The sequence below is a fragment of the Thamnophis elegans genome, chromosome 1, assembly GCF_009769535.1.
Source record: "Thamnophis elegans isolate rThaEle1 chromosome 1, rThaEle1.pri, whole genome shotgun sequence".
Taxonomy (NCBI): Eukaryota; Metazoa; Chordata; class Lepidosauria; order Squamata; family Colubridae; genus Thamnophis; species Thamnophis elegans.
Window position 1 is genome coordinate 68,551,624 of NC_045541.1, and position 144,179 is coordinate 68,695,802.

At 39.9% G+C, this 144,179-nt stretch overlaps 5 protein-coding genes and 1 pseudogene across 12 annotated transcripts; 3 read left to right on the forward strand and 3 right to left on the reverse strand.

Moving 5' to 3' along the window:
• Positions 1 to 16,921: 16,921 nt before the first annotated feature.
• CTNND1 (catenin delta 1) lies at positions 16,922 to 89,097 on the forward strand. 8 transcript variants are annotated; one of them, XM_032219226.1, is made up of 21 exons: positions 16,922 to 17,015; positions 17,289 to 17,550; positions 43,776 to 43,889; positions 45,688 to 46,054; positions 47,671 to 47,742; positions 48,249 to 48,407; positions 49,201 to 49,727; positions 61,994 to 62,451; positions 62,552 to 62,735; positions 63,644 to 63,761; positions 65,406 to 65,559; positions 67,865 to 67,933; positions 70,317 to 70,444; positions 75,775 to 75,925; positions 77,047 to 77,239; positions 78,677 to 78,791; positions 80,486 to 80,570; positions 83,671 to 83,718; positions 86,117 to 86,205; positions 86,747 to 86,803; positions 87,085 to 89,097. In XM_032219226.1, the coding sequence occupies exons 4-21, from the start codon at positions 45,860 to 45,862 to the stop codon at positions 87,094 to 87,096; spliced, it is 2,814 nt and encodes a 937-aa protein (XP_032075117.1). In that variant the 5' UTR covers positions 16,922 to 17,015; positions 17,289 to 17,550; positions 43,776 to 43,889; positions 45,688 to 45,859; the 3' UTR covers positions 87,097 to 89,097. The 8 variants fall into 8 exon arrangements, with proteins under 8 accessions (XP_032075117.1, XP_032075141.1, XP_032075103.1 ...); XM_032219212.1 differs by lacking the exons at positions 16,922 to 17,015; positions 17,289 to 17,550 and adding an exon at positions 17,628 to 17,969; XM_032219219.1 differs by lacking the exons at positions 16,922 to 17,015; positions 17,289 to 17,550 and adding an exon at positions 17,628 to 17,969 and having other exon boundaries at positions 45,746 to 46,054.
• A 23,338-nt stretch (positions 89,098 to 112,435) lies between these two features.
• On the forward strand, positions 112,436 to 113,475 carry LOC116520183 (olfactory receptor 11L1-like). The gene has a single exon (XM_032234337.1). The coding sequence runs from the start codon at positions 112,479 to 112,481 to the stop codon at positions 113,451 to 113,453; it is 975 nt and encodes a 324-aa protein (XP_032090228.1). The 5' UTR covers positions 112,436 to 112,478; the 3' UTR covers positions 113,454 to 113,475.
• Positions 113,476 to 121,999: 8,524 nt separating this feature from the next.
• Positions 122,000 to 122,950, forward strand: LOC116505084 (olfactory receptor 6Q1-like). Its single transcript, XM_032212414.1, has one exon. It carries the CDS (start codon positions 122,000 to 122,002, stop codon positions 122,948 to 122,950), a length of 951 nt encoding a protein of 316 aa, XP_032068305.1.
• Positions 122,951 to 127,136: 4,186 nt separating this feature from the next.
• Positions 127,137 to 127,237, reverse strand: LOC116523782 (annotated as a pseudogene).
• A 429-nt stretch (positions 127,238 to 127,666) lies between these two features.
• On the reverse strand, positions 127,667 to 128,590 carry LOC116502988 (olfactory receptor 10W1-like). Its single transcript, XM_032209074.1, has one exon. The coding sequence runs from the start codon at positions 128,588 to 128,590 to the stop codon at positions 127,667 to 127,669; it is 924 nt and encodes a 307-aa protein (XP_032064965.1).
• A 6,405-nt stretch (positions 128,591 to 134,995) lies between these two features.
• On the reverse strand, positions 134,996 to 138,229 carry LOC116505092 (olfactory receptor 10Q1-like). Its single transcript, XM_032212426.1, has 2 exons — positions 138,160 to 138,229; positions 134,996 to 135,966 (listed from the first exon to the last, which is right to left on the reverse strand). Exons 1-2 carry the CDS (start codon positions 138,227 to 138,229, stop codon positions 134,996 to 134,998), a joined length of 1,041 nt encoding a protein of 346 aa, XP_032068317.1.
• Positions 138,230 to 144,179: the final 5,950 nt, after the last annotated feature.

The window sequence follows — 144,179 nt, forward strand, 5'->3', positions numbered from 1 at the left end:
AGTAATAAAAAAAGTATTCCTTTCTATGTGAAGTTATACTATTGTTAAATGAGATGCCTTCAGCAAATATGCTAAACCATTTATTTGTTGGGGTTTAACATCTGTATTCAGCCATCTATTTTTTCCATAGTTAACCAAACCATGGCTTAACACGTTTCCATTCGTTGAACACATTTACATAACAGATCTTCAGAAGTCTGGCATAACCTGCAAATAAATGACCTATCCAGTAATCCAGAACCAAAAAAGTCAGTAATTAAGCTTTGCTCTGATCATAGTGAAAACAAGTCCCTCTTGCTAGTGTTCCAGCCATCTTTCCAGCTTTGAAAAAATCGCCTTCGCTCACCTTCTTGTTCCTCTCCTCCTGGACACTGGGAGTGAGAAGAGAAAGGGAAGCAGAGATGGCACCAGGTAGATTCTCTCAAATTAGCAGCTGTTCTATCTTCCTGCCTATGTCCAGTAGCCAGGATTATCTTCAAAGTAGCTTTCGTTTCCAAATACAGGTTGCATAGACAGTCCCAGGTAAGTTAAGTACCCAATAACAAACCTTAAATATAAAGCATGGCTAAGGAATTTTATTTCAGCTACATTTTGACTCAAGTTCAAGGTTTACATGCCATAACTTTCAATAACATAGCTCAATAAGTCATGTAGATTTATATCAGGGGTCTTCAAACTATGGTCTGTGGGCTAGTCCTCTGAAAGATTCCTTCCAGCCTGCCTGCTCTTCCCATGCACTGTGCTCTGATCCTTTCTAAACAGCATAGGGAGACACAGCAGGGCTGTAAAGGTAGTCCTTGGCTTATGACCACAATCTGAGATCATTTATGCTGCTAAGTGAGAAATTTGTTAAGTGAGTTTTGCCTCATTTTACTTTTTTTGCCACATTTGTTAAATGGACTGCACCTGTTAAGTTAGTAACTCAGTTGTTAAGAGAATCTGGCTTCCCCATTGACTTTGCTTGGCAGAAAGTTGCAAAAGGTCCTGGGACACCACATCCACCATAAACACGAACCAGTTGTCAAGCATCCCAATGTAAATATCATGACCATGAGGATGCTGCAACAGACATAAGTGTGAAAAATAGTCATGTTACTTTTTTAATGCCGTTGTAACTTTGAATAGTCATAAATGAACAGTTGTAAGTCGAGGACTACTTGTATTCACCACTGTTTAGAAAGGAAGGTAGGATTCCTTCAATTACTCCAATGGGGGGGGGGTGTTTGCAAGTCAGCTGGAAGATTGCTGGACGAGGAAGGGGAAGAATCCCTTTAAAATCTTTCTTATATCATTTACCAATACAAGCATGGCATTGTTTCTTTGTAGTTGGTACATCCCCCCCCCACCCGGTTTTGTGAATCATATCCCACTGAGCAAAATAAAGCATTCATTTAATTAATTTTTATTTGCTCCCCTGGGACCTAAAATATTTGCAAATATGGCCCTTAGACTGAAAAGTTTGGAGACCCCAGATTTATATCAATGGTTATTTGGTTTAGTCAATTGGACACTACTTATAAACTTCTTTCTTTATAACTTGCTTTTTCTAAAACAAAACAAAACACAGCCACCATGTCCCTCCTTCCAAATCCCATTGCCTGGCATTTAATTGGCACCTGAATCTAGGCAGTATATTATTTGGATTTCCTTGCTGGTAATGAAGTTTATAAATTGCATGCTACTTGAAATAAAATTTCCTTTTGCTTGTACTCAGTTGTCTGGCAGTATCATTGTATAAATCCTCAATTTATCCTTACTTAAAACTGCTTCTTTTTTAGTCCAAGTTGTCTTACCTGTTATTTTAAATGTATAGATACTGATATGCTATGACTTTTTAGTTTAGGGGCTCCTTATTTCATATTAGATAACATTCGAATGCTGTTATTTATTTTACTATTTTATTCCATCACTCTCCTGCATTTAAGAGATTGTAAATAAATAATAATAGTTAGTGAATGAAAACTCCTAATTTCTTCACTATCATAATTTTTATTGTCATTTCATTTTTCCCTCCAAAATCCTCTCTTAATACTATAAACTATTAAAGAAAAGGAAAACGTTCCAGCTGTTGCTAATTTTCATTGCTCCTTTCTGTAGCAATTACAAATGAGGACAATCTTATATTTCCCATCCTGCCTTTCTGCATACATGTTTCCTATATTCTTGTTGTAAGATAGATCTAGCAACCCTTTAAACAGTTCTAGAGCTGTTTGCAGGTGTAAATTCAGCAAAACCAACAGCTATAATTTTGCATTTTTCCTGTTATTCCTCTCTTAATTGGAGCCCATTCACTAATAGGAAGCAAAATCTTCCAGACAAATGTAATAATGGTCCAAATCTCTTTGCTCATATTTTCATTTTAAAATCAAGAGAACTACTAGTGGGCATTAAGCAGCAGTTATCTAGATTAATGCTGCAACCCTGTATATGCTTACCTAAGAAAAAGATCCATTAAATTAATTTCCAGTAAAACATTTATATAAATGCACAACTTTTGACTTTCTGGATAGAAAAAAAGTCCACCAATAATTTGCGTTACATTTTTTAACCAAAGGCAATAGCTAATTATGGATGTTGTTTTTCACCACTACCCAAATACCCATAATAGCTTATTTTCTATCTAAAAAAATGTACCTTACAGCTAACCAAGTACAAAATTGCCCCACAAAATGGTACAAGGAAAAGCATCAGTGAAAACGTAAAATAAATGGCTACATGATAATTTACAGCACCTTTCCCTTCAGGGATGTTGGATTCCAACTCTATCATGTTATGCTGAGGATGATAGGAGTTGTAGTCTGACATACCCAGAAGGCACTACTTGGGGAAAGACCGGTTCTAAGTTACCGGACAAGAGATTCCATTTTCACGAATACTCCTTTGCCTCGACACAAATCCTTCCCCACGTATAACTAAAGAAGACAGTGGTCCATTTCCCTACTCGGCTCTCTGGCCATTCATTCATTCGTGGAGTCCCACGGAAGCTTTTCCCCACCTTCACTGTGGGACCTTCCCTTTCACGTGCTCCCCAATTCCCACGCAAGCGTGGGTTTGCCTTCCAGCCGTGACCGACACACGGACGGCGCGGCGCCGGCGACACTCGAGAGTGTGGATACCCGCACCAGCCCCTCCCCAACACCCACTCGCGCCGCGCCGCCTGGGCAACGTTCCCCAGCAGCCGAGCAAAAGCTGGAGGGAAAACCGTACCCGCACGCGCTGGCCACGCCCCCTCCCGCCGCCTCATCTCGGAAACAGCCCTCCCATTGGCCGGAATTACAGCCATTAACGAGAGAGGAGGCTTTTGGCGGGAGGAATCATGGCTTTAAAAAAAAGCGAGGAGAGAGCGAGCCAAATCGAGGCTGATTTTTTTTTTAAGCCCTCTCCTTATAGTAGTCAAAGCTCCGCTTAGTGACTGTACGGAGTGACGAATCCATAGCAAAAGTAGCTTTGTTTGTTTGTTAAAGGGGCGTTCCATCATTCCCGGTTTTTAACCACAGTTTAGGAATGGGCTCCAGTTCTTTGCGGTTCCTGGCTATTTCTAACAAAGAAACTAAACTGAAAATATTGTCTAATAACGTATTAAACTTGTATGCCACCGACTCTATATCTGAGAATTACAAGAGGTAGAAGAAAGATACCATCTTTCTTAAATCGCTGCAGATCAGGAGGAAAATGGGAAAACCTCTCCAGGAGAAAAAAAATGCAATCATGTGCTTTAAAATTAGCTGTTGCAGTTCAGCATGTGCCTAAAAACAACATTGTCATCCATTTAAAATCAATCAAGATTATTCCCTTTGATATGTTGGCGATATGTTAGAATAGGGATAAAGCTTTTGTCTTAAATACAATTATTTACAAACAGAATACAAGCCAGTTTATGACTTAGTGGAAATATGAACATATCCACTTTTTTTTAGTTTTATGGCTACTGAACTCAATTTTTCTTCTATTTCTCAATTTAGACAGCAAGTTATAAGATGACATTTCCTTATCAGTTTCTCCCCATAAATCTCTGCTCGCTGGGCATAAAATCTGCACACTTTAATTATGTTGTTGCATTTAGAAAGGAAAATGTGTGTGTGTAATCTTTACATTATTTCAAAAAATGCAAGAAAGTTTTTATGTATTATAAACCTATTTGCTGCCATCTCACCTAGAGGGAGTTTACAATCAATACGCAAGATTTACTTTTCTTATTACAAAGGAGGGTGTTGTGGGAAAAACTGAATGTTGTAGGTATTGACCTTTTGACATAAAGCATAAACATATGAACTGATTTGTAAAGAAGATAGTGGAAAGAAAATGTACTATTATCCTGTATGGGTGTGGTATATATTCCTTTTTTTCAAAGTTTTCAGAAAGAGTAGACAGAAACTTCAGGGAGAGGCTTCCCTTATCTCCCTTCCCTTTACTATCCCAGCAAAAGAATTGGCATTTCTGTTTTAACATAAAACAGGCTGATTCCATAAACATTTTGAGGGTTATGCCACTGAGTCAGCATGCCACATAATATCTCCTAGTTAATGGGATGCATTTTTGTACTGTATGTATATAAAAGATTTTTCACTTCAGGGATCATACAAGCAACCAATGGTTGAAATAATTATAGTGGATACAAATGCAATAAAGGCATCAATAGCAATAGCAGTAGACTTATATACCGCTTCATAGGCCTTTCAGGCCTCTCTAAGCGGTTTACAGAGAGTCAGCATATTGCCCCCAACAATCTGGGTCCTCATTTTACCCACCTCGGAAGGATGGAAGGCTGAGTCAACCCTGAGCCGGTGAGATTTGAACCGCTGAACTGCTGATCTAGCAGTAGCCTGCAGTGCTGCATTTAACCACTGCGCCACCTTGGCTCTAATACTCATCAATGCTCAATGGTGATTAGCAGGCTGATTTCCTTGCTAAACTTTACATGTTCCTGTCCTCTACCATCCTCTGGAGTCCTTTTAAACTCACACCTACTGCTTCAGTGACTCCATCCAGCCATCTCATTCTCTGTTGTCCCCTTCTTCTTTTGCCCTCAATCTTTCCCACCATTAGGGTCTTCTCCAGTGAGTCCTTCCTTCTCATTAGATGGCCAAAGTATTTGAGTTTCATCTTCAGGATCTGGCCCTCTAAAGAGAAGTCAGGGTTGATCTCCTCTAGGACTGACTAGTTTGATCTCCAGGGGAGTCCAGAGGATTTACAGGAGTCTTCTCCAGCACCAGAGTTCAAAGACCTCAATTCTTTGGTGCTCAGTCTTCCTTATGATCCAACTTTTACAGCCATACATTGCAACTGGGAAAATCATAGCCTTGACTATACACACTTTTGTTGGCACTTTTTTTGACTACCTGTACACAAAGATATATGTCAAGTTATATAACCCAAGGGTTTCAGTGTCTCAACAAGAAGTAGAAAAGAAATAGAAAGAACTAAAATAACCCTTGCTTATCAACCACAATTGGGACTGGCAATTCTGCCACTAAACCAAAAAAGCTCACAACTATTTTATTGTTAGATGAATCACTGTGGTCATTGGGTGAGATATGTGACTGACTTGTGATTTCACTTCTGTGTTCTCCATTAATTCTGCTTGCTGGAAGCTGGTTGTGAAACTTGTAAATGGTGATAACACAATTGCAGGACACTACAATGATCGTAAATGGACACAAGTTGTGAAATGCCTGAAGTGAAATCATATCACCATGGGACACTGCAATGACTGTAAACGTGAGGATTGATCACAGAGCTATTTTCTTTCATATGTCATAACTTCAATTGATCACTAAACAAGGCAGTTGATAAGCAAGGACTATCTATGGAAGTTTTAACATAGGATGTTGAATATGATTTTGTGCTCATTCCTGGAATATGATACAATATAATTTATGAGCGAAATGCAAAGATTCACAGACACAGCTTATTCAAAAGGAACAAGCCAGCAAAGGAGGAAGAATGGTATTACTGGTATATATGAAAAAAGTGTATACCCCACCTGCTTGATGGATCACCAGAAGATTGTTAGAAAGAAAAAATTAAAAGCTTCTGTCCTAATGACGCAATGATATATTACTTCTAAGAGAGCAACAGTTCTTTTACTTTTCATTTTTGTAATCCAATTCCTTTCCTCTAAAAATAATAATAATAATTATCAGGTCAACAATGGGAAATTTCTTTTCTATCTAAGACAGCATTTTTTCATAAGTCCTCTCTCTGGAGCCCTTAAGGAGCAGGAGCACTGTATGGAAAACATGGGGACAGAGCCAAAACCATATCAGGACATCCTTGTCATGGATACCCTCTTTTTTTCCTCTTTTGCTTTCTCTTTTTGACATCCTCTTCTTTCTTTTTTTAAAAAGAAAGAAATAGTTTTTATCAAAAAGTTGGTCCCTTAAAGAAATTTTCAAAATTAAGTCTGGGGCTACTTACATGAAATGCCAGCAATTACATGTGGCACTTAGCAGCCATCCATTGCATACCTCTGTAATAAATCTGATTGACAAATATACAAAGCAAATAAACTCTTGAGTGCAGTTACATGATGACTATTACCACCACCACTAAATAACAGTTTAAACATAGTAGGCCATGGGAGGGGGGGGGATAAATTGAACCTGGAAATCTATTTTTTCTATCTAATAGCAACACTTTAGTTCTCAAAACAATGTCCTTTCTTCATAGTGGAATCTGCTGTCATTGCATTAAGAAGCCAGACTTGAGAAGAGATCAGCAAATGGACAAAGCCATGATTCTTTTGTATATGCCAGTGATGGTGAACCTTTTTCACTTCAGGTACCAAAAGCATGTGCGCGCCCACCCCCATAATTTAATCCCCCATATGCTGTGCCCCCTGCACATGCATGCACGACACCCCCCCTGCTGCCCCATGCATGTGCGCATGGCTTTCTTGGAGCCTGGGGAGGACGAAAATGGCCTCCCCTGCTCCGCAGAGGCCCTCTGGAGGCCAGAAACAGCCCGTTTTCTGACTTCCAGTGGGCCCGGTAGGTTCGTTTTTCGCGCACGGCTTTCTAGGAGCCTGGGGAGGGTGAAAAATGGCCCAACACGCAAACTGGATGTTCAGGAACGGATTTCTGGGTTGCTTGTTGGACCGTTTTTCTCTCTCTGGAGGCTTCAGGACTCAGGAGGCTTCCCTGAAGCCTCCAGAGGGCGAAAAATGACCGAAAATCAAGGCCAAAAATCAGCTGGAGCTGACAGGGCAACATCTCGCATGCCCTCAGAAATGGCTCTGCTTGCCACTTGTGGCATGCATGCCCTAGGTTCACGGGTATATGCCAAATAATCCTACCAATAAACACTGTAAAACTCACTTTGTTAGTTTCCCCTAGAGAACATTTTGTTCATGTCCTTTATGTATCATAATCTTAACATCTTTCTCAGGATTAATTATAATGCATATTCTTACTTAAACTTTTGGATGAGGTTTTTGGTAATTACCTTCTGAAGTTTAAGTTTCAATACTGTTGTAGTATTATTTTATCTACCTCAATAGAAAACTGTTCCTGAGATGAATTAATAAAAACTCCCCAACAGATGGCACATAAGCTTACTTCACACAGAATACTCACCATTCTTCAAACAGAAAAATTACACACTATGGTCTTTCCTGCGAGGCCTCATTCTTAATACAGTAGAATCATTTGCTGTTATTTTTTAATTTTATTTTAAATCAAACATCACCTTCCATTAAACAGTGTGTTGTCTGGGTACATATGTTTTGTGCAAGCAATTACAATTTAGAACCATATTTATTATTTATCTATTCATTTACTGTTTGATTGTTTCTATAAAGGTAGTTATGTATATTGTGCTGCCATAAGGGTTTTCTGACTCATAACAGCTAAGTGGGTCAAAAGCAGGTACAGGCATGAAAATAGAAACAAAACAGTAGCGTGTGAAAAGAAGAGAAACTGAACTCACAAACATTAACCACTTACTGAAGTGCAAGAAATACACTATTAAGTCTTGTGGAGACTGTTCATATGGTGAGAATTTCAACAAAATTGATGGATTGTAGCACTACAGAAGCAATTGTAGACAGAAGATAGAGATATTGGCATGTTAAAGCAGCTTGAGTTTAAATGTAGCAGAATGTTATTGCTGTTCAGTTACAATTGAAAATATTTATAAAATTCAGGTGGAAGCTGCAGCCATTGAACCATTAAGTCAGTGCAAAATAAGCTTATTTTAATATAACAACTCCCCCTCCCCATACTATAGCCTTAGAGAATGCTAGCATCACAATCTAACAAAGTAAAGTATTATGCTTTTATTTACTTTATATCTTACTTCCCTGTTTTGATCACTATTGAAGATAATGTATAACAGGCCAATTATACTATTTCTTGGTAATCAACAAGCAACAATAATAGATATAGCAGCAAAATATTTTTAAAATGCCAGTAGAAAGATAATTCCTATTTTCTGTTTTATTGCAATAATGATGCAAATCTTAAAAATAAACATTTCTACCTTTTTTGCCCTTATGCAAAATGATAATAACAACCTTGAAAAGACATTTCTCCCTACAACTTATGAGAAATATCTACTGCGTGATTATTAAAAATAATAATAACAAGTTATTATTAGTAATAGATAGTAATAGATTCTCAGCATAAATTAACTACATTTTTATGTCCAGCTTCAAAAGGCTGATTTTTCCAAACAAGACTGAATGCATGTTATAGTTATATGAGGATGTTTTTAACTAAGGTAAATCCTGTACTCAAAAAATAATATGTTTAAATTTGGTTAAAGCAGAAACATATTTCCAAAACAGCTAAATCTAACAGATGAGGTAAGAGAGCAAAACAAAGTAAGAGCAAAATAAATGACTTATACCATATTTATATATCCATCATCTTTATTATTATTGCTATGAGGGAAGACTGGAGGATTAATTAGGGGGGCTTAAAGAGGATGGATGTCCCCTTTATTTACAACCAAACTGCTTAATTAACCTCAGGAGATGTCACTAGCAAAATATTTAAGACCATCCGTTGGTTTTTATGGTTTTTTTTTTACAACAAAGATAAAAATTTATGTCGGTCAGAATGGTGTTTTATTGACAGAAGCAAAGCTCGAGAAAAGGATGATAAAAAAAAATCTGCCCAAATTACGAAGCTGAAAACTGTCCGAGGACATAATAATCCTGCCTAGTTTTGGTTTTGTGGTTGAAAATTTTTTTAATGCACTTTACTCACATTGTAAAAGGACACATGGAGAACTTTTAATTGGCTCAGAAAGGAACTTTTGTTTTTCTTCTGTTATTCCAGTTTCTGCTGTTCCAATGACTTAAAAAAGTTGAATTTATTAAACTAGATTGTTATAATCATACAGTACAGTGATTTACAAAGCACAAAATAAAAAATAAGATAAAAACAAAATATTAAGAAACAGCAAGCAAAAAGAGTAGAAAATGTATATTTCAAACTACATAGTTTTATATATACACACACATGTAATCATAAATACTACATTTTAATATCCCTAAACAATATTCTATCTAAAACTATTAGAATTCTTTCTTGATAGAAATAAAAAAGAAGGGCATATGTGAATAAACCAGTAATTAATTACAGAATTCATGGCTATATTCATTTTTCAGGCTATTCTATTTTCCGCATTTTTAATTCAATGATTCAAAGAAAGATATGCTTTAGTTTTCCAGAGTGCATACTACAGCTATACCCTGGCCCAGAATCAAACTGGGATTTATATCTTTATAGTAATTGCACAATGTTGTATCTCTTGGTAAAATGGACAATGAAGCTACACTAGCATTAATTATTAAAGACAGAGGTACAGATTATTTAGAGACTTTTACCCAAATAAGAAACTCAGTGGGTATTATTACAACAGTGTGTGTGTGTGTGTGTGTGTGTGTGTGTGTGTATGTGTGTGTGTGTTATGGTTAAGAATTCTCCAAAACTATCTAGAAGCAACTTGATTAGTATAATGCAATTTTAAGGGAATGTGGTACAGTAATACTAATTATTTACTTTTATAGTCAGTTCCTGATAATTAGTTTAAATTTTATATCATGTAAGGTTCCAAGTTGATTCGTTAATATGCTAAAATTTCTTCTTATCTTTTAAAAATATTTTAAAGAGAGGTTGAAACCATTCTTCAAATATTGTAACTGTCCTTGACTTGAACAATAATTGCATTTATTTCATGTGGAACTAAGTTGGAACTTCTGACCAATTTTTTACCACATATATTCAGTGGAAATAAATTGTCTATCAATTATCTTTAATCCTCTCAAACCTCTTTTCTTTCTATTTCTTGACCTTTATTTATTTAAACCTGATCAAAGAATGAGAGAAGAATCAAGAGTGTTAAAAATCTTTTTTTCAGTATTTTTAAATTTCTAAGCTAAGTTTAAATTGTGATATTTATTTCTCAATATTATGGAGGAATAGTATTTCCCTAACAGATTAAGAATCTAGCTCTAACCTCTACCCACCGAACAACTGTTTAGTTACCAATAAGTTAATTATTTAATTGGAAAAGGTTCAAATCATGTTTTAGGTTTGATATACCGAAGTTTCTATCATATTTTATTTATACTACCGGTATATAGACTGCTTGTTACTAGCATTTATGTGTGCTTGTATACATACAAACACACACAAACTCATATACATGCCTCAGCAGGTGGCAGCATATGGATGACATCATTTATGTTTAGAAAAAGTTGGGTTGGATTGAAATTTACTAACAGGGAAAGTTGGATTTAATGGAAGACTATTAGACTACTACCAGAGAATCACAGGGCTAGAGGCTAGTAGAAAGGAAGTCAGAAAAAAAATACCCAGAAGGGGAAAAAAAGAGGACAACCTGGGTTCATGTTGCCAAAATATCTGTATATATAAATATATTTATGGCACATCAGGAGTTGAGCTCAATTCAATGGACATTTTATTGCTTATTGATTCTTCCATAGTAATACTCATTTATAGATGTCAAAGTCAGATCTTACCCAGGGATGTATGATCTTCTGCTACAGCTGGAGGGTATGGTGTGATTGATTAATGTATGTCCGCCTTTCTTAACCTAACATCCCTTAGGTTTGGACTTGACTGTCCCAGGAACTGTTTGCTTCTGCTTCTGCTGCTGCTACTACTTTGCAAAATATCAGGTTGGGCTGCCATACAACATTTTTGTCAAACTGTGACCTTCATAAATAGGTCATTTAATCAAAGAATATAAGTGGATCTCTCTCCTACAGTAAAAGAGCCTTTTGTTTTACTCACATTAAAAGAGTTTGCTTAGGAAGTTGGTTGATTGGAAAATGAACTGCAGCAGTAAAAAGCAATTGTGATTTTTGTTTTGCACATTTGGCAAATGCCTGTAAATAGCAGTTTAAATTGAACACTTAAAATAAATCAATATGTTGCAGGTCTCAAAGCTCATTTTGCTGAAATAACAATGATTTTGAGGCTCATCTGTGATATGTGAATCCTTTTGCTTAATGAATGAATGAATGCAGGCTGTTACACAATGTGATCTTTTCTGTTTGTACTTTGCAGCAATTGTGATTTCTGTCTCATGCCTTATATGAGGATGTGACGAGTTGGAAAAAATGCAAACAATGTTTTGACTAAGTTTGTCGTTTTCTCCCTCTGAAGTAATAGATTATTGGGTAATTGGCACCAAACTTCATTGACCTTCTTTTATCTCTGTATATTAATATAAACATTTATTTATTATTGTTTCTTTAAAAAAACAGTCGAGACCTGACATAGCTATAATGCAAATACATACAAAACCTATGCATACAAGTGCTTAACAAATAAAAAACAATAGAAAAAGAAAGTAAAGTATAATATACTATTGTAGCAATTAATAGTTGCAATTCTATAGATTTATCTAATATAAATATTAAAGTACAATTTACTTTAATATTACATTTATATAATTTTATATTACATTTATATAAATTTCTTTTTTTAACCCATTGTATTTTGTATAAATGAATTCTATATTTTATTTCACTTGCTCACACAAAATCGATACCTATAGGCAGTCTGCTGTCAGGTGGCAAATGTAATTAAATCTTCAATCCATAGAGTGAATGGAGACATATATTTATATTTCTAAAGTTGGGGTGTCAGTCTTTTAGCCATAGTAAGGGCACGTACATTCCATTTATGCTGTCCACTTATCAAATGTATAAAAAGAATGGAAAGTAGAAAATTGACAGATAACAGATAAATGGTTAATAATAACAACTCTATGGTGCATTTTTCTTTTAGCCCTAATATTCTGTAAGTTGTATATTGTTTTTCCATGAAAAGATCCATGGAATCTGATGTGATCATAACTTTGGGTCTTCTTCCACCTGCAGTATTCTTGTGTCATGGTTTGTTCAGTTTTTATTTAGTGCACAGTATTGAACAAACCAAATTATTGTGGTTTAATTAATATAGCATAGATAAGCAAACTACAGGACTGAGTTGCATGTGCCAAATTATTCTTGAGGTTTAACCACTTCTTGTAGAGGATGGTTCTTGTGCATCATGATTATTGTCTTGTCCAAATACAATTTTTAATCAGTCATAATAAAATCTGTAATTTCAATAGACAAATCAGTCATCAATAGATATATAGAGATAAACCATATTTACATACAATTGAAAAGAAACAGTAAAAAAGTTAAAAAGAAATCAAAAGGGCAGAACACACCCTCTCCAGAATCTATACTCGTATAAGAGAATTAATATTAGACACAGTAGCAAGCAGGCAGAAAACTACTCTAATCAAGACACTCTTAAGGAGAAAATACATACCCCTACCAACACTGACAGGGCAAGCTACTGTATATAAACAGGGAGAAATCCTAAATTCAGTAGCACTGATGATGTTACCTGCTCAAGGTAATGAAATGTTTACAAGCAAACAAGCAGCAAATAACCAAAGAGCACTAAGAACTCCATAATCTGTAATTTGTACAGTAGATTATAAAACCAAATGAACATGTCCTGCAATTCACTTAAAGAAACTTTATGGAGTAAACTTGCTTTTGAATTTGCTTTGACAAGCAAACCAAGTATCACAAGCATGTCACTTGACATCCTTTTAATGTTTTCTTTGCATAAAGATGAATAATTGCCACATAATTACTTATATTTCCTATGTAGATAGTGTTGTGTCTACATGCAAATTGTCACTGACTGAGAAATCTGGTCAAGCAATTATCTCTGAAGAAATATCACAATTGCTCTGTGCAGCCACTTAATTAAAATATTGCATTGTGCCTTTTTAATCAGCAGCTTCTTAGTTTACATTTATTTGATACTATGGCTAAAATGGGACCATTTTAACCTTTAATGGCTGATATTATTAACTACTGCTTTTCAAAAGTTGGTTCTTAGGCTAATGAGTGAAAAGAAATAAATATGATTCTGGATAGATAAGGATGGGATGAAACAACCAGTGACTGTATTTGAACAACAGATTTAGCCTCTACAGTATTGTTCACTATAGCTTCTTACCTCCACACCTCCATAATAATTGCACTGACTAAGGCAACTTCAGTGAAAGAAATAACAGCAGAAGTCAAGCTGAACTTGAAGAGCCACCCACTGTGGCTCTGTTCATACAACAAAAAGCCAAAGGGGAACAAAATAGTAATAATAATGATGATGATGATATACAATTTATTGACATCATGGTAACAGGAGATGCCAGGGTCAAAGAAAAAGAACTGGAAAAAAACACAACCTAGCCATCGAAATTACCCAATTATGGATGACATATGTAACAGTGATACCCATTGTCATCGGGGCACTTGGTGCCATGTCCAAGAATTTTGCAAAACACAGCAAGAAATTTCAGCTTCCTGCAATAACACCAGCAGAACTGCAAAAAACTGCACTACTCGGAACATCTTATATTTTAAGAAGGTACTTGGTTGATACCTAGGACGCTGGCAGCAACCCGTATCAACCATTAGCACCAGTCAATGGTATTTGTGATGCATTTTTGAATGTTCAGTTGACTGAGTTTGATGTTTAATGAATAAAGTATAATATAATAAATACCAGATATCACAGTTGTAAAGAGCCAAAGCATACAGTTTATTGATATCGCTGTATCAGGAGACGCCATAGTCAAAGCAAAAGAACTGGAAAAAAATCATAAAATATCATGATCTGGCCATCGAAACTAAACAGATATGGATGAAACATGTAACAGTGATACCCATTGTCACTGGGGCATTTGGTACCATGTCCAAGAATTTGGCAAAACACATCAAGAAATTGCAGCTTCCTGCAATAACTCGAGTGGAACTGCAAAAAACTGTGCTACTCAAAACATCATATATTTCAAGAAGATATTTGGTTGATACCTAGGATACTGGCAGAAAACCGTATCAACCATTAGTACCAGTCGCTGGTATTTGTCATGCATTTTGAATGTTCAGTTGGCTGAGTTCCATGTTTAATGAATAAAGTATATAATAATAATGTGGGATAAAAATGTTGTAAATAAATAAATTAATGCTTAGTGCACTCTGTGAACCCAAGACTAGAAAGTGACTTTTCATTAAGAAACTATTAGCCTAGTCCAGGAAGGACGGCTTCTAGCCATTTTTTTGAGCCAATGGTTATTTCTGCAAAGACCAGTTTTTCCTGCCTTCCTGGAGGAACTAGGAAAATTCTGCAGGTGTTTTGCTACTATTCTCTGATCCCTCCCTGTAATTACCTCACACGGAGAGAATGTAAGCCTTGTAATTAAATTAATAATAAAGGAAAGTGGTATAAATAGAAGAGATCAGTTGTCCAGATTTTTTGTAGCCCAGTTTGGCTGCTCCTGCTCCACAAAGCCCCACCTTTCGGTAAATGGCAGGTCTCCACTGGGCCCAATTTCATAGATGGATAAAGAAATCCCAGCACATGTATTCCTACTGCATCTTCACCGGACACCTTGGTTAAGAGATTGTGGTCTGACAAACATCCTGATAAAAATTGGGACAAAAGTTCTATTAAATAATGAATTTGCACTGAGATATATGTGATAGCAATAAAGATGGAAAATTAGTTGGAAGAACTTCTTTGATTTTGTAAAATAATTTGACTTATAAAATTGTACATGAGAGATCTCCTGCTAATCTTAATCCCAAATATTATTCTGAAAGTCTAAAGCAGTTGCAATATTTAGTTTGAAGGGAGGGAATGTAGGTAGTCCTTGATTTACAACTTCAGTTTAGTGACTAAAGTTCCAATGTTGAAAAAGTGACTTATGACCATTTTTCACAAGACTGTTGCAGCATCCCCATGGTCACAGCATGTATTTATGATGGCTGTAATGTCTCAGGATGTGATCATAAGGTTGCAAGCAAACAAGTAAATGGGGAAGTCAGACTCATTTAACAGGTGACTAACAACAATGGCAGTGATTCACCTAACTGTGGAAAGGTCATAAAATGGGAAAATCGCACCTAATAAATGTCTCACTTAACAACAGAAATTTTAGGCTTAATTGTGGTCATGTCAAGGTCTACTAGTACTATAGAGAACTGTACCTCTTAGTATCTACTTATTTGCTAATCATATATAAAACACCAATCCTTTTATGGTATGTGGGACATGAGTACATATGTATTTTTGTTCATCAAACGTGAGAACAAAATCAACTTGGACTCTTTCCACTTTTGTACTTCTGATGGCTCATGGTGCTTACACACGCAAAAAAAGAGAGAGACAAAATACATGTTTAAAATTCCAAAGAAAATTTAATTGAGTTTAGGACTACAGCCTAATTTTCTATCTTGAATAAAGTTAATTGTATTTCTAATCCATTTTCCTATTGCCTTACAAAACGTTGCAATTTGTGGTTAGCGAAAAGTGCTCTATTCACTTCAATAAACTGATCTCATCCTTGGGAATAAGTACCATCTTTAAAGCGCTGACATCTCACTGATAGTGACCTTTTTTATCAGTTTGAGCTCTTTGTCACAGTGCTCAAAATGGCAAAAAAAAAAAAAAAACCTAAGTAGAGAGAATCTTCAAACAACCTGAGTTATTACAGTACTGCACAGCAATCCTGACCCATAATAAAAAAAATACAAATTAAATATTGAGCAAGAATACAGGCTAATCAGAGAGACAAAGAAAACAAATTGTTTGCGCTCTGAAAAAGGGTGTGAAGCAGGAAAGAAAGAAAAAAATCTCGTCACTGTATCAATTAAATCAGTACAGATTTAATTACAGGACACGCAAAATGAAATCCTTTCACTTGATGATCCCAGTGCTGCCAAATTCCCCCCTTTCGGAATTCGACTAAAATATCCTCGCCCCTCTTTTTTTGGTAATTAGGGAAATCCTAATACAATAAAAGTTCTGAAATCTCATGTTTTCGTTACACGCCTCATTTCTTGGGGTGAGACGGGGCGTCTGTACGCAGAGGAAGCGAAACAATAGAGCCAACGAAACCCGCACGGTGGACTGGTTTCTGACTAACTCTTTTAGGATTGCGCAAGTCTGGCTATAATTCTCGGGGAAAAAGCCTCGCCGAATTTCTTCGGGGCCGATCGCAGAACCACCAATTCTGAGCGTTGAAAGGTAAAAGCGTGAACAAAAGTATTTCAAATCCCGGATCAGAGAGGAAATAGAAGTAAGTGAGTGAAACATGTTGGAGCCTGAACTCTTCCCCGTGGAATGGAATGTTGCCTTTTGTGAGAAGATTCTTCAGCACGCTGGAATTTAAAAAGGAAAAATAAATCGGGCTTCTCTCTTTTTTAAAATGATTTTAAAAGTTCTTTGCACATTTCTCCTGTCATTTTTTCCCCTATTTTCCTTTTTGTCCTTTTTTTTTAAAACAAAAAAAAAATCTACAATGGAGTTTCCTATTGGATAGCCTAGGATCCCTGATTGATGGCCGCCTCCCATTGGATCTGTGCGGGAGCTGACATCACCTCGGGAAAGAGGGGCTGGGCAGGACGCTCCGTGTTGTCGCCGCCCGCCTCCTCTGCCTTTGGCTGGGTGCAACTTCCATTTTAGGTGTTGGAACTGAGCAAGGGGGGGGGGGGTTGGGTGTGGGGGGTGCAGCGAAAGATCCCGCAGGAAAAAAAAGAGAGAGAAAAGGAGGGAGGGGGGAGAAGGAGGAGGAGGGAAGCTTCACGAGATCTTTACTGCTTTCCTCCGTCTTTTGTCCGTGAGATTTTAAAGCTCTCGCCGATCAGAGATTTTTATCCTTAAGATTCCTTAGCGCTTTGTTAGGAAACCGCACGCTTATCTTCTTCTTTTTCCCTTCCTCCTCCTTTGCATTTGCAGGACGACGGGGCACCTAGTCCGGGGAGACTATGCGAAGTTGTCAACTCGAATGATTAGGATAGACCTAGCGGAACAGTTGGGATCATCGTGGCACTCCAAAAAGAAAAGAAAAGTGCTTTCCTTCCTCTCCGTCGCCCTCGTCCCGATTTTGTTTTAAACCCTCCCAGGGGTGGAGGCGAAGCAAACTTGCTTCCCCAAGCAGCCACGGAAGTGGGACCGCCAGATTCCCGGAGAGAGCAAAGCGAAGGGGGAAAAGCCCAAGGTAAGGGGATTTTGTAATAATAATTGCATCTGACTGCCTCTCTCCGCCGCCCGCCCGCCCCTCTCGCGCCTGACTTCTGATTGGGCACGGAAGATCCCCCCTCCCTATTTCGGGGGTCGATTCTCTTCGTTGCCCACCCGGGTGATCCCTCCCCCCTTTCTTTCTGTGTTGGGGGGGGGGGCTAAGGGGAGGGAGCCAAGGAGTTCCCGGGAAGCGGATCGGCTTGGGTCTTCGGAGATCTTGCTGGGAAAAAAAGAAGGGAGCGGAGGAAAGAACGCGAGAGGGCAAAGATTGCATCGGCGGCGCCGTCCTACAGCGAAGGGCACAGTGCAGGGTGGATCCCGTTTCGCTTCTCCCAGGTGCCTTCGAGTGGGTTAGGGGGCTTCTCCTGCTTTTCGGAGCTGCTTTCCTGCTTCAAAGTAAGCTCCGTATCGAACCAGCAAAACTTTCCTCCTGGGTGGAAGCGTAATAAATTCCTCTTGAAAGGGTGGGGGTGGGAGGGGAGTGGGCCTACCATCCGGCATTGGGAGGTAACGGGGGTGGGTGGGTTGTAAAGACTTGGATTTGCGTCGGGTTGTCGTCTCAAAGCAACGTAATTATTGGGGGGTATTAAAGTGCTTCTGTTTAAAACTCTGGAGAAGTTTTCCTTAGTTTGTGAATCTTGCAAATGCGTAAAGTCCCTAGGGGAGTTCTGAAGTGCCCATTTTACTTCAATTAAGTTAGACAAAGCTGCTTTAAAAAAACAACTCTGGAATGCCTTGCAAACTACCCAATGTTGGGTTATAGGGTGTTTTTTCCCTGTTAGTCCTGAAATCTGCGCAGGTGGGTCTCCTACAGTTGAAAGCACCAAAACCTTTGCTACCTGAATTGTTGAAGTTATGAGTAATTTAACTGCATTTCCTCCTACCCTTCCCATTTTGCCCCTCCCCTGCCTATTATGCTCTCCAAACGTACTTTTTCTCCCCCCCCCCCCCAGTTCTCATTTTTAAAAATGTGAATTCCTTGGGGCAGAGGCCAGGTTTTGGTGACTGCTAATTGTCATGTAGATTCACAGGGTGTGGCTATCATTTTAACTTATATGATTTCTGTGGTGGGACTTTCTATTAAAAGCTGGTAAAGAAAGCTGGTTTGGGGTCCTGTGGAAATTCAGTTACTAAACTAAAGATGTTAACAATAGTGTAAACCCTTTTTGTAGCACATTGTACCTTACACAAATAACATGTTCAAAAGAGGACAGAGTTGAAATTTGGCCATTGAAGAAGAGGTAGCATTCCTCTATTGCCTATGTGCCATTTTACTGTTTCTCTCCATGTCCAGATATTCTGTGGAATTACGCTAGAAACCTTGCTTAGCCACCAAATGCCTAAGAAAGAGCCTTTTCTCTGAGAAAGCAGAACACAAAGGCACTTCAAAAAACAGGGGAGGAGCTTTCTTCCTTTGGGTTTAAACCAACACAGTGGCTTGTGGATTTAGTAGTTGCAAAACAGGATAATAATTTATCTAAAACCCTGAAAATCTTGGTTTTCTCCCAGTGTAAACACATACATGTTAAAGAAAATCATATTCTCCCCAAACACAAAGGAAGCATCAGATTGGCTAGTACCTAGGCAACTTTCCGTCTGATTCCCTTGAGATCTATTGCTAAACATTATACATTAATGATACGGGGCAGTGGCTTAGGGTTCAAGCCAGCCAGGTTCAAGTACCTATTAGAGTACATTCACTGGAGAACTGAGCAATGGTGTGAAACCCCTGATACTTTGGTCCAGAATTTCAAACTCTGGAAAATGAAGTGGTTGAGCTTGGTACATGTTTTCCTAAGGCAAAGGAGACTGATTCTAAACAAACACTTGTATTTCTGGTGATGGCATTTTCGTGCCAGAAAGGAACCATGCCTGAGAGAAGAGTTAAAGCTTCATTTTATCTAAACAGGAAACCTGCCAAAAATCATTAATAAGATGATCCTTTTTTCATGCCTAAATTGTCTCTTATTTCTGGTAAACCTTATGATATGGGAACTCTACATACAGTATTAAAGAAAGTAGCAGTTAAGTACTGTACATGCGAATATCTAAAATGTATGGGAGCTTTTCAGGAAGCAAAGTTTAGCTACTTATCTGAATGCTGAATTGCTGACTTACGTTATGGGGTGGGGCAGTTTACCTCCATTTTAAAGAGCCCTTGCTTCTTTGAAGGGCAGCAGTAAGTTCATGGTAGAGAAGCTGTCCTTCTGTATATTTTAAAAAATATTGAGCCAAGTTTTACAAAGATGATAACAAACTGGAGAGCTGTAGTTTTCTTATTCTTTTTATATGCATCAAATTGCACATTGAGGGAAAAAACCTCAGCCACACAAATGCTTTGTGGTATGCTTCAGAGTCAGTATATTTGGCTGGAAGGCCAGTGAGCTAAAGTGTAAAGCTGTGTATTTATCACTTGCATATGGAACTGGGAAGTAAATCCAACTCTTTTTAGTGCATATGGATCTTCTGGGAGTCAGGTTTAGCAGGACATCCTACAAACTTTGGCTAGTTTTATTTCACATTAACTTTTTAACTCTCTAGGTCAGGGGTGTCAAACAGGCGGCCCGCCGCGGGCCAGAATGCATCACACGCAGGCCGCACCCACCCCAGTTCCATGAAGGGAAAAAAGTCATGATATATTATGTGATGAGTTTGACACCCGTCCTCTAGGTTAAAACCACTTTGTTTCCCACATGAATTAAAATATCATCAGAACAAGTGCTGATATGACTAATTGAAAGGTCAGATCTGTTTAATAAATTGTGACATTCGTAGCAGGAGCAATAGAGAAACACACTGGCTTGGATTGACAAGTAAGTAAAATTAAGTGAATGGATTATGATTCTGTAATATGAACTCAGTAAACTAAGCTGCTTCCAATCATACTATAAAGTTGATAAGTTGATAAGTGGCTTCCACATAGCTCAAAACAGTGGTCTGAATCTAGGCTTAGTCATATGTAAAATAGATTGGGTGAAATCAGTAAGGCTTAATGTAGTCATAACTAACTTAATTATACAGGTTGCAGTAATTGAAATTGTTGGCTATTCTTCTAAGAACAATGAGAATTGATGTGTCTGGAGGGTGCCAAGCTGGAGAAGGTGAATTTAATGCAAGTTGCCTGAAATGGGAGACCATGTTTTGCTAGAAGGTAGCTTAGGTAAAAGAAGTAAAAATAACACAGGTTGGGTTTTTGCAGGTGTTTTAGCTAATGAATATAGTATGGCATTATAAGAAATGAAATATACTATGTTGGTTATTTTCACCAACATTTTTCAAAATGGAAAATTATTTCTGTTTAGGAATGAATGTGTTAAAACTAAAAACCTGGAGCAGAATATAATATAACTGGGGTTATTGGGGTTGCCTCTGTGAGGAGTGACAACATTACCACTGATGACTTATATAACACATTCATTCTTGAAACATAATTTAGGACCTTGTGAGATATTGGTCAATCAAGGGATTTCCGATTTATACTGAGTACTGCATATAGACGGGGTGGGTGACAGACCTATTCATTACCATCATCTGAGTCATTGAAGGGAGGACTGAGGTTAACTTTGTAAAGAATTATAAACTACAATGACTTTCCCTTGTAGTATAGGTTCATATTTTATGGCCTTTATGCAACCACAAGAACTGAAGAAAGAGAAAGTGGACAAGCGAAGTCAGAAAGTACTGATAATGAAGAATAAGGTTCTTCTGATTGATGGAAAAGAGAACATCCATGCATTCATGCAATTCTGAATTCACAGTTCCTGAAGTGTGCTTTGAAAAAAGAGGACAATCATTCAAGTTAATCAGTAGTTAATCTGCACTTGACTTGGATTTTGGAAGGTTCAGAAATGTGGAAATGTGCCTCTGTTTAATATAGTACTTTCAACATGGATTAATCAATGTATCGTTGCTTTCATTTCTAGTTATTTGGGGATATCAGGGAAGTAAAAATGGCCAGAATAATTCTAGAGGGGATTCTTCTCTTCACCACCTCTCAAACAGAGATAAGCAAGCTAGTGCTTTCCAGATGTTTTGGGCTACAACTGCCATGTTCATCTACCTATTTAGGTACTAAGTGGAGAATATGGGGATTTCAGTGCTCGCTAAAATAGTGGGCATTTTCCTTGCTTTACACATGGTAAATATATGGAAAGCATAGTTAGAATTGTGAAGGCTGCCTTGTCCAAACTGAGTTTGTCCTAATTGAATGAAAAACTGCCAGTGGTATTCTTTGCTATTGGAAAGGCCTCTCTCCTAACAGCAGCCTCTCCTGCTTTTGTGGCTACATAAGAGCTGGTCCTGTGACACACCCTTCTGCTGCTCTTCAACTGAGAGTTTCTGCCAGCACCCACAATCTCCAAACAAAGCCAAATGTAAAAACGAGGCTTACCAAACAACCTCATACAGTTTAATACAGTTCTTGTATCCTCTTCATGCAAAATAATAATAATAATCATCATCATCATCTACGTAACTTCTTTCCACTCTTTTATTAAATATCCTGTGTGAATAGCTGAAGGTTAGGTCCCTGTGATCAACTGGCTGAAAAGTTATTTCACCTTTTTAAATTGAAAGTTGATCTGCATATAAAACTGTAATGTGTGAGTGAAACCCATCTTTAAAGCCTATTAGCATCTTACAGAAGGGCTAATAGGGTATGGGACTGACAACAGCAACTTCTTTTCAGAATGGGAAAATTTACACAGCCCTAGGGGCAGTGGTGGAAGAAAAAAACAATAGCAACAATTTCTGAAAAAAATCAACCCAACTTTTTCCAAGAAAAAAACACAAACTAATGGAGACCAGACTTGTCATTACTTCAGCGAACGCTAAACATGGATTTCTCTCTTTGCTCCCCAAATTTCTTCTCCTCAGCCTGGTTAAAATAGCTCAAGTCAATCTTGTCTCACCATCTAGCAGAGCCCTCTCTGATAGCACACATGCCTTTCCCTTCTTTTTGGACTAGCATACACATACTTCTGAACGTGTTATTGCATGTACTGTTGCTGCCACAGCCTTGCTTATGAATCAAGCAGGCTGGTTTTTTGTCTTAGTGAGGGAGAAGCCTGCAATACTTGCTTCTTTTTGGCTTAAATATTTCACAAAAACCACTCCCTCAAGCGGAGACTGAAAAAGAGTAATTTGGATGGTCTTTCTGTTTATTTGATGGTTCCCCTTTTCTCTTCCACAACTTATTGCTTAATTATGTCCTTGAGTGGCCATCTCAGTCACTGACAAATGGGATGTCATCCCAGTTCTGTCAGTATTCTTCTGAATTGAGCAATAAGTCTGAGAAAATATTTCCTGACTAATTCACAACTCTTTTGACTCTGAATGCAGGATAGTTGATTTGTCATAATGACAGTAGCATAGAGACAGCAATTTTAGGTTTCACATTTTATTTTACAACCAGAGCTGGTGGAGGAAGGATGAGGTTAGTATGCTATACATGCTTAATAATTGGGAATGCTGGTAGGGTTAGGCTTTAGTTTGGTTTTCTTCAGATATATTGGGGCTATACTTTCCTTAATTTTCAGCAAACATGCTAGAACCATGCTGTCCAAATCTAGCATGTAACTGGAATGTACAAGGGATGGTGGGAATGGGAGGATGTCTTGACTGCCTAACTGTGATACGTCGTTTAGGGCTTAATCTGAAGTTTTCTTTTATCCCCCCCCCATCTCAAAATACTGGCAATCTGGACACTCTGTTTTCCACAAATATAGGCAGAGGACTGCAGAAGGAGAATTCTGGAACTGTTTGCATCCCAGAGCTAACATTGTCCACCTCTGTGCAAGATTGCATGATTGTGTATTTAGTCTCCTGATAAAATGTGGCAGTCTTACATTTTTGAGAATGGGGGCGGTGGGGACTGAGATGTGCTGTGTTCTGGAGATGACAGCCGTCTTGTGTTTTCAGTGAAAGGGTGTGTGTAAGAGGGAACATGAGAAAACAGAAGCCCAGGCCTGTGAGTGAGATTTGTGGAGAGTTGGACAGAGGGTGGAATTGTTAAAAGATACAATCTGAAAGAAGAAGAATGGATAACATTCCTTGACTTCATCCTGTATCCTTTCTGTGTTCGGGCAAACCAAACTCTAGCATCCAGTCGGAAATTTGTCTTCTCTTTCCTGCAAGTTTCTAAACACAATATCATTTCCTGTCTGACCAGGAAATGCTTGCTTCCTTCCTTTCCGCATGGACAACAAAGAATTTAAAAAGCTGTTTGGATTATAATATTTCCTTCTCCCAGCCAAATGGGAGAGAAAGAGTGTCTATGGAACCATTTAGTTTAGGCTGCTGTTGTAAAGGTGCAGCTGCTGCATCTCATCTTGCATTGTGTAGCTCTTTGTAAAACCTTTTCTTAAAAGCTGGGTTGTTACTGGGCTGTGGCTTTTAAGCAGGTATGGATGTTTGGACTGTAAAATGTGCTTCCTGGATAAGAAAAATGTAGAAGAGAGCTTATGTGATCTATTATTGCATTAACACACTGAATTTTATAGTATCGGATAAATGTTATTGTCACTGGTTGACATTTTCTTGACTATTGGACAATGTTCCTTTCCAGTTCTCTTGTTAAACCAGTTTGAGAGGAATCTTAAAACATATGGTGCATGAAACAGTTTGAAGCAAAGGATAGAATATGGATATATAGCACATAGATATTTCTAAGTATTTAATTCATTACTTTCACACTTCCTGCAAACAGGGAGACATTCTATTTTTGTGGATGGCATTGTGTCAGTAGAAGGAATGCTTCAGTTTCAGCTTTGCTGTATTGAGTATCTCCCTAAAACTTCCTAACCTTTAGTTTCATAATGTTAATTTATTTTTGCCTGGTGAATTGCAAATTTGAATTACTTCATCTGCTAGGCAGGAAGTATGCTTAATTCATACTTCATTCATCCTTTGATTTAAATTATAGCTGGATTTCTTCAAATTAGACTTCTTAAGAATAAAATCGGCGGCTATTTCCTGGGCAGTTTATTGTAAACATTTGAGAAGAAATTCTAATCATGGATTTAAACTCTTTGAGGAGTTAAAGAGCTTTAGTTAAAGTGAAGTGAGGATTAACTGTTTAAATTTAAGGGAAGAAGTGTTTCTTAAATATTAGAAATAATTATCTTTTACCTGCTCAGAAAAAAAAGCTCTGGTGTGAGAAATGAATGTCTCCATTCTGGAATACCATATGTGGCCAGTAAGCCACTTTGAACATTTGTGAGTTTCATGCTTGTTGTCTTTCTAAATACACAAAAGAAGAATCAGATGGGGATGTATGCTCCGTGAGCTCTTGCCAATGGACTGAATTGTATCTACTTTAAAGTTCTGAGCGCCTGAGGAGGAAGTAGCCTGGAACCTTGCCCACAGCAGCTCAGCATCAGGCAATGCTTGATCTTGTTCTAGTGCAAGTCTTTTGGTATACCTCACACAATAGACTTGTACCACTTGTTGTTCCAGACTGTGCCACATGCTATTCTTGTTTGCCGGAAGAACATACCAAGTTGTTTGTAGAGTTTGTACTCTTCTTTGATCTTGTATACAGAGAGGAGGAGGAGGTCTGGACCATATAGTGATGAATATCGAGATTTTGGACTCTGGCATCATGTTAGGAGCATGATGAATGGAGAATTGAATGCCATGCTATTCTGACTTACTGGAAAAACAACTCTGGTGGCACATATTTGCCCTATTTTGGACCAAGTGATGGGGTAAAAAGGGCTGTAACTCAGTGGTACAACTGTTGGTTTGATTGTAGAAGCTGTCAGATTCAATCTTGAGCCTTTCCAGCTCAGTTAAAAAGATTGTACAGTTTCAGCAGATAAGATGCTGTCTCCTGTCAGGTAAAGTAAAAAGTTTGGGCAAGTGGCCAAATAATTGAAGAAGACATAAAGGTGTGTCTCACAATACCCCTTGGGATATGAGACTAGGACAATTCTAGGCAGCAACTTTGCTTTAGGAAATTTCAAATCATAACCAATACGCAATATCTATATTTTTAAAAGAAGTTGTTATAAACACAAATAATTTCTGTGCACTGTTGTGGAATTTAACATTGAGATTGTGCTTAGAAGGCAATATTCTGCTTTTGGATAGGGCTCTGTCTAAAGATTCAACACTAATTTTGCAAGATAGAGATTTTCAGATAATAGACAAGTAGCAGTGAAGTTATTTGGGAAGGATTTTTGAAGAACAGTTAAAGAGATGCCGGGGTACTTTGGAAGGTTCCTACTCTTCTTTTATGGTTTCTGAACTTTTATTTTATACTATTTTATATTTTACTTACATGCTACCCATCTTACCTAGATAGCAATATTGTCAGTTCTCAACCGTAATAGTGACATCTAGAAAATTGCTAGTTTTTTTAGAATCTCGGGAAACAAAATGAATAAGATTCTGCAGTTGTGGAAGGCCATTACTGGTACATTATAGGTGCTGGAATTATTTGAATATTAAGAATTAGGAAATAAGAAATAACCCCCTACATCCTCCAATTAAGTTGCAGTCTTTGCTTGGGCTTATACTCGATTGCTATCATGAAAATATGTTTCGGAATTAAGAGTACTGATAATGCCAATTTTTGTGTTTAACACAGGTAGTAATGCAGAGTGATTTATCTTATGCTACTGCTAAGAGTCAAAAGCAACTTGATGGTGCATTATAATGCAGAAGGTACAAAATAATGGCTCTTGATAAAAATTGTATGGATTTTGTTGGTGGCTACAAAAGTTAATACTATACATGCAGTTGGAGATACTTTAGTTTCCTAGAGTAGAGCCATGCATACTTCACCATTTCAACTCTATTTTGCTCCAGCTGGTTCCGCCCTTATTTATTTGTTTGTTTGTTAATTAGATTTGTGCGGTACTCATCTTGTCTAGAGGCAACTCTAGATACTTACAAACATATGCTTTAAGCATCAATTGACAATCTTTTCAAAAACTACATGTCAACTGGGAGAAGAGCTTTACTCTTGTGACTGTAGGTAGAGTAAAAGTTTACTTACTGAACGAAGTTTGAACATAGTAACTATCCTGAGTAATCATATTTATTCTAATGTCCAATGAATATACATTCTAAATAGTTTATCAGCTGTTATTTAGATGTATCAGCTGTCCAAAGTTGCTTGGGTTGTTAACCCTAAACATTTAGTAAATGACCATTTTATCAATTCTCAGAGGTTCATGGTTCAGGTAGTGAGAATCTAGAGAAATGGATGGCTGGACTTCAGAGATTATACATTTATTCTGACTTCATGGGTGATTTCTTTGTATCATAAGATGTTCAGTGGCCTTAAGTTTTGAGTTACACTGGATGTGACTAAGGTGAAGATTGAAGTGAAGTTTAAAGGCAAAGGGGAGACATTTGTTTTATTACCTGGCAGACTTCAGGTCTTCAAAATCTATTTGGCTATACTAGAACTAGAGAATCACCTGATGCAGGACAGTTAAGAGCTCAATATTTTTCTAAATTCTTGTAGAGAGGCCTGAACTGTAATTGGTCCTAGTACTCATAATAAATGCAAATCACATAATTTGCTCCTTTCCTCTTAATGTTTTGTCATGTAAATATATTTAGAGAATAGAAAGTCATTGTGGCTGGTATTTTATGTAATTGGGAATTAGGTATCATTATTGTAGATCTAATTCTTACCCTCTCATAGCTTTAAACTAGACAAAACAGAATTATGTGCTCGTTGTCTTTCCTTCTACATATTTCCTCAACATGAATAGAATAAGATGGTGCAGGATTTTGAGTTCAGTCTCCAAAAGGTGCTTCAGAACATGAACCAAACAATTAACAACAATTCTTAAAATAGCCTCATTTTTCCTGGATTCATATGATGCAGAGGGCTGTTGCACACTCTTTAGTAGAAGAGATGCAGGTGCTTTAAGGAGCTTCTGGCAGGAGTAACATTGGCTCTCTGAAGTAGTTTTTCTTAATCTTTTTCCTCAGGCGTTGCACAGCCTTGGAAATAAATGTCAGCAGGGTTGTTGGCTGTAGAAAGGATTTCTAGTGACTTCTCCTAGTAATCTGTATCCAGACCAGGCTGTAACTGTCCTGGTGAGAGCTGCAAAGGACTTGAAATCTGTCTTGCTGATTGATAGACATGCCACATTTGTATTTACAGTAAGGCTATGATGGAAAAGTAGCTAACTCCTTTTGAGCAAGGAGAATGGAGAGAAGCATGCTGAAATGCATCAACTATCTTTGTATGATAAGTGAATGAATTGATGCCTTTCAAAAGCTTCCATATGAACTTCACAAAATGTTGGAGGTCATTACTTGAGAATGTATACTATTGATGGGTTTTTATCCTCCTTTGTTCATCTAGCACAGGATTCCTGTTGCAACGTTGGTGTAGCAAAATGGCTACAAAACAACTTCTCCTTTCCCTTTTCTGCTCCTGTTTCCTCCCTGGCCCGCATCCTTGACACAAACCTCCCCTTCGAGCCCCGGTTGTTGGTGGGGTTACAAGGGTTGTTTTTCCTCTAATAAGATAAGGAGTTCTGCAGGATAAAGTGGGAGCTCTGGCTGCTGATTGGTGCTCAGGATGCCCTGGAATGCTCTGGCCCATTTCCCAGAATCCAGCACTCTGTGTTTGTTTGTTTCTGAGCTTGAGATCTAGTGCTACTGTGACAGGAAATGGGTAGGCAAGAGGGGGAGAGAGAAAGGAGACGTCTGTATATGCGCGTGTGCAATCTCTTTGTCCCCTGACTTCAGCTGCAAATTCCCACCGAGAAAAGACTGACCTTTGTGTTGTGAAAGGATTTGCAAATTGTGCAGATCCCTGAGTTTATAGAGATTTGGCACGTGAATTCAGGTGTCTTGCCCCGTGATCCATGTAAGGATCCTGATCTTTCCTGAGGACACAAAAAACTGAGCACAATGTATTTCCCCCACTTGTAGTTATTTAAACTTGGAAAGCTTGTGGTGCTCCACAGGATATGTAGGATATTTCATTGCTAGCAGATGTATGCATGTTTCATAGAGGTGCCTTCTATTGAACTTACAGATACCAACAAAAGTGTAACCTAAGTGGTGGTCAAAGACTGCTCACTATGCATGTGTCTTTCTCATGGACATGTTGCAGTGGTGGGTTCTGGATTCTGTTCCAACCAGTACGGTTGGAACGGCTCCGGAGTTACCCACGTGCACGCTTCCGCAAGCCTCCGTGACGCTCCAACTGCTCCGCGGAGCATCACGCAGGAGCCGTACGTGCCATGCACGTGTGCGGAAGTGCCAACAGCATAAAGCACCGGTAAGGACCGTGGGCAGGTGGGCCCTCCGGAGCACCGTACCGGAACGGTATCCGGTGCTCCGGGCAGGATCCGGTATGCCTGTAGCGGGGCGTACCACCTGCAACCCACCACTGGCGTGTGATGGTTCCACAGATGACAGGTAGATGCAGAAATAACAAAATACGAATGAGTGAGAATGTTCTTAATTGCCCCAGTTACTTTCCTTGGCAAGTGGGCATATTTACAAGGAAAGCCTTTTTAAAAGAATCTGCTGTTTTTATTCTCCCAGAATGTTAAGGATCTAATTTGAAGCTTAGAAATATTTACATTAATAAAGATCACACTAGAGCTGGCATCTTGCTTTGCTGCATAGCTTTCTGTTAAATATTTTCTTAATTAAATCTTTTTTTAAAAAAAAATCCGGTGGGTGTGCATCCTGCAGCGCCCAGGGGACGAGTCTTCCAATGCATTAGTGCCCTTGAGCTCCCATCTGAGTTAGAGGAATTCTGTCCCCAGTCAAGCATAATTGTCTTGATGACAAGTGTTGTGCTTGATTGCGAACTATTAGTGGGCATTTTTCAAAGCTAGTGTTTCATGCTAATAAAATACTGCTGTCTTCAGGTGGAAGAATAAGAGAGAGAGATGTTTGATGTCAGATGCCCTTTTTGTCATTACATTTTTCTTGCACTATTCAGGCTCCTCAAAGACAATCTTTGTTTTTTCATTTCTTTGTTTAATGGCTGAAACAAATTAACTGCCTTTTAAGATAGATGTTTTTCTGGTGCTCTTGTAGTTCACATTTATCAGATCATATTACTCCATTTTGAAAACAGTATTCCAGAGTTATCTGTTTGGGTATACAAGCTTTCCTTGTTTTAAAATCACACTTAGAGCAAATTTGTATAAAGCGAGACACTAAAACAGTAGAAAAACGGTGGTTGCAGGGTGTCAGATTTTGTTATCCAAATGCGGTGCTGATAAATGATTAGAATCTTATTCATAAGCACCCCTAACTCAGACGTATTTTTTCTTTGTTTCATGTTACACTGTATATGTACAGTGAAAACACTTCATCTTTTCTATAGCTGGATTTGTAATGCGCATGATTATCATGGCAGAAAAAGAGGTAGAATGCATCAATGCATTATGAATTTTATTCTTTGCTATGCTGTTGCCAGGACATTGCCCAAGCTTAAAAGATTGTCTTGTGGTTGAGGATCTTTAATCAGCTTTGGCGCAATGTAACTTGAACAACTGTGTTTCTAGGGTTAAAGCAGTCCTTTTCCTGTTCAGTTTAGATAAGGGAGTGGGTAGCTTTGATTGATGGTAGTTTTGGTCCCTTAATAACAACAGTTGCAAATATTCAGTAAATGGAAGACAGGATGCACAACTACTGTGTTTCCCCAAAAATAAGACAGGGTCTTATTTTCTTTTGACCCCCTGAAATAAGCTCTTGGTCTTATTTTGGGGAGGTCTTATTTTTGAGGTGTAGGAGACGGCAAGCGTGGTCACTTCATGGCTGCTACTGTGTTGCAATATTTTTGGGGAGGGCTTATTTTTTTGGGATGCTTTATTTTCAGAGAAACAGGGTAGAACAACCACATAACACAGAGGTGAATGTATAAGTGAGGGTGGGAAGAGGTTCTGTTTGGAAAATGTTTGGTCTAGTGTGAAGGAGATGGTCTGGAAGCCAGGAGACTGTGAGCTCTAGTTTTACTTTAGGCCTGAAAGTCAGGTAGGTGACATTGAGCCAGTCATTCTTTCACCTCACAGGATTGTTGTTGTGGGGAAAATAGGAAGAGGAAGGTTACGTTCACCACCTTGAGTTAGTTATAAAAATAATAAATATGGGATATATATATATATATATATGTGTGTGTGTGTGTGTGTGTGTTTTATTTGTGCTGATAAATAAATAAAGGGAGACTAGTATAGATCTATTTCAAGCTATTTAGCTCTCATCAGCTAGCCATACCCTTACTGGGATTTGAACCTATGGTGAAGAGAAGTCTTGGTGCGTTTGCAGACCTTGGTCACAAGTTAACTATGCTGGTATCTGTCAAATGATTGTAATCCCCACCCCCCAAAGCAGATTCTTAGACAAATTCTTGAAGTGAGTGTAAATAGCTTGTAGAACATGCAAAAGGGGTAGAGTCTTGGCCATCTGAATCTGTAATCTTATCCTGACTTTGTTCACTTAGCCCTCACTTTGTCTCTATTTGGGCCCCAAGAATGAGAGAGGATGGCCTTATGTAACTGAACTAAAGCCTCCTAGCAGGGCAGTCTACACAGAGAGAGAGGGGGGGGGGGAGAGAGAGAGACTCTCCTTCAACTACTCTGAAGGACAGCTGCCCTGCAGCCAGATTACTGGCATACCAGTGGAACAATCCTTTCCCTCTGCTTGGTTGGTTTCCTTTCCTGGTGTGTGTGTGTGTGTGTGTGTGTGTATGTGCCACAACCCCTCCCCCTCCTGACTCCTGCTGCTCCCTTCCTGAAAGGCTGGGCCTAAGTTCCTGGGTGGGGCTCCTGTTGCTCTGGCTTTTGCTGTGGGCCTCGCCTCGCTTCGCCTTGGGAGAGTGCTGCTGTTCTATTCCAACCATCCCTAAAGCTGTTTTGCCACTGACAGTGCACATTTTTCTGAGTTAAATGATAACTGAATTCCCAGCAGGACATGGGCTACCGCTAGCTGGCCGCCTAAATATTCCCAGACGGGGAGGTGTGTCTCTTAAAGCTGCCATTAGATTTTAACTTTGCATCCATGCTGACCTCAGAAAAGTACTAAGTACTAAGAAAAGCTTTCCTTAGTAGTTTTTGCTAGGACCAAAAAAAGAGAGGTAATTATGGGATTGTGTTGAACTATCATTGGAACTCGCTGAGGACTTGATTGCGTTGCTCTTTGTGCTTCCCTGCCCTTTGATCTCATGTCTCCCATGTCCATTTTAGCTTTTTCTTTCCCCAGCCTCAGCGATCCTGGTTTTGTATCTACAGCTGCTTGAATTTTCCCATATATGGCAAGGTGGGCTTTTCATTGGTAAGTCATAGGTCTCCAGTAATCTGCAACTATTCTTCCTGACCGCCATGTAATTTTCATCCCTTAAGGGTGCAGGGTAGCTGTGTATAGGTTAGGGAGACAGGTGAGTCTCTTGAAGAGATCAGATTAACTAGTTAAACCAGTCTTGTGTGTGTGTCACAGGTTAGGGCAAAACTTTACTTTTCTGCCTTAGGCCAGTTTTAGTCAGTAGGGAACACACCCTGCATGCAGCCTAGGTTTTTTGCTGAAATTTCTCTGTCTACCAGGATTTTTTTTTTAAAAAGTTGTTGGAAGGGACTATGGCTGCCTGCAAGGATCTGTGGTCTCCTTATCATTATTGCATGGATAGGAGCTTGCTTGTATAGGGAGCGGCAGTCCAAAGTCCAAACAAAGTTGCAAACAAAGCTATCATATCGGTTCTTTTTTCCTTTTTCTCATCTTCCTGCCAAGTAAAGGCAGAAATCAACGTGGGTCCTTGGAAATGAAAGCTCAGGATGAGAAACAGGTGTACGGAACCTACTCTGCTCGCTAAGGTGATTGGAAAAAGTTCAGTTTAGTGCTTTGAAAACTCAAATCTTCAGTCTGGTTGAATATTGTATTTCAAGTAATAATAGAGATGCGTTCTGGCCTGCAAACTGCTTGTGAAACTAAACCAAAGTTGCTTATAACCAGTATCTCAAGTTAAGCAGCTCTAAAATATACAATACACACACACACGCGCACACACACACACACATTTTACACCAGAAAAATATTCTACATCCTGAAATATATGAAAAAAACATTAATTAAGTATAGGGGGATCCTGCATCGTCTCATACAACTTTGACTTCTGTTAATTAAGAATATTATGATTACTGCGAGCTGCCAGCAGTGGGTACAGTCACACTTGCTGAATCATAGTTTATTAAATCACAGAAAGTTGGTTTGCAGTGTACTACAGTAAATCTTGCTAACATGGTTTAAAGTGATGTATTATTTATACTTGTATCTTCTTCATTTGGACTTTCTAAACTACTGGTTTAAGATGCTATCCATCTCTCTATATAGGACTAATGATGGAGACTTCTGCTCCATTTTCTCTCTGTGATTCTGTGAAGTGAGAAGAAGATGCAGGCTGAAAGACCAAGGAAGGTTGAACTATAAAGTGCTAACAGTTCTTCTAGGATGTGTGCCTTATCAGGGAAAAAAAAAGGACAACTCACAAAGCTATAAAGATTATTTCAGTACGTGGCAATGAACCCAGGAAATGAATCCATAGTTTGCTTATCTATAAAAAAAAATGTGACCATATAAGTTATTCTTTTATGAAAAAAATACAAATAAGCCCTGTGGAGTGCATCATTGAAAATATAAAGAGAAAACGATGGCTAACATGACCAGCAGTGCTTGTTAAATGAGTTTACATAGTCACAATATCCCCGTAAGGCCTTCTTTTTTCTCAGAACGAGAACCATAGTTTAATGATCTATTTTGCAAGAAAAAAATCTCAGGTTTATTCCTTTCTGTCCGCTGACAAACTTCCTCTGAGGTACATTCATATGATTTGGGAGGGGGGAATTGCTGCTATTATTAATCAAAAATATTTGGCAGTCAAATGACTTATCTTCAGTGATCAGACTCTGAGAATTGAGATGAAAACTGAAATATTTCTTGTGCAAACAATTTTTTTTACTTTGTACAGCTCACGATGGTAGACATAATGCTTCCTGGTCTTATTTTCTCATAACACCTCCATGACACAGGAAATGGTCTGAGAGAAAATGACTGGCTGAAAATCACGTCTCCTATATTCTAGTGCAGCACCAAACAGGCAACCCAGTTTTGAACATAAGAGTCACAGGTGGTATTCTACCGGTTCGGACCGGTTCACTTGAACTGGTAGCGGAAATCACGGATGGCCCTGCCCCACCCGCCCTAGCTCTATAGCATCCCATTTAGGCCCTTTTTTAGCGAAAAGTTCAAGCGAGCGCTCACATTTGCGAACCAGTAGGGAAGGTAAGTAAATACCACCCCTGATAAGAGCGACTTTTTTTGCTTCTGTGAAGAAAAGTTGGAGAAAAGCATTGTTGAGATCTGAAAAGAGGTTCTCTCTTTTAATCTACGCTATGCTTGAATACTGATACCGAAAATATAATAGCCTCATTCTTAGGGCTGGAGAAAGTAAATATTGGTTAATATTTTGCTTCCTGGTTTGGCAGAGTCCAGGGATCCGAGTGATTGTTCATTGGAAACAGAGAAAGTATTTACATTTTCCAGCTTAACTTCTATAATGTAGTTTTAATTCCTACATGCTGTAAAAATTGTCTGTTCCAATTCCCGCAAGCAGGTACAGTTCCCAAGTACTCCTTGAAGGCTTAATATAGTTGCCATATAAAGCTCACAGGTGGTTATACTTGCTTGCCAGTTATTGACATCAGTCTCCATAATGAGGCTGCATTAACAGCCGCTCATGTTTTATTACTAGGAGAAATTGCAGGAAGGATCATCGGCAACCTTAGACCTTGATGGCTGAAAGTGAAGAAGCCTCTAGGAATCTCTTAATGGGTAAAAGAAGAAAGTGCAAAAGCTGCTTTGCTGCTCAATATATATTTTTTAAATTAAGTTGACATCAATGGACAGTACCAATTGAATACAGATGATTTTTCTAGACTAAAATTCGTAAGAGTGATAACAGTAGCCACAAAATAAACAGACATCTGGTACCTTGGAAAAATACTGACAATTCTGGATGAAATAGAAAAATACAGAAACGTCCCATCAGCCATGCTTGAGCAGGGGGTTGGGCTAAAAGACCTCCAAGGTCCCTTCCAGCTCTGGTTCTGATGGTTTTCTTATTGTATGGGAATGAAAGATGGAGGTCAGAAAGGCTGAATGAAGAAAAAAAAGTATGTCTGTCCCTTGTGGTGTATGAGAAAATTGTGGAGAATAGTGCAAGAACAAGTAATTTGATAGTAGTTGAAGTAAAACAAATCTGTTTGGAAGAAGTTGTAAAAACAAAGCTAAAGCATAAATGTTTGGAGCATGTAGTTTGGGACCCTGGTGATACAGCGGTTAGAATGCAGTACTGCAGGAAGCTCTGCCCACAGCTGGAGTTCGATCCTGACCAATTCAAGGTTGACTCAGACTTCCATCCTTCCTGGTCGGTAAAATGATGACCCAGATTGTTGGGGACACTATGCAAAACATTGTAAACTATTCAGAGAGTGTTGTAAAGCACTATGGATGTGATGGTGAACCTATGGCACGCATGCCACAAGTGGCACTTGGAACCATTTTTGAGAGCAAGCGAGGCGTTGTCCTGTCAGCTCCAGCACGCATGCACGCACTAACAAGCTGATCTTCAGCTGTTTTTTATCCTCTGGCAAACTTCTGGTTTGCGTGTTGGGCAGCTTTTTGCCTTCTGGAGGCTTCAGGGAAGCCTTCTGAAGCCTTCAGAAAGTGAAAAACCTTTTCTCCAGAGGGAGAAAAATGGCCCAACAGGCAACCCATAAGTCCATTCCTGAATTTCCGGTTTGCATGTTGGGCTGTTTTTTGCCCTCCCCAGGCTTCAGCAGGATTCCCTGAAGCCTGGGTAGGGCAAAAAACAGCCCAAGGGTGCCTGCCGGAAATTTGGGAATAAACTTCCAGGTTGCCCGTTGGACCATTTTTCTCCCTCTGGAAGCTTCAGGAGGCTTTTCTGAAGCCTGCGGAGGGCAAAAAAATGGCCCAACATGCCTCCTGTAAGTCCGGAGACTTCAGTGAGGCCTGTGTGTATGCGCAGGGGGAGGACATTGCATTATGGGTATGGGCACAAGGATGTGCGACCCCCCACTCCTCCCGCTTTTGACACGCCTTGACAAAATTGTTAGCCATCACTGCACTATGGAATGGTACATAAGTCTATACGCTATTGCTATTGCTAATACAAAAACAAAAGTCTTTGAAGAAAATGGATGTTTGGAAGATGTCTATGGATGTTTGGAAAAATTGAGGCTAGATTCTGACGACATAAGTATGAGCTCAAAGAAACAGTGACTGATAATCCCGGTGAAGTGATGTCCTTGGTAATTCAGAGTCAAAACAGTTGAATAGTAGCAACTGTCTTTCATGAAATGAGGTATAATAAGAGGCTTTATGATAGCTAATTATTGTAAATATTGAGAGATGGGCCCACTTAAGAAAGATGTCTGAGGAACATTTCAGATGTTGCTCTGTTCTCATCTTGGTTTACATATACTTCGTTCATTTGCCTTTCTGGAGGGAGTGCTTTGACGGTAGCGTCTTAACTTTTTGGGTAGGTGTAATCCATGGGTGTAACAATTTGTGAACTATGGCTCGCTCTATCAGCTGTATGAAGGGGTATCATTTAGTCTCATGGTTTTAAAAGATGCTATTGTCTTGATTTTAAATAGATTAGAATGCGATTTATTTTAATGATCTGTGGTAGCAGTTGAAGTCTCATATGCTCCTCAAATGTTTCACAGTCAAAAAGCATTTAAAAAAACTGAGCAAACTGGAAGCTGAATTTATGATTGACACAGAAGCATAAAAGAATAGTGAACTTTTAAATAATTAGTTCTTGAATCTTTGAAGTTGCAATAGAAAAAGGATGTTATAACTTATGATTGTCCTAAATTATTAATGGTGTATCTGATGTGAAACTTCTTCCTACAGGGAATGCTCGTCTTTTTGGCATCATTTAGACAGTCAGTTGGATGCCTAGCTTAGATATTTATGACAAGTGGGAGGGCAATGTGGTGGGGGGAATACCTCTTGAAAGCAGATTTGTTCATCCTTTTGAAGTTATTAGCTTCGAGTTGCTGTTAGATTAGCCAATTTCAACTCATTCAATGACCAAGATTTCAATAACTTTTAAGATTTCTCAAGGTGCATCTTGCTTATTCTCAGCTTTCTACCACAAACATGAAAATGTTTCTTTCTGAGTTTAGTGGTTTGGAAATTGGATCCTGTGGATTTATAACATTAGAAACAGTGTTATTAATTGATAGAGATAAGTCATGAATACAAGAAAGAATCAAGAAATACCTTGTGGGATTTGGACATTTACGTTGATGGTCAAATGTAAACACTATTGCTCTTAATGGCCACTAGTTGTATAATGGAATTCATATAACCTCTTACACCAAACTAAGCAAACCATAGTTTACAGTTGGTTGTTATTTAGCCACTGTAATATTGAAATGTGTAGAATCTGGGCTAATACAAGAAGATAACTCTGTAAGATCGTGTTACTTTTGGGTAATCTAAACCAAGCACTTTGGACACTTGCTCTGGAAAAGGTTAGCCATCACTGCCCTAGTTGTTAAGTGAGAGCCCTTTTGCTCTCAAAGAATATCCTGCTGTGAGGAATTCAGCTCCCCTGTGTCCTCTCCGCTTGCAACCTTCCCTTTCTTCTTCCCCATTGACTCTGTGGGGAATCTGGCAGAGAAGACTGTAAATGGTGATCATGTGATCAAGGGGCACTTGGCAACTAATCATAAATGCAAGTCAATTGCAAACTGTCTGAAATGCGCTCATGTGACAGTGTGGGTGGATACACACACACAAACACACACACACACACACACACACACACACAGACACACACAATGTTGTGTTGTACAATGGCCAAAAGTGTTTTATGGGACATAAAGCATCTTTTCAGAGGCTCAACTTTGAACGGTTATTAGAACAACCAGTCGTAATTCAAGGACTACTATAGTCCTACCGTGTTTCCCTGAAAATACGACATGTCCTGATAATCAGGCCATGCCATATTTTTCTGGTGGTCAAAAATATAAGCCCTCCCCCGCAAATAAGCCCTCTAGACAACACCCCACCTCCGGCCAGGCAGAGCGCCGTTCACCAACCTAGCGGTATCATGAAGGTGCCAAGCCGCGGGAACCGGGGGGGAGGCAAAGGTGATCGCATTGCTTAGCGCCTTCGGGATACCGCTAGATTGGTGAGCGGCTCTGTGCCCAGCTGAAGAGGGGGCTTGTCGGGCAGCTGCTCTCTTGCGAGCGGGCTCCCAAAGAGCCGGGCACAGCCTCATGGGTGAATGGCTGTGTTGCGCTGTCACAGTAGTACAACACAACAGCCATGAAGTGACCACGCTCATGAGCAGTCGCCCAGCAACCCCTCTTTCCAGCCAGGTACAACGCCATTCACTGACCTAGGGGTATCACCAAGCTGTGTGAGCGCCTATTCGCTGCCGCCCGGCTCCCGCAGCTTGGTGCCTTTGAAATGCCAGTGAATGGCGCTCTACGTAGCTGGAGAGGGGGATTGTGCGAGCGGCTGTTCCGCTCTCGCTCATGTGCCTCCCAGCCTCACAATGCCCTGGCCCAGCTCTCCCTGCAGAGCCAGGGCACCTCCGCTGCCACCGCAATCCCAGCATGGCTTTTTCAATGGCTTCCAAACAGAGTCTTCCAGCAGTGGCCGCTCTGGGCATACGCTCTATGGTTGTGGGCCAGCCGGTGGTCGCTTCATGGCTGTTGTGTTGCACTGCTGCGACAGCACAACACAGCCATTCGCCCATGAGACTGTGCCCGGTTCTTTGGGAGCCCGCTCGCATGAGAGCAGCCACCCGGCAACCCCAAAACAATAAACCCTCATAATAAGGCCCAAGTCATATTTTGTGGGTAAAAAGAAAATAAGACCCTGTCTTATTTTCGGGAAAACATGGTACTCTTTCGCTTTGCAAATATAGGTAATGAGACTATATTGTCCTTGGGCTATTGAAGAAGTCCTACAAATATAACTCCAAAACCACTTTTTTTAAAGGACTAATTTTAAGATTTAGTGAAATGACATATGATATCCTCTGTGGTCGTAGGACATATGCAGTATAACAATACTTGGCAGTAAATTTTGAGGATAATGTTAAATAAATATTACCAGGAATTGGACGAAGTGAGACATAAACCTAATAGGTTCCTCCTTCAGTATTCCTTGGAACAATATCAATCAAATACTATATAACCCTAAATAAGCACCCACAGTTAATCAAATGGGACTGAAAACCTTTTTGAAGTGATACTCTCAATATTGTCTCCTCTCCCTCCCATTTTTCTTTTTCTTTCTTTTTTTTAAACGTGTTGACATATGAGGGAGACTTGACTAAAACTTTGTAATATCAGGTAATAGCTGAATTCAATAAATGTTTTTCAGTTTTCTGAATTCTATGTTACAGGTCCCACACTTCTACAAAATTGTAATGCTCATTATTATCTTGGCATGCAGCTCATATAACACAGTGCATAAGAAAGGCTGAAATGTCATCTTATCTACCCTTGTTGAAAAAACAACTGCTCAGGTTCTTGCATTTTCTAGCTGTTTTATCAGTTCAGAGTTTTGTTTGCAAAGTGTATCTACTGTTTAGTTTTAGAACAAGAATACATAACCTGTGTCCCCCAAAAGCCTTGAGTAGAATTCCTAAAGTTTCTTCTGACTGAGTTATTAAATACATTAAATCATACAGACTATTGCAATGCATTCTACATTATTTCAAGATAACCTGGAAACTACATTGGGTCCAAAATGAAGTAGTTTGGGCAATAATTGGCCTGTCACAGTATGCCCATATGACAACACTGCTCTATGAGTTGTACCAGGCAAGGGGCTATTTATCACCTGTAAGTTTTCTTTTAATGTCATATGATTTGGTTATTTAAGGAACTGTCTCTTAATAGTTTCTGCTCATTATGTAAGGTTGGGTAGAATGTATGTGCTCCAGATTACCTCAATTAACTAATGCCTTCTATTGGAATCTAAAAAATGTGCCTTCTCTGCCATGGTGCCTGCCCTCCAGAATAAGCCTCTCTCCAAGATCTTAGTTCCCATCTTGATGAGATTCAGGAAGTCTTTGAAAACCTGGATAATCTTCCAGGCCTTGGTATAGAGTGGTGGCCTTTATTATTTTTCTTCTGGACATACCTGTATCTTTATTGTTTCTTGCTTTTAAAGTATAGGCCATCATCCATAGTTGTTGGGAGACATGTGATCTCCAAATTGGTTCTGTTTACTGCTTGAAGCTAGCCCTGGGCATGCTACATGGAGACCAAGTGCAGCATATGGCCTGAGCATTCTTGTGCACCACCCTCCACCCTACCTGTAGCTTTTTCTCATGCTGAAAAGGTGTTGGTTGCTTGGAACAATGAATACCAAGTACTCCAGTCCTACATGAAGACATTTCATAGCTTTTGTCTTATAATCTGTAGTAAGTCTTTGGCTTGTAAACGGATACGTGCCTGGGCTGGTGGAAGAATTACAATTCTGTGATTGCGACACCACATTGTCTGCTTGTGATGTCATCTGTGTGCCTTGCAAATTTTAATCCTGACGGTGGACCTGAAGCTGATGATGAAGCCCATACTGTATAACTTTGAAAGGGCATGTATTTTGGGGTTTGGAGACAGCTTTACTTGGGACTATTCCAGTCTAAGAGTGCCCTTATTGAAGTTCTACATTGGCTTTTGGCAGAGGGGAGATTACAGAGTGAAGATCATTATATGGCAAAGTGCAAGATTGCCTAAGCAAACTAACAATGTCTTTGAGGTCAAAGTCCTTCTGGTGCCAATATGTCTCAACTGAAGTGAAAGAAGTTAAATGAAGTCCTTTTTACATGTGACTAAAAATATGATTCTGGTGTGTTAACTGTTACAATCCAGAATTGCAACACATATCCCAATCTTTCAAAATTACTTCATCAAACTTGCTTGCAAAGTGTAACATCTGCGTATGCCACAGATGGAAGTAAAATTTCATAAACAATAAGGGTGGGTTACATTCTTGGAGACTCTGTGTTTCAAGCGCTTTGGGTAGTTGCTACCACTAAGTAATTGATGGTGGTGTTGTATGCTTAATTTGGTTAAAAGTGCCTCTACCACTTTTATTTCCTGACACGGAGACATAAATTTAACACTGTTATAATCCCAGGCAAGCCTGCAAAAGCTCCAATAAATGGAGACATGAACTTAAATAGACTTTAATGCTGTAGATTGTTTTTCTCCTGATGCTTTCTCTTTAATTTTAATATTGGTTTTCTGTATCAATACACTCAACTGTGATGGTTAATTGAAAGCCCTCTGAGGAATTAAGTCTATTCCAGAAAAAAAGTCACAAGGTTCTGCTATAGTCAAATAATCTTTTGAATGTGTTCCTCAGAGAAACCACTTTCCCCCACGCCCCCAAACTGTTATGCCCATGGCCATAGGTATTAAGTCAGTTTAGGGGCTGATATGTCACCAGCACCGTGGGAAAACCGGATTGAGAGAGTTTCTGTCTTGGAGGCTAGGCTAGCTCAAACATGTTGTTCCTGCTTTGATTTTGGGGGAGGGGGAAATCTGAATTAAAAAGGGGGAAAAAAAAACACGCCCAGCATGCTTGGACAAGGGGATATAAATGCTAGAGGGAAACAGTTTCTGGCCAGTACTACTTCCATCAACTCTGTCTTGGTAACATCAAGCACATACAGTAGTTCTGTATTTCCCCTATAGTAATCTTTTGGAGGAAAGGTTGCAAGCAAAAGCTTTTATTATGAACAATAATAATGGTATAGTATTGTTTTAATTAAAATCTCTTTTTTTAAAAAAAAACTGGAATACAGTACGAGATAAGGATATGGTCTTGCCTGTGATTGGAGGTCATCTTGGAGCAGTGGTGGTGAACCTTTTCAGCACCGAGCCCTCAAACTGGAACGCATGTGCACGTGTGCACTCCGGACCACGAGAAACTGAAAGACCAGCTGGCTGGTGTGCATGCACATGCCGGCCAGCTGGTCTGCAGGTTTCTGGCACGCCCATGTTTGTATGTTGTTTGTTTGTTTATTATACTTGTATGCCGCCCTATTCCCGAGGGACTCAGGGCGGCTAACAAACAAGTAGGGAAGGGGGAGATACAAAAAACGAACAAGACAAAAACAGGATACAAGAAACAGATTAAAAGCTACACAACTATCGCAACAATTCAAGTGGGGCTGGGAACTCATCAGCCCCAGGCCTGCCGGAACAGCCAGGTCTTGACGGCTTTGCGGAAAGCCTGAAGGGTGGTGAGGGTCCGAATCTCCACGGGGAGATCGTTCCAGAGGGCCGGAGCAGCCAAGGTGGCGCAGTGGTTAAATGCAGCACTGCAGGCTACTGCTAGATCAGCAGGTCAGCGGTTCAAATCTCACCGGCTCAGGGTTGACTCAGCCTTCCATCCTTCCGAGGTGGGTAAAATGAGGACCCAGATTGTTGGGGGCAATATGCTGACTCTCTGTAAACCGCTTAGAGAGGCCTGAAAGGCCTATGAAGCGGTATATAAGTCTACTGCTATTGCTATAAGTCTACTGCTATTGCCAAGAGAAGGCCCTCCCCCGGGGGGTTGACTGTCGACATTGGCTAGCTGGTGGTATCCGGAGGAGGCCTAATCTGTGGGATCTGATTGGTCGTAGGGAGGTAATTGGCAGGAGGCGGTCTCTCAAGTACCCAGGTCTGATACCATGTAGGGCTTTAAAAGTAACGACTAGCAGCTTGAAGCGCATCCGGAGTCCAACAGGCAGCCAGTGCAGCTCGCGGAGGATAGGTGTAACGTGGGTGTACCGAGGTGCACCCACAATCGCTCGCGCGGCATGCCGGCCAGCTGGTCTTCACTTTTATCGGAAACCCAAAGACCAGCTGGCCAGGGCGTGCATGTCTATTTTGGGGGCATTTTTGGACCATTTTCCGGGATGTTTTCAGGCATTTTCAGGCTGTTTTCCAGTGCTTGGATGCCCACGAAGACTAGTGGCCGGCACGCATGTGCGTGCTGGAAACCAGAAGAGCAGCTGGCGATGGCATGCATGCCCACAGAAAGGGCTCTGTGTGCCACTGATTCATCACAGTCTTAGAGTATTGGGTTTTTAGAATTGCTGTTGGAGGGTAACCTGTAGCTTCTTCAGCTTCCTTGAGGTTGATAAATCAAAAAAGAGGTATTTATTGTTTAATGTTTTTTTTTTAATTGTTTAGTTTCATGATTATAGAATTGGAAGCCGGCAGAGTCACTTGGTTGAGTTTGGCAGCTATAGAAATTGAATAAAGAAATCAGTTAATCATTAATCCTTGAAACACTGTATATCCATAAGATCCTACATTCTCATCTCCCTTGGAGATAATGATGTTATTTTTTTTTCTACCTCTGGAAAGAAAAGAGATTTCTTTAAAAAGCATTAAAGGTTTAAGAATTTTTTAAAAAAATTAAAAAGGAGAAGTGTTGCACTCTCTTTAAAAATGGGCATAATAACAAGTGATTCCTTTTTCTCTATAGCAGTGAACCTCTTTGAGACTAAACTGATGGCTGGTATGCTCAGGACTATTGAGGACAAGCTCATTAGTTTTATAAAGAGTCTATATTTAACTCATAGGCCACTCAAATGTGAGGTTTACTTTATTCACTGTAACATTAGTTTTGTTGTGGTTGTAGAAGGCCTACAATCTTAGGAGGAAACTGCATATAAATCACTGAACAAATTGTGCATTTTGAAGATCCCTGCCCTATCAGATTGCTTGCTCTGTAACTGTAATCTATTCATGTGTGAAAATGGCAAAGTTCGGAACTGAGGTGGAGTTAAGGTCTTTTTTTCTTGCCAATCTCAATAGTGTAGTCTGTGTGTGCAGATTTTCTGTTTAGTGGAGTTTTTCCCTCACCTCAGTTATAGTCATAATGGGAAAAGATTAAATGCGCCACAAATTCCATGATCCAGTCTGCAACATTTCTACTATCCTACTATTGTTTAATGAATCCATTATTTTTTAAAAAAAATTAATTTGTTGAAAGTTGTTTTAAATCCCTTTTGGGAAAACAGTTGGATTTGGGTTTTTTTTTTAATGTATAAATACTGATTTGATCTTAACTCCTTCCTTCCTTGACCCCTTTGCTTCTTCCCTATTTTAAATTTACACTTCTATTTTTTATCCCCTTCCTGCTGTCTATTTGCAGCCTTTTTTCTCCTGCTTCCTTGCTGTTGGTGGCTGGGCTCCTTCTCCCATGATTTTCTGCACTTAGACCAAGCTGTGCCTTAACCAATCAATTCAGACCGGCCTTCCTCCACAGGTGTGTATGGTATGGAAAATCAGTCTTAAATGTTATTTTGTGTCAGGATGAATATTGGAGTTTCTTCCAATTGGCTTTCTTTAAAGACTGGGGAGGTCTTGTGGTAAGGAGAGCAATGGTTCCAGGATGGAAGAAATATATAGCCTATCTTCCTTCCATATTTACAAATCTGTCAGCCTTTTTGTGTATGAGGTCCATTAAAATATCTTTATTAATTCATAAGTAGGCTGTGGCTGAAGATATTTCTGATGGACATATGTTAATGTTTTGTCTTGAAGCACTTTGGCAACAACTCTAGGTTTGGGTAGATGATACGCAAAATGGCTTGTTCTCCTTGCTTGCCTTATTAGCCCTGTTATGAAGACTGACAATCATCATTATTGTTAATATTTAATAATATTTAACAATATTTAATATTGTTAAATATTAAATATTATTAATATTGAATATTAATATATTTAATATTGTTAATAAATATTAAGGTTTATAGATAAAAAGGGGGACTTGGAGAGAATCTGCTTGAGAAAAAAGTTTTTACAAAATAAATCAGAGCATTTCCCAATATTTTTTTTATAGAAAGACTAAATTTCCAGTTGGGGAATAAAATGCATAAAAAACAAACAGATGTAATTCCATACAAAAGTGTATGTATAGCCTGTGAATGGTTTTGGAAGATTAAATTGGAGAAGCTCTAGGATTGTTTATATAGTGTGACCACTGCATAAATAGTGGTAAAAAATATTTAAACAATTTTATGTGGCACTCATTTGTTGGTAACATGTAACAAAACTTGCAGCTTTTCACCACATACTGTATCTCTATATATGTATGTTTGAAAGAAAACACTGCAGTTTCTTAAAAACACTACCTGTTGCCTCTCCCCTTCTGGCCCAGGCTTATCACATTGCTCAATATAACTGTCATAGCCTGTTATAATTAGTTGGTAGGTCAGCTAACTGATTCCCAAGGACTGTGTTTTTAAAATGGTAGAAGTTACTCTCCTCTTGACAGGAATGCATAACCCTAAAGTGACATGCAATTTCCTGTTCAAGGGACAGTGACCTGAACCCAGGCAGGCTGGCAGATATGAAAATGCTGCTACAGTAAAATATGTATGCGTGGTTGAGACTGACTGCAATTCCCAAAAACAGTTTCTAAAGTTGAGATGACTTCCTCTGAAGACCGGTTTACTATAATTAATGTAATGAGATAAAATGATCAAGAATCACTAAAGATTGTGTTGACTGGTGTTCACAGAAGGAAATCTTGGCTAAAACTTCTTTTTAAAATGGCCTCTCTATGCATTAAATTGTTCTAAAAATAAGTCTAGGAAGGCAGCAAGTAATACCATTTAACTAGAGCAAATTTTTAGTAAATGTACTAAAATAAGTGTGCTATGTTGCAGAGATAGAAAGTTCCATAGTCTTTCTAAAATGACACTGATATTTGACATTCTGATAGAAAGTCCTTAAAATGTAAACTAAGGCATCAAATTAATTTTTAAAAAAATTATATTACAATGTCATTAACATGCCTATATCCTATCCAGTATCTGATTTGCAATGAAGACAACTCTGGAGGGATGGATTTTGGACCATCCAAAATGCCCATTGTGTTATTTAAACCCCTGTAAATAGGGTTTCCATTCACACATAGATTTGTATTCTTGAGCCAGTTAAAGTGTTGCAGTTACTGCCTTGAGAGGTTATTGGGGTACAATTTTTCTCACTGCTGATTTGGAAAGGATGACTTAGGTGGAACCTGGCCTCTTTCAAGTATTTTTAATCTCTCTTCCCAGATCTAAGATCGGTCTTTCTCTTTCTCCTTGCTTTGTCTCCCAAACGTGTTCTTTGAAGTGAGGGGATCCTTCTCCCCTCGTACCCCTTTTGGGTGTGTCGTCAATTCTCATATCCCCCGTGGCATCTCCCTGCCTTGCACCCACTCTCCCCCTGTGTGGGGCCTTCAAAACCATGGATGACTCGGAGGTGGAGTCGACTGCCAGTATACTTGCCTCCGTCAAAGAGCAGGAGGCACAGTTTGAGAAGCTGACACGGGCGCTGGAGGAAGAACGGCGCCATGTCTCTGCACAGCTGGAGCGCGTCCGTGTCTCCCCACAGGATGCCAGCCAAACAATGGCCAACGGCACCCTCACCCGCCGGCACCAGGTAACATCTAGTGATGTGCTCAAGCGGGGTATACTTATCCTCTTCTGATTATGTGGTTCCTGCTGGAGGGCTTCTTTGGTAGTTTGGCTTCTGTTGGAAATACTTTGTGGAGCAGCTTGGTCCAAGAGCTTCAGGTTTCTGCTGTCTGCATAGCTAAATGGTTTGATGAGTGTATTTGTGAGTATTCAATATGAGTAGGGCCATAGAGCTGTGTTGGTTAAAGGCTATCCAGTGTGGAAATTAATTAATAGTAGTCTCATCCAATTTCACAGTGTCTGGCTAATGTTTAAATTTGTTGTACTTATTACATATGCACTTGTAGTGATAACTGAGAACACAGGTTCACTATTTGTTTTGTGGATGCACAGTACAACAGGGGAGATGTTTAGTAGTAGTAAGCCACTAGATTACAAGGGTCCTTTGCTCTTTTGGAAACATCCTGTATATCATGCATGTATATTTATACCCTTAAGTTTTTTAATTGCTCTTCCCATGTCTAACGCAAGCTCCTGTGTATTCCCAAAGAGTAGCTTGATGGTTTTTTTTAAGAAAAGAGAGCCCTAAACAGATGAAATAGACAAAAAGAGTAACGAGCAGATTTACTGACTAAGGAATGCCAGACAGTAAACAAAGCTCTCTTTGCTCTGAATGACAATATTTGTAGAAGATGATGATAATAAAATGGCCCCCAGTGTGACTATCAGATCCTGAAACTATTGACATACGAAGCATGAAATAGGACCAAGGAAATGTGTCTGCCAACAGCCATAAGTGAGGCATCAAATGAATTTGATTAAGCTTTTGCACCAAGCTCATCTTGCTTTTCCCCTTGGGTTTTGGCTTTTACCGGCTACTCAGGTTCTGCCCTTTTATCTTAAAAGTGTACAGATGAGCAAACAGCCAATATCAGATGATGTTAAACTTGTGCTTGGAATAAATACTGCATACCACTTCAACTTTTATACTCAGAAGGACAGAGTTCCCATCCAAATAGAGGGTAGAAATTATTTTGGATGCATGCAGGAAGACATAATTATAAAGATGATAAGCAGAAACTCTCTACTATTTAAAAAAAACGCATTTTTCCTTTTCATTCTGGGCAGTAAAGGGCGGTGTCTGTGAGTAGAACTAGATGACAGAGACCAGGTTGACTTTCTCAAGAGGTTTTATCAATGGCTTGCTTTTCTGAACTATTTCTAAAGGTGCTTCCATTTGCTGTTTTGAGCTTTTGGGGCCTATAAGAACTGGGACAGCATGGACTCAGTATTTATAAACTTTGGAATGTACATTATTCAACTTCAATATGTTATAGATGTTAATAAATGAATACGATAATATACACCTGTTTCTTTATTTCTATGAAGAAATGTAAACCTCAGATACTACCTACACTGTATTGCTAATATTACCTTGTCATTTTCAAATCTCAGCAGCGTCATTTCTAAATATTCGGCATTTAGCCTTATGTGGGATACAGTGTAATAGACTCAAGTGCTCAGTTGTCATACATGTCTCTGTCTGTCTCTGTCTCTCTTCTCTCCTCTCCTCCCCCCTTCCCCCCGTTCCTTCTTGTTTTCTGATGCTGATCACAAATTCATCACTATTATTTTTTGCAGAACGGCCGTTTCTTGGGCAATGCTGACTTGGAGAGACAGAAATTCTCAGAATTAAAGCTCAACGGGCCACAGGTAGGAAAGGAAACTAAAAACTTCTTTCTGGCAAAGCTTGCAGAAAACTGTGAAGCTGTTTGGAGAAGATCTTACATAATTGGTTGGAATCTTAGCAAAATCCAAAAAAAATTCAAAAATAAAATTTGAAGTCTTATATGGATAAAAGATGTGATGGACCTTGGTGACTAAATGTATGAAAACAAAATCCATGATCTTCCATTCTTTTTTGGTGGCTTGCTATTTGACTAATATATTCTTTAAAAAGTAATAAATGCAAATTATAACCAGAGTTCTAAAGTCTTAGTCAAGAGAGTTTCAGCATGTATCACTGAATTTATGTGAGTTTTCTGTGTGAGTTTTTTTATATTATAGTGGGTGCAAACAAACATTAGGTAGCAATTTGTTGCTTTCAGAGGCTTGAGGATAAGAGATTTTTACAAATGGAGTCTTAACTGTAAGAAACGACTTCTTAGAATATTGTTTGCACAGAAATAGATTAATGGGTTTCCCCCTCATTGCCCTAGGACCATAGTCACCTCATATATAGCACCATTCCCAGGATGCAGGATCCAGGACAAATTGTGGAAGAGACATACACCATGGAGGAGGACCCAGAAGGTGCCATGTCAGTTGTTTCAGTAGAGACCTCAGATGATGGGACAACCCGTCGTACAGAGACCACGGTGAGAGTCTAGGGAGAAGTGGCGAGTGTGTTAGGCAATCTGTCTGGGAGGGGTTCTGTAGGGAAGAGGTTGCCAGATGCATGGTATTGAGTCACCTGTAATAGCAAACAAAAGCATATAACACAAATAATGCTTTTCTATTTTTTGTCACTGGCAGCTGTCTTTCTATAGTGATCTGAGGTATCTTTCACCTGGTGATTTATTCAGTTTATTATTTCAAAAGATCAGTGCAGACATAATATAGAACGTTTATTAAGTACAGAGAAAGCTGCAATATAGTTGCTTTTAGACCCATTAGTTATGCTTTCTCAGTTTGGTTGGAGTTAACTATTGTGTTGGCATAAAGTTGATAATCAGTATGAGGAAACCATTAATAGCAGATCTGAAATCCTGGAGGTGTTTTTGACTTGACATGAGGAACAGAGCATGTGATCCTGCCAACAGCTCTTAACTGGTTATGCGTTTGGTACTCTTGCATTGTGTGAGGTGTAGTGGGATTCTAACAAACACAGAAACAGTTCTGCAGGTGTTTTTATTGAGTGAAAAGTGTTCAATTTAATTTTCCTGTAGTCTGGGAATTTCAGGGATCAGAATATTTCCTGGAAATGCTATAGAACAAGATAATATTTGAAGCTGTATATAAAGGGCGTGACTTGAGACAATAGAAAGTAGTGTCCTGTGGAATTAATGATTAAATGCTCTGCAGCGCATGAGCAGTGATACCCACTGTGCCCTCAGAAGTACTCTGAGGTGACAAGGAGATGCCGGATAGCTCATTGTTACTATTCTGTAGGTGAAAAAAGTTGTGAAGACCATGACCACACGTACAGTGCAGCAAGTTGGCCCAGATGGGTTACCTATTGATGCCTCTCCAGTTACCAACAACTACATCCAGACCATGGATAGGAATTTCAGGAAGAACACAAACGGTGGCCCTGGGGCCTACATGACCCAGCCAGGCACGGCTACCCTTCCACGAAACTATCACTACTCAGATAGTTATGGGCGGCCCTACGAAGATAGCTACCATGGCAGTGAACACAGCTACGGTAGCCTGTCCCGAGTCACTCGGATTGATGAGCGCTACCGACCCTCCGTGGATGGCTACAGGGCTCCCAGCAGGCAGGATGTCTATGGTCCCCAACCGCAGGTGCGGGTAGGGGGAAGCAACATGGACTTGAACCGCTTCCACGCTGAGCCTTATGGGCTGGAGGATGACCAACGCAGCATGGCATATGATGACCTAGATTATGGTTCAGTGCCAGAATATGGGACAGCGAGGCGGACTGGGACACCTTCTGATCCCCGCCAGAGACTCAGGTAAGAGGATAAGTAGCATATTTTAGCCAGCCTTGGAAATCTTTTGATGTTTCTCCCATGCTTTAGAGAAGAATCTAACTACCCTTGAAAAATTGATTGTAGTACTGAGTAACAGTGACATTTCTAAAGCAACCAGGACATTCTGGGATAAATTTAGTGTGGTACCGTAGACGGCTGTTAACTAGAGACTATTTGTGTATCAAAAATTCTTCAGGGGAATGAATATGTTTGCTCCTTCTCTTGTAAGTTTGCATGCAGGGAAGGATTACATCACAACTATGCTGAGCTGGTAATTTGTTTCAGTGACACAGATTGGTGTAACTGAGTCTCATTCCCGCTAATATGATAAATCCTAGTCCAGGCAAGCTGCATGAAATTGCAGGTGGGGAAAAGAGGACTCCAATAATAGAAAAGGTTCAAGTAACAAAAAGAACGCAAACCTCCAAGCTTGTATTTTAAGGAGCTGTCTAGTCTGCTTCCTAATATGCCTGTATCAAATGCTGCTCCATAAGAGATCCCTATCTTCTAAATACCTATTTGCAACCTTAAACAGCGCAGCTCAAACTTTTACTATCCTAATGAGTACCAGATTATTTTTAAACATACAGGGAATCTCACCCCTCACCCCCCTGTTTTTTTCACAGCCCCTTTCCCCCTGAAAATAAAAATAAAACTCTGGAAATAGTTAGCACTCCCCAACCCAATGAAAGGTACTGGTATTTTCACCTTTTTTTCTTGCCTTCATTTTTTTAATGGGAAAGATTTTTGTTCTAGAACGGTGGGTTCTAAAATGTTTGGATTTTGCGACTCTTTTACATTCTTAATAATTAATGAGGATCTGAGGACTGCAGTTCCTACACCTCAGGACAAAATAGCATAATCAGAAGCTTTCTTGTAATGGGCCTCTTTTGCTGCTGACTTTTCATCTAGGACAGTGATAGCTAACCTTTTTCTCCTCGTGTGCCAAAATTGTGCTAGCGTGCATGCGTGCCCACAACACAATGCGGCCACAAACCCCTGTGCATGCGCCCGTGGAACACCCCCCCCCCGGGAGCTTACTCTACTTCCTGTACCACGTGGGGGAGCGCATTTTCACCCTCCCCAGGCTACGGAGGAGAGTGCCCAGGAACCAGACTTGGCGATGGGCATCCCCAAGCCAGCCTGAAGTGAAGTCAAGAGCATGGGATAATTGGTAGTAAAATGTATGAAATTAGCCCAGATTAAAACTGCTGCAGTTTGCTGTCAGTTTAAAGGGAAAAATACCATTTTAACATCAAAACAGCTGAGGATGACTTGAGGTGCCTCACACATGTATTGGAAACAAAATGACTCATGGGGTTATGGTAGAAAATCTTGCCAGGACATGTTTGTCCTATGCTTAGATGAAAGTGAGGACATAGACTACGGTCAGACTATATAGCTCTGTTTTATTATCATGTTGACAGTTTCTTTTGACTTCAACTTTGTTTTTCTAACTTGTCAAACTGACAAAATGAAGAGGTTTGTTTTTTTAAAAAACTTCTGCGGTTTCAGATTTGAGAAAAATTAAAATCTTACTGTAAATGCAACTAGGAAGTGTAGTTAGCTTCTGACTGAGCTGTACTTTTACATTTCATAAATTTACTGAACATGAGTTGTATTGAATTGTTTGTTCTTAAAATAGCGAAATGAACTTAGATCAGGTCAGGAAAAAAAATAATATGGTATGTATTTATATCCCCTGCACTCCCGATTTCTGTTTCCAACAAAAATAAATTTTTTTAAAATTTTCACCTTTACCACAGGTATGAGGTTTTAATGCCATTGACAAGAAAATATCTCTTATCCAGGGAATAATGTAACACACAATCCTTCATGTGCTTACACATTCCACCAGATGCATCCAGACATATAAAACTGAAAATATTAGGCCACGATGAACGAGGTTGTTGAGTTCTGCTTGAAAAAGCTTTTTTAAGCTTTTTCTTAGGCTTGATTTTTTCCCCCTTTTGCTGGATTGTGGCTAAATCTTGGATACAAGGTCTCTATTTTAGACCTCAGCTTTGCACTTACCCAAGACGCTCCCTTTATCCTCATCCGAGTAAATACTAGTTTACTTTGTGGAGGAGTTGTAAAAATTACAAGTGTATGCAGGAAGTATTACATGGCTATACAAATAATATCGCAGTACATCTGGTAGTGATAACATGACTACTCTTCTTTTTGATGAAGTCTTCTGTGCTAAAGGTGGGTTATAGCAAGAGAAGGGTATTTTATACGACGGTTTGGCAATGACTTACTGCTTAAACCAGTGTGGGCTTGCTATGTGAAGATAGATATGATTAGTTCACAGGAGGGGTTTTCTTTTACCTCTTTTTCTTTTCTAAGGTATGGAATGATCCTGATATCTTGTTCAGTATGAGAAATCTGTTTATCCTCTGGGCTAAAATTGCTTAACTTAGATTCTTAACTGGTCTGATAGCTGCTATGGGATCCTGGGAATATGAATTTCCATTAAAAAAAAAGAACTAAACACTCTCTTAACTTGCTAGCTTGATCCACTGCAGAGGCTTAAATTGTTCCACCTAAACATTCCAAAAAAGAGGATGTGGTTGTGGTTTCTACTGAAATGGGGCAATGCAATAGTAATTATGGAGTACAGCTTCCATTTCTCCTGTGTATTTGAACTGCCATCCCTTCTCTAATGCAAGTTTATGTCCCTTGCCTTCCTGCCTGTCTGTCTTTCATAAGTATGGTCCTGAATTTTCATAATCTGATTAGTCTGCCCACTCCTTCCATGTTACAGTCTTCAGCTACAGTAAATTGCATAAATGTAAGGCATGCAATAGAGGACACGGTGGCTCAGTGATTAAGACACTGAGCTTGTCAATCGAAAGGTCGGCAATTCAGCAGTTCAAATCCCTAGTGCCACGTAACAGGGTGAGCTCCTGTTACTTGTCCCAGCTTCTGCCAACCTAGCAGTTTGAAAGCATGTAAAATGCAAGTAGAAAAATAGGAACCACCTTTGGTGGGAAGGTAACAGCATTCTGTGCGTCTTCCACATTTAGTCAAGCTGGTCACATGATCACGGAGACGTCTTCGGACAGTGATAGCTCTTCGGCTTTGAAATGGAGATGAGCACCCCCCCTAGAGTCTGGAACGACTAGCATATATGTGCGTGGGGAACCTTTACCTTTTAAGGCATGCACTGTCTTCTATAATATCTCTGCTTGACTTGCTGCCCTTTGAATGGAAGCATTTCACGTCCTAAGGTATGCATATACCTTAGTTGCCTAAGTTGAAGTCTGAAGTAGATGAAATTGCCTTGTTGTTTGCTTGCCATTTATCCATTAGTCTCCATTCCTATAATTGCCTAATGTAATATTTAAAAACCAGTAAAGCATTGGAGTAATTTCCCTCTAATCTGAGTTTGCTGGCTTAGATTATGGTAACCTAAGGCATCTGGAGAATATCAAGTTGAGAAAGATTCTTGAGCCAATAACAGAATCAGATTTTAAAAAGCAAAGAGATTGAAAACCTGCAAACCCATCCAAATTATTGGTTAACAGTGTTAGAATATTTTTATAGCAAAACCAGATGCAAGAGGGAAGATTGGTGGTTAGGATCACATGAGATTGTCCAATGTATGTAATAAGTGTCCACAGTCTGTAATGGTAGTACCAATGGAGTAGATGTTCAGAGACCCAGTAAGCAAAAGGACTTCCCCCAAGGTAGCAAAGAAAATCTTAAATCTATTTTTTTTCAGAGCTGGGGAGAAAGCAGCAGCAAAACAGAGAAATCTCTGAGAGTTTAAATTTTCCTCCGTTATTGAGAGTTTTTCTTCCTGTGTGCTCAAAGTGAGGAGAGGATGAGCCATGGGTAGTATTCAGTAGGTTCTGACCAGTTCTGGAGAACCTGTAAATACCAGCTCTGACTGGCCCCTGCCCCCATCTATTCTCTGCCTCCCGAGTCCCGGCTGATCAGGAGGGAATGGGGATTTTGCAGTAACCTTCCCCTGCCACGCCCACCAAGCCATAACCACAGAACTGGTAGTAAAAATTTTCGAATCCCACCACTGGGATGAGCCCTTGTGGCCCAATAGCCTTTTGGCTTAAAATGGCAATGAACAGCTCTGGAAAGTCAGGGTACAAATTGGGAAATCGGAGAAGGATGAAAAAGGTTATCCTCTCCTTTCCGTGACCCGTCAAAAGCGCGAACGTCATAAGCGCGCCGACAACACCGCAGCGCTAAAACCGCGATGTCAAAAGCGCACTGACAACAGCGCGCCGACAGAAGCGCGATTTAATTTAAGGTAAGATTTACAGTTAGGTTTAGGGTTAGGTTTAGGGTTACATTACAGCGCGCTTCTGTCGGCGCGCTTTAGGGCTAATTAGTCACTCATTCGTTGCACGGTTTTGACACCGCGCTTTAGACACCGCGGTTTAGTCAGGCGCGCTTTTGTTGTGCACGCATTTGTGGTGGAACCCTCCTTTCCTCTCATTCTTATAACCCTGGTCTGAATTTGGAGTTTTCCTCAACTGACTTTCTTGATACACTTAGGTGGTTATTCCTAATCATAGATATCCCAAACCACACCACAGTTTTAGTCCTGATTTTCTGCAGGGAAACTTCATGCACTTCCTTTCTATAACTGAAGGTTGGCATCAGTCATTAAAGCTGTTGCCAAAGAACATATGCAGCTGTGAAGCAATTACAGTAGCAAAGACTGTCCTGAATTTCCCAATCACTATCTTGGCAAGGAGAATCGCACTAGCTGCACTCAGCAAAGAACTCTGCAAGTAATCTGGAATCTCTCTGTATTCAATTGAGTAGATAAGATCCCAAAATAACCAACTCCTAGAGACCTTGCAGCAGCTGGTTTCTGACAAAGTCCGGGAGAAGGATTATTGCTATTATCATCATATGCTTTCTTGATACTGACAAAATAAGAGGAGCCATTTCCATTGGTTGACAGCTGAAATGACCTCTGGGGGCCTGTCATTTCCATGTGTTTTAAAGCCTGAAAATCATGTTTTGATTTTCTGTTGTGAGTTACCTTTTAAATAACTAGTCCAACCTCAGCCGCATGCTGAGAACACTCATCCGTAATTATTTCTTTTGTGATTCATGGTGGCCTTGATACCTTGAAAATACTTGATCTTTGGTGCCCTCCCCAACATTTGAATGGATGTAATTGGCATAAGATCCTTGTCTAACAAAGGTTTGGCTCCATTTTAGACCTGTGAGAGGCAAACTTCTTGTTTTATAGGATGATGTCAAGATAATCCTAACCATTGCTTCACTTCATTTGAATTGGCATCTCCTTTCCCTTGTGCCATGGTACGAGCATGATCTAGATCAGGGCTTTCAAACTGGTGGCCCGCGGGCCAGTTGTGTCACACGCTGGCTACGCCCACGTCCAGTTTAGTGAACTGAAAAAAGTCCCGATATGTCACATGATGACACCATGACAACACCAGTTTGACACCCCTGAGTTAGGTGAATGTATATCGACACATCTCATATCCAAATTGAATCATGAGTAACTCTGTTGGACTTCTCTATAGTTTTAAATATTGACATGCTTGCTTGAATGGATTTGGGGAGGAGATTCTTTGAGATGGTGCTGTGGAGATGGATATTATTAGACATCTTAGCTACTGGCACAGAGTGTGTGACAGGCAATTACTGTGAGAGGTGGCTTGGAGTTCACTGGCCAATTACATTGACTTTCAAGTGCCTCTCCATTTCCATCTAAATTTAGAAAAGTTGTAGGTAACAATAAGTTGGATGAGACCCTATTGTAGTTTTGTGGAAAATAGGAGACAGAGGTATGTTTGCTGCCTTAAGTTGACCAAATTAAAAAAGAAGAAGGATAAAATAACAACTGGCAAATTAAATCTTTGCTTGTGTTTAGTAGAAAAAGGGCCAGGGCTTATTAATCTGTCTTGGGTGGCATTGCGTTCCCTTTGAAACCCAACTTGCAGTTTAAATATATCCTAGTTCAGACTTTGCTATGGATATCTGTTTAATTGTGTGGGCAGGAGAAGTGTTTTTGCACTTCAGCTAGTGCACAATCTGTACCTTTTCCTGGAGATGTTGTGTGAGTATTATAACCCAAAATCTTCAGTTGCATCTTGATTGGACAACTGTAAGCTGCTTTGCTTGAGTCTTTCGCTAAAGAGTGCTCAGATCTTCTGTTGGCTGAGAATTCTCCAACTAAACTCCGGAACATTGTAGGAAGCATGTGATTCCATCACAATAATTTTAATAGCCGGTTATGACCTATAAAGTTGTATGGGAGCCAATGTCTAAATGACTGCTCTCCCATGCAAATTAGCTTAGATTTTATTGAAAGAAGCTTTCAATTTGAAGCTTTCCTTTTTCCTTTCCCCTGACATCTTTGATAGTGCTTAATAGAAGAAGGTCTTCCTTTGGCTTCTTTTCTGATGACCTTTTTATAAACAAGCAGAAATATGTGTTGCTTAGACTAGGGTTCAGTTCTGTCTCATTTCCTTATAGGCACTTGAACTTGCTGTTTTTTAGACTTACTCTTTGGAGGATTTCTTTTGCCATCTGCTTTTTATGCTTTGCACGTTGCATTTTATGGCTATCTGCCTTGAGTACTCATTTGTTGGAAAAGGCGGGATATAATTCAACAGATTAAAAATGCTTCAAAACTCTGGGTAGGAATGAACTCTCTATTGAACTGATACTAATGATGCTGTTCCTTTGGTTTGACCAGAGTCAATGATTAAACAACCTGCAAGTCTTTATTATAATAGAAAAATGTCATTGGTTACCTGTGACCTTGGTATAAAAATTGCTCCAATGGAATCTACATAGGTGGATTTTGACTTCTAGCCAACCATTGTGAAACCAGTGTGCTGGGTACAGACTGATAAAGATCACAGGGATCTTTGGAATCTGAGTATTTCTTGCAGCTGGCTCTTTCTCTCTGGCTTTCCCCTTATTATCCAGACTGGAGCTTTGTATGTCTGTGTGTGAGCTTGTATGCATTTTTTTTCCTCCTCCTGACTTTATGGAACGTAACTGGTCTGATATTATCTTAGCTCATTTGTTATGAGCAAGAAACTGTAAAAGGATAGTGATTTGGTAGTTTACACAAGAGAGCTGTTAAGAATTTCTCTCATGCATAGTATCCTCTATTTTTAATTTTTCATGAATGTTGGAGATCCGCTTTTGGAGAATTCTGCCAAAATTCTTAAGAATACACAAAGCATTTGGGAGATAATGGGCATGGACAATAAGTCACGGGAGAGGATTAATTTCCTCTTGCTTCCACATTGTTCACATCTCGAAGAGGGCAAGATTGCCTTGAAACAATTTCCCAGAACAGCTGCCAGGTCCAAGTGGTTTGCTTTATACTAGGCTTAAAAACAACCCCCCTCCCCTCAGCTTGCATTTGTTGCAGGGAGCAGAATACTATATGCTTACACTCGGTGATCAAGAGATTAGGGAGAAGCAAAGGACTCTGTATTTGTGTGGGTGGGTGCAGGGCTTCAAAAATAACCCAGAACTATGTGGGTATCTTGTATGGACAAGTTTGAAAGATGGAAAATAATTGTTAACCGTCATTGTCTGTCTCTCAAGGCACCTGGAAAACTTGCAGTCTGGTTCAGAGGTCTTTAAATTCCCTTCCTTCAGGGACCACTTTTCATGCTGACTTGTCTGGGGGAAGATTTCAGAGAATGCTCTCTCTTTAGTCCAGCTGTGAGTGACAGCTCTTAGATTCTGCTGTTGCCGCAAATAAACCACATACAGGTACAAAGCTCTTCTACGGTTATGAGCCTTAAAGCAAGTAATTCTTTCTTGAAAATCCTTTGTTGTCACAGATGTTGATAGAGAACATTTCAGGAACATAACTGAAAGTTAACATTCCGAAGCAATATTTCAGAACCCCTCACAGAGCGTTTACAAATCAGAGCCAGCTATACTAAACTAGCCAGGACAATGGTTTGACTTAGTATAAGGCAGTTCCTTGTGCTGTCAAGAAAAATTAGCGAGGTAGAACAAAGTTATTTATTTTCTTTAGCTTATCTTATGACAAAGTACTTTATCTTGGATATTTTTCAACCAAAGATCAAGAGGCAAACTGATTCCAGACAATTTATTGTTGAATTGCCTTGGCTTACTCAGGTTTTTCAAAAAAAAGTTCACATGACATCACCCATCTGGAATCCTCTTATATTTTTCCTAAATATCATGGGATGTCTTACCAAAGAAACTGCAACTTTTCTGAAAATTGCTGAAGAAAATGTGCTATGTAATAAGCCATTGGTGTAGATGGCTTTGGTATTTACAGTACTTCTGTGTTTTTAAGAGGTACGGTTTTGGTGTAGGCAGTTATGTATTGTAGCTTATCACACATTTGTGGTGGGCTATCATTTCATTAGGGATGTGGTGGCTCAGTGGCTAAGACACTGAGCTTGTTGATCAGAAAGTTTGAATCCCTAGCACCACGTAACAGAGTGAGCTCTCATTACTTGTCCCAGTTTCTGCCAACCTAGCAGTTCGAAAGCAGGTAAAAATGTAAGTAGAAAAATAGGGACCACTTTGGTGGGAAGGTAACAGTGCTCCGTGCGCCTTCACCATTTAGTTATGCTGGCCACATGACCATGTAAACGTCTTCGGACGTATGAATTGATCAGGGCTGCACATTGTTGTAGCCTGGCCGCTTCCACCACTACCAGTATCACAAAATGTTTGATCGGCTTACTTACCATCGGATCGGAATCTTCCTCCCTGTCACTTCCACTGGTGTGGAAGAGCGACGGCTCTTCGGCTTTGAAACAGAGATGAGCACTGCCCCCTAGAGTCAAGAACAACTAGCACATATGTGAAAGGAGAACCTTCATCTTTATCATTTTATAATTTTAAAATGATGTTCTTTTCAATGTTATAACTTAAATAGTATTAAAAAGTTTTTTGGTTATTCCTTAAGAAATCAAAATAATAAAAGGCCACTTATGTAATAGCTCATAGTTTTTAAACTTAAACTAAGGAAAATTAAAATTACATTAAAATTAAAAGTGTATTATTAAAACTAATGAACTAATATTTCTAATGAAATATATTCACTTTAATATTTCTAATGAAATATATCCACCTTAAAACAGAAAAGGGGAGATCTAGTTCTAGTCACTGTTATTTTAGTAAAGTAGTTAATGCTGAAAGAAGAGCAAGAGTGTCTTATAAAAAGTCTTAATAATGGGAAAACTAACTAGAAGGCATGAATCACTTGCAATCCTAGGTGGGAGGTAGGGATTTCACTGTTTCAAGACTGCAGGTTTCATTATCCAAAACCTGAGAGTGAAAATATTGGCAGATATTTTATTCAGTTTCGTGCTGCAGCTGCTACTGGCTAAATAGGTTGCTTTGTTTGATCAGGGACTTCCCAGTCCTCTTCTAGACAACTGGCATAACACACAGCTCTCCTCCTTAGCTCAAAAAATGTCAAAGAGCAACCTGTTAAAAAAAAAAAAGGCACTCCACCTCCCAGCCCAATCCAATGTTTATGAACTCTGAACTTGAGGCAGATGGTGAGTGAAGGCAGCTTTAGCTATATTTCCTTGGTGCTGCCCCTGTGCGGGCCTAAATGGCAGGTATAACAGGTGGTAAGCTGAGGAATTGCTGGACTCTGCTGCGGAACCAAAACATGGAATGACATAGTCCTGATATGGCCTTTTGTCACTTGAGTAAAAGGTTAGACAATTCTTCTGTTCAGGACAGATAAATGTCCATTCTGTTAAAAGTCAGAATCAAGTTGGCAGTCTTTTGTTCTAATATGATGTCAGCCTGGCTTCCTTCATACCTATTTACATGGTAGCAGCTCCTAGCTAATTTTAAAAGAATGTAGAGTAATCAGAAGGCGATAAGATACCAGGGACTAAGTGCTGCTATGTACACTGATCAGCTTCTGTGTTTGAGCAAGAGGGAGGTTGGACGGAGTTTTCATGCTCATAGTCAGAAAGGAGAGAATATAACTTGAGTTGAAAGACATAATTCTTTCTCCAAAGGCCAAGATCTCCACATGCATAGCTCTGTTTCCAACAGTATTTGAAGAAATTAAAAACCTCAATTTAAAATTGTGGATCTACACCAGTCCTCTACTTACAGTCATTTGTTTTGTGACCGTTCAAAAGTTGAAACGGGGAAAAAGTCTCATCTCATTCCTTTTTGCAATGAGTCTTATTGGTCAACGCTAAAAACACTAAACTTTTTTCATCACCTGCTGAATTGTCCTTCGTGTGGAATCTTGGCTCCTTGGCTTAAATGGTAGCCTGAATGAGAGGGCTGCCTTGGATATGTGTACATAAAATTGCTTAGGGGAGTTCCCTGAAAAAGAAGCTGAAATATCTAGGAATTTCAGTTCACTAGGCCCTGTTATCACCTCTTAAATGACAATTAGTATTTTCCTGAGGCCATGTGACCATTCTGGAAGAGGCAGGAGTCCTTTAAGGAGATACCAACGTTATACATATTATACATATGTCCCCACATCAGATAGAAAGCATCTTTGGATTCAAATACTGTTCATCTCTAGTGATGAGATGATGGTGCCTGAGGCTTACCAGGGAGTGTGTCATTTCTAATTCTGATTGCAAAGGTGTCCTCATTAGAGAGTTAGTAGGTTAGTATTGGCATTCCATTATTGTTCCATCCTTACAGTGAAAGGATGAACTTTCCCTTTTCCTGAAGCACCTTTAAAATGACATCATTTTGCAATTTCTCCCCTTCCCTCCTCACCCTGACCCCAATTTCTGCATTATTTCACTGGCATTTCCTGGGGTTTGTTGTTTTCTCGGCAATCATTCTCTAAAGCAGGGTGAATGAAGCCTTAAATACTACAGCCTGCAGAGGCCTTCTATAAATTATAGTAGAGAAGCTAAATTTGATGTGATAAGGAAGAAAATTACTAAATACACACTGAGTCTTACTATCCTGAAGGCACAGCTGTTCTCTTGTCGTTGCCCTGTCTTATTCCCCAATATTAAATAGTGAGACATGCAGTCTACTAGGTGTGACACCTTAAGCGAGAGTCATTTAATCATTTTTAAAGCGCTTAAGTAAAGTCTACTGGCGTGCCTCTAAAATGTTCTGGTACGTTATTATTTACACTTGGATTGTGTCACGTAAAGATCCAGTGTCCTTGAAATGTCATCTAACTTCACCTACCTGACTTGATTGCACAACAAAGAAAGCATTGCAGTGTCGGAGGCCTGCCTGACAAGAAGGCTTTGTTGAACGGCTTTGGTATAATTGGAGCAATGGTGAATAGGCCGGATGAGGTAGAAAGGGTCTGTGGTGGTTAGGCATAGATGACATCTACTTGCCCTCTAGTGGTCAAGTTAGAACGGCACCTGCTCAGAAGAAAAACTCTGTTGACAACATCTAATTCAATTACATTTTCATTTTTTTCCCCTAGGCCCAGAGCTTGGCTACCTGTGCAGCCTAAGCCAACTTTTGGGCCTGTTCCCTCTGCTTTTTATTGGGCAATGAGGCAGGTTGAAGGAAACCTGCCTGCACTCCTGCCAGGATTAGGAGAGAAGATCATGCTGAATTTCTTTACTGCCATGACCCAAGCATGAGAGATGCTGCTGGAAAAATAGCTCTCAGAGCATAATCTTTTAGGAATGCTCTTGGTTTTAGAGTGGATGAGGTTGGCATTAGTAATCACTAAAGGTGTGCGTTATTCAGATCCAAAAATGCAGCATTTTTGGGGATGCAAAAATGCAGCATCTTCAGATACAATGAGGATGTGGATATCATCCTTATTCTATCTGACGGCGTTCCCTAAAGGAACCATACCGTTTTCTGGGCTCATAGTTGCATAGCATTAACCATTAGATCCTCCCATGCTACGTAGCATATTGGACAGCATGCTTGCAGGCTTCGGAAAATAGGAATTTCAGTTCACTAGGCCCTGTTATCACCTCTTAAATGACAATTAGTATTTTCCTGAGGCCATGTGACCATTCTGGAAGAGGCAGGAGTCCTTTAAGGAGATACCAACGTTATACATATTATACATATGTCCCCACATCAGATAGAAAGCATCTTTGGATTCAAATACTGTTCATCTCTAGTGATGAGATGATGGTGCCTGAGGCTTACCAGGGAGTGTGTCATTTCTAATTCTGATTGCAAAGGTGTCCTCATTAGAGAGTTAGTAGATTAGTACAGAGCTCTTCTCTGGGGCATTGTAGCTGTGGCCTTGATAAGAGATGGCTTACCTGGCCGCTTACTTTCTTTTCTGTTTGCAGGAGTTACGAAGACATGCTTGTGGATGACTTAGGCAGAGACCAGTATTACTGGTCCCCAATGGGACAACCTGATAGAGGCAGCCAAGCCAGTCTGGACAGCCTGCGAAAAGGAGGCCCAGCCAATTGGCGCCAGCCTGAGCTCCCCGAGGTGATAGCTATGCTGGGGTTCCGCTTGGATGCAGTCAAGTCCAATGCTGCAGCCTACCTGCAACACTTGTGCTACCGAAATGACAAGGTGAAAACAGATGTGCGCAAGCTAAAGGGTATTCCTGTACTCGTCGGGCTACTGGATCATCCCAAGAAAGAGGTGCACTATGGGGCATGTGGGGCCCTCAAGAACATCTCCTATGGCAGAGACCAGGACAACAAGGTTGCCATCAAGAATTGTGATGGTGTCCTTGCTTTAGTGCGCCTGCTCCGAAAGGCACGTGATATGGACCTCACTGAAGTCATTACAGGTAACCATTGCTGGCATTGCCCACAGAGAATGGCTAGAGATGTAAGGGCCTTTCTGACATACAGATATGTTTTTGAATAACATTATATTTTCCACCATAGGGACACTCTGGAACCTATCCTCTCATGATTCAATAAAAATGACCATTGTGGATAATGCCTTACATGCCCTCACGGATGAGGTTATCATCCCACACTCTGGATGGGAACGAGAGCCCAGCGAAGACTCCAAGCCCCGCCATATAGAGTGGGAATCAGTGCTCACCAACACCATTGGCTGCCTTAGGTGAGCTGGATCTATGCTGTTATTACAAGGACTCTTGACAGTTCTCTGAAGAGCAGCATCCAAACTGCAAAAACTTAACCCCGTTATGCTGGAACTTGAGGATCTGCCTCTTGGAGAAAAGGCCATTTGGTGCCAGGGATTGTTTCTTAGAATAGTCCAGTCGGGAAAGAGATACAGTATTGGCCACAAAAGAGGATCTTCAGTGACTTTGTGCTTCTTGGCTTGCCTGATATGCAGTAAGCTTGGGTTGGCTTTATAACTCTGGACAGTAAATCCTGGTGGCTGTCCACATAATCAAAACTGGGAATAAGAGAGGGGCTTTTCAGAATGAGCAAAATGGAGCTGCTAAAAGTTTCAGTAGAAATTTTTATCAAAAATAGAAATACCCTGTGGAAAGATGGGCAGCCAATAAAATTTACAAATAAATAAATGTAAGTAAAATTGGCAACCTCAGTGTTGAAACAGATGGCATGTGTCTGCACTTTGTTCAGTCATGAAGAGGATGGCAGCATTGGCTGAAATCTCAAGGTCTGATAGAGGGTATGCTAAAGATTGCGGAAGACTGAAGAATTCTCCTGTTGCTGAATTTAGAAGTTCACACTAGGGCCTTGAAATTCTCCACCCAAACTCCCACATAGATTTCACAGATTGTGATAAAGCTTCAGTGGGGTTTGTTTGGCTTACCCCCTAGTGTGAAACTGGTGATTTGTAATGCAGAGCTTAATGCTTGGGATGCTTTGTGAAATGAAGCACATCAGGGTTGGACAAATAATGCTGTAATGCGTTATGTGAACGTAGCCACAACGTTGAGAGTAGAAGTTGGGTTAAATTGGCTTAAAGCTGACATATTTTAAAAGCCATAACTGCTGGTGTCCTCAGCCTTCTAAAATATTTTCTTGGTTTTATAGGAACGTCAGCTCGGAGAGGAGTGAAGCCCGTCGAAAGCTGCGGGAGTGTGATGGGCTAGTGGATGCACTTTTATGCATTGTCCAAGCAGAAATTGGCCAGAAAGATTTAGACAGCAAGGTAAAGAGAAGGGGGTAAAGCACACAAAATTTCCTCCCACAGCTCATTTTTAGTGGAATATATGCAGTTGGGCTTTTCCTTCACCCCATGTTCCATGAGTTCTACTTGGCTTAACCATTTTCTGAGCAGCGAAAGAAATCATATGTCATTAGAGAGATCTGAAGTTTCGTCTTATGGGGATTGAAGAAGAATATTTAAATTTCCTCTTTCATTTCATGCCTTGGTAAGGCCACATTTGGAATACTGCATCCAGTTTTGGTCGCCACGATGTAAAAAAGATGTTGAGAGTGCAGAGAAGAGCAACAAAGATGTTTAGGGGACTGGAGACTAAAACATAAAGAAACTGGAATTGGTATATGAACAGAGGGACAAGGGGTGATATGATAGCAGTGTTCCAATATCTGAGGGGCTGCCACAAAGAAGAGGGAGTCAAGCTATTCTCCAAAGCACCCGAGGGTAGGACAAGAAGCAATGGATGGAAAAGAGAGAAATAAAGTAAAGTAAAAAAATTCCTGACAGTTAGAACAATTAATCAGTGAAGCAACTTGCCTCCAGAAGTTGTGAATGCTTAAACACTGGAAGTTTTTAAGAAGAGATATTTCTGAAATGGTATAGGGTTTCCTGCCTGAGTAAGAGGTTGGATTATAACACCTCCAAGGTCCCTTCAAATTCTGTTATTCAATTCTGAGGCTAGACTGCTGTCAATTCTGAGGCTTCACTGCTGTTCTTTAGGATGTACAATGTTGTTGCCTAGGCCATCTAGTTTTCCCATATCCTCAATTTTAAATAGGGCAGGCTTTTTACCAGAGATATAAAAACAAAAGCAGTAAGATCTTTGGATGGGTGATTTAGAAACAAAAGAGCAATCATTTCCCCATTGCATGCATATATTTTCTTCCCATTTTATATCCCAGATCCATTATGTGCAAAGCAGGGCATAATACCTGTTCCTCCTGCCACTTTCTAGGACTCCCCAGGGATGAGCAGCTTAATAAGACCATCCTCCATTTGTGGCAGTTAGTTATTATACAGCAGGCAATCAAGTTGGTGACAGTTCAAATATTCATGTTCTAAAGTCAAAGAACAATAACTCGGGGCTTGTGATTAAGAATTCAGGAGGTTGTTGTAAACCATCTGGGAAAACTTCTTTGAAGGGTGGCACTAAAAATATTAAAATAACAATAACATAATCTAAACTTCTTGAAAGAACTCCGACTAATGAATCTGACTATGCCACCCTTAATCTTAAACCTCAGTGAAAATAGCACAGAAGGACCCAATGAGACTGGTTCTTCTTGTTAGGACGTTCTCCCTTCTGATAAGAGTTGCCGCCTCTCCCTTTCTGTGTATGCGTCACCTCTGACTCATTATCTAGATCTGTACCTTTCACAGTGTACTTTTAAGCAGGGAACGTATAAACACTCCCACAACCTTCAGTAACCCAGTTTTGTATCTCTTCATAAGAATCTTTAATTTTAGCTTGCTGCTCAGAGGGCACTCTACCTAGTTAACTATTTTAAAAAATTTAAAAGCAAGGAAAATCACTGTTTATAAATGATGAAGACTGAAATGGTCTGGTTATGCTGTGAAGCATTTGAGCTCATGTGGCTTTCCTGTCTGACGCGAGGAACTGTCTTCCCTTAGCTTGTGGAGAACTGTGTCTGCCTACTGAGGAACTTGTCCTATCAAGTACACCGTGAAATCCCACATGCCGAGCGCTACCAGGAAGCCCCTATCAATGCTGCCAACAACACTGGCCCCCACGCAGCCAGTTGCTTTGGTGCCAAAAAAGGCAAAGGTACGTAACTTTTGACTATCTGCTCCTGTGCTAAGTCGCTGGAGAACAGGGAGGGTAGAAATAGAAGGGTGAGGATGTTGGCTTTTAAGTGCTTCTAATCCTTGGCTTCATAAGACAAGCTATTGCTTTCCATAGAAGCATCTTGGGGTCGCTTTCTGGCTGTCCTGCTCTTTATCTCACAAGGCCTAAGGCCTAAGTAACAAGTAGCATTTTTGTTTGGTAATTCAGCTCAGGTGATGGATGGTTCTTCAATTAATTTGTGGCCTATTTCCCCTTCTCTTTGCTTTATATTCCCCCCCCCACCCCCCAATGGCTGTGATCCTGCTGGCATCTCTTCTCTCTTGCCTCCCTTCTTCCCTGTCCTTCTCTGCGCCAAAAGATGAGTGGTTCGCTAGAGGTGAGTTGGGCTTTTTGATTTTTTTTTTTTTTTGCATGCCTGTTTGTGTGATACCCAATTTTTCCTCCTGGTCTCATTAGTGTGACTGAACCCAATCAGAAGCATAAGCAAGGGCGGTGTTGAATGTTGTTGAGGCTCCTTGCTTGTCTTGTGGTGTGAGGATGCTCTCTTTCTGTTCTTTTGCTTACGCTGTGTTTGGGGAGAGCCATCAGACCACCCAAAAGAAATAGGATAATGTTGAATCAAGTGAAGTCAGCATGAAAGGCACTTCTCAATTAAGATATTAAATTGAGGTTTCAGGAAACAGGCTTGGAAATAAACATTGATGACAATAACAGCTGGTGAGTTTTGAGTGTATTCTCGGGTTGCGTACGGGTAACCTGTGGAGCCTCTGCTTAATAGGAGAGAACAGTACCCACGAAAACTATTCAAGAACCACTTTAGAGGTGGATTCATTTGTATTATTTGACTTTTTCTTCATACAAGTGTTTCTGCTATTCCAGTCTTTGTGACATTCCCAATCCTTAAAGATAAATTTAAAGTTAACTTAAACAAATACAGATTTTGAACAAATTTTAGGCTAACTGAAGGAGTGCCATCTAGTCTAGTCAACTTCATTTTCTCAATTTTGGTAAATTGATTATTTTAGATGTCTTTGGATAAATGCAGTAACTTGGCATGCTAGCATGTTTTGAACCCAAATAAATATGAGATCAAGTAGAGAAATCATTTTCTGAATTGCAGTGTGGTAGCATCTAGTCCTTAATGGAAGAGTACATTGATTCTAATTTTGAATCTATATTAATATGAAAGAAGTAAATTTGGATTTTCACATCATGGTTCACTATAATTTGTTCAATAAGCCACAGATGGCCATTGCAAATCAAGCTATAAACTATTGTTTGCAAATTATTGGCTGGTTTCATGCATCTTACTAAGAAACAGATGGCTCATAATGGCTTACTACAGCCTTTTACATCTAACTGCGTCCCCTCCCCCCCTCTCTGATAATGTGGACTTCAGCTTCTAGACTTTCCTAGCCAGTTTGGTCATCAATGAGACTTCTGAAAGTTGTAAATCTACATGTCTGACGGCTCAGATTTTACCCAGGATATTAAACAGCTAGTTTTAAGAGCATATTTGAATGTGAACATTTAAATTAAATGGAAAAGGATCATATTCAGATGCTTGGTATGCATGGAGCTTCAAATGCACTCTTGGCATCTCCAGTTAAATGTGTGTAATCAAAACGCTAGGAGAGACTTTGTGGGGGGGAGAGTTACTAACAGTTGTAACAGATGGTGCAGAAATAGTCAGTTCATTAGCCTGGCTCCTGTGAAGGCAGATCTTTTTTCTGAATCCTAATTATAGTTTAGTAGGTGTGAATTTCTCCTTTATTTGTGCATTTTTCCTTAAGCAAAAGAAATCAAAGTTTGGAACTATATTTCTTGTGTCTGGTTATACTATAGGCCCATGATGGCGAACCTATGGTACGTGTGCCACAGGTGGCACTCAGAGCCCTCTCTGCAGGCATGCGAGCTGTCACCCAGATCAGCTCCACTGCGCATGCATGCGTGCCTCCCACCAGCCAGCTGATTTTTGGGTCTCTGCCATGCATGCAGGAGATATGCATGTGCAGGGGTTGTGCATGCATATGTGTGAGGTGGGGGCCTGCGTGGGGATGCCCCCCAATCCATTTTTGGTCCCAGGAGGCTTCAGAGAGTGTGCTAAGCCCAAAACAGGGTGCGGGGGTGCATGTCGCGTGCATGCGCAGGGAGCGTGTGTCATGTGTGCATTGCATTGTGGGTGTGGGCACGTGAAGCCAAAAAGGTTAGCCATCACTGCTATAGGCACTGAGTGAGATCTATATCTTAGGATTTATTTTTGTTATATTTGATTTTTTTCAAGGTAAAAAGCAGACAGAGGATCCTTCTACTGATATAGTTGACTTCCCCAAAAGACAAACCCCTGCAAAAGGTATGGCTTCTTTTGCTGCTGGAAGAACAATAGCTCAACGAAAGCAAACATACTTTGTTTGCAAAAGGTCCCGCATTTGATCCTTTCTAAGATAAGGGACCAGTTGATGACAAAAGCTCTTTGTCCAGGATCTGATGAACTGTTGCCGGTCAAAATAGACAGTATCAAGTTGCATCAGCCTTGTCCAAACTCATATCTCAAAAATACATGCTGTAGCGTTTATAGCCATATTGTCTGGGAATTCTTTTAATGGAAGTATATCTGGAAATTTTATAGAAAGTTGAATTTGATGGACAGTTCCATTGTGATCACAGTTATGTTGTGATACAACTTCCTATTTTTCTAGAATATATATTTTTTCTTCAATGTCCTCCTTTCTTTGGGAGAACTGGTTGTTCTTCTTTAACTGTTTTCCTACATGGGTTTTGTTGCATTTATTTGTCCTTACATGTTTGGCTTTAGGAAGGCAAATGTGGTAAGTCATATACTGCTGAGAAATGTTTTATTGGAGGTTTGAGTTGAAAATACATTTTTTCCCTCCAACCTTAATAAACAATTTCAAATCAAACAAAGGTGTGACTCATAGGTGTGGCAGGAAATTACCCAATTGTAGGATGACCAAAGCAGTTTAAAAGGCAGTGGCCTTATTTCTGTAACCATTGCTAAATCTGGGAATAAAACAGAATAGAGATATTCTTAGTCACAGGAAATGCCCCTTAACAGGAAAGGGCTAACTCCACCTCTTCAGATTAGAAGACGGGCCTTCTATCTTCCTATCTACTGTACTGCTTCCCTTTAGTTTTAGTACTCTGACTTTTAGAGGAACAGTGGCTTTCCATTGGCTCCCTCTTGGGAGCCAGGAATGTTAAAGAAGGAAGAGTAGATGAAAATGTAGTTGCTCTAAATTTAGACATTCTGATGAAATTTGAACGAAAAAGCCAATTGGAAAAAAAATTGTTTTAAGTCACCTAATCTAACTAAACTGGAAGAGAGCCTGAAAAACGCGTCCAGTCCTGATCAGACTGAGTCTAAAGCTGGGAGGAGTCACCAGAGGTGGTGTGATTTCACAGCTGTAAACTCAGTCCTGTTGGTCAATGGACAGAGATAACCCATCCTGGCTGCTATCTCCACCACCCAGAGAACGGGCGTATCAGGTAAGAACCAACGCCCATTCTCTCTTAGCTGTCCAAAAGCAGTCCCTGCAGTCACCTGCCAGCAAGAGGTTGCAGCTGAGAGATCTGCAAGGGCTCCAAAGAGTTGGAATTCAGAGGAGCAAGTTGCAGTACCAGTCTGAACTGCCCTCAAAGTAGCAGGACTGAATGAAGTAGGTTGTACACAAACCTACTTGTTCACCTTGATGGACTAGTCATCAGCTAGCACCAGTCTTGCAGCAGCCTGAAGACAAACATGTGTGTGTGTATGATAGATAGATAGATAGATAGATAGATAGATAGATAGATAGATAGATAGATAGATAGATAGATGATAGATAGATAGATAGATAGATAGATAGATAGATAGATGATTGATAGATAGATAGATAGATAGATAGATAGATAGATATAGATATAGATATAGATATAGATATATAGATATATAGATATATAGATATATACATACACACACATACACACACATATACATACACATACAAAGTGTTCTTGTGTGTGTAGCACAAACTAAAGATCCTGAGGAACAGTTCAATCTTGACTTCCACAGCAATGTATAAACATGATGGGGAACCTTGGAAAAAGGTTGTAGTGATTTCATATTCTATTCTGGAGAATGGAGGTGGATTACGTACTAAAAAGCATCCTCCTGAACTGGGTCCCATTTATCAGAGGCCTCCTTTTTCTATGTGCTTATTCATTTAAAAGAATTCTTTGCTGCCCACAACATTAACAGAAACAAAGTACACTTGAGGAAGCAACACGTAAAAAGTTGCAGAATAGCAATAGCACTTAAACTTATATGCCACTTTACAGTGCTTTACAGCCCTCTCTAAGCTGTTTACACAGTCAGCAAATTGCCCCCAATAATCTGGGTACTCATTTTACCCACCTCGGAAGGATGGAAAGCTGAGTCAACCTTGAGCCTGGTGAGATTTGAACTGCTGAACTGCATCTAGCAGTCAGCTGAAGTAGCCTGTACTACTGTACTCTAACCACTGTGGCACAAGTTAAATGGGCAGGAAGAAGACACACACACACACTTTTTAAAAAAAAATTTTGAAAGAGCAAGTGTTGATACCAGACACCTTTGGAAGTCTGGTTGGAAAATGCCATGATTGAGAAAGTTCTCTTAATAGATGCCTCCAGGGAAGACATGGGAGACATGCAGTTTGACCTGATTTATGTGTAATTGGTTCTCTTTCCTCTGCTAGGCTATGAACTCCTCTTCCAGCCAGAAATTGTCCGCATTTATATTTCATTGTTAAAGGAGAGCAAAACCCCAGCTATCATAGAAGCCTCAGCAGGAGCCCTCCAGAACCTGTGTGCTGGTCGCTGGACGGTGAGTAAACATAAAAGAGAAGCAGTGCTGTAAGATAAATACTTACCCCTTAAAATTAGTAACTCCAACCAAAGTATTACATTAAGATAGCAAATGTTGGCTGGGTTTGCAAATCTTTAAGTCAAGATGTTCTATATTAACTTATATATAGGAGCCTATCTTAAAGAGCTAAGTCGTAAATCACATCAAGCCAGAAATAGACAAGCAACTGTAGAGATTAATGACAACCATCCCTCAAGCTTGTAGACTTCCAAAATAGCCATAGCTTGTTTGCTACTTCCTCATATGTTGAAACAGCTTTTTCATCACAAATGTATGGATTGGTTTGAAGTTTGGGAAGGGCACAAAATTACATAAGCCAAAAAACTGCAAGCAGGCTATGCTTTCCCAAAGTCACATTAAATTAAGCCCATAAATGCTTTTTGATAGATGCTAAGTGCAATCAATCCAAGTGTTTGATTTACCAAAGTCAGAAACAGACACATCTTAATCCAATATATGTAAGAGTAATAGTTGATGTGATGCAACCCAGCCTTAAATTTGCAGGTAGTCCTTGACTTAGAACTGTTTATTTAATGACCAGCCCTCACATTTAACGACCCTTGCAGAGTCCCTGCAGTCATGTGGTCATAGTTTGCGTAATTGGCATGTATTTCAAGAGCTGCAGCATGCCAGGGTCATCGGCTCGCCATTTGCGATCTTCCCAGCACTTCCAACAAGCAGAAGTCAATAGAGGAAGCTGGATTCACTTAACAATCGTGTGATTCACTTAACAACTGCAGCAGAAAAAGGTTGTAAAATCGTATCTGATTCACCAAACAACTGCATAACTTAGTGATGGAATTTCTGGTCCCAGTTGTTGTAAGCCAAGGACTACCTATAAGCCAAAACAGGACCATGCATTCCAAAAGTATTAAACTGAGCCATAGATGCTGTTAGACAACTATGTAAAATCAATCAAGGTGTCTGATCTATCAAAGTCAGAAACAGACATGACTTAATCATTGTGTGCAACAGTGACTAAGCCAGCTTTACGTCTATTTTTGCCCAGCATGTTGACTTGACCTTGTAGTGTAAATATTACAAGAATTTTAAGATCAGGTTGGCTGGTTCCAATAAATTGCATTTCAGTTTAAATTTTTTAAAAAGTGCTATTCTCTCCCTTCCTGTAGTGTTTGGAGCCACAGTTATGCCTCTCATTTTATACCTTTTTATCGATGTGGCTCCATTCCTAAGAAAACAAAGCAAAAGTTAAAACTCTTTTCCACCAACAATGCTAAAAAGGTTTGCTATTGTCACCATTGTTTTTTTCCCCTTTCTGAATAAATGTCTAGAAGTACTCAAGATCCCTTATGTGAGCTTCACAATTTTCTGCTTGTTATAACAGAACAGTACAAATACAATACGATACAAATATTTCTGTATTACAAAAGTACAAATATGTAGTACAGTAGCAACAAATAAGTAGTAATGGTAGAAAATAGGAGGTAGATATATTAAGAGAAAGAACTGGAGAAAAATCATAAAATATAAAGACCTGCAAAGAGAAATAGAATGACTGTAAAAAAAGAAAGTACCAATAATAATAGGCACTTCGGATGTAATTCTTAACTATTTGGAACACCACGTAAAAACCATCAGTATTGACAAAAATCGTCATCAGTTAATTGCAGAATGCAGCATTACTTGGAGCAGCTTACATCCTGCAACGATACTATTAACACCATCAAACAACATTTGCCAATCACTTTGAGAAGGATTCAATAGGTAGATAAAAATGCCAAATCCAGTCTAAACATCTGGCTGACTGTGTGGCGAAGCATAACAACAACCTGCGACAATATCTGTAGCATCATCAAACATCCTGATTTGCTTCTCCCAGGTCCTTGAAAAGGACTTGCTAGGTAGACAAAAATGCCAAACCCAGTCTAAACATCTGGCTGACTCTGCGATTAAGAATAAGAATAATAGACTACCGGTACTTCCTATATTCTAACTACCTTTCAGTGGGATTAAAGATTTGGTGGTAGTTAATGGTCAGTTTCTCTCTCACCATTTAATTCAAAGACTTTCTCTGGCAGAAGGAAGCTAAACCTAGTCCAACATTTGTGCTTGTAGTTTCTCCAAAATTCCTGAGTTTTGTGGGAAACTATGATCAAAATTTAAAGCCCAACTTGAAAGCCTTCTGCTTAAGGAATCAATGAAAACAGAATTCCCTCTCTGTATGGAGGAAAAGCAACCATGGGCAGATTAAGAGGGAACAGAAATGAGCCAATTGTCCTCCCCCAACATCACCCGTACACATTTTGTTCTTATTCTTCTTTCGTGTACTGTATCGTTTAAGTGTAAAAGGTTATCTGATGTGGCATTCTGAATGTATGTCTCTGCCTTGCATGTGCCTCCAAGTTGGTGGGATGCATGAAATTGTATGTTGACTTGCAAGATAGTCTGTAGATTAAAGATTCTGACTTGGAGAATATCCAATAAGCATTCTTGTGGTTAACCCCCTTTCCCAAATTTGGAGACACATGCACAATTTTGTTCTCTGGGGTAGCTGATCCAATTTTAAGAGGAGCAGCCTGGAAAAAGTTAGAAATTAACCCTGCTATTTTCACAGCTGCAGAAACTTACCATTCAAATCTCTTCAAATGAGAGTTCAGTCGGAGACTAAAGATCTGGCATGTGTAGCCTCTGGCCTCTTGATAATGATGAGTTTCTAATATAGAATAGTGAAGAATAATGAAGTCAGCATGGTGGCAAAATCTTGCTGGTCATGACCAGTTTATCTGGTCATGAAAAAATATATTCAGTGGCAGTATTTGGGTTGTCAGTGAGCTTTCTAGATAGAATTACCGTATTTATCGGCGTATAACACGCAGTTTTAAAACTAAAATTGCAAGCTTAAACCCTGCCTGCGTGTTATACGCCGATACGCCGGGTCCCAAACTGCCTGCTCCAGCTGATTCACCGGCGCCCATGAAAGGAAGTTTTCTTCCCTACTGAAACAGAAGCCACAGCAGGAGAGCGAGGCTGCTGCCGGCCGTTTCACCTTGCGCAGCGAATTTGACTGGGTCCCGGGGCTTCTGCCGGGCGGCAGAAGCCCGGGAAGGCGAAAGGAAGTTTTCTTCCCTACTGAAACGGACGCTCTCCATGGATACTTTGACCTTCCTACAGTTGCTTTTCTGAGCAACTGGGAGACAGAAGGGACGCAATCTCCTTTCATTCTCCCTCTGCCTTATTCACTCGTTCGGGCAGCAGAGAACGGAAGAAAATTGCATAGCCAAGGACAAAGGAGCCTGCAGCCTCCTTCATTCAAATGTTCAGGCAGCGGGGATGGGGGGGGGGGGCTTTCTCGCATGCCTTCTTTCTCTGAAGCGCTGCAAACCTTGGGATTGTGTAGCAGCCAAAGATCGCCTGGTTAAAAAGGAGGAAGAGGAGGCTCCACTAGTCCGGAGCCCATCCGCGGTGGCAGGGATCCCCCACACACATACACACACACAAGGAGGGAGGAGAGACAGAGAGAGAGACAGACACACACAGAGAATGACAAGAGAGACAGAGAGAGGGAGGGGGGGAGATAGAGGTAAAGAGCCACACAGAGAGTGAGAGACAAACAGATACAGGGAGGGGGAGAGGGAGGGAGTGTTTATGCACAGAAGGAAGATTTAAAACTTCGGAGTGAATCCGGGAAGAGGGAAGAGATGGAGGACTGACTTTTCACTCCGATTTCTGAGCCCCCAGCTGTTAGTGACGGAGAAGGACGAAGGAAGAGATTGCATTTTTGTTAGGCTGAAAGAGCTGTGGCGTTTTAAAGAAGTCCCGTTCTTTTTATTTAAGCACGAAAGGAAAAATCTCCAAAAAGCCCGGGGCTTGCAAAGCATCACGGTCTCAGAGAATGCAAATGAAGGTGCTTATCTCCCTGCCCGGCTCGGAGTCATGCTGAGTCCTATTCAGAGGGCGGAGGGACGCTGTGCTTTTTTTTTGTTTGTTTGTTTATGTTCTCACAACTATGCAAAGGTGGGTTTTGTGCTACAAGGATCTTTCTTTCTTTCTTTCCCTGTCTGCGGTTCCTTGCAGTTGCTTCGGTTTAAAGCACCGTTTCTCATTCCTTGCAAAACTGGGGCAGGACTGCCTCTCCTTGCAGCAGGCTCGGTTGCAAAATGTTTCCCTGATTTGGTTTATAAGTTCGCAGCAAGGCAATCCAACAAATAGGAAAGTTTTAATAAGATTTTCTGACTTTATTTGGTCTCTGCTGCCACCCCCAACCCCAACCCCTCCCAAGGAGAGAGTGGGAAGGAGAGGAAGGAAGGAGGGAGGGGGAAGGAAAAGAAGGGAGGGGGGAGAAGATGGAAGGAGAAAAGATGGAAAGAAGGAGGAAGATGGAAGAAGAAAGGAAGAAAAAGAAGAAGGGAGGGAGAAAAGAGGGAAGGAAGTGGGAAGAAAAGGGGAAGAGAGGGAAAGAGCAGAAAGACGAGGAGGATGAAGTTGATAGGCAAGAGGAAGGAGGAAGGAAGGAAGAAAGAAAAAGGGAGGGAGAGAGGAAAGAAGAAAAGATGGAACTAGAAAGGAAAGAAGGGAGGGAGGAAAGAGGAAGACAGGGAAAGAGCAGAAAGACAAAGGTGAAGGTAGATAGGCAGAAGGAAGGAAGAAATAGGAAGGAGGGAAGGTGAAAGGATGGAAGGAGGAAGGAACAGAAGCGAAGAGGAAGAGAGAAATGGAAAGAGCAGAAAGACAGAAAAGATAGATAGGTAAAAGAAAGGAAGTTGAAAGAATGGAAGGAGGAAGGAAGAGAAAAGGAGGAAGGGAGTGAGTGAGGAAAGAAGAGAGGATGGAAGGAGAAAGGAAGGAAGAGAAGAAAGTTTGCCTTTTAAGAGGAGTTAATGTTATAATTCATGTTCTAATGTTATAAATTTTAATCCAACATTAAGTTCCGAGCTTCCAAGTCATTTATTTTTAATGAAAAAAATTTTTACTCAAATTTTTGTGTTAAAATGGGGGGTGCGTGTTATACGCCGGTGCGTGTTATACGCCGATAAATACGGTAATCTCATTTTTAAAGAAAACTATCAGTTGATCGATGGAGATGTAACGCTGGAAAGTATGAGAACAGCCTTCATCAGTTTATTACCCTCCGTATATTCTGGGCAACAGTTGCCCTAATTTCTAGACAGGTGATCAAAGGTTGTGCCGGCTTGAGTTAGTAGGAATTGGAATCCGTGACTGAACTCTAATTCCAGACAATGGGCACAAGGTTGGAAAGCAGTTTGAATGACGTCAGCAGCTAGTTGCATTTATTATTCTGAGCCGAGTGTTTCTGTTCTTCCTTGCAGTATGGGAGATACATCCGCTCTGCACTGCGCCAAGAGAAAGGTCTCTCCGCCATTGCGGACCATCTGACCCACGACAGCGAGCGTGTGGTGAAAGCAGCATCCGGAGCCCTGCGCAACTTGGCAGTGGATTCCCGTAACAAGGAGCTGATTGGTAAGGGGGGGAAAGAAAAGGAGGAGAAGCTCTCTTCTGCAGGGGAATGCATGAAAAATTCAAAGAATTTGAACGCAAAGAAAAATTCAAAGAATTTGAACGCAAAGAAAAATTCCACTAACAGTCATAAAGTATTCTTATTCAGACATAACAGACTACCAGCTGCCAAATCAAAGGTTTTGCACTACTTCCCAATCAGCATCAGAAATGGATGGCAAGGCAGGGCCAGTATAAAGCTTGCATTTCCTCCCCCAGCCCCCAGGACATCCACCCCCAAGTCTTTGTAATGCGGAGTTTCCTTACCTCATTTAGGAAGGTGGATAATGTATCCTTTAAAGAGAAGGAACTTCTTTATCATTAATCACCCGAATTTTGTGAAGTTGAAAGCAAGAGAGGGGAATTAGTGGCCCTTCCAGATATTGCTGAAGTTTAATTGGGGGTGGGGGTGGGGAGTGCTGGAATTTGTAGTTGAGAAATATCTGGAAGATTGCTAGAATCTGATTCCTGGCCTAAAATCCTACTGAATGAAATTGTATCTTTGCTTGATATACTTCGGAGCTTTGAGGCCCGTTCCTACTCACCCCAAAAATAGCTTTTGAAAAAGTGGTTTTGACACTTTTACCTGCTCTATGCTGTTCTAGACTAAAACACTGTAGCTTTTGGGGAAACTACAAATCACAATATACGTATCATTTTTCTGAAACACAAAAAAAGTAGTTTGTGCTATGAAGGAGGCAACTTTTTATGGTCCATTCCCTCTGGAATGCAGTGCCTTCCCTCTTCTTTATCTTTTCAGTGTTAGAACAGCAGTTTCTTCTATATGCTATATTTAACAGTTTCATTAATTGTAATGAATCCACGTGCAATTATATATTTTGTTTCTTGTCTCCTTTCCTGTTGTGTAATTTAAGTCTTGGCTGCCATCTGTTTCTCCTATCATTGTATGCCATTATCCTGATTATGTTGTATTACCATCTGCAGTCCTTCCAATATTTCACTTGTGAGCTTCCAGGAAATTCTTGCATATGATTTGCAGGATGGAGCTGCTGACGGCATTTCTATCCAGCCACTTTTAGTGTTTCCTTCTCCTCATTGTGGCTCTGATGTAATCCCACTCATAGGTAAACATGCCATTCCCAGTTTGGTGAAAAATCTTCCAGGAGGACAGCAGACACAGGGAAGGAACCTCTCTGAAGACACAGTGGTCTCTGTGCTCAATACTATCAATGAAGTCATTGGTGAAAATCTGGAAGCAGCCAAGAAACTGCGGGAGACACAAGGCATTGAGAAACTGGTGCTCATCAACAAATCAGGGTAAGGGGGAGTTTTGGGCAAGAGGGAGAATGTAAAAGTCTGGCTTTTAGATTTTTTTAAAAATGTTAAGAGTAAACGATGTTAAGAGTACTGTATTAAAAATTACAGTAATAAAAACTAATAAAAATCTAAAAGAAAAAAAGAAGGTACAGAAAATAAAATTAAAAATTAAAAAATGGAAAAGAAAAATAACAATATGATCAAGAAAAAGAAATCTATAAAGGAATAACCCTTCCTAACAAATATAGACAGATTTAATAACTTGTCACCTTTTCATAAAATAAATCCTTAAAGCTTCATCGTTTCAGTCCCAATGTCCACAGAAGTCCATTAAGGGTTACCAGAGATGCCATAACAATTTAAACTTGATCAAATAAGCCAACTTTTAGTCCTTCCTTTTACTTTTATCAGTCTTGATCTTTAATCCTTTCAAATAATGTCCTAGACCTAGAACTTCTTTCCATGTTCTTTACCTCTTTTCACAAAATTCTTCAAAACTTTATAGTTCTTTTGTAAAAACCAATATAAGAAAATTACCGAGGTCTCTTGGTTTGTTAGTTGTAAATCCCTTTTAATTATTAAGACATAATTACTTGCGTAACATATGGGTAACATCTTTTTCCATGCCTTTCTTATAGCCTAGCATTTTTAAAATCCACTTTCAATTCAGTCTTAATCATATAACACTTACTCCTCTTCCATAGTATCTCTGAACTCCGTCTGTCTATAGAAGGAGATATTCTTAAAAATAACTCCTTAGGGTCCCTTGTTCAAAAATATCCTATTATTTATTTATTTATTAAATTTATATGCCACCACATCATTATCCAAACAGCCTGGCTGACTTACAATAAAATGTCCAATATTGAAATATTTTGCTTCACTCTGTATTTGTAGGTCTTTAGCTCCTTCTGGTTTTCTTTAATGTCCAATTTTTAAACTCTTATTTTATGTCTTTTTAAAGAATTCAAAGCAAAAGCATTTTCCATGGGAAAGATTCTTTATAATTAATTCCAAACTCATATTTGAAATTTATGTGGACCTTTAGAGTCCATTTGTTCCTTTCTAAAATTAAATTTTAATCACCCCTTTGCTGTTTATTCTTTTTTTTTAAAGTCCTTATACTTGAATTTAAAACTTATTTTGCTAAAGATTGAGGGAAACTCAGCCAGGGTTATAATATTGGTCAGTCCAAAGCGCCGTAGCAGCTGTAAAACAGTTAACAAGAATTACCACAAGTGAAGGAAGTACTTGGACCCCTCTGAAAGGCACTCTCTGTGGTTGACTATTCCCTTGTCGTCTTGTTCTCAAAGCCTGCCGGAAATAACTGTCTTGTGGTCACCTTGTAGGGAGAACTGTCTCGAGCATTTGTGGATGCATTCGAGTCCTTTGCTTATTTTAGATTTTTATAATACATGTTGGTTTTTTTCTTGCTAGGAACCGATCAGAAAGAGAAGTCAGAGCCGCTGCTCTTGTACTGCAGACCATATGGGGGTACAAAGAATTACGGAAACCCTTAGAGAAGGAAGGTTGGAAGAAATCTGACTTCCAGGTATCTGGGGGCTGAAAAGATTGGGAAATGGGAATCTTGAGTTTGAAAGCTACTTCTGTGAGCCAAGTTGGTTTTAGGTAAAGGTAAAGGTTCCCCTCGCACATATGTGCTAGTAATTCCAGACTCTAGGGGGCGGTGCTCATCTCCGTTTCAAAGCCGAAGAGCCAGCGCTGTCCGGCATGACTAAATGCTGAAGGCGCACGGAACGCTGTTACCTTCCCACCAAATTGGTTCCTATTTTTCTGCTTCCATTTTTACATGCTTTCAAACTGCTAGGCTGGCAGAAGCTGGGACAAGTAATGGAGGCTCACTCCATTACGCGGCACTAGAGATTCAAACTGTCAACCTTTCTGATCGACAAGCTCAGCGTCTTAGCCACTGAGCCACCACATCCCTAAGTTGGTTTTATTCACATACATTTATGTATGTATAGCTTTCATATGCTATGGGCAGCTCACTAGTTAAGATGCTGGGCTTGTTGACTGGAAAGCTAGCAGCCCAGGTTCGAAACCCAAGGGCCATGCGACGGGGTGAGCTCCTATCCTTGCCTCAGCTCCTGTTAACCTAGCAGTTTGAAAGCATGCAAATATGAGTAAATAAATAGGTAGCACTTTGATAGAAAGGTAACAGCGCTCTGTGATGTCATGCTGGCCATATGAATATAGAAATGTCTTCGGACAGCGCTGGCTCAATGGCCTTGAAACAGATGAACACTGCCACCTATAGTTGGCAACGACTAGTGGAGTAAAATGTGCAAGGACTCCTTTTTTTACCATATGCTATGTAAGATGTGTAATAGCTTGAACCCAGATTCAAGACACATATTATTGTTCTGTCGTACCTCAGGAAGTATTTACAGTATCTTCCTATCTCTTGCCCTCAAAGTAATTTCTTTGACGTGGTTAGATTGAGATTCCTTAAGGGTCATTGCTGAATGGGGCTTGGCCCCCTTGATCTTTCCAATCCAATCTCATATGATGATGATAATGATGATTGCACTGCTCCAAACAAGGAAGGTGAAAAGCGTCGTATTCATGCCATCAGTTGAAAATGTAATTTGCAGAACATGGTTGCATCTGTCATTGGCCAAAACTTGCGTTTGTGGTTTTACTTTCACTCTAGAGCAGCGGTCACCAACTGATGGTCCGTGAGAAAATTTTGGTGGTCCACAGAAAAATTATATTGCACTAAATACTATTTATCTTTTTTTAGAAATTCATATTAGTGGTCCGCGGGATTTAAAATTACAAATTTAGTGGTCCCTGAGGTCCGAAAGGTTGGTGACCCCTGCTCTATAGCATGGGTGTCCAACCTTGACTTGTGAACTTCAACTGTACTGTCAGAATTTCCCAGCCAGAATGGCTGGCTGGGGAATTCTGAGAGTGGAAGTCCACAAGTCTTAAAGTTACCAAGGTTGGACAGCCCTGCTTTAGAGCAGTGGTCTCCAATCTTGGCAACTTTAAGACTTGTGGACTTCAACTCCCAGAGATCCTCAGCCAGCAAAGCTGCCAAGCTGCAAAGTTGCCAAGATTGGAAACCGCTGCTTTAGAGTGTACACAGGGTTTATATGTGTGGGCACACAACCACACAAAATCATGAAGTTTGCAACACCTGGTTGGTAGCAGTTCAAGGACAGAACAAAACAATAGTTTTTCATTACAAATGTATTGAACACTTCCACTATTTTCCCACAGGTAAATTTGAATAACACCTCTAGAAGCCAGGGTGGCAACTCCTTTGATGACAGCACCTTGCCCCTCATTGATAGAAATCAAAAAGGTAAATGCTTATATGTGGTATTCTCGCAGGTATTTATGTGTGCTGAGAAAGAAATCTGGGTTTGGATGTCCTTGGAGGCGTCCATGTAGTGGAAATAAATAAAATGCGTCATACCCCACTTTTATTTCAGCTTAATGTGCATTAATTGGTAGCACTGCACTTAATCAGATCAAAGTCTCTCCATGCCTAAGGGAATTGGAAATTGACCTAAGACTTCTTGAGTCCCAGTCTGTGTTGTGCTATCAACCCAAACTGGGGGTACAGCAGCTCTTTTCTAAAGCATCATTCCTGTAGTGTAGCCATGGCTTTATGGGCCTCACAGAACTGTTCCAATAGTATTGATGAGGCTTACGTGGCATTATATACTAGGGGGCAATTCCGATTCAGTATCTATTAAACAGAGTGTGAAGTTTGGGCATTTGGTTCCTTTTTCCTTCGTTTGATGGAAGAGATTCTAGAAAGTACAGGTAGTTCTTGATTTGCAACCATTCATTTAGTGACTGTTCAAAGTTAAAACGGCACAGGAAAAAATGACTTGTGTCCATTTTTCACCCTTAGGACTATTGCAAGCATCCCCACAGTCACATGATCAACATTTGGACCAGGGGTGGGTTCCTGCTAGTTCTAACCTCCTCTATAGAAGAGGTTCCACAAATCTACAGTACCGTTTAGAACCGGTTCCAGTTCCCTCCCCCCACCCGTCCGCATATCATCAAGATGAAGAGTGAGAGGAGGAATTCTGGGAGTTGAAGTCCACAAGTCTTAAAGATGTCAAGTTTGAACACCCCTGGGGTTTTTTTTCTAAAGGGTTAGGGGTGCAAGGGTCTTGAACTTGACAGCTTTAAGACTTGGGTGCTTCAAATGCCAGAATTCCTGAGCCAACATTTTGGTTGCTAAGCAAGAGCGTTGTTAAGTGATTTTCACCACATTTTACAAGTTGGCCGTGTCCACCCAGTCACATGGCTGGCAAGCCACTCCCACCCAGTCACATGGCCGGCAAGCCACTCCCACAAAGCAGGCCACACCTATAGAAGAGGTTCTAAAAATTTTTGAAACCGACCACTGATTTGGACCCTTGGCAACTGGCTTAGTCTTTAGGATGGTTGCAGTGTCCCAGGGTCATGTGATCACCTTTTGAGACCTTTTGTCAAGCAAAGTCAATGGGGAAGCCAGATTCACTTAATACATACATGTTGCTAACTTAATGACTAGACAACTGTGGCAAGAAAAGTCCTAAAATGGGGCGAAAGTCACGTAACAACTGGTTTACTTAGCAACAGAAATTTTGGCCTCAACTGTGGTCGTAAGACTGCCTGTAAGGCTCTTTCTCTTTGCTCCCCTTCTATTACGTTCTGTTCCAGCAGTGGGTTTTTCTGGAGCGGCCAGTGGATTTTAAAAGAATAAGATTAGATGGCTTGAAGGAAGAAGACTCTTGTCAGTGCTGTGTAATCCAATCACCTGAGCCTTTTGTCCAGTCTCTAATCTATCAAACTAAACCAGATAATGTAGGTTCCTAAAGAGGATAGAAACAGTTTGTGTGTGAGTGCTGTATGTGGATTCTTATAATGTGCATTTATAGTTCAGCTTTCATATTGAAAAAATGTGGGGAAATTCCTTTAGATCTCCTCTCCCAGATAAACTTAATTTTTCACCCTTCTACTGGGATGTTACACTTTCTTAATTAATGCTTTTAAATTATATATTAGGTAGTTTTTTTAAAAGAGTTATTGTAATACCAAGAGTTTAGGTAAAAGCTTCATTGGTCAAAATACAAATTATGTATCTATGGAACTAATGACTTCTGTTTTTTTTTAAAAAAAAAATTAAGATAGTTTGTATCGCAAACAGAACAGATATTTATGTTGTAAATGGGACAGAAAGTCAGATAAAACTGAGAATCATCATCAAAGAGCACTGCCCTCTAATGGTAGTTGGGCATTTTTAGTATGATGAAAAGAGGGATATGGAAAATTATATGCAGTTTATTGGAGATAACATAATTTACCTTAAGGGTAAATGAAAGAATACAGAAAAATTATGAAGAACTGGTGCCAGACTTTGAACTACCATGTCAGCAGTGGACAAGCCTGAATAAGATTCACACCTCACATGGCATCTGCCAGGACTCGGTATAAATAGGGCATATTATCCTCCCCTCAGTGCGGCTGAGGGATCCCACGTCAAACTGTAGATCACCTCGTGACCAGCTGCAATCTGAGTGCATATACCGGCACAGTACCTGATTTTTTAAAATATATAAACAATTCTGCACATCAGTGGTTAGATGGCCGATTTAAACATAGATCTTTTTGACATTTATATTTTATTGTGGTCTAACATAGATGAAATATTAATATATATTGCTAGTTCATCTATGCTATGCCATATGCTAAATAAATAAAACTTAAGGATTTATCTAAAAGTTTTAACACAGATAAAAATAAGAACCTCTTAAGTTGTATTCAAGTACAGGTAGTCCTCGAGTTACGACTACAATTGAGCCCCAAATTTATGTTGCTACGTGAGAAATTTGTTAAGTGAGTTTTACCCTGTTTTACAACTTTTTCTTCATTTTTTAAGTGAATCACTGCAGCTGTTAAATTAGTAACATGGTTGTTAAGTGAATCTGGCTTCCTCATTGACTTTGCTTGTCAGAAGGGTCACACGACCCCTGGGACGTGGCAACCATCATAAACCAGTTCTCAAGCATCCAAATGTAAATCACATGACCAGAGGAATGCTTCAAAGGTCATAAGTGTGAAAAATGGTCACAAGTCACTTTTTCCGTGCTATTGTAACTTCGAACAGTCACTAAATGAACTGTTGTAAGTCAAGGACTACCTGTATTTCTAAGAGAATTTAACCAGTAAAAGAGTGAGAACAATAGCCGTGTTCCAGCTCTAATATTATGGTATTATATCTGTCCCGCCTCAGATCTACAATGCAGAAGTTGACAAGAAGATTCTAAAATCTTGCACTATTAATACTTAATACTTTAAATACACTACTTGAATATTTTTAAGAAACCTTATATCTGCAGTTCAGGAGAAATTCTTAACGTAACTTAATCTTAACTATTTTAATTTTATTTTCTGTTTAGACAAGAAATCCTCTCGGGAAGAGATCCAAATGGGAAACCTGGGACCAGGTATGTAAGTTTCTGTCTTATAGAGGAAAAACTTTTCGACCAATCTAAAGCAACTTTTCTTGGATAAGCCCATCACCCTTTGCAGTTTCAAAAAAGTGCCAAAACACATGTGATCCCATGTCTCTTTGTGCATGCCTACTTACCAGAATGTCACCAATCCATTTCACTGTAGAGATCTAAGGGCTTCAGTTAGACACAAGTAGCCCTCAACTTATGACAACAATTTCCATTGAATTTCCAAATGACTAGAATTTCTATTGCTAAGCAAGGTGGTTGTTCAGTAAGACGCACCCCATTTTTGCCATAGTTTGTTAAGTGAATTTCTATTGCAGTTGTTAATAAATCATTAGGCCGTAAGCAAAACTGGCTTCTCCCATTGACTTTGATTGTCAGAAGCTGGCTGGGAAGGTTGCAAATAGCGATTATATATATTCTGGGAAGTTACAACTTTCGTAAATATATGCCTGTTTCCAAGCACCTGAATTTTGATCATGTGACCTATGGCTACAATGGTTGTAAGTGCAAGGAGCAGTCATAAGTCATTTTTTTCAGTGCCATCATGACTTTGAACAGTCACTAAACGAATGATTATAAATTGAGGATTTCCTGTCCTTGCTTTGAATAAACCCTCTTCAATCACTGAGCTTGTTAATCTTCTAGGATGTTATATTTAGTACTTAATAGCTGTGATGACTTCATAACTTGTTATAGCAAATACAGATAGTCCTTAACTTGCATCATTTAGTGACCGTTCAAAGTTACAACAGCACTGAAAAAAGAGACTTATGACTGTTTTTCACACTTTACGACCATTGCAGTATCCCCATAGTTACGCAATCAAAATCCATATGCTGGGCAATTGACTCATATTTATGACGGTTGCCGTGTCCCAGGGTCATGTGGTCACCTTTTGTGACCTTCTGACAAGCAAAGTCAATGGGGAAGCCAGATTCACTTAACAACCCTGTTACAAACTTAACAACTGCAGTAATTCACTTAACAATTGTGGCACCAAAAGTCATAATGGGGGGCAAAATTCACTCAAATGTTTCCCTTAGCAACAAAAAATTTGAGCTCAATTGTGGTCATAACTCGAGGACTATCTGTGATGTTAAGGATTTAAGCTAGAGACAACTTTAAAGTCTCTAGCTTTACCGGAATGGAACCAGACTATATGCATTCTTATTACAGCTCATTGCTTTTTTACGGGCCTGCAACTACTGCACACACAAGCCTAACTCTCAGATTGAGCAAACTATTTCAGGAATCATGCTTGGTTTGCTTTAGTCTTTGAAGTCAAAATGAGTGAGTTAATGACTTACACTTCGGAGCAAGGAAGAATTTCTTCTAAGCCAAGGATTATACTTGAACTTTGAGCAATGTGCCAGAGACTACCCTAAAAAAAGAGAGAGAGAAAGGGTCAGAACAAGTTTGATTTCCTTTCTCCTGAATTGCAATAAAAATCTACACACACGCGCACACACACACACACACACACACACACACACCTGTGTTTTTGTATGTTCCAGCATAACTAGGGAATGCCTCAAGTAATTTGAACCAAACTTGGTACACAGATGACTTATTCTCTGGGAAAAAAATACTGTGCGGGTAAGACACCCCTAATGCCCTTGGGTGTGTGTGTGTTCTGTTGAAATACAACCTGTTGTGCCTTAAAATGACTTCTACTGTACAGTGCGGTAGAGTTGCCATGGTAATGGCTTCACAGTACTCCACAAGGGGGCTCCCTCTGGTAAGGGGAAAAATCCAACATTAGAAATAAGGTTTGGTTTAGACATTTTCCTCCTATAAATAAATACCTGGACAACGCAGGTTATCAGCTAGTTACTGTATTTCCCCAAAAATAAGACAGGGTCTTATTTTGTTTTGACCCCCGGAATAAGTGCTTGGCCTTATTTTCGATGAGGTCTTATTATTTTTGAGGTGCAGGAGGCGGCGAGCATGGCCACCTCATGGCTGTTGCTGTGTTGCAATATTTTTGGGGAGGGCTTATTTTCAGGGAGGGCTTATTTTAGCACATGCGCTTAAAAGCCCGGTTGGGCTTATTATCCAGGGAGGTCTTATTTTCGGTGAAACAGGGTAAATATAATTCATTCGGATTATTTGTATTCCATGTTGAGTAGCCTCGTGGTGGCTTCTGCTTGGCGGTTCCGTAGCGCCTAACTTGCAGGTAGCATTATTGGGGATGACAAGGGGAAGAGTGCAAAGGATTAGGATTAGTGTGGGGCAGGGAAATAAAAAGTGACACTTGTTTGCTGATTGATTGGTAAGCAATAATGTGATTCTGGAAGAGGAAGGGAACCATTATCTCTTGACAGCTTCACCAGAGTTAGGCCTGTGAGAAATTCCCTCTCATCATTATCTCTCTTGATTTCAGACTACTCTACATTGAATGAACGGGACCATAATAGGACATTGGACCGGACTGGAGAAGAAATGGAACCTATGAAGGGAGCACCACTGATGGTAAATACTGGGATTTCAGTTGACGGAGATCTTTAGAGAAGCCTTCTTGGTCAGTGGGAGGAGTTACTAGGAGGCCCAGCTTGATGGCCTCCTTATATTTTGATCTCCCATATTTTCTTGGTACTGTGGCTGTATAAGAGCTACAGTGTAACACAGATGGAGGCCAGTAATTTAGAGAAAGTAGCCTATGCACAGAGGAAGCTAGGAAAGAACAGAAATTACTGCATTTCTGTGATGGTAGATTTTTTTTGAAAATGAAATTACTTTTGAGCAAACTTTGAACAGCCAAATATTTTTAAGGAGATGGTGTCTTGAGAAAAATGCAAGTATATTAACCATTTCTTCCCCCTCCTCCTTTCAAAGCCATGTTAACACTTTTTTTCTTTAACTGAATGACTAACCCAACCCTGTTGGCTTTTCTCTCTCCGTTTGACCTCTCCTCTGCTTTTCTGAGTGGATTTTTAGTTAGGCTTTTTTGTCTCTCCCTTTCTCCCTCTTGGACCCAGTGTGCTGTTCTCACTAACCATACCTATGTCTACAGCAGGAGGAAAGGCACGGATCCCTTGAGGAAATTGAGCAGTTGCTTTATCCTCCTATGGTAGGTCTTGGCTTTCTGATATTAACCCTCTATTTCTGTGTTTTTAAAAAAGGGAGGGGTGCTGAATCCTTATTTCCCCAATCATACTTTCCTAGGCTTAAATCTTGTGTCTCTATCTTTTACACAAAAGAAATTGCCTTTGATTTTGAGGATGAGCAACACTTAAATTATATCAAGATTTGGATTGATGATTCTTTGGGATTAGATTGTCATGGATAAAGGCTCTACCCTTTACTGTTTTTCCTCATAGCTAATGTTAACTTGTTTGTGTTTTTCCACAGCAAAAGATCTAGAGATGCTACCATCTGCCTTCTCAGTTTTGGGTTCATAAACATATTTTATATAACTCTTGAGACGAAATGGACTGAACTTTTTTTAAATCTTGAGGCCATGTAGCCAAATGACCGGCTCTCTGAAGCCCACAGGGTCTCACATCTCCCTGTAGAATTTGAACTTCTGGACGTCATATTTTTGTTTTTTTATTCTTCACACAAAAAAGTAATTCCTAAAGACCAAATATGCTTGATGGATCTCATTACACAACAAAGGCAGATACTTAAAAATGCACATTTATAATGCATCCACAGAAGCTAATGGAAACAATCGGAGCAAATGGATCTCAGCCAAACTCAATCATACTGGAACTTATTTTTTATTAAGGAGATGTTGACTCTCTTCTTCCAAAAAGCAGAGAGAGAAGCAATCTCCATCTTCTCTTAGCCTATAGAATATATTTTTGTGTGTCACTCATGTTTGCAACAAAGGATGCTGGGAATACTGGAACATTCCTAGTTGGGGAGAGTTGGTGGTGGTGGTGGGGGCAAGATGACAAAGGGGATCAGCTTGCGAGTGATTGCATTTAGGACATCTGCCCTTCAGGATATGCCTCTTTGAGACAGTAACTTCTTTATCCTCAAGCTGAGGACAAATAGTAGATTTGTCTCTTTTGTCCTTCTCCTGTCTCTTGGTTGCTTCTTGATGGCCTTTCTGAGACAGATCAACTCAGAGTTTAGGAAGCTATTTATTTGTGGGAGAAGAGATGCTTAGGGCCTAGCGCTTTAAGGGAGGGAAAGAGAGTGGAGCACGTTAAATGACAGTTGGTGGAAGGGGCATAGTTTTCATACCTAAAAGTGTCCACTTTGCCTCTCATAGGAGAGGGCAGTGTGATGCATCTGGTTTTGGATCGCTGACTTAAGTGGTGAGTGCCCAGATTGGGCCACAAATTGCTGAGAGAGCTGATGAGATAGAAAGCTTGGTGATGCAGGAAGTATGAGGGATAGAAGGCCAATTGTAAATATTGCCCAAGTCCTCCCATGCAGGCAAGGGAATGAAACTATGATCGGTCACTATTTACATGTGCCTTTTCTTTGCTACTGTGAAATAGCTTGGTGCTTTGGCTAATTTCAGGTGCAGAGGGCCAATCCCTAGACCATAGAGATGTTGGCACAGAGTTTCCTCCTGCTCCCTCTCTCTCTGTCTCTCTCCCTTTCCTTCCCCTCCCCCTCCCTTACTTGCATTGAAATCAGAGTCCTGCTGTTGCCCTGGATGTAGTCACAAGATTGGGGTGGGGTGATAGAGGCAACTGTGTGGGGAGACCAGGAACTAACCTGTCACTGCTAAAGGCTCAAGAGTGAGAGGGAGGAGAGAAAGAACTGTTGAGTGAGGATCACAATGTGCACCTTAGTGGGTTGCTTCTTCAGGGAATAAGGAATTTAGAGTCCGCTTACAGATCTCTGCCTTTAATCTGCAAAGTAGCAGTAAAATGGGCAATCGTGAATTACTCTGGGCACCGCATTGGTGCCGGTTGCCCTTTTATTGTTGAAGAGGACTACGGCCTCTCTCCCCTCACAGCTCTGCCTTCATCAAACAACTGGAAGGAACTCGGTTGCTCTTGACTTCTCTCCACCTCCCCATTGCACAAGAGGGAAGGTCTACAGTAGAAAAGTCTTATTACTGCCTCTTCTTTGCCCCAGTCCAGTTTTTCTTACCTGTTTGGGGGGGAGGGGGAATTAAAAGATATAAATCAAGGCCCTCTGAGGGGTTGCGCAACTTTTTCTAATGTAAAACACTATTTCCTTTTTTAATCCAGATGAACCAAAACTACCCTTCCCCACTGACCAATTCAGTGCTGTAGAAGAAACTAATCACTCACTGACTCTTGTTTTTTGCTTTTCCTCTGCACCCCCGGGGAAGGGGTTATCCTGCTGTTCTTTGAGTCCTTATTCATTCTGCAATGCTTTTAAATTGAAATGATTTTTATATAAATAAAGTTTTAAAGTGTGTATTTGTTAAAATGGAATTGACTAATCCAAATCTTACCGAGTTTGTCTCTTGCTGTCTTTTTTTTTTTTTTTTTTTTGTGATGACCAAATCCTTGCACAGGTTTTGCTTACTTCGGGAGGGATTAATTCCTTCTGCCTCCAGGGTGTTTATAGTCCTATTCTAAAATAAGCTCTGTCAAATGAGGATTTGACTCAGTTCTTAATGGCCTACTAGCTGGGCTTTTGCTCATGCAAAGAGTGTGATCGTAAGCAGGAATAGGTGGTTCTAACATAAAACTACACTTTGCAGAACACATCTCTATTTCTATGGTGACAGTCTTCATTTGGAAGATTGGGTCATCTTGGCAGAACAAGGAAAAAACGTCTTCAAAAGGCAGGTCCTCCTGAGGTTGACTGATAGAAAGATCCCAAAGGGACATGATTTAACCCTCCCTCTCTTGCTGATTGGTCTCCTCCTGTGCAGCAACAGCCTATCCCCTTCCTTTCAGACATCACTGACAAGGAGACAGGAAGAGCCTGTGCCTGCTCTTCCTCCAATTTGAGTTACCTCCCAAGACCACTGGTATAAAAGTTTTTTTTTTAATGATAGAAATGAACTTTAATTCTTTAGAAGCAGCAAGAAAATGGAATGCATCTTGGCAGAAAAAGGAAAAAAACGTCTTCACAAGGCAGGTCCGAGAAAGAAAATACAGCATCTGTCATCCATCATTGGCAGATAACTTGCATAAAAACAAGCTCTGTTATAACTTACCAGCTGTTCGTATGCATCTGTAAGGATTGGGTAGTCCAGGACATCTCTGGCTACTACAGACCTGGTAATCTTGGTTTCTAGATCAGCGTCTCCCCAATCTTTTGGGCACCAGGAACGGGTTCTGTGGTCAGGTTATTCTGTGGACCATAGGGTGTGTGCTGCCTGCATCCTGTGGATGAGGCTTTGCTTGTTTGCACAGCCCGGTTTCTGGCATGCCATGGACCAGTGTCGGTCTGTGGATCGTGGATTGGGGGACCCCTGTTCTAGATAACTATAATTCCAATCCCCCTGGCCATCCATTGGTCGTGCTGCCTTGTATTTTAGAGCAGGAATTAACAATTGGGAATCTTTTGTTTCTATCCTGGGACCTCAGTAAAACAGGAGAAAATACAGTGAGCAAACAGAATATTTTTCTGTGTTGGTAGTTCTATATAGGCACAAGAGGTATTTTACCTTCAAGATTTGAAGCCCAGGTTTGACATGAGGTCAGGTGTGTCATCTAGGGAGGTGACCGGAAAAGCTCTTCCAAAATCAGCTTCAAGGTTCTGACTTCACAGGTGTGCCTAACTGGCTGTTGCTTCACTTTGAGCTTCACCTTACATGTGATGTGTGTAATATGGGGGGGATGCAGTGGAAAGAAGTTTAAGAGGGGTGTTTATTCTTTACTAACTTAATAAGGATACAAACCAGATTGCTTGAGTCTACCTGGAGCCTCTTCCAAAGTTTCCTTGAACTGTAGTTTTTATTGTGACATAGCATCATGTTGTGAATTGTTAATACATTGTGCTCATTGCACATGTTTAACTTTTAATTAAATACTGATTATGTAAGTGAGCTGCAGCTGCCAAAAGAGCTAATTGGTTTGCATCTGTGGAGAGACAGTGTTGAGATAAGGAGATGCAACAGTTCTGCTCTATGCTGTACCAGTCAGACTGCATCTGTGTTAGGGTCAGTGGTGGGTTCCGGGCGGTACAGCCCGGTACAGCCGTATCAGTAGTACCTGGGAGCAGGGGCCACTGTACCGCTACGGTGGCTCGTTTGGCCTGCCTGCCCGCGTTCCATGGCTGTTTATAATGTCACCGGCCAATTGTGCATGCGTGCACAGTGTGTGGCGCATGTGCGACCTCTGCCAAGGAGCTAGGTGTCGCAGGGCGGTGGTGTGCACATGCGTATGCAGCGCACGTGCCTGACTACGACGCCCGGCCACATGTGCAGTGTATTGGCTGCGATGGATTCCGGAACCCACCACTGGTTAGGGTGTCTAGTTCTGGTCACCGTGATGATACTGAGAACTTCTGTGGGGGGGGGGGGGAGTCCAGAAGAGCAGTACAGATGGTGATGGGGCTTCTAGGGGCTAAATCCTATGAACAGTTAAAAGGCCTGAGAATGTTTAACCTATAGACGAAAAGGCTAAGATAAGGCATATTAGCGGTCTTGCAAAAATTGTGCTGGCTGAGGGAAGAGGGTGGGGATTTATTCTCCACCTTGCCTAAGGCTAGGATAGGGCAAGAACCTACTGGTGAAAGCTTTATGGAGAAATCCAAAGGAAGTGAGGAATTCCTTGACAATGAGAACTATTAAGTGATGGAACACTCTGCTTCCTGGAGTCATGGATGTTGCTCCATTGGAAAATTTCAAGGAAAGGTTATCCTGGAGGAAGAGCGTGCATTGGTGAAAGAGCAGATGCCCAGAAAAAAAAATACAAACAAGCATGAAGGTGAAAGCCACGTAAGCCCAGGTAACCAGGTTACCTCTCAAGATGCTAATTCAGATCAAAAGATGCTCCCAAACAGCAGGTTAATCTGTTGTCATCATAAATTGAAATGGGTCAATGTAGCCCGTGGTACAGTATGAGCGTGGTCTTTGGTATAAGAAAAGAGCTGAAGTGACTTGGGCTGGCAGAATAATAATATTCTTGGATTGTTTTACTCTGATTTGCTCTCCAGTGAGGCTCTGAATTGTTCACTTCCTTTAGCAGCCTTTGCGATTCTGATGCTTCACAGATGGCTGGCTGTCAGTTCTTAGAGTTGTAGTCTCAACTCCACAGAAAAGTAAGGCTTGCCTTACACCTCTCCCTGTTTGATTCAGGTGCTCTTGTGCAACAGCACAGCTGAGTCAAACCAGATTTTTCATGGTGAGCAAAAGGTGTAGAATGTCTTACGTCAACAGCATAACCGATAAGGAGAGGAAGAAATTCCTCTCTGGCTCCAAATATAGCAATAGGTTGGGTCCCCAGCACCAAACCCTGCCTGTTGTCCTTTTACAGCTAAGTTGTTTTGGCCAAGTGTGCATCTATTAAAGCTAGGAAGAGTATTTGTGCGATGGCGATTGTGGTTCTGAAATGTTTTCTCCCAAGATACTTTTACAGAATTCTTTCCATTTTGGATTGGTAGACAATTGCAAAGAGATTTCTGGGTATTTATTTCCAAAATTTATAAACTTGTCTCAAGGTAACACTTTTTAATAGATTTCATTAGACTGGACTTTTAGTGCTTGGATTATTTATTCTAATTAATTCTAATTAATAAAATCAACTTGCACTTGTGACACCAGAGGGCTAACATAGATTTAGAGAACCACAATAAAGCAAAAACAAATAACAGAAATATGCACAAATATAAATTTTGTTTGAGGCCTAGGGCTAAGCACCAGCAAATACAAAAAATAAGAAAAAGCATGAAGAGTTTTCTTGCACCCCCTGGCCTGATGCTTTTAAGAGTTTGGCAACCTTGGCAACTTTAAAGATGTGTGGACTTTAACTCCCAGCATTCCCCAGCCAGCATTCTCAACCTGAAAAGTTGCTGAGATTTGAGAAACACTGCTTTGAATGCTTTGCCAAAAGCAAGCAGGGTCAGACCTACAGTATATGGGATGTTATGCCAAAAAGAAAGCCAGGATCTTGGTCAGGAACACAAGGAGTTGTGTCTCTAGCAAGAGCTAGGAACAAGAGGCATGCAACAACAAGCAAAAGGCCAGACCATGATTGAAATCCATTTTTCCTAAGAATCTACCACGGCAGCTTCTCTTGCCCAACTGCTGCACAACTTGATTGGCTTCCCATTTGCTCACCCAGCAATCACTGGTGAAAGGCAGAGCCTTTGCGTCATGGCATGGGCAGTCTCCATTACTCTTGGCAAGACATTCGTGTTTGTGACATTTCTGTGTTGTCTGAGGGTGGAGGGGGCTACCTCGTGTTTGAGGAGCTGGAAGTTTCTAAAGGATCCTGCAGGGTTCCATTCGTCCATGCCTCAGAGCCTGTTCCTTGTTCCATACCCACAATATTATAAGGCTGGGGTATTCCAGGACCAAACTATTTACTGAAGAGCTGATGTTGGCACAATAGTTAGAATACATTATTGCAGGCTAATTCTGCTGACTGCCCACAATTCTATTCTCACCATCTCAAGGTTGACTCAGCCTTTTATCCTTCTCAGGTTGGTAAAATGAGGACCCAGGTTGTTGGGGGCAAGATTATGTAAACCACTTAGAGAAGACTGTAAAGCACTGTGAAGTGGTGTATAAATCTTAAGTGCTATTGCTATTACATAATCCAGACAGGGAGTTTGCCAGCAGGAAGACTGATAACTGTAACAATCTTACAAATGAAGTCACAGCCAGTTACCTTTCTTCAGAGCAGAAAACCCTAGAAAAACCTGGATGGCTATAGCTACTCCACCATCCATGTCCTGGGGTTTTGGTGATGCTGCATCAAACATCCAGACAACCACATTTCCAAGAAGAGAGGCTCCTCCCTGTTCCATGCAGGTCTAAATAATGTACAAGTAGTCCTCAGCTTGCAACAGTTCATTTCGTGATTGAAGTTACAACAGCAGTGAAAAAAGTAACATGACTTTTTCACACAGTTTCAGCACCCCTATGGTAATAACATAATCAAAATTCAGATGCTGGGCAACTGACTCATGGCAGTTGCAGTGTCCCGGGGTCAGATGATCACTTTCTGACAAGCAAAGTCAATGGGGAAGCCTAGATTCACTTTACAACCATGTTCCTACCTTAACAAATGCAGTGATTACTTAACAACTGTGGCAAGAAAGGTTGTAAAACAGGGCAAAATTCACAACTGTCTTGCTTAACAATATAAAATTTGGGCTCCACTGTGGTTGTAAATTAAGTACATTGGGTCAGCCCTCTCATCTGTTATTAAATCCTGAATGAGAGAGACCTTAAAACAGGTTGAGCTGATGTTCAGCAGTAGCCACCCAAAACCTGAGCTTCTGATGACTTGATAGGGTTGGAATGTGGAGATTCATGTGGAACAATGAGACTGTTGCCCAAGAATGGGCCCTTCTGTTCACCCCCCTCCATTTCCCTCTGTCCTGATGTCACCACCTCTTCTGAGCCCTACAGACCCTCCCCCACATCTGAGAGCCCCATCTCACACATTAGTTGCATGATCAAATTGCCAAAGAATTAGTCCACTTCTCTGGGTCAATTCTGAACCAGCAACCCAGGTCCAGAACAGTCCTTTTTCCCAGGCCAGCCATTCACACAATTCCAGTGGTGGGTTGCAGGTGGTATGCCCCAGTACGGGCATACTGGATCCTGCCCGGAGGACCGGGTACCGTTGCGGTACGGTGCTCCAGAGGGCCTGCCCGTGCTCCTTACCTGTGCTTTAAGCTTTTGGTGCTTCCGCGCACACGCATGGTGCGTACGGCGCCTGCATGACACTTGCTGAGCAGCTGTGGCATCACAGAGACTTGTGGAAGCGTCGCAGGCAAGTATGATGCACGCACCGCATGTGTGCATGCGCACTGTGTGTGTTCATGTGGGTGATGCTGGGGCCGTTCCAACTGTACTGGTTAGGACAGAATCCGGAACCCACCACTGTACAATTTCCACCCACCCCTCCAAATCCTACTTGCTCTTATAGGCAGCAAAAGGTACAAGGTGGTCTCCATATGACAAGTCGTAGCACATATCCAGGATTCAAGCTGGGCAGTGATCTCTAGGACCCATAACTTCAGTAACACCAAGGCTGAGCATGCCTGGCTCACCATCTGCAGTGTCACTCGGCTGGAAAATCCACCAAAGATCCTGCAGCTGCCTCCTGATCTGAAATATTGTCCCCAAACACTAGCAACCTCCTTCCCTGCTCCCCTGCCCCACCACTAAGTCCAAAACAGCCCATTGCAGCATCACAGCAGTCAGTGAAACAACTGAGCCTGCTCCAGGCAGCTGGGTGGATTCTAGAACAGTCAGGCACAGGGTAGAATACCAGCTACCAGCTGCCTATTCTTCCATGATCACCTAAAGACTTCTCAGAACACTTTGATGGTATTGAGGTGCATACCCCACATATCCTCAGCTCTAGTTTATAGTCCTGGGGGCCACCCCCTCCCAATTTCCCCCAGTTCTTCACCACTTACACCAATCACAATTGATACATTACAATCACCAAGTCCCTGTAGAGCAGTGGTTCTCAACCTTCCCAATGCCGCAACCCTTTAATACAGTTCCTCATGTTGTGGTGACCCTCAACCATAAAATTGGTGCCTCGGTTCCTAAGACCATCGAAAATATGTGTTTTCCTATGGACTTAGGCGACCCCTGTGAAAGGGGTCCCGACCCACAGGTTGAGAACCACTGCTGTAGAGTATTGCTTTTTCCCACCTCTGACCTTAGCATCTTTTAAATCAATCACTAAGTAAATGAAAATAAATATTTTGTATCTTGCCTCTATCCAGTGATAATGTAAGTCAATGGTAAGGTCCAGCAACTCAGTTCCTGCCCAGATATTTAAATGTCAGCTCCATCAATCCCTCAGGAGTCAACATTCAGAGCACCAGGTTGAATCGCTTGGGCCTGGGACAAAGGTTCATTATCACTGTGTAATTATGTGTGAGTGCAAGCCCCGATATTTGGGGGCTCTTGTTCATGCCTTGTATAAACTTGCCAGGCTAAAATGTCTTTAGGATACCTGGAATAAGATGTGTTTTCTTTGTGCCTATATTATTTCCCCTGTAGCTCTGTTGCATTTATGAAGTAATATCTAGGATTACATCTTGCCTTTGCTTTCGTAGGCAAGTCTTGATTTGCAGTTCTTCTCACCTGTGAGGCAGCCGTTGGGATTGCATTGTTCCAAACACAGAAGCTTGGATTCCAGCAGGTTTAATGTGCTTCATTAGGGCAGCCAATCCCTCGGTACATATATATTAATATATTTTAAGAACTGGAAAAGGGCCTTTTTATCTGCTATGCAAATTAACTTACTGAGGCAGATCTTCAGAACACAATATACAGAATCTGAATACTTATCCAACCCAACAAGCACTACAGTACTCTAATTGACAATAATTCTGCCAGATCCCAGGCACAGAACTTTTCCATTCCCACCCCACAATCACAGTAAGTTTTATTGGAAAATGCTAAAAGATTGAAGGTGAGCTTCTCTCTCAAGAAACATAGGCTGAATAATTGAACTTGTCCTCTGCATTTTATGCACAGCACCTACAGTACAGCCGAAGAATGGTGCTTCCATTCTCTTTCAGAAAATGAGTTTATTATACGTGTAACTATCTTTTCAGCAACTAACTCACATGCATATTTTTCTCAGATAGGTTTTTAGATCTCTCACAGACAAAAGTTTTACTCTTTGGTGTAAAATCTTTAATCAAAAGATAATATGATGATGATGATGATGATGATGATGATGACGACGACGACACAAAGAATAAGATAGATAATAAAAAGTAACATTGTGTAAAAGGTAAAAATGCAAGAAAGAATAGCTGTTTTTCCACTATATATTTACCTTTCAGTAGTTCTACTACAGATACAATATTTGGTTTAGTCACTGTTGATATTTGCAGGAACTTACCAATTGCTTCTCCCATATTGACTGTTATCTTGTAGAAGTTCATCTTGAAGAGGTTATCCACATATTTTAATTGCTTGCCAAACTCAGAAGATTCTGCATTTACAAGTTAAAACAATAAGCAGCAATATAAGACAAATAATAACAACAGTTCCAATAAATCAAAAGTAACAAGAAATGAACTTTCCCCCTAAGATGGATGCCAATATAACTTAGCTAGGTTGAAAGTCTAGAGAAAAAAATCTTGTTTTTTCAATTCTTTGAAAAGGGGCTTCGGGGGGAGGAGCCTGCCGCCGTTGGGAGCTCAACGAAGCTCCTCTCAGGATTCTGGTCTGTATATCTTATAAGATCTATAGATATCTCCCCTTTCTGGCAGAAAGGGGCAGGGAGAAGGTCAGTCGTTAGGATCTCTTTGTAATTCATAGCTTTTTTTTTTGCTGTGAATGGAGAAGAGGTTCAACATTAGCTGAGCTTTTACTCCAGCCAGTTCTCCGCAGCTGCCTTTTTTGCAGCCCTAGGCAGATTGCCCCCCCCCCAGGACAAAGCTAAGCTATTTAAAAATTAATCCGGGCGGGGACCATTCCTGAGGAATTTTTTTTATTACTATCTAAAATACCAGCTTCAACTTTGCAAAAGGCTCCCTTTTCTAGCTGCGTCACAAGATGGCGATCTTATAGCTTTTGTGTTTGATGTGATGTACTTAGTCAGCCCCACTCTCCTGAAGGCTTCTCCGTATTAACTGTTAAAAGATTAACTGAGGGGAGCAGAGACTTTGATTCTTGGCTAGCCTGATTGCTTGTCTTTTATTTTTATTCTGGAATGGCTCCCAAATCTAAGCAGAAGCGCTTCCTTAATAACATATCTCAAAAAACTGCTATGAAGCCGCTACCCTTGCCTCCTACGTCCTCCACTGGAGATTTGTTAACACAAGAATTTCTTCTCAAAACGCTTAATAATTTCAGACAGGAAATTAATCAACTGATATCGGATTTATATGATCAATTTGATGCTAAAATTGCTCAAGCAAAGGAGGCTATGATCGGAGTAATGACAGTCATGACAGATTATATTGCTGAAACGGAGGATAAATTGGAACTTTTGGAAGAAACTAACTTTAATTTGACATCCAAAATTCAAACGTTACAACAGGAAATTGAAAATGCTCAAAAACAGCTTGTCATGATAAATTATAATAAGACTGCCTTCGCAATAAGAGTTAGAGGACTGCGTGAAAACGAACAGGAGAATTTGAAACAGATCTTCTTTGAGGCTCTTAGCCGCTCGGTGGGAAGTCCGGGACTTAACTTTGATTGGCAGATTCAAAAAATTTACCGCCAGAATTCGTGGGTAGCAAAACAGCGACAGCTTCCGAGGGACATAATTATATACTTTACCACAAGGGAATCCAGAAATGTGATAATACAGAAGCTTTACAACAAGAGGTTGAGAATTGATGGACAGGACTTGATTGTTTTTAAAGAGATACCATCTCAAATATTAAGAGCAAGGAGAGATTACATTTTCTTAACTGAAGAACTCAGAAATTCTCAGATTCCATACAAATGGGAAGTCCCAGCTGGCATTACAGTTACATTTGGCAATCAAAAACACCGCATTAATTCTGTCTGTGAAGCCCGAGAATTTTATTACAAGACCCTGAAGGCGGGACTTCCTGATTCATCCGGACCTGGAGAGAGACAAGGAGAAGGAGAAGACAAGCAGCGAGACACGTGGCTACAAGGCGGAGGGTGTTGCTTTCCTCTTCCGGAAGGGCAGAAGAGTAAAGAATAAAGACTTAGCGATGTTCTTAAAACTTTATGATTTCTGCCTGGGATAAAATGGAAAAGTTGTATATCGATGATGAGACATGGAGACTGAAAGAAGCGTTGCTGATTGTGGACACATATTGTATATAAGATTTGTTTGAACTCTAACTCAAATTGCGCATGAATTATTTTCCTAGGCGAGGAGAGCGGAGATCGCGATCTTTTTGAGTTGTGGTCTGGGACGAACGGAGTTGGGAGGCGCGTGGGAGAGGGAAGGGTAGCGAAAGCTTAACTAGACTACTTGGGGCTAGAATGCAAGCTGATGTTTGTATCAGTTGCTATTTCAATATAAGGTTAAGAAAGATTAGTCAGAGAGTCTCCAGGAAGGTGGAGTAAATATGTGAGGAGCAATGGACGCGGATAAAATATATATGTGGATATGGATAAAGGCAGGGTGGAAGGTAAAAAAATTTACATGTGGATCTGGGTAAGGATAGAATGGGAGGTGTTGGAAATGAAAAATGAAAGAAGTACTTGAGTTTAATGGTTTTATAGAAAGGTTTGGATATTCGGATAAAAAAGAGATAAATTAAAGGTCTGAATAGATAGATAAAGCAATGAGACTTTTAGTTGGGGAATTCTAATTGATTAACTTACCTGGCTCTAATATAGTTTGAAACCCTGCAAGTAGTAAAATAACCGAAATTTGGAATGAGCTACATTGTTTAAGATTTACAGATGATGGGAAGCTGTGTTAATGTAGTGGGTTTATTGATCTTTCTTGTTTTTCTTTTTTTTTCTGTGTGTGTTTTTTTCTTTTCTATTTTTTATTATTCCCTTTTTTTTTTGTTTTTCTTTTATTTTTTTAACTTTAAAGTTAGCTGGCTTTATTATACTCAAGTGCTTGTTAAAGAACTATGCCGGGTATGGGACCTGGGAAGCCGTAAGGGGGTTAGGGAGGGGGGATTATAGGGGGGAGGGGGGAGGGTGGAATTACAGTTTCAATTCTTAGAACAATAAGAATTCACTTGTATACTGCGGCTCGTTTTCTTTCTTCTTTTTTTCTCTTTTATTTTCTAAAAAATAAACTGAATAGATTAATTGTAGGGATACACCAAAGTGAGGAGAAGAGGGAAAGAAGAGGGAGAAGTAAAGAGGGAGCGAGAGGGGAATGTAAGGAGGGTGAGATGGAGGGGGGGGAGATGTCTGAGGGGGAAGGGAAGTAGAAGAGGGGAATGCTGGAGGGGAGAAATGAAAGTTGGAGGGGGAGAAGAAAGGGTGTATGGGGGATTGAAGTGTCATGTTGGGTTTTTTTTTATGGTGGATTTTTTCCTTTTTTTTTGTTTTTCGTTATGTACAGTATATAAGTGATTGTATAAAATGAAAATGAAAATGAAATAAATAAAATGTTTTAAAGAGAAAAAAAATAAAAATAAAAAAAATAAAAATTGTGAGGGGAATTCCAAAGTGTGTAGGTCACAACAGAAAAGGTCTGTCATTTTGCAGATCATCCCCTCACATCAGAGCAGTAACGTGCAGTGAGGTTTATGGCTGGTGAGTCACTGACACGGTGGGTTTCAAAATTTTTTAGACTTGTGGACTTCAACTCCCAGAATTCCACAGCCAGGCATGCTCAGTTCTGATTTAAAGCGACAGCATTTGTTTTTCTCCTTTGTGAAAAAGTTTCCTTCATTCTTTTTCTTCTCCCTCCCCCTCCTTCCTCCCTCTCTCCCTCCCTCCCCCCTCTTTCAAACAGACACACTTTGCTTGCAGGCTGGGGTGAGAGAAGAGGCAGAGAAGCCAGAGGGGAGCCGATCCAATCCTTTGATTGCAGGCGGAGCCACATTGCCTTTTCAAACTTGTAATCAGTGAAGCTGGGCTTATATAGTTTTATCCAGGTGTGTGTGTGTTTTTGAAAAGGCAACGTGGCTCTGCCTGCAATCAAACTACACTTGGGGAGGGATCTACACTTGAGGATGAAGTCTGAATTCCTCCCCCTCCCTCCGACCCACACGTACCTTTTCCAGCTGTTTCAGAGAGGATTTCAACTCTGCTCTTGCCCGTCATTCATGAAAAGAAAAAAAATGTAAAAGGAAAAAAGCAAGAGCTGAGGTCAGACTGAGCTAGTTGCTGCCAGAGTCACCGTGGATGACTCTGTTTAACTGTTTAAAAAAGCCTCTAAAAAAGCGCCCTCTACAGGAGGAGGCAGGAGAATGACATGCCTCACCTACATCAGGAATTTTTAGGCTTTTAACCCTTGCTTAACTCTGCTCGAGTGATCATAAAACGCCTAAAGTCAGATTAGTTAAGGCACGTCATTCTCCTGCCTCCTCCTGTAGAGGGCACTTTTTAGAGGCTTTTTTAAACAGTTAAGCACTAAGCAGAGTCATCACAGTGACTCTGGCAGGAACTAGCTCAGCCTGACCTCAGCTCTTGCCATTTTCCTTATACATTTTTTTCTTTTCATGATGACAGTGATGAGGCTCTGCCTCCCCTGCCTCCCCTGACTGCACGTCCCTGCATCAGAGAGAGAGGGAGACTCATAACAGACCTTCATGAGATATTCCAACTGGCTGGGAAGACTCAATTTTAGCAAGTCTGCATTATATTTTAACTTCCCACAAGATGAAGAATTCTGTATTCTTTGCAGCCTATTGTCAAGTTTGAAGCGTGCTTATGCTGTTGCAACTGTTATCGCTTCTCACTTGGCAATGAACCAGTTAGGAAGGGAAGGGTGAGATGGAATATAGGTGCCAGACATCAAGAAGGCGAGCCCATGAAAGCCAAGGACACTCCAGCAGGTGTTTGCCAATACTAATTTTTTTTTTCATACCAATACAATGTCACTCAAAGTCATTGGATAATATGACCTGCATTAATAAGAGGAAGGAGAATTCTATACTTTAATTATGTAGGCTTGTGCAGGAATTAGCTAGACCTGGTTTTGCCCTCATCAGTGCCGAAATGATGCACTCAATAAAGTTTTGCATTGAGAGATTGAATCGTCTTGATTGTGCTTGCTTTGGTTGAGTGCATCAATCAGAACATTGACACCTATATCACATCTCATGAAAATGTCCTCTTAATGTCTACAATACAGTTTGCTTCTTTTTTCTTTGGTACATAAGCATATATCTTTGATCCAAGCACTTTATTACACTTTATATTCAGTTTCAAACAGTTTTGCCTCTTTGCCCTTTATGGATAGTCTGTTCTGTAAATAAATTAAAGTTACGACTGCTTTGCTCTTATATGGGGAGTATGGTCCCAATTCCCCAGTTTTGCTTTGGCTTTTGCACATGACTTGTCTTTTTCATTCATCCTTTACTGAACAGTTCTTGCTACATCTGTCCTAAGACAATCCTTCTTGAAAAACAGATTACTTCTATTTAAAAAAAAATCCCTTATCTTATTTTGTATATTTCTAAGATTCTGTCTCTGTTTTCTGAAATTGAACTCTTGCAAATACTCCTGAATAAAATTCAAGCCTATATTTTATTTGAATAAAATTAATATTCCATTGCACTAGGGAGACAGATTGTGAAGAAGTTAATTCTAAATTAACTACTTTTGTCAGAATTGCCATTTTGACCCATTTGGCTGGCATGGCACAAATGTACGAAACATTTCCTTTTATCCCAAGCATACAGTACTACTTTCTTTTATTGCAAGCTAAGATTTCTAATTTAGAGCTTATCTTGCAAGCCAGTGTGCTATATTGACTGCATTCTCCAACTCAGAGATTCATGCAATGTTCTGACACAATTTGACATTTTAGAATAAAGCTGTAATACTTTTTTGGATAGATTCTTTTTAATAAGCATTTCGGTCTTTTGTAAAGCACCTCTGATTCTCTAAGGGGTTTCTCAGAAATTAAGGCCCCAAAGTTCTTAAGAGTTACCATATGCAGTTTTCTTTCAGAATAATTTTAATAGAATGGCTAGGCTCAACAGGAATTTATGGCTTGGCATCAGATAAAAAAGACAATGAACTTTTGAATTGATAGTTCAAACTGGTCTGTAAGTTTATACACCAAGGGTGATTCTGACTAACTGCCCCTCTCACATGAATATAGTCCATGAATGACAACATAAACTGGCTTGTCCACATTTCCTCCCCATGTGTTATTGATACAGCTGTTCCTGAGTTTCAGTTGTATGAATCCCCCTCTTTTCCTATCTTTTTATGGTATTTAATCAAACCAATTCCTAAGCCCCATCTGGCAGTGTTGTATCTTTTGGGAAAAAGCCATGCATATCTACAGTTTTAAATAACATTCATCTTTTCTCCCAAATATTGTGTCATCATCTATGGTGCCTGTAGATTTTTGTATTAAGAAGGCAATTTCATGCTGAAACTAAATCTTAAAAGGAAGCAAAGATCTGACTGTGTTCCACATAGAAAATGTTGTTGCACTCTCCTGAGTTGTCCTTGGCTAATCTCAGAAATTAGGAGCATCAGACTTAATTAGTACTTAGGCGGGAAACTACCAGAAAATTTTAGGGGGATAGACTAGACTGAGAAGTCAAAAACTGGACTAGACTAGACCAGAATAGATTAGGAATTAGGAATTGAGCTGGAACGGAACTTGGAGGTCTTCTAGTCTAGTCCCCTGCTCAAGCAGGAGTCTCTATACCATTTCAGATAAGTGACTTTGTAGTCTTTTCTTAAAAACATCCAGTGATGGAGCGCCAGTGGTGGGATTCAAATAATTTAACAACCGGTTCTCTACCCTAATGACCATCTGGGTAGGTGGGGCTCAGTGTTCATGTGACTGGGTGGGCTTGGCCAACTCAAGGTCACTCAGGTCGCCTTAGCTGTTACTATGTAATAAGGATTAACCAGAGAGGCAGTTTCTGTAAGCAGGTCAATAAAGATTAGGCTAGAAATAACACTAGAATGTTTCCTTCCTGCCTTCCTTACAGGATTAGCCCTGCAAAGTGGGGGGGAAAAACAAAAGGAGATTTCTTCCAACAACCGGTTCTCTGAATTACTTAGAAAGTTACCAACCAGTTCTCCCGAATAGGTGCGAATTGGCTGAATCCCACCACTGTGGAGCACCCACGATTTCTGCTGTTCCACTGGTTAATTGTCCTCACCATTGGAAGTTTCTCCATAATTCCAGGTTGCTTCCCTCTTTGATTAGTTTCCAACCATTGTTGCTTGTTACTACCCTTTGGTGCTTTAGAGAATAATTTTAACCCTTCTTCTTTGTGGCAGCCCTTCAAATACCAGAATACTGCTTTCATACCATCCCTAGTCCTTCTTTTCTGTAGACTAGCCAAACCCAAATCCTGCAGCCATTCTTCATATGTTTTCCTGGCCTTTGATCATCTTACTTGCTCTTCTCTGAACTTTACCCGAAGTCTCAACACATCTTTTTTGTAGTATAGTGACCAAAATGGCTTGCAGTATTCCAGGTGTGGTCTTACTAGGGTTTTATAAAGAGGTACTAATACTTCACGTGAACTTGATTCTATGCCTCTGTTTGTACAACCCAAGATTGTATTAGCTTTTTTGGGGCTGTTGTTGCTGCTGGCTCATATTTTTGGGAAAAGGCGATAGCAAATCACTTCTACATCATCACTTCTACATCAGCCAAGCCACCTGCATGAATGTGTTGAAAACCTCATTAGGAACAAGGCTCAGCTTTAGGAAGTTTATTTTTAAGAATTTTATATAATCAAAAATCTATCAAGGACTTCCTGTGAAAGGAATCTATCTCTGATAAATATTGGCATCCCTGAGATGTCTTGACTATTTTGAACCATGGCTGTATCAATATGAGACCTATATTGTCAATCTTTGGGAAGGATCTTGCACAATACAGATCACTCTGTGTGAGTGTGTATTTGTGTGTATGGTGTGTTACACACAAACACGCACACACAAATACATTGCTGTGAACATTGCAAACTTCTGCTGCATATTTATACACATTCACATTATTCACAGCACTTTTCTGAAGTTAATAAAAGCTGGATCCAAAGCAGTACTGATTTATTGACAATTTTTATACAACTGAATTATTTTGAATTTTCTACAGAAATAATGACCTCTGTTTTCTTCTCAGTTCACAGAATCTTTTTGTTTTACTGTAAAAAAAAGTCTGTAAAAAATATAAAACTTTGAACAACACCTTTCTTTTTATCTTTGTTGTGGGAAGGAGAGTGATTAGAAAGACATACCTTTGCATTTCTCCAGAGTCATCCTTCAGTTTTCTTGGGATTCAGCCTTAAAATGCCAAGGGAGGCTTTGTTTTGTTTTTACTAAATGTTCCCCTGTTTATTGCCATTCTGATAATGATGTGAAGTAGGAGGAAGAATATAGAAAGGGAAGTATGGAATATTTCTTTTTCTTTGGGGCAAGAAAGATGATGTTTGCTTGCTTTGGCAATCAAGGAAAAATGTTAACAAAGCTTTCACATTTACCATTATTTGTGAAAGGTGAACATGAAAGAAGCAGAATATTTTAAAACCCCAACAGAGCCATTTATCTTGCCTTAAGAGTAGTAAAGGCTCCTAAAATTTGGGTGTACTTGTGAAAAGTGGGGAGGGGGAATTTTGGTTTGAATTAATTAACATGTGAGTTTGGGGCTGCAAAATTTGTTGAGAAAAAAGGACAAGCGAGAGAGAAAACAAAAGGTGAAATAGCCTAAAACAAAGTTGAAGGAAAGTCACAAAGTGATGTGAAATAGTAAAAGAGAACAAGAAGCAGACTATGAACTCTTAAAATTATGCAAGATGCTTGCTAAACATTAGGGATTTTCCACACTGCAGTCTTCAAGTCCAGCTGTCTATATCTTATGTTTAAACTGGCCAGAAATGACGCTGATTTGAGAGATCCTTTTCCAGATTTCTAGATCTTCTTCCATTCTACTTCTGAGAGGGCCAAAAGGTAGCCGTGAATTGGTGGGTTTCCCTGTCCACTTTCACCCTTGCTAAAAAAAAAAAAAAGCAGGAAGCATAAATCAGCCTACAAGGGCAAAGAACAGACATTCTCATCCTCTTGATATCAGATCTAGCCATCCATCCATCCATCCATCCATCCATCCATCCATCCATCCATCCATCCATCCATCTCTGTTATTAGAATTGCTTGTTTTATATGACATATAATTGTTATCATCTTATTGTTTGGATAAAAAAACAAAGTAATGATGGAATACACTTGAGGCTATAATAATTCTTGAGGGAAGGAAGTGTTTCCATTACTAATTAAAAACTAAGTGCAAGTCCGTATCTGGAGATGAAAGAAAGGAGAATGGAAATGTCCCATGTTTTGGTAACCCATCCCTCTTTTTCCAGGTACTGTCATATTTGATAATTTGTTGGGTTGCCTCATTCGGGTATACTGATCAAGACATTTTTAAAGAATCATCCCAAGCTGCCCAACAATTGCTTGGGTAAGTAGACATTGGATGGGCTCCCTCATATAATTCTAGGGCACTTTGGCCATTCTATTGTCAATTTCACCCCCTAATAAGAGAATCTAATCTAGATAATTTAATAATATCTTAGTTTCAGGACACTGCCAAAAGTGTCTAGCTAGTTTTCCTGTAGTTGTAGAAATAGTATTAGATGCCCTTTCCCTAGTAGCATCCCATCATTACAATTTAAGAGTACAAATACTCCATGACATAGAGCCATTTATGTAGTGATAGTGACCGTTCAAAATTACATTGGCACTGAAAATTGTGACTTATGACCATTTTTTCCAGTTATGACTGTTGCAACATCTCCATGGTCATATGATCAAAATTCAGATGTGTAGCAACTGGTGTGTAATTATGACAGTTGCAGAGTCACAGGGTCTTGGCAATGAGATAAACTTTTGAGATATCTATATAAACCAGGAGTGTCCAACTGTGGCAACTTTAAGACTTGTGGACTTCCCAGAAATTGAAGTCATGGCTGACAGGGAAATTCTGGAAGTTGGAAGTCCCCAGGTCTTTGCTTTAAACTCTTCCCCTGAATGTTTTGCCCAATGATGAATTGACTAACAAAACCTATGATCATTTTTTAAATGACAAATTTAAGTACAGAATTTCATCTCTATCAATTGTAACAGAGGTGGAATGAGATGCATAATGTGTCAGTTGTGGCGTCTTACAAAGGCGCATGCTTTGAAGGATGATTCTGTTATCATGCATATCCTTTGTTAGCCAAGGGAGGAATAGTCCTGTTAACTAATATCTATGGCTGAAATCAGACACAGGAAGGCAGGAAGGGATTAACCATGAGTCTGTCAGCCCTTATTTGGTGTGCAGTTAATAAGTTGAATGGCTGCTGATGCTTTCACTGCCTTACTCATAGTTGAGACACCCCACCTACCTTTCTTCTTAACATCAATGGCACAGGAAGTACTCATTAGGGAACTTGCAAGATTTGCAAATTTTCATTAGGTTTCTTCAGTTCATCTTTTGTCAGCCTCTATCTCCCTTCTCCAATGAAATGAGTTTAGTTGGCTTTCTACGTTTTTGTTCCTATCAATTTGTTTTAGAGTGGTGTTTGACTTGTCTAATACAGTAAAGATAACTGGCAACTGGCTGGAAAAAGCATCAGGCATCATGTGCCAGGCAGGAATGCAACACGTTTGTCAACTCACAAAAATCCCAGAAATAGAGAGAGTAATATTTATTGAAAGCAGTAGAAACCATAAGAAACCAGCAACTATATTGATTTAAGAACAACCCAGGTTAGAAACAAAGTTCAAATTCTCTTAATAATTTTTCCTTCTTGCCCAACCCAATGGACAACTTGGTCTCCTCTTATGGGTGGGTGGGATCGCTTCCATGGGTGGGCTTCAAAAATGTTAGCAAGAGGTTCTCTGCTCATTTGCTGGGTGGGTGTGGCCATGGTGGGCATTGCCTAGTCTGCTTCCTGCACCATAGCGGGGGGGGGGGGGGTTGCCCTTCCTGGGCTTCGGAAGCTTTTCTCAAGCCTCTGGGAGGGCAAAAATGACCTCCCCTGGCTCCGGAGGCCCTCTGGAGGCCAGAAACAGGCCCGTTTCTGGCTTTCCCTAACTTCCAGTAGGCTCATTTTTCACCCTCCCTGAGTCTCCACGTGCGCCCTGCACTTAGCTACATCCAAAACGGGCCACGGGAGGACCTCTGGGAGAGGTGGGGTGCGGCCAGCCGGGAGTCAGATTTGGGGGTTCTCCGAACTGCACAGAATCTTAGCTACAGTTTCTCCCAAACCCCTGCAAACCTCCAGCAACCCACCCCTGATTGACTTCTGTCTAATTGTTTCGTTCCCTGTGTTTTGAACCTGTGTTGTTCCCTGGCTGTTTGGGAACTGACTCTTGCAGTTGGCTGCTGGAATGTTATGTTTGCATACCATTTAACTAAACCTAGGATTTTCAAAACTATACTTTCTACTTTTAATCAGAATGACCACAAAATAGAATCTGCTCATACTTCAAGTGGTGAATCTAGCAGAGATCATAATTTCTGTGGAGATCTTTGTGGAGATCAGGAAATTTGATCCATCTGCTTTATTCTGTTCTGGGCTAAACTATACTCCAGTCCTTCCTGCAATTGATCTTTAATAACATGTAGCTTCTTTGCATCCCTTGGCTTAGCTATCATTGCCACTCTTCTCTCATCTCCTACCTCTATCTCTGGATATTTTGCATTACAACTGTCCATGTAATGGACAACTTGTCCATCTGTTTCCATCCGCAGTGCAGCTTTTAAGCCCCCATTTGTCTCCCTGAGAAAGCAGCTCGCCTGGAGAATTTTTAAATCACAGCAACCTGTAATATGAACTTCTCAGCTTATACCTACAATGTTTTCTTTCAATCTTTCTCAATTTAGCCTATCATCTGACTTAAAAGTTAAAAGTTATGGGAGATATTGCTAAAACCTCATTCTCAACCTTCAGAGAAGAAGAATATTCATTGTTAATGGAATATTCATTGCAGAGCATTGAAGAAAACTTAAGAACTTTTTTGTGTAGTCAGATTGACCAAGCACACAATGACTACACAGAAGCATCTTTTGTATAGTAAGCCAAACTTAGTACAGTGTTTTCATGATGGGAAAAAAGTTCACTTACCAGTCATGACTTACAAAGTTATTTTCATTTTTTTTTACAAAGCCTAGTTTGGACTACTCTGAAAAAAATATTGTTCTAAATATAAGAACAGTACACAAATAAGGACATGGAATAATGTCTTGTAACTATGTATAACTTTTTAAAATGAGATGGTGCAAGAATTTAGGTGATAAGCTGTTAGCTCTATAAGGTAGACCAGACTAAAAAATAGACATCACATAGACCTAAAGTGACCAGGAGTGGGGTGGGGGGGAACACATGCCCGAGGCATTTTTGTAAACCTACTTTTTTGGCTTGGGCTCCTCTCATTTATCTGATTGTTGCTTTGGTAACAGATCTTCCCCATGTCCTTCAAAGCAATCCTCTATATTAATTACATAACTTATACAGACGCTTGGGCCAAAATGGTTTCAAGCGCCTGTAATACTTTAAAGATGGGTCAGTAATATGGTATCCATAACAATCCCATAAATTAAAATATTTTTAAAAAATCTTACAACTTACTTAAATTTTACCAAAATCTAGTGCTCTAATATGAGATTTAAAGTTTGGTCTTTTCTTTTGCCTCATCTCACAACTCCTATAGTAAAAATCAAGTAAACCAATAGTAATGTACAAATAGATATTTAAAGTTTGTACCTTCAAAACTTCATGCTCCTAATCTCTCTCTCACACATGCCAATCTTCTACTAACAAGAGAAGATAGGTAATAAAATTAAGTTACACCACAGCTGTAACCAGGCATAATTTCAAGCCCATTAGATGGTGGTGTGACTTTTTTGCTTTCTACCCAGCAAGTCAGGCACACAATAGAACGAGAGGTAAATTGTCCACATCATAGTAGGACATCAAAGTCCTTCCAGGCAAAAGCAAGCCAATGACTCAGCAGGTCACCTATTAGAACAATTGAACCAATAGGGAAACTTCTGGCCAAGAGCACCAGATTGTGGAAAGAAAGCTGTAAACAGCCTTTTGTCTCCCCAGTTGAACTGACTTTCCAATTAAGTTAACTGGGAAATTGGTCTATGTGAGTTTATTATGTTGAGGCAACTTTCTTCAACTCTCTGAGGCCCCCAGCTGGTTATATCAGCAGCTCTGCACCTTTTCTGTCATTGCCATTACTAGTCTGCTTAGTTTGCCTTTGGAGAGAGGTGGAAGCATGACTGAAACATGCAAAATTTGGGTGTGAGCATAACTTATGTGATTGTTGCTTTGAGTGGTTTTGAAAAATAGGCATCACTGACAGGTAGAGTTTGCAGCACATATTGCACATTAAATCCAAATGTAGTAAAATGAGAATGAATGTTTAAAGGAAGATGTAAGTGGAATCTTTCGCTATAACCCAAAGATTATCTGCTGATAAGTATGACAAATGCCTGAACCTTTTATTCTCTGGACTGGATTGAGGTGGCTGTAATAGAAATTCTGTGTTTCTCTTCTGCTCTAATTACATCACAGTAAGTGGGAAACTGACTCTGATTAAGGTAAATGACAGGAGTATCCTTTCATCTCTCAGCCCTTGAGTTGTTATGAGATAATTGCATAACCCTACTTTTTATTATTCTTATGGCTGCTTAGGAAAACATAAAAAGATTTGGAAAATGTGTAAAGGCCTGGAGGACCAGATGAGTATAGTGTACGGGCTAACAACTAGGATGTGTAAGTTTTCATTCTACAAAGTGGACATATTTGTTTATATGCCCTCGGAGCTATATGCTCCTGCACAAAGAGTTTGCTTTCCAATATCTTAAGTGAACCACTTTTGGTCTCTGATAAAACTAACCTCAATTTCTGGAGATAATAATTGTTTTAAGAGTTAAGAGTATTACATTTGGAAAATATGGATACCAAACCTGCAGAATACTGTATTTGTTGCTGTTGGATATTTTTAGTGATTCCTTATTTCAGAATCCAGGGCATCTTGGTTATTATACTCCATTTTTTAGGAAAACAAAATAACGTTGGGTGAAATTATGTGTGCATTCAGTCATTAACATAACCAAATCTCCTCACAAGGGAAATAGAAAATCTTTGTGTACTGTACTTGTTCTGAAAAAAGGTCATTTTTTTAAATGGATGTGGTTAAGAAACACTAAGTCATGCTAATTGGAACAAAAGTCTATCTATTCCAGTTTTTTCTTTCCCAAATGGCCATTAGATATCTATGGAAAGCTCCAATAAATTTTGACTATATTATTCGCTAATACTTGTGTTGCCATGCAACCAGCATTGAATAGAAATATATGCAACATTCCAAATATATATAATTGTGGCTGGAAAGATGACCTAGAACTATTCCCAAGAATAAGCTGAACATTATGCTATCTTTCTATCCTACTGAATATATTGTATGGTAAATTGCAAGCTTCCTCTCCCAAGTAACTCTGGAAAGCAAAATTAAGCATATATGAAACTGTATATATTGATAAGCTTAAATGTTCTGAATTATGTTTTTTGACAACATCTTTTGTTGAGCTAAATGGAAATCCCTTTTACATCTCTGTACACAGCTTCAGGTTTGGTTCCAAAAAGAACCTTCTGAAAGCACAGGACACAAATGTAGCCTCTTTCTGCAACTCTTTCAAGCAGCTTCATCTTTACTCAGAATGATGGGGTTGGTTTAAAACCCCATAAAATAGCTCCTGTATTGTAGCATAACACAAGAATTCATCTATGCCATCTGGAACTGATCACAGTGGCCATCATCAATTTTCTTTCCTGGTACAAATTTTGAAGCAGCATGTTTTTCCAGATTTTTTTCCTACTTTCTGTTCATGTTTATTCTTTCAGGTCATATAAATGATTGTCATATAATAGTATTTAAAACTTAGAATAGCAGCAGTGATAGTTCTATCTCTCTGTCAAGGCTACTTATAAGTCCATGTATATATTTTTCAATCTGGAATTTATCAGTTACATTGAATTTTAACTTCCATAATCTCTGTGATCTATGTTCCAGACTGAGCAGTAGTGTATGGGCTGGACTAGAAGACTTCCAAGGTTCCTTCCAGCAGTATTCTGATTAATTGATTGATTGATTGATTGATTGATTGACTCTCTGAATTAGTCACCAAAGTGAAGTCCACACATCTCAAAACTGCTCCTGTTGGGAGACACCCATCTAAAGGAATTGTAACACATCTCAAAAGCATCAGGTTGGGGATAACCAGACTACATGCCTAGTTGAGGAAACTTGCTACTTGAGTTGTATGGTGACTGATGGGATTTGTTGAATTTGAAATCTCTAAATATGGTTTTTATGTTGCATCATAGAAAGACATAGATATGTCCATTTATCTTGATTTAAAGCTGATTAATATGAATTAATACAATTTATGGGTTTCCACTTATAAAGCCTTTTATATCGCTGCTACTTTGGATTACCTGCAGGATCATATCTTTCATTACTGTTGACCCAAACATTTTTATTGTGCCTGGACCTTCACCTGCCTCCAACATTATATATTTTCGGGGGGGGGGGAGGAAGAGCTATTCTGGGGGAGGGCTGGGTTTGGGATCTGATAGCATGTATTGTTTTTAATCTTTGCAGGCATTGATAAGATATTTCATTTGGTTCTGTTTCTTAGACATGTCTTTATGGGATCGATCAATGAGATATCAGTCTGATTAATAAACCAACTGGTCTCAAGGTCCTGATGAACAATCCTTGTTGCTACTCAAATTCAAACCTATTTTGGCGCCTGGTGCAGACTATAGGGAGCTATGCTTTCATAATGAAAGCAAGAGCTATCCAGCATACCAAAGTAATGGGAAATTCCAGACGGTCTTTAATATGTATATAATATTTTATATGAAATGTGTATTTGTATCAAGTTAATTCAGGTGGCTTTGTCTGAATCACAGTTGAAAATGGTGAATGGATGCCTTGAATGTGTTTATTGGAAGAATAAATGCCTTTCCCACCTAGCATCTCTATTCTCAAACACATTTTGTTTCTTTCTTATGTCTTCCATTTCTTTTTGATGCTGACTGTACAGAACTGGACCAAGAATATGCTGAATGGCACCTCCACCCCCAGATTCGTGCTGCTCGGTTTTCCTGAACTTCAGGAGTTCCCGTTCCTTTCCTTTGTCATTCTCCTCTCCATCTATCTCTTCATTCTCCTTGGCAATGCCTTGATCATTGTCCTCTCCCATATAGATGTGAGCTTGCGATTCCCCATGTACTTCTTCCTGAGGCATTTCTCATTCCTTGAGATGTGTTATACCTCAGTTACTCTTCCCCAGCTGCTGGGAAATGTCCTTAGGACATCCTGTGCCATCTCCTTCTGGACCTGCCTCACTCAGATGTATTTCTTCTTTTTCTTTGGTTCCACAGAGTTCCTTCTCTTGGCTACCATGGCCTATGATAGGTATTTAGCCATCTGTCACCCACTGCAATATCCAGTTCTCATGGACAGCCATGCTTGTGTCTGCCTCGCCTTGAGTTCCTGGCTGATTGGATTTTTGACCCCCTTCCTGCCCATAGCCTTCATTTCACAGCTGCCATTTAACAGCAGCAACCAGATCAACCACTTCTTCTGTGACACGGGGCCCTTGATTAAGCTCTCAACTGGAAATACTTTCATGGCTGACACAATAGTATTCCTGGTCTCTGCAGTAATTGTCCTCCTATCTTTCCTTCTGACGTTGACTTCGTATACACTGATTGTTTCAACCATCTGCCATATCCCTTCTGTGACAGGAAGGCATAAGGCCTTTTCTACCTGTTCCAGTCACCTCATGGTGGTTACTATCTTCTATGGGACAGTAATCTTCACATATCTGTGCCCTCATTCTGATCAGACTTTTGAAATGGACAAAGTTGTCTCTTTGCTCTATGCTGTTGTCACTCCAGTGTTGAATCCAATTATCTACACTCTGAGAAACAAAGATGTGAAAAGAGCTGTGGAAAAGGTCCTCTACCATGTAAAGAACAAGCAAAGAAAAATATCATAAATCTCACCAAGCAAAATTGATAAGCTGAGGGAAGGTTGCAGTGAATAAACATCTATTTGAACAGGAGACTCTCACATGTGCTTTTAACTGACAATAAAGTGACATTCTTGAGTCTTTGTAAACATCAGTTTATATATTTTTATGCTGTGTATTAGCACATGACACACTGAGGAATTGTCTTCAAACCTGTATTATTGTTGGACATGTTTTGTTGTTGTAATGATTAGCCAAAAAAAAATATCAAAGCCAAACAAGGAAGAAATCATTTTTTTCTTGAAATAGAAAATAAAATATGTTTTCTAATACATTTGTACAACAGTGACTCTTCACCCACATTAGCTCAGTACATCACTTGGGCATAATAAATGTACAACAAAGAACAATGCAGTCTTTGGAATATGAAGAAGGGTGGAGTGAATTCCTAAGTTCAAACTATATAAATACAAAAGTAATCTTATCCATGGTGAGCCTTGAGCAGAATTTAGAGATAGATGTCCATTTCCTTATCAACAGAATAATTATAACTGTTTCTAGGTGGACCTTTTATCACATGCTTGCGGCAGTTATGGGAAGATCTTTTACGGTAGGCTATTGTTATTCAGGCTGCAAAGAATTGCAAAGGATTGATGTCCACCAATGAAAGGTTGTGCAGCAACCTAGAAGAGAGCTCTTTAAACTATGTTTCTCAAACCTTAGGGTATCATAAGAAGTTGATGGTTTCTTTGAGGGGGTGTAGTTTATGTGAACACAATCAATTTTCTGTCAGTAAAGCTTTGAGTCCTATCACGGGGTATGGGAAATTTGTTTTTAACTAACTGATTCCTAGCTGAAAAATGTGAAAAACCATGCTCTCGAATATAATGTCTAATTTATTACTGTCCGCTGAATAACTTCTGCCTGCCATCAATGGCTATAAATAAGAGTATCTGTCAGGTTTCCAAGTAACACCTCCAATGAAAGAAGACTCCACAAAGTTCCATTTTATTAGAGATGTCATATTGGCACATCTGGGAAAATCCGAATCTGAAAGCTTCCAGGTTTTCCCCATCCAAAAGAAAGTCCAAGTCCCTGCCCACATATCCACCACATGGTCCAATCAATGCACCATCCAACTGGAGATGCCTCCCAGTCACACCCCTCCAGGTGCAGGGCAGAATGCCTTTGACTCTCAGAGAAACAAATGTTGTTATGACTATACAGTATATCTCCCCAGCTTCATACAATCCCCCCCTCCCAGTTTCCCACAGCACTAAATGTGGCAGGCCTGAAGATCCAATGCCCAAGATGGCTTCCAGACCTGACAGAGTCTTTCATTGCCATAGATTGGAGGAATGCTAGAGTGGAGGGTACAGCAGATCAGCTGAAATTTTGAATTGGAATGTTGCTCATTTCTTCTTAAAAGCAGAGCATGCAGGCACTGATTTTGGCATTTGGAAAGGTGTTATAATTGAAGAAATGTTAAGAAGGAAGGGAAAGTGAGGAGGGCCAAACCAAACTGTCTATGCCTTTTCTCATAACCTGTATTCTGCGGGAGGAATAACACAGGAGTCCTGTTAGGTAAGCTCCCTGTTGGGAGAGCGAGTACATTCAGAGAAGTGTTGTGAGAGTGGTGTTGGAGAACACTGCAGTTTAAATAGGCTTTTACTTTCGTGGAAATAGAGGTATCAGAGTCCATCAAACAGTCCAAGTCATACAAAGATAAGTCAGTCATTCATCAATGTCTTTCAGTTAAGGGATAATCCAAATAACATAGTCTAGTATCATATAATCAGTACAGTATTCAAAGTTTGCTAACAGTTGCAAAACTTATGATAGCTCACAACACTCAGATCAGATCAGCCCAGCATCTAACGAACAGAGAGCTAACAGTCATTCTGGCTCCCTCTTATGGCCGATTGTGGAAAACAACAAGCAATCACATTTTACAGTATGATTTAAAGAAACAGTTATAGCATTGTTACATGATTTATATATTGCCAATCCAACCGTTAGATTATATTCCTAACAAGTCCTTTAGCCGTATTACTTGACAACAGTGAACTGAGAGGTACATTGCAACAAACAGCACAGAATAGTGAGTAGAGGGTTTTTTGAGGATTGGGAAGACATGGATTAAAATTTCCCTTTGCCATGAAGCTCACTGGGCTGGCTTTGGAACTACTTGGCCTGTCTCACCCCTGACATATTACGCAGCACTATTGTGGGAATAAAATTAAGAGGCAAAATTCTGGAAGGAAAACAGCAGCTCAGTTATTAACCAAGGCAGTTACTAAGTAAAACTGCAATTGCACTTATTCAGCTTTCCTTTGCTTTACAAACCTGCAAAGATCGTAAATGCGAAGTTTAGTTACAAGATGCCTTTTTATCACTGCTCTAAGTGTGAAGGCAGTCATTAAACAAGAATGACTCTAAATGACTCTATTTATCAATTGCAATCTGTAGTTTTGGGCAAATGCAGGAAGCTGTTCCTTATTATAACATAAGGAAGATATTGGGAATAGATAACACCCCACTCCATTTCAGGGAGGAAGGCAGATGCTCTTGCACCAATTTCTACATAATAAACTATGGCAAAATGTATTCCACTTTTCCAAAGTGGATTAGAAGGAAACAAATATATATATTATTTATTTGTTTGTTTATTAATTATATATATAATTATATATATATATATTCTGGCCCCCCTCCGTCCGGTAATGAATGCAGACATAGGCTTAGCTGTTTGCCACTCTTTATTCACAGCAATTATAATCCTGTTGGCTGAAAGCCCAGACACGACTCACTGGCAAGACATTGGCAGCAACCCAGACTCCAACAGACACGGGAACACGAAGCAGACTAGATTATTACGAATGGTTGTGTCCTGCAAAAGGACTCCTCCCAAAGTCTCTTCTTATATACTCTCTTGGGAGGGGCCAACCCACAACCATCTGGGCTTGATTATCTCTTATGAGTCTCCGTAACTGCTGCCTCTGTTTCCTGGCATCAGGGACAAACTCTCTTTGATCTTCCCCACTGCTCCATGCCTCAGGAGCCTCCTGGTGGTCAACCAGCCTCTCTGGTCCCTGCTCTGAGTCTGAACCCTGCCCAGGGTCCCCACATCTTCCATAGCAGACTCATAGGGTTCCTCGCTATCGGAGTCCATCGGCAGCTCCAACGGCTCCTGCTGGCCACAACATACATACATACATACATACATACATACATACATACATACATACATACATTATCTATCTATATCTATCTATCTATCTATCTATCTATCTATCTATCTATCTATCTATCTATCTATCTCCATCTCATCAAATGAGATTCTGGGCTGTGCACAACAATTGGATGCAGTACTGAAGTAGATATAAAAACAACAGATATAAAAAAGATATAAATCTATATTAATAAATTAAAAAATAAATATGCAAACCTAAGTGAAGAAGAATAAGAATGATTACCTCAACAAGGGATCATCTAAGCATGTCTATATATATGGACACACATATACTGTACATATGCATACACGCAATATTTGCACTACTGTTTTGCCTTTTTTTGGGTGGTTGGAGACTTTAAGAGATACAATGGGAACTGTAAACCTTCTAAGGGCTTATAGTGTCCATTTGATCCATGAAACCTCTTTACAAAAAGGGCCCTTGCACATATGCACTTGACATGGTGCACAAAGTCTGATGTGGCTCCTGAATTAATGACTGGCACACATCTATGTTCTAGAATCTAGAGAAATGGTAAAGGATTCCTTGCAGGAATGAAAGACTTGGCATAGGTAACTTGTGAAAGATTTAATCGTGCAAATTTCTATTCTCTTGCCATCTTCTCTATATCTCCACCCTCCCCACGTTAATTATTACTTGGCAACAATATTGAAGAACTTGTTAACTTAAATAAATATCCTTTAGAGATTTGCTTCTGTTCTGGCTCTAAATCACAACTCTATAATTATCTTGTTGATTTAATATTTTAATGCATTTATTCATCACTGTAGTTATCAAAGTCAATGAAGCTCATAAAGAAAAACTAGGAATCTCATATGAGTAAGTCAACCTTGTTCAACTTGGTATACTGTATTTTCAGGTATGCAGGATTACAGTTTTTCTAGCATCAAAGAGCATTTCCACACAGCTACATACCTCACTCCTCACACAATCTTCTCCAATTTCACACCAACTGTGGTGTGGCCTAATCCAGAGAAGTTATATGCTGTCTGCCATTTACTCATGCGGTCTCCCAGACAAACTGTGCTGATAAGCTGAAGCCTGACAGTAGTTTTCACTCAGAAAGAAATTCTCAGGCTGGGAGGAGATCAAAGTGAAATGGATAAGAGCTGTCAGGAAGGGAGAAATTTCACTAAAGTTTGGGGGAGATGGAAAAGAAGATGGCTACAAAAGCAAGCTGAATTTAGATAGCCTCGACTGTTGAAGATTTGCTGGTTCCAGAGTGGAACAAAGAACATTGAAATCATACCTATAGAGGGGAGTCCTAAGTGACAACAATAGCCAACAATATGGTATGTCATGACTGAGGTGGGGGTGTATTTTCTCAAAATATAGCCAGGCTGACTCCGTGTGATTCAACCAGAAGAAAAGGGTTGAATTGTGGAGTTCCTGGTGCTTTTTGAGGTTGGTTGTTTGCCTACCTGATGTTTAATGACTGATAACATCATCAGTACTACTCAGTGTGAGGTTTGCTCTCTGTTTATATACTGTACAGTAGCTTGGCCTGCCAGTGTTGGTTTTCTCCTTGATAGTTTAGAGCAGTGTTTCTCAACCTTGGCAACTTGAAGATGTCTGGACTTCAACACCCAGAATTCCCCAGCCAGCGAATGCTGGCTGGGGAATTCTGGGAGTTGAAGTCCAGACATCTTCAAGTTGCCAAGGTTGAGAAACACTGGTTTAGAGTATTGTTTTTTGCTTATATATTGAAATAGTATTATTATTAGTAGTAGTATTAACAACCCAGAGGAGCTGTGTAAGAACATTATTCAGATGAATATAAATGCACTACAGCAACTCAGAATACCAAAAAGAAGAAACAGGTCATCTATACATCATCTTCTAACAAAATGAATATCCATACTAGTTTGTCAAATGTTTCTGACCATGTAACCCACTACAGCTCAACCAACATAAACTATGAGAAGTATAATACTGGCATTCAACAAGCACATGTGAGAAATTACGAACAGACCATCTGCATCACTGTACCACACAACCAACTGAAGCTAAGCAGGAGTCATCTACAACACATACAGTATAAGAACTGTAACAGCGGCTATGTAGGACAGATAGGCAGAAATGCATCCATGAACACCAACTAGTTGCCAGAAGATATGATGAAAACTCCTTAATCTTACAACACCTTTTACTAGGAAACTATGACCATCCTAGACCATTTCAAAACACCAGGGAATTCTGGGAAGCTGAGCATTCAGACAAATCAGCCAGATACAGCACATAGAGATAAATCAGAGTAATAGAATAAGAGAGTCGGAAGGAACCTTGGAGGTTTTCTAGTTCAGGCCCCTATACCATTTCAGACAAGTGGTTGTCCAATCTCTTCTTTAAAACCTCCAGTATTGAAGCATCCACAACTTCTGGAATTAAGTCGTTCCACTGGTTAATTGTTCTAACTGTCAGGAAATTCTTCCTTACTTCAAGGTTGGATTTATCCTTAATTAGTTTCCATTCATTGCTTCTTGTCCTGCTTTCAGGTGCTTTAGAGAATAGGTTGACTCTTCTTTGTGGCAGCTCCTTGGATATTGGAACACTGTATCAACACAGATACCACATTTATGTACCATTCTTTTTATTTTTTATTTTTTTTAAAACAAAAATAAATACAAATTTATGTACCATTCAAAAGAGACATTTTTCTTCTCTAACAACCAAGACCCAGATAATCAGAGATTAACACTAGACAAACAACCAGGCAGAAAACAATATTGTAATCAAGGAAATATCAAGGAGAAAAACCACACTTCCACCAACACTGGCAGGGCAAGCTACTGTATATAAATAGAAAGCAAACCCCACACTCACTAGCACTGATGATGTTATTTAGTTGGGTAATGAAATGACTGCAAGTAAACAACAAAACTTAGAGAGCACAAAGGATTCAGTATATATTATAAACTCATCTTTGAAAAGGAGGCATCTTCACCTCCTTAAAGGAATTATGGCATACCTCTCCTCCTTAAGAGGCCTCTCACTAATTTTAGAGAATGATTATCAAATCTTGAAACTTCTCTTTTTTGAGAAGATTGTTAAAAGGGTGGGGAATTGATTCACAATTGAACGAGTAGATTATCTGAATCCTACTACATTTGGAGGAGAACAGATTGAGAAACTTTGGTTAAGATGTTCTACCTGGTTTGCGTAGATAAGGCTGGCAATGTTTTCATATATACAGACTTTTCCATCTGAAAGTTTGCTATGTTGCTCTACAAGTACACTTGTAAAAATGTGGTTTTGATAGATTTTTATTTTATTCTGCACCTTGGACCATATCTAATTAAAAAAACAGTTCTATTAAAACATGTTCCCTAGAGCAGGGGGCAGCCGCAACATCTAATAGTATTGGCTGATCTTAACTAAAGCTATGTAAGATTAGATCTGGACAGTACTTTAATGGCCAAGGGATCACTCAGAATTCTAGGTTAGACTGGAAAGTCTCAGAAGAAGGCAATGTTGAAGTATTTTTATACTTTTGACAAGAAAAGTACAGATGTGATTACAGAAAATTTATGCAATCAGATGTGATTACGTAATAACTTTACCATGTAGAAAATATGCCAGTTTTGTTTCCTGGCATTTCTTGTCTTATAGCATCACCCTGAAATAGGGCTAACATATAGAAAGTCGTTGCCATCCTAGGGACTATTGGCTAATAGGAGGAGCATGGCTCTTGACCTAAAAAAAGAGAACTGTGCACCCTGCCTTAGATATACCTATGGTCTCACCAAGTAAAATGTAGCTTTCTATGCTCATGTCAACATCTCAATCCGTTCTTTAACAATCTGACAACATTGAATTTAGTTTTCTATATGCAATAACGAAGTATTCTGCAATAGCATTAATGACTGACACTAAAAAATTATGCCCTCTATGTATTCACTGATTTGTATTTTGGCCATTATTTGAAAATGAAATTTATGGGCTGTCTAGTGAGGACCTGTATGTGTGTCTCCTCTGCATGCCTTGATGTTCCCTAGCTACTCATTAGATACTTCCTGGTGTCTCTTAGGGACCCCATTCCCTGATCAGGATCATAGGGAGGCTTTGCAACAATCATATATTTTTGTCTTTATTTCTTAAACTTACACACACACACACACACACACACACACACACACACACACACACAAGTTCTGTGTCTACTCTTGCTCCACAACCACCAGTTAGTTGCATGCAAAGGCAAAGACGTGGCTGAAGGAAGATGAACCGTGCCAAGCTGTGTCCTTGAAACCCCCTCTTAGAGAATAGCAACAGAAGCAGACTCCAGGAAACACCTCTTGGAAGTGTGAGTAGTAAATATGGCTACCCTAGAATATATTTCTCCAACCAATAATGGGAACTTCTGGAGCCCGCCGAGCTACAGAAGACTGGTACAGAAGAATGATGAACTGTAAGGAATTATATAGTAGGTTGAATAAAGTTAGTGCCTATTTTGTTTTAGGTTCTTGTTTCTATGTCCCCTATGTGCCAGTTTTATGGCTACCAGGAAAAAACTAATAAGTAACGGTTCACCTGGAAGTTTGCAATATATGTATTATTTATTTATTAAAACAATTTATATATGGTAACCAACCATCTCACAAACAAGTGACTCTTGGTGGCGTTCAACAGAGCTAAAAACAATGAATCCATTAAAAAGTGTATAAAACCAAAATATTTTTCAACCCAAATCAAAGGGAGATATACATTTTATGGTAAGCTGCTGCATACAAATGACTTATAATAAAGTCCAGTGATAAATTGTTCTGTGGAAATTATTAGTCTTCTATGGCCACGTGTAAAGATTACAGAAAGAATGCTTACATAGGAATATCATATATGCATGGTATTTATCCAAGTCATATATATAATGACTCAAAATGCAATATGGAAATGACCCTTCCCCCTTGCATATATATGCCTTTGAATGCTGGAGCTTCACTTAAAACCAAATAAATAAGCCCCAATTTTCTGCAAGGGATTTTCAGAGACTGCTTTCATTCCCCCCCCCCCCCCCCCGCCACTACAACCTGTAAGCACTTGGTACAAGATGTATACAAATTTGATTAATAACAAAATACATTTACTCAACGTGCTTTGTAGCTGAGGTGATCGTTAAATTCACTCAGTTCACTGGTAATCATTCTGTTCAAACTGGGGTGGGGTTTTTTTTTGTGCATTTTTTTTCATCCCTTAGAATGGATAGATAACTTGCAAAACTCAAGACTCATTACACTTATTCCCAATCCTGAATGTGAAGAATGAATCTCCCACTATTGTTTCTGTGTCCTACTATTCAAACAGTTCTGTGTTGACTCCTAGATGCAGTCTCCACATGAAAATTGGACATTGGTGACAGAATTTGTCTTGGCAAGTTTCACAGGCATCCAGGAGGCATGGTTGCCTCTCTTTGGCTTCTTCCTAATCATGTACTTGCTAACGCTGATGGAAAATGGCATCCTGGTCTTAGTGGTAGCAACAGGAAAGCGCTTACACACCCCCATGTACTTTTTTCTCATCCATCTCTCCTTCTTGGACATTTGGTATACCTCTCTCACTGTGCCCAAAATGCTGGCCGGGTTTGGATATCCAGCAGGTCAGAGGATCTCTTATTCAGCCTGCTTGACTCAACTTTATCTCTTCACTTTCTTGGGCAGTACAGAATGCTTCTTGCTGGCAGCCATGGCCTATGACCGCTATGTGGCTATTTGTATCCCTCTGCGGTACCAAGAGATTGTAGATCAAAACACCTGTCTGATTCTGGCAATTGGCTCGTGGTTAACTGGTTTTCTTACCCCAGTGCTGCCTGTTTATTTCATGTCACAGTTGACATTTTGTGGCCCCAATGTGATAGATCACTTCTTCTGTGATGCTTCACCACTCCTTATTCTCTCCTGCACTGACATTTCACTGAAGGAATCAGTAGACTTCTCGGTCTCTCTTTTCGTACTGTTGATCTCCTCTTCGGTTATTATAACATCATATGTTCATATTATCATTACAGTGCTCAGAATTAACTCGTCGGTTGGACGGCAACGAGCCTTTTCAACCTGTACTGCCCACTTAATGGTAGTGGCTGTTTTTTATGGGACACTCTTCTTTATGTATGTCCGAATCAAAGTAACCTCCTCAATCAACCTCAACAAGGTGGTGTCAGTCTTTTATGCAATAGTCACGCCTGTCCTTAACCCTCTAATCTACAGTTTAAGGAATACAGAAGTAAAGGCTGCTTTATGTAGAATTATTTTCAAGAAAAAGCCAGTTGTAATGTGACATCAACGATAAAACAGGCATTCATATTATTATTATGGGTTAGGGAAGGGCTAAGGGAAAGCAAGATTAGTTCAGAATCACTAATAATATCCCTCTTGTTTATTCAATTACTTGGTATTATAAATAAAGAATGGAATCAACTGCTTAATTTTAGCTGGAGATTCCACCCATTTTTATAAGTGCTGAAACATTTCACAGGATTATCATTTGTGCAAAACTGTTATCAGGAAAATAGCTGGGCCAAATGAGAAATTATTGGGATAGTAGCAGGAAAACATTTTATGTTACTTTTTATATCCTTTAGATAATCCTGTCTTTTTTCAGGAAAATAAAATTACTCCAAAGTTGAGAGCCAAAGCAAGGGTGAGTAATATACTAAACACTACAAGCAATAGCTATTCCAAATGAACATCATTGCATGTTTTATGATCAGCATTGTCATCGCTGCAGAATTTTAGAGTAGAGGTCCTGGACCCTTATCCACTGAATAAACACAGAAGCCTTATGTACATTAGGGCAGGCTTCCAGTATTTTGAAGTAAGTGCAATAGTAGGTTCATCACTTCATGAATTCCTTTCCCTGAATTAAATCATTAAGCTCAGAGCTGAAATCACCAAAGTGCAACACTGCTGGCTATAATAGATGTTCCCGTGTGGTGTTGTAGCTATAGCACCAGTTCTGGTTGTGCAATGAGAACATGATTATAAAAGTAAAGACAGTGGCTTTTAACCAGAATTTTTAGTGTTTGTTCTAAGGAACAATCTATTAGACATTTGGCAAATCAACTTTCATATCCCATTGTTTTATTTTTTGTGGAAACCTGGTTTTGAACTTGGAGTTTACACAAAGGAAGGCTTATTTCATTCTTTGTATCTTCTTGAATACAGGATGATACACTTCTTTATCATGTAAGTAACAATGGTTCTTCTAATATGTGAGATTTATGGGTTAGGTGAAAGGGTTGTGTCACTATTCGCTGAACTCAACTAAGTAGTCTGATTTGGGAGGGGAATTTAAAGGTATTGTGGGTATTATAAGCTTTAGCTAGTCTTTTTGCTTTGTGTCATTAGAATTTTTTTTTATCAATCACTTTTTATTTTCATTAGAGTATAGTTATTTAATTCCATAGACTTCTAAAGACAAATGTACTTATTCCTGCATCATAAAAAGCTCTCTGCTCCATCCTATCTCTTTCCACTTATGACTACAACTATGTTGCTTGTATCTTTAAGATTTATATTGCTTTATTTGTTTCCTAGTATAAGTTGATTGCTTATTAGTAAGCTATGACTATCACTAAGTGTTGTATCATATGATTCTTGATGAATGTATTCCATTTTATTTTTATGTACGTACATTGAGAGCATATGCACCAAAGACAAATTCCTTGTGTGTGCAATTACACTTGGTCAATAAAGAATTCTATTCTATAATACATTATCTCAAAATAAATTTGTTAATCTTTAAGTCTCCACTTTATTACTTAACATCTACAGTATTAGGAAAAGCAGCCCTTCCTAGATCAGGATACTATAGTTATAGCAACTCATACCTTTGTCATTTAGAGATTTGGTTTCTGGAATGCCCTGTACATAGTGTTTTTTAACATATTAACAGAGTTGGAAGGGACCTTGTAGGTCATCTAGTCCAGAGGTAGGTTGCTGCCAGTTCGGACAGGATCAGGCAAACTGGTAGTAGTGGCGATGGGAGGCTCCGCCCACCCACCTGGACACTTCTGCGCAGAAGCATCATGCAAATGAGCACACCTGAACCAGTAGTAAAAAAATTGGCAACCCACCAATCCTTCTGCCCGAGTAGGAGACCCTACACCATTTCTGACAAATGACAATCTAATCTCTTCTTGAAAGTCTCAAATGATGAAGCTCCCACAGGCAAGCTGTTCCATTGGTTGATTGTTCTATCAGAATATGTACTTGTTGCTTTGAAAAATAATAATAAAATTAATAAAACTGTACTGCACAATGTGATTTACTGGATTGTTGTAGGCCTCTGTGAATTTAAAAAGTTTAACAATATGAAGATGTAAAAGTTTAAAAATATGAAAATGTAATGAATAATAATAGTTTACCCTTTTGTATCCACATTCTTTTAACTGTAAAAGAATAATTTTTCTGTCTCATTTTATTTGAGTCTGAGGCGCTCATGATTTTTGGACTAATTGCTCTTTCCATTGTTTTCCAGATTATAAATTACTTTCATAATTAGGGAATGATTCATTTTTAATATAATGCATAGTGAGCCAGGTGGGATATCATCATCATCCAAATCAGTTCATCAGTGGTGCAATTCAGCCTGTTCTATCCGGTTCGGGCAAACCGGTAGCAGTGGCAGTGGGAGGCTCCACCCACCTGCCCGGATGTCATCACATCCCCTTTTTGACATTCTGCACATGCGTGCTCACATTTGCGAACCGGTAGCGAAGGTAAATTGATTTCAGCCCTGAGTTCACTACAGTGATAAGAACACTGTTTTCTGTTGATTCTCAAACAGACATGCTCCACCATTAGCTACCAATACAATTATTGTTTAATGAGAAGTGGAAAAAACAAAGTCTCCAGTGGAGGCAGTGCAGGTGCTGTTGCCAACAGACACCATATTTTGAACAAGGCATTATTGGTAATTTTGGGGCAAAGAGGGTCTCCTGGGCCTCTTTATTCACAGCCCTTTGCTCTGATAAAAGGCTCAGCATTGGAGCTGACCAATTCTTTGGAGCTTCACACTGGCTGTTCTCCCTTTGTGTCAGTTGCTTCAATAAGAAAGCAAACAGCAGAACAATTCAGAATTACCATATGATGCCTTCCTCAGGCGTTCTTTTCTTTGGAATGAAGGACTAATTTAAGGGCCACTCTGGAAAGCAGCCTTGTCCAGCAGGAGATTCAACGAATAGTATGGTTGCCACAACTATTTGATCAAAACCCTGTCTCTTTTTTTAGGGGTTGAGCATGCAATGCACATAAAAAGAGGCAGGGCTCCAAATGTACAGTCAAGGCCGCCATTTGACTTTTTTTTTTTTGAACCACTTTCCCCACCTTCACAGATGCTGCTAATGGAATCTATTATCAGCTGCATTCCTGTAGGATTTGCTCCCTGCCTCACTTCAAGGAAGGTTGGCGCATGTTATGTTATGCTATGCTACAGTATTTTATCTTTTATGTTATGTTTTATGCTGCTTTATGTTGTGTTGTTTTGTGTTGTGTGTTATGTTGTGATTTAGTACATTTATATGCCATCCATCTCATTTAGAGGCAGCTTTGGGCAGCTTACAAGTATTAAAAGTAGTAAACATTAAAAAAAAATAAAGAATAAATGAGACAATAGTAATATAACATTAAAAGATGAGGGGAGAAGGGAGCACAGGGAGAGGTGGGAGGTGTTCTAATCTAATAGCCAGCTCCAGAGTGATACCACCACCACCCCCTCATTGGGGCTACAGGCCAACTGGCAGAGCCAGGCCTTTACAGAAGTCTGGAGGGTCACTAAGGAGCTCACCTTGGGCATGGGTGGGGGTGTAAGATGTTCCAAAGGGCAGGAGCAATGGCAGAGAAGAAACTCCTTGACTGATGGACCCACAGCATGCCCTTTCTGCTGGCATGGGTGAGGTGGGCCAGTATCATTTTTTTTTTAATGGTTCCTTATTCTCCTTTACAAATCCTCCAACCAGTTTGGTTTCATCTAAGCCAGTGTTTCTCGGTTCCACCACAAATGCGCGTACGAGAAAAGCACGTGTGACTAAAGCGCGGTGACAAAACCGCGCCGTCAAAACCGCGGAGACGAATGAGCGCTGAAGCGCGCCGACAACAGCGCGCCGACAGAAGCGCGCTGTAACATAACCCTAAACCTAACCCTAAACTTAACCCTAAACCTAACCCTAAACCTAACCCTAAACCTAACCCTAACCCTAAACCTTACCTTAACTTAAATCGCGCTTCTGTCAGTGCGCTGTTGTCGGCGCGCTGTTGTCAGCGCGCTTGTGACATCGCGGTTTTAGCGCCACGGTTTTGTCGGCATGCTTTTGACGTTCGCGGTTATGTCGTGCCACGGTGTTTCTCAACCTTGGTGACTTTAAGTCCTGTGGACTTCAACTCCAAGAATCCCCCAGCCAGCATAGCTGGCTGGGGAATTCTGGGAATTGAAGTCCATAGGACTTAAAGTCACCAAGGTTGAGAAACACTGATCTAAGCACTCAGCTGTGACATCCTTGCCCAGGGGCCATGCTAATCTTCTCTGTATCGTTCCAATTTTAGTATATGTGCTGCCGAAGCGAGCTGAGAAAATAATTAAAGAGCCGTTGGGAATAGTGGTCATAAAAGAAAATCAGAGGACAAGGAAGGAGCTGCATTACGGTTGTGGAATGGGACAACTCGCCACAGCCAACTCACTATGGACAACTCACCCTGGACAACGTGCCACGGCACAATTTAACAATTCAATTTAATTATTTAAAATAAATTTAAAAATATTTTAATTTTTGTCATTTACATTTCATTCTCTCCCTCCTTTTGCATCCTTTCTTTAATGCTTCTGTTCCACCATTCCTTTGATATTAGTGGCCCGCAGCAAGTTGGCTATGATAAGTTGGCCAGGGTGAACTGACCGTGGCAAGTTGGTTGTGATGCAGGGTTTTAAGAGTCTTTAAGGACGTACATTCTAAAAGACATTAGGCAGTTAGAGGGATAATTAATCCTTCTGAAGAATTCAGTGGCTGAGGACTTTCTTCAGGGCTACCTTCATCTCTTTGTTCCTTAGACTGTAGATTATGGGGTTGAGTAATGGTGTGCCCAGAGTATAGACCATGGAAAGTAGCTGGTCTTGCTTTGGAGAGAAGCTGGTGTTTGGACGCAAATACATAAAGCTGCAGCAACCATATTGGATGGCCACCACAGCTAGGTGGGAAGAGCAAGTAGATATAGTCTTTTGACGAGCATTGGCTGAGTGGATCCGCAGCACTTCAATGGTGATGAAAAGATAAGAGATACAGATCAATATGAAAGGCACTGCAATGGCCATTACCCCTGAAAACAATATCCCGACTTCACTGAGTTCAGTCTTGTTACTTATGAGCTGATATACAGGGGGCACATCACAGAAGAAGTGTTCAATTCCAAGCTCAGCACAGAAGGAGAGGTGAAAGACCATACATACCAGCATCAGGGAAAGCAGGAAAGCAACAATCAATGACACAACTACTAGGTGAATGCATAGCTGATGACTCATGATGAAGATGTATCTCAAAGGCTTGCAAATAGCCACATACCGGTCAAAGGCCATGATAGCCAGCAAGAAGCAATCAGCACTGCCTAGTCCAATGAAAAGAAACATCTGAGCACAGCAGCTCCTAAAACTGATGAACTTCTTCTTCTGCAAGCTGGTCACCAAGATCTGTGGGACCACGGTTGCTGTGTAGCAGAGTTCAATCACAGAGAGAGCGCCCAAAAAGAAATACATAGGGATGTGCAGGGGAGGGTTCTTCCAGATAGCTAATACAATCAGTGTGTTACCTATGATTATGATTGCATAAACTGTGCCAATGCCCAAGAAAAGCAAAGACTGATACTGTGGTTGAGGGGGAAAAGCCAAAAATATAAAATCCAGCATTGCCGTACAGTTCTCCTGAAGCATCCAGAATGATTGCTCCTATCCTAAAAGTAATTCAAATAGAAAATAAGAAAATCCGTGATCAAGCCAGTATATAAAGGTACATTTTACCTGAAATAAACGGAGCCTTTGATATGACAAAAGGGTAAAATCAATGTGTGATTCTCTAATGTTGGACTGAAGTTTCTATGAATCCCCCTCACTGGGCAGGAAAATGATGGGTTAGAGAGAATTAGATTTCAACAACCTCTGGAGGATCACATTACTAGTCCTTGCCCTAAATAAAGGGGGGAAATATACAAGAGGGCTCCCAAACTATAGAAATTCACACCAGACTAAAATAATGTTCTTCATATTCTTTTATTTGTATGGTGCAAATATATCCTTCTGTTTTGGAAGTTTAATTGACACACCTATACATGGTCATCTTATGATTCTGTGTCTAACTGTTGTGTTTACTGAAATACTTTTTTTAAAAAAATATTTATTTTATTTGTATTATTTTCCATTTCCATCAAACACTGTGTGATCTGGGTATAGTTGTTTGAACAGTCATTATCCACATATTTGTTGTTATATTCATCGCAATAATATTAATAATATAACTATATAATAGTATAATAGCAAAGATAACTTCATCACCTTTACATTTTCTCCACATTAACATTTCCTCTTTTTATATCTCCTCCTTTCTAACTTCTGTTTCCCATGTCTAATCATTGATAAAATACATCCCACAAAAAATTAACTCTCTATTTATCCTTAATAATAAGTATCAGCCTGTTCATTTCTGCACATTCTAATATTTTCTTAGTTGCTTGCTCATCTGATGGAATCTCATCATTTTTTCATTGTTATACAAATACAATTCTGGCTGCAGTTATTATATGTAAAACCAGATAAGTAGACTTTTTATCATATTTTTCCAGAAGGATGCCCAACAAAAAATGTCTCTGATTTCAATTCTATATGCAGCTTTATCATTTTTTCCAACTAAGGATGTATTTTTGTCCAATATTTTTTAGCTTTTGGGCAAGTCCACCACATATGATGTTTACTGAAATTCTTGATTGCTGCTATTACAGTTCATGCAATAGCATGAATAAATATTCATAATCCAAAGAATAAGCTGTACAGAATCACAGAATACTGTTTCATGTGAGTATTTCTATAACAGTGTTGTTTTGTAAGTTTTGAATATCTGCTTTTTGAACTTTTGAAAAAACAGGGCAAGAAACTGATTTTTCAACTGGAAAAATGTTACCTCCTGCCACAGACCTCGAAGGTGCAAATTTATTTATTTTTTTAAAAAAATCATGATCCCAGAAGAAATTCTGTATTACCGGTAAATAATTTACAGGACTAAGATATGTTTGAGATGCTATGGCAACAAAAAACAAAGCAGGAAAAAAAGTTTAAGGTTTTCCATCCTTTAGAAAAAGAATCTGGTGAGCCAGCCTACAGTTTATTTTTCATAAAATATTATATATAATTTTAGTATATAAATATATGCATAGATTGTTAATTAATGTGATAAAACAAATGTCCTTTTATTTTGATTTTTCAGTTTGGAAAGTTCACATGTCAAAAGGGGGGAATGGGATGAAATGCTACAGTTTTTCTTATCCACAGCATAAACATAGAAAGGACTGAGTCAAGCTATGGAGAATTGGAAGTAGGGGGAAGTTGAATATGGTTTGCGTTCTTTGTACTATTTCAGAATTGGTTCCAGGGTTTTGTGTTCTTACACAATCAATTGTATTCAGCAGCTTGGCAAAATTCTTTCTGAGTCAGCTCTGATTTACTTGGAATAGCCCAAAAATGATTATTTCCATTTTCAGGGGTGAAGTTTAGCAATTCTGAAGAACTTTGACTCACCCTGGTTTCAGATCCTGACTTGATATATAGCATTCTATTCAGAAGTCCTTCATTTCAACTGTTCCATTCTGATTTTTGACTACGGCAAGAAAAATGAATACCATTCTGCAATTCCACTTTAAAACGCAGGTGGAATGATAGGCAGTGAGTCATCCTGCACAAGTTGGAATATAGGATTCCATTATCAGTAATTCATTACTTTTTCACTGTTTCACTTCATTTAGTCATTGAATTGGAGGCCAAAGGACCATCATAATACTCTACTGCTTTATCTTCATGTATAGTCTCCGAACTCAATTCAAAGTGTTGGTCATTACCTTTAAAGCCCTACATGGCTCAGGACCAGTGTATTTGCGAGACTGCCTACTGCCACATACCTCCCAACGGCCGATAAGATCCCACAGGGTGGGCCTCCTTAGGACGCCGTCAGCCGGACAGTGTCGGCTGGCGGGGCCTCGGAGGAGAGCCTTCTCTGTGGCTGCTCCGACCCTGTGGAATCAGCTACCCCCAGAGGTCCGGACCTCACCCATCCTCATGGCCTTCAGAAAAGCTGTTAAAACCTGTCTGTTCCGGCAGGCCTGGGGCTGTTGAACTTATTATGTAGGGTCCAGCCCCGATCAGAACGTATGCGTGTTGGGGAATTTTAAAATTATTTTTATTTTATTTTGCTTTCTTTTCTTGTTCTTTGTAAGCCGCCCGGAGTCCTCCAGGATTGGGTGGCCTATAAATCTAATAAATTGAATTGAATTGAATAGTCATTTTGGAAAAATCTTCACAAGCTGATAAACATATCAGTACTTCAGCACCTGTCATATGTTGTGAACCATCAAGCAAATACTTCTTTGGAACAAAGTGATGACCTGACCTCTTAGTTCTAATTAGATGTCCCATTAAAGCATAAATAGTATTTGGCAGTAAATATAAGCATACCCACTCCCTTGAAACATAGATACACAATTAGGTGATGAAAATCCTTTTCAAAGAGATGTGCAAGACAGGAAATTTCCACACCCGAATTCATAAAATTTCTTTGCTATCTTTTCCCCATTTGTCTAGAATCACAACTTAAAAGTTTAGATTCTATCTCAATTAAATTATGCAGAATGAATGCAATGAAAAAGGAGTAAGTGGTAGAAGTGTAATCTGCAGCTTCTCCAAAGTTTCTCTTTTCCTCCTTTGTGCAATTATGGAAAATAATTTGGAGGGGAATCCTGTAAGTACAGGAGAACCACAAGGAGGGAACAAGTTTAAAATCAAAATAGCAGGTCAAAAAAGTGTATCCATAAAAGTTAGATCCATAAAATTTTCTTTGCTCTAGTCTAGACCATAGAAACCTTACACCACAAGTAATGCATTAATTTAAATTACCACAAAACTCAATATTGGTGTCAAGTAATAAGAACCAAAAAGCAGAATATACTCTACAGCAAGTACAGGAGAATAACAATAATTCACCTGACATTTTAAAACTATGAAAACATTTTTAGAAAGTGTTTTATTCGGTTTTGAAAGTTCTACTGTTTATCTGGAGAACATTAAAAAAAATACAGCACATCATCAGTGGAAAAAACCTTCTCCTAGATTGCAGTTGCCATTGTTGAGTAGGACCACTCATGAAGGACTTTATATATAGTACAAGGATAGTCTTTCCAGTATCTCAGATAAGTCACCAGCCCTTATGATTCTCAGTTCTCCATTCTTTTTCCTCAAAGCTGATTTTTGTTTAAAAATGAAATTGCTGTTAATGCTGTATTCTGGTTACTTGTTTGTCATATGTTTGTACGTAGTCATTTGTGCAAGAGTTAACGAAGCCTGCTTTTTTGCTAGATAGTGATTTTTTTAAAAACAATACTTCCCCTCTGTATCCTAAGAAAATAATGTCATTGGATGTTTTCGTAATACGGGCATCTGGCGTTCAATAGAATTGTGGCGGTGATAATGAATCCATGTTTTCTATTTAAGATCATAATGTATTGACTAGCACTTGGAAAATGGAAAAGCTAATTCATCCTGACATATAATTTCCAAATAACTACCGTATTGATAGTTATGTTTGCTTCAAAGGTATTGGATATACATGAAAATCTAGCAAAGGTGAATAGAAGGGTAACTTTCACCCTGGTTTGTATTCTCATATCTTAGGCCATCTTAACATGCAAATGGCGATGACATTAGAGTCACCTCAGACAGCAAGATGGGTGGCATATAAATTTAATATGTAAATAACAAATAAATAAAAATTAGAAAACAGAAGAATAGGGAATGGTGCAAAACGAGAAACTTACCAAGGATGATTAGTGGCAGCTTCACTGTTCTTGTTCTGATTTCTGTCTGTATTTGGACTGCGAAAAAGAGGAATGGAAGTTTTCCTCAAAAAAGAGCTGCATAGATAGGTTAAAACAGCCAAGGTCTTACTCCCTTACTGAAGAAAGTGGACCTGCTTGAGAATAGGTGTGTTCCCTGCCTGTGAAGTGCTATCAATCTCTGGACACATTAGCCAGACTTTTCTGTCTTGTTCTTTGTGGAATCCCTAGAGTGCAGTTTCTTAATCCAGATGATTTATGATATGTGGCCCAGCTCATACACCTCCATGGAATATTTACAGATACTTCTCAGGGTGGTTGTATACTAGTTTGATTACTAGTACCAGGTAATATCTGCACCTGATGCAATTTTGCTAATTATGTTCTTCACATGTAACTGGGTGTTAAATTCAATGTAGAGTCTATTCTGGGAGGAATTTATACATCTTTTACAGCTATAATTAAGTACAGCTATAATTGGGTAATTGTGGGTCTTAAACATTATTCTTTATTTGCAAGACAAGAAAAAATGACAAATTGGACTCTGAAGAGCATGCCTGATCAAGGAAACCTTTCTTTTAATAAAATTAGTATTCATTTCTGAAAGTATGTAATGCATGGCCCTCATTCTGAGAAGGCCTATCAACAAATATGTCTTTGTTCTTTTCTCTTTATAAATATGGATGGTCTGTGTGGTTTTTACATTTTATCTGTTTAAATGGATTTTTCAATTTTGTACACTGCCAAGAATCAATTATAAATTTGAATAAAAAATATGGGTGATGGGACATTTCCCCCCAATGTTTTTCATTTTCCTTGATTTGATTATTGTTTTCACCTGATTGTTTATCTGGTGCTGATCATTTCCTATCTAAAGGTGGGCTGTTGTAGTCTTTTCATTTCCTCCTAGGGTTTTTTTTCCCTCTCTTTTGAATGGTGTGTAATGTTCAACACTGAGCTAAATATATTTTCCTCTGTTGGAGATTTTTCTAATAATAATTTGATACCTTCTTTAACCCGGTACCCTATGTGATTGCCTAATTTGCCTATGCTTTGAGCAATAATATATTAATTATTAAATTATTAAATGTGGTTGATAATATTAAAATTAACAACAATAATAAACACTGCCCTTGGCTACAGATATGGAAATTCATTTCTTTCTAGTACAGATGGGGTCAGGACCAGTGGTGGGATTCACATAGTTTAACAACCGGTTCTCTGCCCTAATGACCAGCTGGGTAGATGGGGCTCAGTGGTCATGTGCCCAGGTGGGGGTGGCCAACTGAACATCACTCAAGTCGATGGGCACTTCGCCTTAGCTGTGACAATGAAATAAGGGTTAACCGAAGAGGCAGTTTCTGTAATCAGGGCAATAAAGATTAAGCTAGAAACAACATCAGAATGTTTCCTTTCTGCCTTCCTTACAGGATTGGCCTTGTAAAGTGGTAAAAAACAAAAGGAGATTTCTTCCAACAACTGGTTCTCTGAACTGCTTAGAAAGTTAACAACCAGTTCTTCCGAATAGGCACAAGCTGTCTGAATCTCACCACTGGTCAGGACTGCCTCAAAGAATGCTGGAATATGACTTTTGTTTTGGTGTCTTGTGTAGGATCATTCCTCAACCTGATATCCATTATAAAAAGATCTCTGGCTAACACATATCTATTAGATATCTATAAGGTAAAGGTAAAGGTTCCCCTCATATATATGTGCTAGTCATTCTGGACTCTAGGGGGCGGTGCTAATTTCTGTTTCAAAGTCGAAGAGCCAGCACTGTCCGAAGACATCTCTGTGGTCATGTGGCCAGCATGACTAAACACCAAAGGTGCACAAAACGCTGTTACTTTCCTACCAAAGTGGTCCCTATTTTTCTACTTGCATTTTTACATGTTTTCAAATTGCTAGGTTGGCAGAAGCTGGGACAAGCAATGGGAGCTCACTCCATTACGCGGCACTAGGGATTCAAACACCGAACTGCTGACCTTTCTGATCGACAAGCTCTGCGTCTTAGCCACTGAGCCACCGTGTCCCTCTCATTAGATATCTATACCATAGTGTAATTAATTAAGCAGATAAGAAGTAGAGAACCAGTGACAACCCAGAATGCCAGATAACATGGACAACATTAAGAGATGCTGGGAGATGTTCAGCAATCACTTGAAGAGTTCAACGTTAGTTCCTTCTGTGATAATGTTAATCCAAAACTGGCTTAGAGGGTATAATAATGTTATAGATAAATTGAGACTCAAGTCTGAGATGTAACCATTTTCTTCAAGACCTTCCTTAAAGCCTGCTTGATATCTTTGTTCCTAAGGGTGTATATCAAGGGGTTCAGGAGGGGAGTGACAAAGGTATATATAAGAGCTAATTTCCTATCCTCATCTTCTGAAGTGCTGGACTTGGGACGTAGATACACAAGGCTGCAAACTCCGTACTGTAGGATCACAACTGTCAGGTGGGAGGAGCACGTGGAGAAGGCCTGGTGCCGCCCAGATGTGGACTTAATGCGGAGAATGGCAGCCACAATATAGACATATGAGATGCATATCAGAAGAAAGGGAATTGTTAAAACCACGATGCCAACACCGTAGAGCACAGTTTGGTGAATTTGCGTATCAGCACATGCCAGCTGTAGCACAGGTGGTACGTCACATAGGAAATGATTGATCTTGGGTTGGTAACCGCAAAAAGGCAAGTTGAAAATCAAGACGGTTAGCTGCAGACATAGCACTATGGCAAGGATCAGGGAGCCAATCACTAGCCACATGCATACCTGCCAGGTCATGATGAGGGTGTAGCGAAGTGGGTGGCAGATGGCTACGTAGCGATCATACGCCATGACAGCCAACATAAAACAGTCAGTGCTGCCTAGGGATGTAAAGAAGAACATCTGGATGGCACAGTTCACCAATGGGATTGTTCTGTGGAAATCAGAAATGCTAGCAAGCATTTGAGGTACTACTACAGTGGTATAACAAATTTCCAGAAAAGATAGGCTGGCCAGGAAGAAATACATTGGGGTGTGCAAGGAACGGAGAGTATAGATAATCCAAAGGATAGAGATATTACCAAAAAGAATTATGAGATAGAGCAAAAGAAAGAATGTGAAGATGAGATATTGTATCTCAGGATCAGTGGAGAATGTCTGGAAGAGGAACTCATAGGCAATGGATTGATTATCCCAGTTTGTAATTGTCAGATACATCTCCTCTATCACTGCAAAAAAGAAAAAGAAAAAAAAACTTAAATAATTATGTACAGTATATTTCTATAAGTTTCAGAGTCAAAAACCTGTGGGTTGTATGATATTCTGATACGTGAAATCTCAATGGTTAATCCTAGGTTTTTTTTATTTCCCTGCATCTCACAATTAGGCTCGGCCCAAGCAAATTCTAACACTTCCAGGGTATTATTTTAGATGTATTACAATAGTAATGGTCCAAAACTGACCAAGTAGATACGAAAACTGATATTTACGGAACTTCTGTTATCAATGGGATATAAGCACTTCACCCTTGTCCTACTATATCAGGAGAGGGCAACCTTTGAAAACAAGGAACTACATTAAAAGGCAAGAGATGAGTCCAGGTCCCACAGAAGATTGAGATTAGACTTTGGTTTAAATTCAGTTGTGTGACTTTCCAATCTCCCAATAGAACACAGAGAGAAATATATTTTCAGTTGCTCTGATGTAAGAATGTTAAGACCTATGAAAACAAGGGGTTGAAGAGTTGAAGTTGATTGAGATTATTTAATAAAACAGCTGGCATTCCTGTACCTGTATAGCTCTCATAAGACTTACCGCCATCAAAGAACCGGGTTCTACTGATGCTCTTAGTATAATACTTGCTTGTCTTCCCCCCAAAAATTGCTTTCTCACTTCCAGTTTCCAGCTTTCACCCATTGCAGTATTGCCCACTTTCAACCTGTGGGCAAGGAAACAAAGTGGGGAAAATGAGAAGGCATCCCTCTGCATAAATATTTGGAGTGTGGGAAAAGGCCCAGAATGCCAAATGCAAATAGTAGGGCAATACATTAGTAGCATTCTTCTGGAACCAGCAACATTCATGAATTAAGTCATTATATAATGACAGCTGGTTTTAGTGGGAGGGGGAAGGGAAATTGCTGGGGGTGTATACTGGAATGGATTGGCCTTAAGGCCACAGTTTTATTCACTTTTTTTGAAAGACAGTTTCACTGAATAGAGTTACTTTTCTTACAAAACGTTAGGGTTAGAATATCAACAAATATAGAAGTCTACTATGGTTTGTCTATTTCTGTCATTAAATGGTTTACTTTATCTGCTATTTATCTGCTATTCTTTGAATAAACCTTAAGGCTGCTTTCATATTTAACAGTGCTCATGAAGCACAAAAATAAAGTCTCCTTTGAATAGAGCCCAGGTCCAGGTAATTTCATGGAAGTCATTTTCTCAGCAAGGGAGTAAAAGTGGTTTGCCACTGACTTCTAGATGTTTATAACATTCTCTAGTTGAGCCTTGATTCTGATTAGTGGAATCCCATTATAGTACTAATCAATTTAGCCTGCTTAGCTTCCCAAACCAGATAGGTTCATACATGTCAAAAGCAAAAAGCACAATTATAGAATACAGACCTAGCTTATATGTAAGTTTTCAGGAGTTTATAGATATTATCAATTTAAATCTTTCAAGAGCTGCCAATATTTGTGTTTCAAATAAAATTAGTTTTAAGTGCTGTGACATCTAAAATTTTAACTATTGTTTAAAAAAAATGATACATTTATTGATTACACAACAAATAGACCTAAAACCAGAATTATTCTTATTAGGTATACTATCGGGGAAATACAATAAAAGAATTATATATTTAATGTTACACATAACAACAGTGGCTAGAATTACATATGTACAAAATTGGAAAAACGGAAGCACGTCTACAGATGAAATGGTAATAAAGAAAATATTAGAATGTGCCAAAATGGACAGGGTAATGATGGAACTTAAAGATAGATAAATAAAATTTTAACTATTGTTTTAAAAAATGATACCTTTATTGTTGATTTCTATTGTTCAAGTTTCAGAGGAAAATGAAAAGTCCGACAGAGGAAAAAATTGTTTGAATGAACAGAAATGCAAAGCTGAAAAATATTTATAAGGCAAAGTATAGCATTTACTGAAAAGGGAGTAATTTCTGAATTAAAACAGTCTCCACTCCATCACTCTGAAAGATTGCATTGTCATATTCTCTGTTAATCTTTGCAGCATTCTCCTTTTAAAGGTAAATCATTTGATGTAAAAATAGTATTGTTTCTAGGAAAATACAGTCTGTAAGTTGATCCACATGTACAGTATTCCTAGATCACTTTCTCTCATAAACAAATAGCTACAGAAACTGATTATATCATCCATTCCAATTATCCTTTTCTCACTGTTATAACTGATTCTAACAGTACCCAGAATGTCTTCAATAATCCCAACTATGGTCTTGAATTGGTGCATTTTCATTTGCATTCTGCAGTCCAAGACCGTAATTGTGAAAATTGTTCTGAATGTCAGCAGAATCAATCCTGATTTGGGGAAGAAAAACATTTAATCAATTTTCATCTGTTAAAATCTTTCAATTTTTGCTCACTGCCAACTGCAAACCCAATGCAGGAGAAGGAATAAAAGGGGAATAAACATGAGGCAAAAGAAACTCCCCCATCTCTAAATAAAACTTGAAAAAATATCTGGCTGAAATCCAGAGGAGTGCCAAAAAGTCCAGTCAACAGCCCCCCCCCCCCATCAAAAAACCAACACCAGACAAAGGATCTAACTAAGCTCACCAATGCACTCTTACCTTGTAAAATGCCTCTGATCCAGGATTACAAAATAAAATGGGAGCTCTCTTCTTGGTGCTGTTTTCTATCTCAAAAGATGAAAGGGAAATGAAATTTTATCAAACACCTATGAACAAGTTGGTGAGCTTTCTTGGTGGATTATCTGTGTGTTCTTTTCTGAGATGAATCCAGTTTGCAGTACTTGTTAGATTGAATCACTGAATCAACACAGGAATGCAAACAAAGGTAGCCACTTACTCAGCTACTCAGCTATCTTTTCTCCAGCCAATCAGGGTAGTCTCTATCTTCTTTGCAAGGATTTATACCCAGGAGACATGTCAAGTATTTATTATTTAAAAAGAAAAGGAATCCCAGTGTCATAAAGTTTTTAGAAAGTAATTAAAACTTCAAAGGCCAAAAGCTTGCAATAAATTAATTTCAGCATTCTGTGTAGAACAGTTTAGACAAACTGTGGCCAAGTCAGACGGCAGGATCCAGCTAAAACTTTCAAAAATCTTGAGTGCTTTAGAAGCTAATGCATGATTTTCAAAATTAATTTTTGCAAAGCATTATAAAGAAGAAGCTATCAACTTCATTGATGATTTATATCGTTTCTGAACAATCATTTGGTCCTGGGGATGCTCTTCTCTCTCCTCATCCTTATTTATGATTATATTAATAGTCAGGAACTGCTATTGCCACATTGCAGATGCATTGAAAATGCATGTGGATATTCAGTGTCTATATAAATAGCTTCAAGTCTCTAGTCATGGAAAAAGGTCTATTCTATTCTATTCTATTCTTCTATTCTAGGTTTTCTACTGCTTTAGCTACTATGCTCTAGTTTCTATTTTTAAATACTTTGGGGTTTAAAGAATTCCACAGCCCCTTTCACACTTTTTAATGTGAATAGGAAAACACATTGAACAAAAATGCCATTTGTTTGGTGTCAGGTGGCATTGGTTTATGGGTCCAACTATTTTAATCTATGAATTATAGTTTGTGTTCAAAGATGGTATGCAAATTAGGCAATGATAATTTATTCAAGAAACCATAGTTAAAGATCCAATTTGTTATAATGGTTAGGGCATCATGCTAAAAAACCTGGAGACTGAATTCTAGTCCTGTGTTAGACCTAAAGCCAGCTGAGCAACTCTGTGCCAGTCCATTTTTGAAAACATTGCCAAAGAAACTGCAGGGACTTGTCCAGGTATTTGCCAGGAGTCAAAACAGACTTGAAGATACTAATTTCCATTAAAAAAAAGTTAAAATGCAGCATAATGTGAGAACACTGGACTCTGTATAAATAAAATGAGCTCATTCCAGGGTTGTTATGAAATATCTCTGCGAACTTTCTTATCTGTTCTGCCATGAGGTTCTGCTCATCCACCCAGATTGACTAATTACATTTTTCAGAGAAATTTTGAAGGAAGCTTGAAATTAATGAATCACTCCAAACCATTTATTGCATGCTTATGCCTTGTTATTTTTATTTATTTGATTTTATTCTTCCTGCTTTTTATTGTTATTCACTGCACAGAATGATATACTCTTTGTTTTTAATTTTTATCTTATCTCTAAAATAAAACAACAAAAAATGCCTTTACTGCACCTCAGCGAAAGGATTGCTCTGTTCTGCTGTTGGTTGAGATGGATAGAATGGGAGGTGTTGGAAATGAAAAATGAAAGAAGTACTTGAGTTTAATGGTTTTATAGAAAGGTTTGGATATTCGGATAAAAAAGAGATAAATTAAAGGTCTGAATAGATAGATAAAGCAATGAGACTTTTAGTTGGGGAATCCTAATTGATTAACTTACCTGGCTCTAACACTGTTTGAAACCCTGCAAGTAGTAAAATAACCGAAATTTGGAATGAGCTACATTGTTTAAGATTTATAGATGATGGGAAGCTGTGTTAATGTAGTGGGTTTATTGATCTTTCTTGTTTTTCTTTTTTTTTTCTGTGTGTTTTTTTTTCTTTTCTATTTTTTACTATTCCCTTTTTTTTTTTCCCTTTTCTTTTTTTTAACTTTAAAGTTAGCTGGCTTTATTATACTCAAGTGCTTGTTAAAGAACTATGCCGGGTATGGGACCTGGGAAGCCGTAAGGGGGTTAGGGAGGGGGGATTATAGGGGGGAGGGGGGAGGGTGGAATTACAGTTTCAATTCTTAGAACAATAAGAATTCACTTGTATACTGCGGCTCGTTTTCTTTTTTTTTCTTTTTCTCTTTTATTTTCTAAAAAATAAACTGAATAGATTAATTGTAGGGATACACCAAAGTGAGGAGAAGAGGGAAAGAAGAGGGAGAAGTAAAGAGGGAGCGAGAGGGGAATGTAAGGAGGGTGAGATGGAGGGCGGGGGAGATGTCTGAGGGGGAAGGGAAGTAGAAGAGGGGAATGCTGGAGGGGAGAAATGAAAGTTGGAGGGGGAGAAGAAAGGGTGTATGGGGGATTGAAGTGTCATGTTGGGTTTTTTTTTTTTTATGGTGGATTTTCTCCTTTTTTTTTTTGTTTTTTGTTACGCACAGTATATAAGTGATTGTATAAAATGAGATGGAACAATTTCAGGGTAACAATTGATGGGTTCCTGCTGTCCTTTCCCTCCCCTATTTGCAGGGGTGGGCTTCCTTTCCCTCCCCTATTTGCAGGGGACGTGGACAAGGCCATGAGAGCTGTGAGTGCCTCCACCTGTGTACTGGACCCGTGTCCCTCCTGGTTGGTTGCCAACAGCAGTGAGGTGACACGAGGCTGGATCCAGGTGGTTGTTACCGCCTCCCTTCGGGAGGGGCACTTCCCCGCCGCACTTAAAGCGGCGGTGGTGAGACCCCTCCTGAAGAAACCATCTTTGGATCCAGCTGTCCTCAACAACTATCATCCAGTCTCCAACCTTCCCTTTGTAGGGAAGGTTGTTGAGAAGGTGGTGGCCTTCCAGCTTCAACGGTCCTTGGAGGAAGCCAGTTACCTTGACACCTTCCAGTCGGGCTTCAGACCTGGTTACAGCACAGAAACCGCTTTGGTCGCATTGACCGATGATCTCTGGAGAGCCAGGGATGGAGGCCATGCCTCCATCTTGGTTCTCCTTGACCTCTCGGCGGCTTTCGATACCATCGACCATGGTATCCTTCTGCGACGACTGCGGGAGGTGGGGGTGGGAGGCACTGTCTTGCAGTGGTTCTCCTCCTACCTCTCGGACAGGTCGCAGTCGGTGTTGGTTGGGGGACAGAGATTGACCCCTAGGCCCCTAACATATGGGGTGCCGCAGGGGTCGGTCTTGTCCCCCTTACTATTTAACATCTACATGAAACCGCTGGGCGAGATCATTCGGAGGCATGGGATAAGATACCATCAATATGCGGACGATACGCAGCTGTATCTGTCCGCCCCATGCCAACTCAATGAAGCGGTGGACGTGATGAACCAGGGTCTTGAGGCCGTTAGGGACTGGATGAGGGCAAACAAGCTTGTACTCAACCCGGAAAAGACCGAGTGGCTGTTGTGTTTCCCTCCCAATAATTTGGCTAGTGTTCCATCGCTCAGGCTGGGGGGGCCAAATATTATACCCCTCAGACAGGGTTCACAACTTGGGAGTCCTCCTGGACCCACAGCTGACCTTTGATTACCATCTGTCGGCTGTGACCAGGGAGGCATTTGCCCAGGTTCGCCTGGTGCGCCAGTTGCGACCCTACCTGAACCGGGAGGCTCTCACAACAGTCACTCGTGCCCTTGTGACCTCTAGGCTGGAATACTGCAATGTGCTCTACATGGGGCTGCCCTTGAAGAGCATCCGGCGACTTCAGCTAGTTCAGAATGCGGCCGCGCGAGTGATTGTGGGCGCACCTCGGTTCGCCCACATAACACCTATCCTCCGTGAGCTGCACTGGCTACCTGTTGATCTCCGGGTGCGCTTCAAGGTGCTTCTCACCACCCATAAAGCCCTTCATGGTAGTGGATCTGCGTACTTGAGAGACCGCCTCCTGCCAATTACCTCCTCGCGACCCATCAGATCTCACAGATTAGGCCTCCTCCGAGTGCCATCTGCCAGCCAGTGCCGGCTGGCAACTACGCGGAGGAGAGCCTTTTCAGTAGCAGCTCCGACCCTCTGGAACGATCTCCCCGTGGAGATTCGTACCCTCACCACCCTTCAGACCTTCTGCACAGCCCTCAAAATCTGGCTATCCCGTCAGGCCTGGGGGTAAAGAGTATAATCCGCCCCCACCCGAATGTTGAATGAATGTTGTTCTACTTTTAATTATATATTGTGCTATATGTCATTGTATGTACCCCCTCCCATATAAGTTGTTAGCTGCCCTGAGTCCCCTCAGGGAAAAGGGCGGCCTATAAATAAACTTATTCTATTTTATTCTATTCTATTCTATTCTATTCTTCCAAACTTTCAGCAATGGGTTCTCTGCCTGTTGCTGGGTGGGCATGGCCATGGTGGGTGTGGCCTAGTCAGCCTCCTGCATCGTGTGTGTGTGTGTGTGTGTGTGTGTGTGTGTTCACCTTCCCCAGGCTCTGGAGGCTTTCCTCAAGCCTCTGGGAGGACGAAAACTGCCTCCCCTGGGCTCCAGAGGCCTTCTAGAATTTCCAGGAGACCTGTTTTCCCCCCTCCCCAAGCCTCCACACGGGCCCTGCACTAACCTCGCATCCAAAACGAGCCACGTGGAGACTCCTGGGAGGGGAAGGGCAGGGTGGGCCAGCCAAGGAAGGGATTTGGAGATTCTTCAAACCGGCCATAATGTTAGCTACGGGTTCTCCCGAACCCAGACGAACCCGTAGCAGTCCACCCCTGCCTATTTGTATCACCACCTGTCGCTATCATGGCATTTTCAGTTCCTCCTCCATGTGCACTAGAATGTTTGTATGGGAGTCTTCTCTCAAAAGAGCACAAACAATGTTACTTATAAGTTGGAAAACTGTCAATGGCTTCAATCTGCCTCCGCAGTAGGTTATCCCTGAGATGGAACCCAGACCCATTGCAAACAGGAAATAGGTCATTATTATGTCATGATAAGCAAGCCATGTGTATGACCACTATAGCTTTCTGGGGGCCTAACAAGGCAGCCACTGGGAGGCAATTCCAGAGAGAACCTCAACTATGAAGTCTTTCTTACCCTCATCTTGGTGATGACTAAGATAATGAAAATGAAGCCTATCCATATATACATGTTTATGTTCACTGAACTGACTTGGATTTTATTTTTATTTTATATGAGGGTGAATGAAAATTATGTGTATTCAATATTTCAGCAACTTCTTGAATAATTCCATTATATATTTTGTGTCTACTCTATTTTTATTAGTATATGTGGTGACTGATACTGTTTTTATCTTTATTTTTGCATTTCTTCTGTGATTACACCAATCATTGCATCTCTTTTTTGATCTTTTTATTTCTAGTTTTCTTGTCTGGTTCAATGTTTGCTGTTAAGGCCAACCCTAGTAAGAACTTACGTAAGACCAATGCAATCTATTATTTAGGAAATTCTCGTGGCAAGTAAGATATGTGTTGGCAGAGGAGGCATGCTGAGAATCCTGTCAACCCAATTATTCCAGCTGGAGGGGTCCAGGAGGAGGGTCTTCTCTGCTGCTGATCCTGCCCTTCAGAACAGCTTGGCCTGCCAATGTCA

Bases quoted from the DNA above. Each gene is read 5' to 3' on its own strand.
- LOC116505092 (XM_032212426.1), bottom strand. From the start codon at position 138,229: ATGCACCAATTCAAGACCATAGTTGGGATTATTGAAGACATTCTGGGT. The intron at 135,967-138,159 runs GTGAGAAAAGGA...TCTTTTTTGCAG, and splicing joins TGTTAGAATCAGTTATAACA to TGATAGAGGAGATGTATCTG.
- CTNND1 (XM_032219226.1), top strand. From the start codon at position 45,860: ATGGATGACTCGGAGGTGGAGTCGACTGCCAGTATACTTGCCTCCGTC. The intron at 48,408-49,200 runs GTGAGAGTCTAG...ACTATTCTGTAG, and splicing joins CCCGTCGTACAGAGACCACG to GTGAAAAAAGTTGTGAAGAC. The intron at 78,792-80,485 runs GTATCTGGGGGC...ATTTTCCCACAG, and splicing joins GGAAGAAATCTGACTTCCAG to GTAAATTTGAATAACACCTC.
- LOC116502988 (XM_032209074.1), bottom strand. From the start codon at position 128,590: ATGCTTCAGGAGAACTGTACGGCAATGCTGGATTTTATATTTTTGGCT.
- LOC116505084 (XM_032212414.1), top strand. From the start codon at position 122,000: ATGCAGTCTCCACATGAAAATTGGACATTGGTGACAGAATTTGTCTTG.
- LOC116520183 (XM_032234337.1), top strand. From the start codon at position 112,479: ATGCTGACTGTACAGAACTGGACCAAGAATATGCTGAATGGCACCTCC.